Source organism: Aythya marila (genome assembly GCF_965140915.1).
Source record: "Aythya marila genome assembly, chromosome: 6".
NCBI classification, from domain to species: Eukaryota; Metazoa; Chordata; class Aves; order Anseriformes; family Anatidae; genus Aythya; species Aythya marila.
In genome coordinates this window covers 18,550,468-18,666,671 of record NC_139047.1, presented here as the reverse complement: position 1 = coordinate 18,666,671, position 116,204 = coordinate 18,550,468, and the positions used below count along the sequence as shown (strand labels likewise).

At 36.0% G+C, this 116,204-nt stretch overlaps 3 protein-coding genes across 9 annotated transcripts; 2 read left to right on the top strand and 1 right to left on the bottom strand.

The window, feature by feature from the left end:
* Positions 1-14,131: 14,131 nt before the first annotated feature.
* Positions 14,132-42,078, top strand: DYNC1I2 (dynein cytoplasmic 1 intermediate chain 2). Of its 4 annotated transcripts, none has more exons than XM_082763778.1 (17): positions 14,132-14,286; positions 15,854-15,971; positions 17,428-17,542; positions 20,979-21,069; positions 25,423-25,482; positions 26,740-26,855; positions 33,772-33,861; positions 34,109-34,271; positions 34,363-34,462; positions 34,990-35,115; positions 36,079-36,225; positions 36,550-36,663; positions 37,003-37,136; positions 38,173-38,317; positions 38,954-39,094; positions 40,099-40,224; positions 41,314-42,078. In XM_082763778.1, the coding sequence occupies exons 2-17, from the start codon at positions 15,864-15,866 to the stop codon at positions 41,425-41,427; spliced, it is 1,890 nt and encodes a 629-aa protein (XP_082619904.1). In that variant the 5' UTR covers positions 14,132-14,286; positions 15,854-15,863; the 3' UTR covers positions 41,428-42,078. The 4 variants fall into 4 exon arrangements, with proteins under 4 accessions (XP_082619904.1, XP_082619905.1, XP_082619902.1 ...); XM_082763776.1 differs by having other exon boundaries at positions 14,280-14,418; XM_082763779.1 differs by lacking the exon at positions 25,423-25,482.
* A 3,146-nt stretch (positions 42,079-45,224) lies between these two features.
* Positions 45,225-95,892, bottom strand: SLC25A12 (solute carrier family 25 member 12). Of its 3 annotated transcripts, XM_082763773.1 has the most exons (18): positions 95,665-95,892; positions 95,196-95,249; positions 89,424-89,566; positions 84,652-84,767; positions 75,096-75,235; positions 72,599-72,745; positions 71,233-71,371; positions 69,743-69,836; positions 68,997-69,081; positions 63,349-63,433; positions 62,712-62,870; positions 59,437-59,489; positions 59,164-59,244; positions 51,218-51,358; positions 49,066-49,204; positions 46,608-46,766; positions 46,322-46,412; positions 45,225-45,846 (listed from the first exon to the last, which is right to left on the bottom strand). In XM_082763773.1, exons 1-18 carry the CDS (start codon positions 95,674-95,676, stop codon positions 45,654-45,656), a joined length of 2,031 nt encoding a protein of 676 aa, XP_082619899.1. In that variant the 5' UTR covers positions 95,677-95,892; the 3' UTR covers positions 45,225-45,653. The 3 variants fall into 3 exon arrangements, with proteins under 3 accessions (XP_082619899.1, XP_082619901.1, XP_082619900.1); XM_082763775.1 differs by lacking the exons at positions 95,196-95,249; positions 95,665-95,892 and adding an exon at positions 85,360-85,462 and having other exon boundaries at positions 89,424-89,554; XM_082763774.1 differs by lacking the exons at positions 95,196-95,249; positions 95,665-95,892 and adding an exon at positions 85,360-88,449 and having other exon boundaries at positions 89,424-89,536.
* A 179-nt stretch (positions 95,893-96,071) lies between these two features.
* Positions 96,072-115,937, top strand: HAT1 (histone acetyltransferase 1). 2 transcript variants are annotated; one of them, XM_082763968.1, is made up of 11 exons: positions 96,072-96,148; positions 98,493-98,564; positions 100,496-100,571; positions 102,275-102,395; positions 107,780-107,959; positions 108,185-108,306; positions 108,807-108,911; positions 109,260-109,366; positions 111,033-111,184; positions 112,492-112,608; positions 115,534-115,937. In XM_082763968.1, the coding sequence occupies exons 1-11, from the start codon at positions 96,142-96,144 to the stop codon at positions 115,699-115,701; spliced, it is 1,227 nt and encodes a 408-aa protein (XP_082620094.1). In that variant the 5' UTR covers positions 96,072-96,141; the 3' UTR covers positions 115,702-115,937. The 2 variants fall into 2 exon arrangements, with proteins under 2 accessions (XP_082620094.1, XP_082620095.1); XM_082763969.1 differs by lacking the exon at positions 96,072-96,148 and adding an exon at positions 97,504-97,524.
* The last annotated feature ends 267 nt before the right edge of the window (positions 115,938-116,204 follow it).

Genomic DNA, 116,204 nt, shown 5'->3' with positions numbered 1-116,204 from the left:
AATATGGGCTACATAAGCTGTAGAATTCATACTTTGCTATAGTTGTTCTTCCACTGACTTCAGTGGACACAGGATTTCAAGCAATGTTTTGGCCAACTGTCTTTTTAGACTTCGAGATGAAATGACTACAGAAGGGTCTTAGTTCAAAATACTATGCTCCATGAACACGTTTACAATCATAAAAACTCCAGAAACTGACCTGAAGATGCTACTGTTCACCCTCTTCCGCAGGTCACTGAGATCCATGTCCACCCCAACATCCCATGTACATCTGCAGTTCCTGCTGGCATTGTAAGTAATTTTACACACCTGCAGCACTGTGTAAGCAATGGACTACCAAAAGCTTGAGCATTTACATTCAAAGTTAAACTGCAGCCACAGAACATAACTGTTAGAGCTTTCATGATGTGCTGGGTTACAAACCAATTAAGGACTTTTTGTCTGATGGTACATTTGGTTGTTTTTGTGTTTGTTTTTTTGTTTGTTTGTTTGTTTTTGTCAAACACATTGAGAGAAGGGATATATTAAGATCATTGGTTCAAAACCAAAATTATTATTGAAGCTTTTTTTTTTTTGCTTAGTGTCAAAATTATAAGACAAATGACATCACTTGGATTTCAGCATGCATTTTACTCTGAAATGTTTTTTTTTAATACATTATTGTGCAGCTGCATTCTTCCTCTGAAATAAGGACATAGAGGGGTTTTATAACTACTGTCCATATTTCAAGGACATAAACCCAGTACATCTACTGTTTACATAAGAAAGATTTTCTCTTAACCCTTCACCTCAAGATTGACTTTGAAAGTGAAAGTTTTTTTGTTTTGTTTTGTTTTTTTCCTTTACGTACCACCTATAATAAAGGTTGGTAGAGGTAACTATCAAGGCAGCTTTAAGTGCAATCATTTGTTTGCACTGATGGAACTGACTGTTCTTCTAAATGGAAGACAGTAATTAATTTCTGTTGTTTTAAAACTATAAAATTCAGTTAAGGACTTCAGTTAATTCTTTTAAGGACGTATCTGCTTAATGAGATATGGTAGGAGTTAAATACACAACCGTTACTCTGCACAACTGCCCCTTATGTGTTTTTAGCATGCATTTAAGCATGGCTTAGCTTCTGCCAGTTTTTGAGTACTCATCCTTGTATTCTACTTGTAAAGAAGTTTTTAAAAAACTATACAAAAGATACAGTTATTTGCCATCATTATAGTGTTGCTTACTTATCATGACAAAGTAAGTAGTTGCCTACGCTGTTAGGATCCAATTTTTCAACCTCTCTGGAGCACTTCCATTAAAACTGTCCAGTTCCATGACACTTCCCCAAAAGTTTGCAATGCTTTCAATCACTGATATCATGAAATCACTATCTATCATACTAGCCAATACTCTTTTTCTTTTTCTGTACTAACCTGTATACACCTTAGTCCAACCAGTTTTTTACCTGAATTTTACAAACCTTCAGTTTCTTTCAGCATCTTTTCACTTTCTATTTGTATAATCCATTGTATAGGACAGCCCTTGCTCCTGACTAGGGTCCCTATTTATGTGTGCAATACATACAAAATAATAAGAATAAGGCTTTTTAACTGAGTATTGTAAATAAGTTACCAAATACTGACTTCAACTGTCAATATTGACTTCAACTATGACTGAAGGTCTGAAGGGATCACGCCTACATTTCTACAGTACAAGTGTCTGCACATCACTCCAAAGATGAAATCATGAATACATCTGATCTGCTTGAAATAAACATACTTTCCGGATGAGATTTTTCATTAACATTGCACAAACCAATGTTGTTTATTACAGTGTTATCACACACACGCAGCCATTTGTTACAGAATAAACAAAATGAAAAATCCCTTATGTTTCATTGGGTCAAAAAGCACTGGAAAGATATGCTGCAATTCATTACTGCATTACTGAAAATGTAGCTGTCATAAATATGAAGCTTCCTTTCTGGATATATAGTCAAATCACATATCATCTGATGTCAGAGGACGTACCAATTTCGTTTTCATCACCTTGAACATGTTTTTATGTTTCCTAGCTGTTACTGCAAGTTTTATAACAATGTTTTTTCATTAAAGGCTGGCAAAAATACTTAACCATACCTTAACTGGACCCTTCTAAACAGTTCTGGTTGCTGGGATATTCTGCTAAGAAGTCAGATTCTTCAAAAATGTTAGGACAGGTTTGTATATGACAAGCCCTAATCCACTAGTATTACACATCTGGACACAGCATTGAAAATAATGAAGTTATGAAGGCTTGCAAAATTAACAGAATAGTCCTAATGCTGTACATACATGTTCTCTCTAGGTCCATCCAGTGAAAACTTCGTGAAAGTGGATGAAATTAACATATCCTATCATGCAGTAAGAATAAGCTAAGAATAAGCACATGGACAGAAGAACTTCTGGGACCTCTCTGACTAAAATCTTCCTCATTCATCAAGCTAATATGATTGGATGCAGGGTTACATGGTAAACTGTACTAAAAGATTGATCCAGTGCTTCACGTGAGCATACAAACATGCAGTCCAATTAAAGAAGGGAATACAGCTGAGAATGGGTGTGCATAGTGAGAACTAGTTTAGCTAGGACACTAGCCAGACACATTCCTGGAAATTATAATATACAACAGTGCACCCACCGCTAATACAAAGTCAACAAGAAAATCCAATAAAAATTGTAGAGTCCTTTGTAGCATCATTACTATATACCACATTACCTCTTAAGTCCAGAGACTTAGAATCTCATAATTAAAGAATCATAGAATGGTTTGGGTTGGAAGGGATCTTAAAGATCATCTAATTCCAAACCCCCTGCCATGGGCAGGAACACCTACCACTAAACCAGGTTGCTCAAATGCAATCCTTTTCCAAGCAAAAATGCTATCCAAGTACAACACGGTTGTGTTGTTTGACTGCAGTTTCCAAAGGGACTGTTGACTTTGCATGTCTTCATTTATATCCATTTGAGATGTGCTAGGACTCTTTTTTTTTTTCTTTGCATGGCTGAATATACATAATTTACTGTTGAAGTTATCATAGTTCTTGGAGTTCATTTTAGCTACAAAATCAAACTCCAAAGTAATTTCCCTTGGTAACCCAAACTCAGTGTCAGTTTGAGAGAAATAATGATTTCATGATTTTATCCGCACTTACTTATCTCCTGTCTCTATGACAACAGTTAAAATACATATATTTTGAATTATTAGGCTCAGGTCTTCAAGTACAAAAGCTTTTATTTTTATGGCAGATATTATACATACATTATTAACATTGTTTCTGACTCGCACAGTCTTGTTAAAAGTATCCAATTTTTCAATACCTTGTTCAGCAGTTCTTTCTGGGTTTTATACCATATTAACAAAGGTATATGAAAATCTTTTCTCTTTTCAACTCATTATCCATGAATAATTTATTTGCTCTGTAGTGGACTAGAGTAGTGTTCTGGAAATTGTTCGAGACATACGCAATATATTTAGGATATTACTGCATCAATATATTCTAGCACCATCATTTTGGCAGGTCCTTCAGTACAAAATCAATTTTGATGTATACCTAATGTCTTTATTCTGAGGTTCAAAATATCCCTCCTCCACACCTTGCCAGTCTTCTGACACTTAGTTTCACAGGTCTGGTTATTTGCTTTGGATAGCCTCTTTCCACTTCAAACAAAACATGAAACAAAATACTTTTCCTTCAGTGCTTATCCTTTCTCTTTTTCTGATGCTGTTACTATTGCAAGCTTGTACATTTTATAGCATTTTAGAAACTTCTATTTTCCTTTTAAGTCGTTTCAGAATTTGACATTATTTTTGATCTTACAACATTCAGATAATCAGATCTTCTTTCTTGTGTTCAAACACTAAACAACAGGATAGAGAACTTAGCCTACACATTTGAAAACCCAGAACACAGAGCTCTGATTAGCATTCTAAGATGAGACCTTTGACTAAACAGGAAATCCGAGGGACATATACTTTTGTGCACTACAGTACAGCACAGAGATCTTTGGCCTACCAATGACAGAACCTGCAGATTCCCTCTTAGCACTCTAGGGAGTCCTACTAATTTCAGATGCAATAGTCCATGGTTCAATTTCCTGCTGGAATGGATTCTTCACAAGTGGGAATAATCCTTCATTTGATGTTTACTCACTTGGATACATTTCTGTATTCCATACTGGCCATATCAGTCTTTGCAATTCTTATTTATTCTTGCCAGAATGCACTTCTGCATTAGCTGATTTTATTACTATTATATGGTTGAAATGGCACCTTTATTGTACGACCTTGTTTTCATTAGCTTAAAATAACTTTCCGAAACAATTATCTCAAGGCTAGTGTTTCATGCTTGTTCTCAGAATAAAGGTCCAATTTTACCACTTTCAGTTTGAAGAGAATGTATTCAGTAGTTTCCACAAACTGCATATATTTGGCTAATACATACTCACATAGTTGTTTTTATTAAATAGTTACCAATTACGAGTTCCTTATTTCCATTCACATTTATTATTCTTCTCCTCCTAATAATTAAGTAATATATGATAACTCCTGAAATACCACTTCAGAAAACTGTTTTGAAATTCTTCATGGAGCTTCTTTCTTCTTTGTTTGTATTAAAGTCATAAGGTATTTAAAGCATCTTTGGACTTGACTCACTATCTGAGTTTCTTAAAATGTAAAAGTAATAACCTCAGTATCTGTGTTATATTAATTATTAATAATTTATATATGTATTACATGCATGCATTGATATACTCCATACATTATAGGATTTTAATTTATATAATCATTAATATATCCCATTTATGTAAATGTATCTTAACCACATAAAATAGATGTTGATGTTGTAATTTTAAATCTATACAGGCATAAAACCAGCTAAGATTTCAAAATACTATGCTGTTCTCTATGTAAACATAGCACAGAGTAGCATAATATATAACACAGCATTATATGATCTCAAGGTCAATATAACACCTAACAGCAATGCAGTTTAAGGAAACAGATTATTGACCCTGGAATACAGTAGGCCAATAGGGAAGAAATAGAAAAATGAACTTTATGCAAACCTTATGCTGCAACATTTGCCAGCTTCTGTTGTGAAGTTTTTGGCCATCGCTGAATCTCCTGGGAAAAATGGAAAAGTCAAGATAAATTCAAATCAGAATGAGCCACAGTTTTTACTTTTTGTTTAGTCTTCCTTAATGATAATATTTTATGTTATTCACTATTACTGAACAGACAAATTCAGTATTGGTTATAAAACTTCTAAAAGCACCTCCAACATTTTCTTAAAAGACGCACAGAATATTCAATTGTTACATGTACCATATAAAACCTCTATTTTAAATGTGTTTCAGTCCAATGCCCAATATAGCAATTTCTCATCTCTCAGCTTCCTAGTACTAGCCCTATTCTTCACAGTGCTGAGACAATTCACATACACACAGACCCACATGAACATTCTGAGTCCTGCATGTTTCAGCAAATAAAACAAGGGGATTTGACAGCCCTGGATATGACTTAATATTTTAGATAAATAAAAAAGCTAGTAAATTAAAGATATTTCCTTTCGTTTTACACAATATTGTGGAATTTATTTAAATAAATTGAACTCTACTATTTGATTGATTTCCAACAGTTATTTAGAGAGATTTTCAAAGGCATGAAAGGCTATTAGGAACTCATCTAATTGATTTTCAGAAAGAGTTGAGGACTTCATCCTGCTTTCTCTTCAGTCGGCAATGAAACATCCATCGATTTAAATAGGAACAGGTTCATATCTGCAGAGACTAGCTGCTATTTATGCCTTTCACATTATCCTTTCCACAGCCAGAGATCTCTTCCCATATTTCTTAAGAAATATGACACATACTTGATATGAAATGAAAATGTTAAGCACATATTCTCATGTCAAAACAAAAGAGGGGGAAAAAAATCTATTTTTATACATGCATGCAATATAATAATGCAATATATTTACCTTACATTAGAAAAAATAACAAGCCACATTCACAAAGGGAGGTAATGAAAGTTTTAACACCAAATAACAGTTACCACACTGCAATTGCCATTCAGCTTCATGGCGCCTCTCAAATTATTCATAAGTAAAATAAGCAAAATGTTAAGTACACACTTTACAGTTAGTTTCTAGATATATAGAAGTAAGTTTATTCAAACAAGTTTGAATCATGTTTCATAGAATTATTGCTTTACTGTTGCAAAAGCATGGAAAACATTATCAAATGTTTCATTCTATCAAATGATCAAATATATTATCAATAAAACACTGTGATTTTACTCTTTTATTTACCAAAGAAATGCAACTGAATATTTAAAATATATTGCTATCTAGGGAATAACTGGCTTTTAAGTGAGCTGTCACACTGATATATCAAAAAAGTGACAGTAGTGTCAGCATTACAAATTCACCTAGATGAAACAATAAATAATTAGGTGTAAAAATTCAGTCTTATGTTCAACACAGTAAAGGATCAATTTCATCTAAAGGCAACTGGAGTGAATACTGTATCATCTGATCCAGAGTACTGACCTTCTTGATTCAAATGCAAAATGCCTATTCCTGCTGCAGATGGAATTTACTAGGACAAAACGTTCAACAAAAAGATTACATTTTCAGTGGGGCAGAAAGGTATTTGTCAGTGTCTCATTACATCTTGGATTTCAATTAGCTTTGAGATATAACAGCAATAATCCAGAATTGAGACTACCACCAGATCTTTGTCTCTTGCACGATTATATCTGGATTTTTTTTTTTTCATTTGCAATAAGATATTTTAAGATTTCCAAAAGAAAAGAAATAGAAGAAAATAACATTTCAACCATTTTAGTGTCAGATACATGATGCACTTAGTGATGTCTGTCTGATAACTTTGCACTAGGAGGTAAGGGTGACATCATTTACATTTTTTCCAGCATAAATGAAAAGTGCTGAATTCCTTGAACCGTAAGTGTCCCATCAATTCTTCTACCCTCACTGTCCCACCTCCTATTATTAACATTGCATATCCACTCTGATGCTTTTGATCCTTTTCTATGAAAAGTAATTTGCCTTCTCAATGGAAATAGGAACAAAATTTGCTTTAGTACATTTCATGAGTTCAAACACTGATCCATACTTATTTCTACACCCTATAAGGTGGAAGGTCACCTTTAACCATAAAATATAAGGATTTTCAGTCATTTAAAATGTTTACTTTATTTTTTATTTATTTATTTATTTTATATATATTTAAGAAAACTAGTATGTTTTTCTGAGTTGATCATGGAACCAGGAGTCGAAAGTGCATTTTTTTACTTGAATATCTCCGCGACCCTGATTTGGTGTTAACGCCTGTAAAACTGTGGATAACACGTGTCATCCTTACCTCATACCTGTGTCATGAGGGTACCTCAGTCACCTTGTGAAAGGTGGGAGGAAGAAAAGCTCAGAAATCATACAGATATTATTCAGTTGTTGATTTCTTTGTTAGTCAAGAAGTTATGATCATGGAGATACGATTTTTATAATACTCAAAATTACACATCATGCCTGTCATTCAAAAAGCTACCTTTCAAATATCAATTCACATAGCTTTAGCTGTAAGAAACATTGTTACTGAAATAATTATAGTTAATTTTACACTACTATTAAGAAACTGAAACTAAGAGAAACTGAAGACATGTCTGTAACAGGAATCAGTGGCAAAAGCAACTGGCTACAACATACTTCTTCCTTGATTTCAAGGAGGAAAAAGACATAACTTAAGACACTTGACCCCAAGATTCTGTAGGAAGGACAAGAGATGGAAAAATATTATATTTTAAGATCAATTTTCCTACATAGTAGGAACAAGATGCTTTCTCTGAGGAAGAAACTATGCAAAATGATTGACTTATCAGTAAACATAAAATGGTAAGTAAAAGATAAAATGATAAAATCTAATGGATTTGCATTTTTATTTAATCTTGAACTATAAATGGCTGTAAATATATCATAATGGTTGGACAGTAACTGTCTGCAGACATACACAATGGAGAGAGTCAGCATCTATAAGGGATTTTTCTCCTTACTTCTGAATTGCAGCCACTTATCAAGTACTAAATAATTATATATTTCTTCCAGTTATGACTATATTTAAATTACACAGAAAAATAAGCCTCCTGACCAGAGCATTGCTTAAATATCACATACTTCCACTGATTATAAAAACATCAGTAAATAGGCTTTGATCCTACATAAGAATCTGTAAATATATGTTGGAGCTTGCTAGTATTAATATGCAATGCTAACAAAAATAATGTTTAATTTTTGTCACAGGGCCATAAACAATTAGATTTTAGAGGTTATACTGTGCTTTGGATACGTAATGCAGAATAAAAGCTGCACTATCACGTAGGAATTTTTAAATACGTGAACATATTCCATTTCCTGTAAACTTAATGGACTTCCCACAGCTATAAACATATATGTTTATTTTATTAAAATTAAATGAATTTAAAATCTGATAAAAATATTTTTTTCTGCAAGCATAATATAGGTGATGAATTATTTTTGTGTGTCTGTTTTTTTTTATTGTGATTATTTTTTGCAGAGAAGCAGGGGTTGATTATAAACCGCTACAGCTGCGTAAGATCCCAAATTGCTGTTTCATGGAAGGTGTTTCATTCAAAGAATTACAGCAGGGTTTTTTTCCTCCTCTACTCATAGTACCATAGGAACACAGACTTGTAAAGGACATTCAGAGATCATCTAGTACAACCTGTTTTAGCAGAATCAGTGTAATTCAACATACAACCTCCATCCAATTTCCTGTTAAAAATCCTGACAGATAAGATTGCATTACCAAATTAACCAAAACAACAACAACCTGCTTCTCTGGCACAAACAGGCTCATATCTTGCAAAACTTTTTTTTTTTTTTTTGTGGCAGTAAGGACAGATTTGACTCCACAGGAAACTGAAAACAGTGCCATTGAGACCTGCAGTGATGACACCTGTTGTTAAAAGCGTTTATTGGATATAAATTTGCCAGCAGAAGAGTATCCACTTGCACGCATACACACTAGCAAAACACTTCTATTCTGACACTGCATGTGGTTTGATTTTAGAACTTTTTTTCTAAGATTTTTTTCATAGGAATGCACACTGATTTTGCAGATTCTTGGAGTCCAATGTCAGCATCTTTGAAATGCAACAAAAATCAGAATCAAATGCAAATGCAGTTTAACTCCAACATTCTTCATTGACAGCTCACTGTTAGCATGCTATCTCCGTGAACAAGGAGGCTGAAGTTCCATAATACTCTGGTAAATAGCCAGCTAGATAAGGGCTACTTTTCATTTGGACCAAGCCTTTGCAGAGTTGTTTGGGACACAGAACACATCCTTGTTATCTGGTCCCTTCTCATTGTACTTGCCCTGCTGTTTGTGTTATGTTCCAGCAGGGTCCTTACAAAAAACCTGCACTAAACGGCTGCACTAACCATTGTAGGAGATTTACTATGTCATCTCACAGAGTCATCTAGGTTGGAAGATTCCTCCAAGATCACCAAGTCCCTTTCTGCTCATGTTACTTTTAGAATTAAGGTAGGGTAGTTTGGGATCTGCTAGTAATAAATAGATTGCCAACTATCCATTGACTTGCAATTTTACTAAAAGTAAAGATTCATTTAAGTTAAAAAGTAGGTGGTATTCTGAGAAATATATTAGAAAATGCTGCTTGCATCTTTATTTACATTGTTGTTAGCAGTAAAATAACTCCAGGTTACCAGAACACAACTCTGTGATGCTGCAAGTGAATGATTCAATTAATTCCTAAAAGAATGATGAAACGGTGAAAAGTTAATTGTAAATCATCTTTTTTCAACACTAGCCACAGAAGAATAAATATTACTATGTAATAGAAGTAGAAGCCTGGAAGCTAGGAATCCTAAATTCTATTTCATAGGATCTTATTACATAGTATTTTTAACTCTCCTACTTCATTTGTAAATAATGATGGTGTAGTTCATATAGGTAATTATTAACATTTCTAGAATGGGATATTTTCATATTACTGGATGAAAAGTATATTAATTTTTAGTTAATTTTAATATTTACTGTGCCTTTATTTATCTTTATTCTAGCCTAAAATATATTTTAGAAGATTATATAAGATACCCCTTCTGCCTACGTGAAGAAAAATTCCTGAAGAAAAGTTTTTAAAAATGAGCATTTTCTTTCTCCTTATTTATCCTGTTATCTTTTTGGTTAATAACACCAATAATAATGTATACAAAAGTGATTCTGTTATCACCTTAACAAATATTAAAACATGTTTCCCCTTTGATGAATACACAAAATTTCTGTAAAGGTTAACAGGAGTGAGGTATACAAACTGAGGGTAGAATATAGCCTGGCATAAAACACATCTGAAAATAGCTCCTTTTGGCTGATCTCTTGGCAGTTTTCATACTCCCTCTTAAAACCATTAGAAGTAGTGTGGATTTTGGTGCATTACAGGATCCCTTAAGAAGCTCTCATTATCTCCTCTCTTCTTAACCACATAATAGAAGAAAATGAGAGCGCCGCACACAGACCATACTGAAGAAGGAGAACTTGCCTTGAAATTTTTCAACTGGTAAACCTATTTTCTATAATGCTTAGTAGTGAATCACTCTTAAGTGCTGGACCATTCACTAGTGTATGTGTTTTGTGCCAAAGGTTATCAGATTGCAAAAGCGTTCTCATCTCAGAAAGAACCCATCATTCACCATCACCTTATTTTGACACAACAGGAAAAAAATGTGTCCCTCTAGAAGGAAGAGGAAAGGGAGGAGAAGGGCAGAGAGAAACCTATATTAACAATGCTGCAAATTTTCTAAGGGAAAAGCACAGACTATTATAATGATACTAGAAAAGTTACATTTTAATGTTATGGGATGAGATCTTCCTGATTATTTCAACTCCAGTAAGTCCACATGAAAGACTTTTATTTTTGTTGAAATACAAGGAAAACAAACAAACAAACAAAAATTAAAATTGAGTCTGGCTTACTCAATGGAAAAAGGTAGGCCAGCTGCCTTCTCCCAGTCGCTCTCACTTGGAGAGGACGCAGCAGCTGTGGCAGTTGCTTGAGGAAGGAACTATCCTCTCCACCATAGCTCTGAAGCTCATGCCCCACAGCAGATCAGTGCTGTTCTCCAGCAGCCCAACAAGGTGACAAAGCAAGCCAAGGGCCCGCTTGCCTTTTCTCTCTACCCTTTTGCTAATGCAGGCAGCGCAGAAGTCTAACGTTCTCAAGAAGATAAGAGTAGAGGCTCTTCTGAACTGACTGATGTCTACTCACATTTAGCCTGGATTCCTGCCTGTCTGCAGCAGGGACTGAATTTATCTTTCTTATTTCTTTACACGTATCAAAGTAGCTTCTCAGTAGCACACTAATTCAGTTTAGGTGGGTACACAGAAACTGTTAAAGCAAGCATTCAGGTCTTAATCATACTACATTCATCCTAAACCCAATGCATAAAACCCCTAAAAGCTACCATTTTCCTAGTCCTACAGACAGAAAGGTACCACCTTGTGCTGTAACTTCACATTCTTAGAGATCATTGCACAACTGGGGATCACCATGCCAAATGATGTGGTCACCAACAAGCTGAGGCTAAGAGGAAACACTCACCAATAAGCATCTACCAACAGTACACTTTCTCAGCTCTGTCCTTCCACCACATACCTCATGAGACTCACAGATGAAGACAATTTTATCAGATTATTTAATTTTAAACTGCTGTCACTTGTGAGATCAATGACTGCTAATAAACAAACAAACAAACAAACAAACAAATAAATAATGTGCATTTGCAGAGTTAGCATTCTGCCAATGCTCGTGTTGTTATAAGTTGCCCCCTTAATTAATTTTCAGAGAGCATTGCATTAATAATAGAAAGGAATTTATTGAGTAAGCAACAGCAAGCAAAACAGCGCTGGGCGGCCGGGGAGTCTCGGCTCCACCAACGGCGCGCACCTCACCCCCGCCAGGGTCCCTTTTTATATCTTGGTAATTCTGGGATTACGCAGCACATCCTGGTATATTCTGCGACTGCGCGCACTGTTGCTAGGGGGTCGTCCCTGTCCCTCTGGTGGTCGTGAAGATGAAGGCCGTAGTCTTCCTCCGCGTTGTGGTTCAACTTCTTTTTTTTATTTGGTCATGTTGGCCCAGCGTGAGACAGGAATGCAGGATGTTGATACACTAGTTTAGCAACTTATCAGGAGATGGTTACATGAACTTTGCAGCAGTGTCTTTGAACAAAAGAGGCAACTGAGATGCAGAAGGAGAGAAGGGGAGGGGGTTCTCTTTTTTGATACATTAAGCAAAAGAATGTTCATAGTGTCTAGCCAAGTATTATACATCTTACTTCAGCAGGGAGCTTTTGCAACTCCTGCTCCTCAAACGGAACTCCTTGTTTTATAATACAAAAGACAATGAACAAACATTTATTGTGTATTACAGTGTCACTGCTGTATTGACCCAAGTAGAGCTGTTTGAAAACTAGAACTATCATTTACAAAGAAAAAAGGGGATGTCAGAGCTGCAAAAAGTAGCTGCTGTACTTATCGTATTTTCTAAAATGAAAGACTAACATAAAGAAATAATAACATGACATTCAGCAGGTATATGTAGGTTCAGGATAAATAAATATGCTGCAATATTGAAAATCAATTATCAGAAATCAATTGGCTAAATTCATCACAAATGTGAAACATCTGATTCCCATGTTCATAATGTTAAGCATAAATTTGAAAAATATTATTAGAAAACTTCAAATATAAAATTACTATTACATGGCCAAACAAACAAAAATCATATCTAAAACATTAAAAAAAAATCCTGTTCTAAGGTGCAAGCATTATTGTAAGTGATATTAGAAAACCCAGTAAAAAGATTCAAAAGATGACAGCTGCTTGTGGAAGTTTATTACTATCATATTTCCATCTCTGTAGAAAGATGGAACCCCTTTTCTTGTGCATCATACAATTTTCTGTGACAGTTTCACTGATATGCACTTAGTTTCCCTGAATGGTAACACCCAAACTCTTGTGAAATGTATGGGGGTTATTTAACGATCAGAAGTTGTCCAGACAACAGCTTTTATAATTTTTTGTAAGGTGTAGTACGAATCTCAACTTGCATAGAAGACTGCAGAGGAGTGGATAACCAGCAGCGACTCCTGCAGCAGCCTCAGTGCTGAGGGTTATCCCAGCCAAGCACCAACTAACCTGCTGAGTTTGTGACACGTAACAGGATCGCAGCTGACAGAGCTGGAGCGCAGTCTTTATCCAGTGCAAGTCAGCAGGAATTCCAAAGATACCCTCACCAGACATAAACATAAACCCAGTGATTGTAAATAAACCAGTGTGACCAGCGATGGGACCTGAGGGAATGGTGTCAGGCTGCGACAGGGGAGGTTCAGGCTGGCTGTCAGGAAGAGGTTCTTCACCGAGAGGGTGGTCGCGCACTGGAGCAGGCTCCCCAGGGCCGTGGTCACGGCACCGAGCCTGTCAGAGTTTTAGAAGCGTTTGGGCTGCTCTCAGCCATACGGTCTGAATTGCTGGGCAGAGCTGTGTGGTGCCAGGGGCTGGACTCCATGATCCTTGTGGGTCCCCTCCAGGGGATATTCTGTGGTGATATTCTGTGGCTCTGGGATTCTACTGGAACTGGCAGCAGCAGAGAACTGAACCATCTCTGCGGCTGGCTCGTTGCGATTGAGAATTTCCTGTCAGTGAATGCTGCGCACACACGCCCCGCCTGAGCCGCACGAGCTGTCCGCATTAATTTGGCTTTGGTACGGGGCTGTGCGTGGAAGATCAGCAGCCCGAGGCACCGAGCACTTCCCGAGATGTCAGCGGCCCACAGCACCGCCTCGGCAGCCAGGGAGAGGCACAAGCCCTCGATGTGCGCTGCCACAGCTCCGCTCCCGCCCACCGGGCCGGGCACGCGGCCACCACGCCGCTCCCCTCAGGGCCGCGAGGGCCCCACAGACTACAACTCCCATCGTGCCACGCGCGGCTCCGCCGCACTCCGGCCGTAGGGCGCCATGGGCGAGGCCCGCCCGTTGCATGCTGGGCGTCGTTGTTCTGAGCCACCTCCCCACAGAAGGGGCGCGGTGCCGAGGCTCGCGGTAGCGCCCTCCGCCTCCTCGCGTCGCTTCACGCCTGAGCCCCCCTCCCCTCAGGGCCGCTCCTCGGGCGGCGCCAAGGAGCGCGGTGCTGCTGCCGGAGCTCCGCCGTAAGTCTCCGCAGCGCCTTGGCGGCTGGTTTGACCCGCCGCGCCCGCCGTAGGCGCCCGCCTGTCAGCTGCCGGCGCCTTTGTGCGGCGGGGCGGAAGCGAGCGGGGCGCGGAGCCGGGCTCCGCTGTCAGGTGCGCGGGGTCCCGCGGTAACGGCTCCAACGGCTCTAACGGCCGCTGCTCTCACCCGGCCCGGCTGTCAGCGGGGACCCTCCGGCGCGGCGGCGGGGTGGGGCCCTGCCTGTGCCGGCTGCGGGCCGTGGGGCCGGGGCTCGGCCCTGCCGCCCTCGGGCGGGGCTGGCCGGGCGCTGCTGCCGCTGTGGGGCCTGCCCCTCCTGCGGGCCGCGGGGGGGTGGCTGGGGCGAGGGGCCGCGGTGCGGTGACAGCACGCCTTTCCCGGGCTGCGTTGAAGCCTGAAATGCCATTTTTTTTTTTTTGTTATTATTATCGTTTGTTGGCACTGAAGTGTTTGCAGGCAATATGGAGGAAGAGCTACCGATGTGTACAGGGGGGTAAATGTGTCAGCCTTGCAGCGTTTTACAGCTTTTCCTGCCCTTAGATGGACTATGCAAACGCTTGCGCATATTTTTAATTTTAAATACGTAAATAGCCGTATTACTGATGTGTAATCTGATGTCAGTATTATCACGCTTGGTGCAAAGGCCCTTATAGATCCCTTGGCTGTGGTAGAACCACTTCTGCACTTCCTTTACTCACTCAGATTTGCCTTACAGTAAAACTAAGTGTTTGTTCACCCAGCCTGTTCACACAGGTTTTCGTGTCGATGTCCCAAATCTTTAAGTTCTGAAGTGTTGGGTTTTTTTTTCTGCTTTTGTTTGTTATTGGATTTCCTGTCTGTTTTTAATTGGATGAGTTATGTAACAAAGCTTTTGTAGAATTGTTGTCTTTAAAAGATCCAACAATTTCTTAGCAGCATGCAAAAGGTCAATGGATAAAACACAAAAAGATTGGTATTGCATGTTTGACAGGTGTTGTTTTTTTTTTTTTCCGTCACGCTGATACCTACTTTGCCTTGCAGTTTATGGTAGACTTACTAAATCTTTTGTTAAATCTGTGTTTTAAGTTCTGCAACTGGATGTAGCAGGATATATCGCTTCCATACTGCTAAGTTGTCATGTGTCAACAGTCAGAGGATGAAAGAGAAAGTAAAAATATTCCAGGCGCATTGTCCATGCAGTTTTCTGTACGTACGTGCCATAGTTGGCTCTGTAGCTGTGCAGAATCCTATGGCAAGATCAGATAACCCTGTTTTCAGTGCCTGATGTATGATTCAGAGCAGCTCCTCCAAACAGCTTCAGTACTATCTTAGCAGTGGGTGCTGTCACCATATCATCGTCCTGTTTTAAATCAATTTTAGTAGTGAGAATGTACAGAGTGAAGGAAACATGGAAATAGGAATGTGTTTTGTTTTTTTTTTTAATTAGGATTGAAAGACTTCTCACTGTTCTATCTTTAGTATAGTTACTTTAATGATAGCTGTTTTCCTATAAATAAGCAATCTCAAGTGAACAAAAACAAGCAGTGGTATGATTTCTGTGTTGATCAGTGTTTCAGCCATGTCTGACAAAAGTGAACTGAAGGCGGAGTTGGAGCGCAAGAAGCAACGATTAGCTCAGATCAGAGAGGAAAAGAAAAGAAAGGAGGAAGAAAGAAAGAAGAAAGAAGTAAGAAATAACTTTCCCTTTGAACCTTGACTGTTTGCCTATGTAACTTGCCCCAAATATACATGTATGTAGCCTGTCCAAAAAGACTGCATGTATCACTCCACAGTTATTTAAGTAACGTCTGTTTAATGGTCCATGCAAATGTAGTGCTTTCATTTTGTGAGAGTAAACACCTACTTTTTCTTTTATTTTAGAACTATCCATGTGGTAAGGTACATTTAAAAAAAAAAATAATAATCTCACATGTAGTTTTATAAATACAAACTGTATGCTTGTGTGCATCATAAATAATGAATTAGGCAATTACTGTGAGAATTAACTGAAATATTGCACAAAAGCTCTATTAATGATTTGTGATGATATAACTTGAAGAATTCCTTTCTGAAATGCAGTTTCAAGGATGTCTGTATGAGTTGTTTGACTGTCAGTATTGTTATTGAACCGCGTGCTCTATTTTGCTCTGATTCATCTTTAACCTGAATTTTAAAGTAAGAGCAATGCTCAGGGAATGCATGCTACTTGTGTGTTAGACTTGATTTGTTAACAGTCTCCTGGATTTCTCTCTGTTAGTGTAAATGACAATCTGGTGTATTGCTACATTTCTCCAGAAAGCAGATCATAAACAAAACTTCTGTTGGAATGCTTTGGTGTGTTGTGTCCCTTTTCATGACATCCTCTCTTTTGGTTATGATCTTATACAAGTTCTAAATTAGCTTATGGCTGAAGTCTGGGCAGCTGCCAGCAAAATGATTCAGACAAACTGGAGAGGGAAATATCTCAAGTTATGTTCTGATGATGTTGCAATTACGTATTGTCTGTACATGAGATTCCCCATATGATTCCCAGCTTATCAGTTTTAATCTTCCTCTAAAGTTTGGAAATAGCTTTTTTAAAAGACGTAGAGTAGATCAGAAGTATGATGTGTAGTAACGTGAGAAGCAGTTAGTCTTTAATCATGTTGTAGGGTTATTGTAACTTGGTCTAGATTTTGCTGCATCTGCTAAAGGCTAGTATTTGTATAATTAATTTATTTTTACAGAAATACTTGACAGTGACTGAGTTTTGAACACCTTAAACTATGAATTTAAATTCTGTAATTGAGTAAGCAGTTAAATGAATTGTGGAAAAATATGGAGTGTTCAGAATCTTTCACAGTAGAGCTTCCATTATTTCTAAATTATATAAGGATAAGGGTGTGATATTAATACTTTCTTGTGTGTGAAATCTAGTAGATTACAAAACTACTTTTAAAGAAAACTACTTAAAGATAGTATTAAAGCTGCAAAACTTGTGATTCCCTCTGTTTTTGCTTTCGTAATTCCCAAGATGCTTTCTGTAGATAGAGTCAAGTAACTAACCCATGTGATTATAGGTTTCAGTAGCACAGTGAGAAATAAAGTGAAACCATTCCTAATACCTATTAAATGCCAGAATTTAGATATTGAATTATTTTTAGACTGATCAGAAGAAAGATGTTCTTCCTGTACAAGAAGAATCTGATCTTGAAAAGAAGAGAAGAGAAGCTGAAGCATTACTTCAGAGCATGGGGCTGACACCTGAATCTCCTGTTGGTAGGAATATTTATATTAGTTTATAAGAAGTGTTTTGTTGGTGGTGGTATTGTGATACATATATAACTAGCATGAAATTTCTATGGCCACTGTTTTTTGGGTATGCATGTCTTGTTTCTGGTACTACTTTGTTACAAATGTCTAGTGCTATGTTTATGTGCTTCAGTACACATTGCTAGTAATATTCATAAAATATATGCTTTCTACTAAGATTATTTGGAGTTTTTTAGTTATAAGTATCACAAATTTGTTGTTTTCTCTTTCAGTTCTCCCTGCACATTTTTTTCCCCTTTCTCATAATGCTAAATCTTAATCCTAATATTTTCATGTGGGGTTGGCTTGTTTTCTTTCTGTGCCTTTTATGTCCTAATTTTCCTTATCTCAAATACCTGACTGACTTTGATGGAGTAATAGCAAGGCTAAGTATAAAATTTAACTGTCAAGGATGATGATTCGTATCTGTGCTGCTCTTCAATGGATTAGTATATTGGTTGTTGCTTTTTGCCTTTACTTAGCCACTTCTCTCTGGTAAATGAAAGTGAAGAGGGTGGTACTTCAACTCCAATTTTCAACTCTCTCTGTGAAATCAAAGAGGGGTTAAAACTTAATTTTCAATTTGGCTCAATGATGATGAGGGTCTATTTCAACTGGGTTTGCAAATAAAAAGTAATAATAATTAGGTATAGTCTGTGTGTGAATACAACTTCATAATTGTTTTTGGACTGTCCTAAAACATTTGAAAATGAATGGGAAATAAACAACATTAACACTGCTCCCATTCCAACAGCCACAGCAGTAATGTTAATAGCTTGAGTTGTTCTCACAGTTCAGTTGTAGGTAGACTGCATTTGGGCTATGCTAGCACTAGCATATAAGTAATCAATTCTTAGCTACTAGGGATTTTCTTCAGCAAATACTTGAAAACCTCCTTGCACATGGCTTTGCTAAGGCAGCTAACATGAGACTCTTAAAGAAATAGGTGTGGTTTTTTTTGTTTGTTTGGTTGTTTTTTTAATCTGTAAGAGAGAACCTAAAAAACACAGGATGACCAGTCCTTAAAAAGTTTTTTGATATGCTGGCGTCTGATAACAGGTCACAACCCTGCATGTGTTGTATTTAATCCTGTTGACCCCCTATTTAGTCACTGCCTTGTAAGTACACAGTTACACAGATAATTCATTTTGTTCCCTTTCAAGATAGATTGTTCTAATATGAGTGCTAGATCAAGCTAAAATGTTCTACTTGCTACCTCTCAGTAGCATGCCTGAGGCACAAGCTGAGTCTGCTGACTGAGTACTGGGAAAGCATGACAGTACAGTGCTGAAGCACCTGAACTGAAGCCAACACAGCTGACCAGCATGGTGTGCAGATGGCTTCAGCTCATGCTGTCAGTGTGGGTGGATTACTTGAGATTAGATTCCTTCCTAGGAAGTTGTATTAAGAATTTGTAAGGTAATTATTGTCCTGGTAACTGCCAAGGAGAGGTGGCTTCCTTACAGGAGAAGGGACCTTAGTGTAAGTATGTTTTTGATATCTATCATTCTCTCTCTATATATAATGCATATATTTATTTATGTATTATACATGTATATTTGTGTGTGTAATATATATACATATATATATATATATTGAGTCATTCATATTTTCATTCATATATATATATATGAATGAAAATAACAAATAACTTTCAAGAAGGCATCCTTTGTTGGGGTAGGTGGACTTTTACTTGGCATGTTCTTCACACTTATCAGAGAGATACTGCCTTACCAATGGGAAGACTTTCCTAAAAACAGCTTGCTCCACAAGAGGGCACTGTATCATTAAACTAAGCTACTGAATTTTTTGGCCATACTGCTAGAGCAGTATATATAGTTCTTGTTGTGTGTTTGTTTTTGTTTTTTTTTAAATGGTGACAAGATAAGTTTGTCATTTCACCTGTTTGTTTAAGAATGGGTGACATTAAAATGCTGTCATTTTCAGTAATGCACAGACACGTAACAATATGAAGGCCTATAGATGTTTCCTTTAGTATAAACTATTCAGTAGATGGTGATGCTGGGTTGGAGAACATTTCAAAGCTTATCTGTGTGCATACACACCCATACATGTGTGTAAAATATAGGTATGTGTAAAATATAGGTATGTGTATGTATTTGTGAAGTATAACTGTATGATTTTTAAACCTATATGAAAATCTCTCTTGTAGAGAGACTCAATTTATTGAATTGAGTAAATTTATTAAAAACGGTCTGTTTTGCATGTTCAGGATAGAATTTCTGTCAACCAGAATGATGTCTCTGTTTTGGGATAAGATGGAAACGTTCTTCAGAATTTCCAATATACTTGTGATTTCAGGAAATTCTCCTGAATTCAGGAAATTCTCCTGAAATGCTGCAGATCTAAATTCAGAATTCTCCCTTGGCTGACCTCTGACAGGATAGATGCCAACTTGTATAACTAATTGGTCTTCAGTAGGTTAAAGTTTATTCTTTGGTGTTGCTAAGGAGTAAATCCATGCTATGAATGCTCTACATGTTACTGAAAAGTGAAGCATAAAAGAACCTTCAACGCGCATTCTGATTCTTAAACATAAATTTAAGCTTTGTTAAATAATGAGTTTCACTATTTCTAAAACAAACAAAAAAAATAACTATTTCTAGAAGGAAAAGTTAAAAAGTTTTGACATAGCTTTACATTCTTTAGATTGTATAAGATTCATTGTTATGTATCAGTTCCAAAAAAACATGGTGATTTTAATTACAATCTTCATCTAAATGCTGGAAATGAACTGACTTTAAGAAAAAGTTTCAATGTATCAGTACTAGCCTGCTTGTCAGGTAAAACAAAAAAACAAACAGAAAACCACAAAAATCTCCCAAAAGCTAACACTAACAAACTTGAGTGTAATATGCAGAATTTGTGTTGATTTGTCTAGAACTAAAGCAAAAATACTAGTATGCTCCATGACAAAGCCACTTTTTTTGTCTGCATTTCTGTGATTATATGCTTCAAAATAAAATTACCAGTTAAATACCTTCAGTGTGTAATTTTTGAGAAAAGCTATGTTAATAAGTATCTTCCTTTTATGTTTTATCAACATGATTTAGTGGGAAATGTCCTGCAAAAATAGATGCTACCTTTTTTTAAAAATTCTGTTTTTAAAAATCTGTTTTCAAGTCATTTTTTCGTAATGTTTTTCCCTCCATATCGTCTTGTATGCTCCAGATGCGTAAATGCCGAACAATTGCATGAAAGACCAGCATGAAATGTTAACATTGTCTTTTCCCCTCTTTTTCTACTGTTCATTTCATCCATGTATTTTTTGTTTGCCATCACTTTTTTTTTAATGATTCATGTTAAATTAATTTTAAAACATCCTAAGCTGTGCAACCTCTGCGAGTAGTAACAGCGGATACCTGTCTGTTTCACTATTTAGTCCCTCCTCCTACCTCTCCGTCTTCCAAATCTGTGAGTACGCCAAGTGAGGCTGGAAGCCAGGACTCTGGTGATGGCGCTGTTGGATCTAGGTATGTCACCTTGTTATATTCCTTTGCTTAACACTTGCATTATGAATAATGAAACTTTAGAAGAAATCAAATTTAATTACTTGAGTATCAATTTTCACCAATATTGAATCTGTGAACAGTGACTACTTTACAGAAGTGCTTTACTTTTACATTTGAAATGCAACTATGCTTAACTGATTTTAGATTGCCAGAAGAAACTTTGAGGTTTTTGAGCTTGCAGGTTTAAAGTTTCATCTTTAAAGAGTCTGAAAGTCTTGTGATAATATTCTTGTGAACATGAATGTCTCTGAACAAAAGAACAACTAGAAAAAATCAAACTTCCCAGCTCTTTGAAGGAGAGTGTGTATGGATATTGGCTATTTTTCCCTCCATGTTGCTGGATCTAACAGAAAATGCTATCTACAAACCTTGCCTTATTTCTTTTTTTTTTTCACTTAAAACTGTATTCCCAAGTTATTTCACCTTGCAGCTCTCCTCAGAACTTAACTGTACGACTCACAAGCTACAAGCATGTTAGAATAGCCACTTTTTTTTTCAGTTTTGCTACTTGCTACATCCTTTTGAGCAATGTTTTGTTCATAACAGTTTGAGAAATGCCACTGTAAAGAGAGTCAATTAAATACTTCCATTAAACTAGGAACTAAGAATGGAGCTTTATGGGTGATAAGATAGGAATCTACTTCCGAAGGGTATTTCTGATGTTTTCCATGCGCTCTCTGAACAAGAGCAGCATTCGCCTATTAACACTGATAACGTTTTCCCTCCCCTGTACAATCATTGCTCATGTACTGTAGCTTCTGAATATACATTGTGGATGAAGTTTCATTAAAGCACAGCATCCTCAGTTCCTTTTGTTCATCCTTTGTGAATGAATCTTTGTTTTGGAGAAAGACTGAATACTTATACCACCTTTACACGTCTTTTTGGAAGACTGGAGTACACTGTACACTTGTGGGTTATGTGTACACAGTCTTAGCCTGAAAATAGTCAAGTTTTTAATGACCTGAAGAAAGGTGATAAGGTCTTTATTTCAAAGTAGCGACCACTAAATTGAAACAAGGAATACTAGAGGCAGCAGATATGAATCCATACTTCTTTTTTTTTTTTTTTTTTAAACACTCAGGTGCAGTGAATAAGCACTCATAGCTTATTCACTATGCAGTTCAAGTCCACTTGTCATGTAACTGAAGAACCAATAGCATCGTTCCTTAACTGAGTAACAAGCAAATTTTAAATTATTTGAAATCTGTGATTACTGGTTATTAAACTGTCATTTTATATTTAAATTCAGTGTATAGAAGGGAAAAAAACAAACAAACAAACACAAAAAGAGTTACTTGATGTGGGGGTAAAAAAGGCTTTTATTTTCATTCGTATATAATTTAAAGTTAGTATGAAACAGTATTTTCACCACATCTGTAATTGAACTCCATGTTGTGTACTGAATTTATTTCTGCCTCGTAGGTGTACTGTGTCCTCTGATTGTATGTTCCAGATATATAGCAACATAGTGTTGTTGTATGCGTGCTTTTTTTTTTTTTTTTTTTTTTATGAAGACTTGAGAAAACTTACATCCTAAGTCTCTATAGCTTCATCCATTTGTAAACTTTAAATTTGGGTCTGCACAATTTTCAAGACATGGAAGCATAGAAAGACTGTGGACTTCAAGGCATGGAGATAGGAAATTGATAGCTAAATTTAAGGCTATATATGTCATTGTAAGAGATCTGAGTTTGCTTACTTAGTCTCTGACCACCAGGTAACATTCTTCCCCTCCTTCAGTAAACAATGTCTATATTCTAAATTTGTACGGCATTCCTATTGTATGCATACACTTCAACCTAAAAGTTGGACTGTGTGATGTGCCCTAGCATTATAGCTGGCATTTTGTAGGTGGCTTTCATATCTATGTGTGGTATGCTAGCAAGGCAAGTTCTACTGTTCTTGATAATCTTAAATTGAGAGTATTGTTTTCAACATATGTATTTCTGTTCACATCAGTGTGTTATTTCAGTTCTTTTTTGGTATATGGCCATTCTACAGTTCTCTGTTCATGCCACAACCATACTTTATGATGATTATCTCCTTTATGAGTTTAGTCATTTACTGTCTCTGATACAGAACATTGCCAGTAACTTCATTTATTTAGTAATTAGTAAAGCAGTGTTCAGACTGTGTTCCTCCTGTTACTTCCATCTGTCTTTACTTACTTCAGTAAAGAGTTTTGGTTCTGCATTTGTTACCATTTGTTCCTTCTCACCTCAGCATTCTTTCTCTTTCTAAGTTAAGAGTAAAAATTTAAGACTGGAAATTAGCATTGTTAGTTTACTTTTAAGTTTTGTGTTTTTTTTAAAGAATTAGTTTATAAGTGCAGAAAGTACTTCTTAGATGTATGTGTATTAGGAATTTACCTAGATTTAAACGAGTTCAAGCATGTGGATAAATAGAAGTATAAGTTCACTGAAGCTTATATATAAATTCATTTAACTTAAGGCATAACAAATTTCTGGAAAACAAAAGGAACAGTATTTTGTATGCTTGTGATACTTACGTAATAGGTGAGTTTTATCTCAGAATGTTACTTCTTTAAAGAATCTCTCTGAGAAGAATTTAACTGTAAGTACTATAGTGTGTGTTGATTTTAACTATTTTAAAAGGCAGAGTATTGTTGTTTTAATATAAAAAATTAAAAAAAAACGCCTTTGAAAACAGGAGGGCAACCTCAGTAATGACTAGGTCTTAAGTAAGTACAGAGGTTGGAGCCTTTTAAATTTATATTGCTTTCCCTAAGTTCCTCTTAAGTGGGACAGAAAATGTTGGCAAAGTGTTTGTGGTGATGGAGCATTTGAATCTATAGATAAGTTTTTCTTTGCTTAAGCAACATGAATGTTGAGGAGGTGGTGGTTTGGTTTTGCTTTGTTTTCTTTTTCATATGCATGGCAAGATTGAATCTCTGTATGAACAATAACCAGCCTGAAATCTCAGGCACCAAATTAAACTTCAGGCTTAAATCTACTTAGCCGAACAAAATAGCAGAGACATAAAGAATAGGCACACTCAAAATAATGGTAAAATTGGGTATTTTTTGATGCACAGAAGATATGTCAAGGTTTTAGATATTCAGGTATTAAGCTATGGCTATGGGTGCATTATCAGCTACGCAGAATTATTTGCTAAATAATAACAGTGGATTTGTAATTTTTAATTAAAATTCAGTATTCTTATAACGTATGGTTTCTACAAGAACAAAGTAATGAATGGCACACTTGAAGCTGTGAGTTTTCATCATGTTGCCTGTAAATTTTGGTGATCATCTTTGTTTTGGAATTCTGTGCTTGCTTTATAAGAACATTGCCATGCCATGCATGAAATTTGAAAAAATAAAGAATTTATTATTTAAATATGATAAGTCAATAAAACAATTTTCCATTTGCTACAAAACAAGATTTAAAAAAATAATTTCTGAAAACTTCAGATGCATGTTCATCTATTAATCTCTCTTGTATGCTTGTTTTAAAACTTTGCCTAAGCCTGATAGCAGGCGGTAGACTAAATGGAAATTTGTGGAGAAGGTATGAAGGTTTAAGATGATAGGAGAGGGAAGATCTAGTTCCCACTTCATATTTCTTCAGATATGAAAGTGACTTGATGTGTTCTGTTCATTATTCCATATGACTTTGAAATGTGTTATTAATATAAAGTCCACTAGTTCTACGAGATTTAAGTATCCTAAATAGAGTTGGCTCTAAATCAGATGACACTTAGAAGCCCAAGGCAGTGCTTAACCCATAATTACTGCAATGTCACATCTTGGAAACTCTAGCAGTTCTCTTTCCCAGTGGAAATGCATTTTTCCCCCTCTACCAAAAGGTTTATGTGTTGACTCATTTCCTTTACCAATATGACAATTTCCTCCACATATTTACTGCTCTGGGCAATATTGCATTACATTAACAAATCTGTCTTCATATGACATGAACAAATCTGAACAGATTTAAAAAGGAAAGTTTTTAGTGGTTCTTGTCACTATTTAAAATATTTTTATTAGCCTCTCACAAAGGCCGCATTTGTTTGCAGAGCTTTAACTTTCAGTCTTTAAAAGATTTTAATTCTTTTCTAATAGCTCTGAATTCTGTGTTTGCTTTTTTAACTTTTGTATTTACCGCATATAGTATTTATTGCACTGAATATTTGCTGAATTTCCCTTAACTGATGTTATGTTGCCTCGTTTCTTGTGAACAATGAAATAACTTTAAGCTTACTTTAACTCTAGCATTTCATAGTGTGTATTTGCTTCACTAATCTCTGGCCTTTTTTGCTAATGCTGCATGATTGTTCAACCTGTGGTATCAGGACGCTGCATTGGGATACTGATCCATCAGTTCTTCAGCTCCACTCTGATTCCGATCTGGGGTATTGCATAGATTTCTTATATTCCCTTTTCATATACTTCTGGATAATAAGTATAAGAGCTATTCTTTTTCTTTAAGACATCAAGTTACTGTTAAGAGACTGTTCTGTGAGTTACAGAAGTTCAGTGTCCCAAGATACTGTGCAGTTGGCTGGTAATGAGAAGTTTTGATGTCATTTAATATAAATAATGTGCTTATTTCTAGTAACAGAGCTTACTTTATTAATGTTTTCTTTGAGTCTTTCTTTGGCAAGACAAACTTTAAAGTAATTTCTTTAAAATAAAAAACTTAGACATGTAAAAACAGACAGAATGACTCCCATCTTATAATATACATGAATGACAAATGTTTATATTGAGCTGTAGCTCATTATAATTACTTAATAAAACCCATATCAGTCTATATGAATTATGATTCCGTCCATTGAAAACTTCAAAAGGAGATTCTTTTTTTTTTCTTTCATTTTAGGAGAGGGGTCATTAATAAGAAATTAACAGCAATTTAGCTATATGGAGTGTAGATCTTCACATAATTACTACAGTACATATGCTTTTGCAGGATGTTACAAAGACTGAATTAATATTGTGTAGTTTTTGGAAATATATTTTTGCATTGTAATTTGATACTGGGTGTATCTGTGTTTGTAGCATCTTTCATAAGCTAAAGTCAGAAAGCTCAGAGGTTTCCAGTATTACATACTGGAGTAATGTATTATGGATAAATCACTTATCAGCGTGTGAGTTTCAGACCAGACTTGCAGTTCTGAGTTCTAAATAGCAGCCTACAGATAGATTTAAAAAAAAATAAAAATAAAATTTAAAAAATGCAGCACAGTTAAGTGGACTAGGAAATACTTTTACATTCAGGGTAACTAAGCTGTTTCTTTTAAGTTTTAAAGTCCTAAAATAAATACAAATAGTCATGTGAGCAGATCAGTACAATGAAAATATGGGTATTTCATATATGTAGCAGTACCCTAGGCAACTGCAAAAACAAAGCTTTAAAATGACATCAAATAATCAGATATCTGTATATATTTGCACATCTTTATTTTTGTCTTACATGTAGAAATAGCTATTGATTTTAAATAATAGTGAAAATAATAATCATAATTTTGTGACTTCTTCAGGATTAAATTTCCACCTGGCTTAAGTTTGACAAAGCTGTGACGTGATGACACGAGTATTATTCTAGTCAAAATGTGAAGTAATTCATAAAGCTAACTATTTTTTCTAATGTTTCTATTCATTTCATGTAGACGTGGACCTGTTAAACTTGGAATGGCCAAAATTACACAAGTTGACTTTCCTCCTCGAGAAATTGTTACATATACAAAGGAGACACAAACACCGGTTATGACGCAGCCAAAGGAAGGTGAATGATTAAGTTATTTCAACCTAAGTTATTTTCCTTTTATTTTATTGCAGTAATGATTACTGACTGTATTAGAGCTAACACTTGTGATCTTGAAACTTAATGTGGTAGAATGAAGATTGATTTGTGAGATAATTAATACAAGTTCTATTAAACACATACATGTCTTGCTTAGAGGGTTGTTGTCATTCTGCATCTTGTTTAATGGTAACATTGCTCTGCTAATAAAACATGGCGGTTTTGTACTCCTAGTAAACATGACACATAGACACCAAGTTGCTTAAGTAGCTGACAACTGGTCAAAAAGTGGGATGAAAGTGGGATGTATGTTGCATTTATGACACCTAAGAACCCACACACAACTTACTTGAAGGCTTTGTATCCTTATTTTTTTTTCTCCCCAATTTTCACTTTTTCCATTCTCTAATCCTTGAGGTTTTTTTCCTTCCCTCTGTCAGGTTCACCATGGTATCTGAAGACTTAGTTCGTAGTTTGTGTGCTCAAAGTGTTTTACTTGTGCTGCTTGCTGTCAGTGGAAATTGCCTGGCATTGTATGATCTTAGTTTCACCCTAAGTGGATAGGCTGTAGTTGACGTTTACTATAGGGGAGTTGGAAAGTTGGGTCACCTGTACTTCTGTGTTTATCCGAAAGCTGTCTTAGTAGAGATAGTATCTCACGATCCATTCTACCTTAAAAACAATACTGTTTTCTGTACACTCTTTAGTTTTGTATATATGTGCTTCACAGAAGTCACTTGAAGATGCTTGCTCATCATTGCATTGTAAAAGATCTATGTTCACAATTTAAGTTGACATCTCAGCTAGTTTAGATCCATTGTTCACTCCTTTTTATAAAATGAACTGAAGAGAACCTACTTTAATGACAGTATCTTGGTTTTGTGTTATATTGTGACCTGAACTGAGAAACATTCAAGCTAAAACTATTGTCTGTTGGGACAGATAGGAAGTTGGGGAAAACTAGCTTTAAACTGAAAGAGTTGCTAATTGCCATGGAAATATTTGTGGCAACACAATTAAAGCAACTGTTACACAGAGGAGACTTCATGCCCACAACTTAAAGTTGGCCTTTGAAGATGTCCATTTTAGGTTCAGCATAATGAAGTTAAATTCAAGTTATGAATACCTTTCACCCTAATGGTTCTGGCTTAAAAAGGTGGAAGTCAGACCTCTCAGAAGTTGACAGAAAGGACAGCATTCAGTTGTTCAAAAATCTAAGCAGGAAAATGCTTCTTCTAGTTAGAGAAGGGAGGTAGACTAAGTTTACATGATCGTGCTTCCCTGTAGTGTGCTGTCGTAGGCAATATTAAACATGAAGTGGCTCTCCCCTCTATCTTCTCAATAGGCTTCTCAGCTGCAGCTGGTTCAAGCCAGTGATCATTCCTCTCTGCTTGGCATGAAAGCATGACCAGTTTGCATGTAGCCCTTGATGCTGGAGCTAGAATGTCACCTCAGTGCTAGTGGCAGCGTTGCCTCTCTATGCAAAGAATTGAAGTACTAACAGGCTGACGTATTGTGACCTCAGTGTTTGTCTTGGGAAGATTGATTCTTCCTATAGCATCGTAAAAGAATACAGTCAATATATCTCCTAAAAATCAGTTTCAGTCTGTGATTAGAGATTTAGTTGCCTTTAGAGTAGGAAGTATTGTGTCACAGGAAGTTATTCACTGTATTCTGTACAGTACAGAATAATAAATTTCCCCAAATTGAAGTTGTTAAGCATGTTTCATAGTTCTTGTAAGAAGATATCCCAAGTAGACTTAGATGGTAAATCTGCAGTATTTGTTTTATGGTTTTCTCATAGCTACGGGTTGCACCCATTGTGCTTTTTCTTCTGGGTTCAATGTATACAAATAAGTCACTAAGGACATAGAGGAGAAACACAGTAAGAAATGGTGTCGGGGTGGAGACTTCAGTGCTCTTGAGCTTCTTGCTTCGATGAAAACCTAAATGTGTCACTTCAGTCTTTCATTTTTTTCACATTTTGGATTTTTTTCTCCAAAATTTTCAACAGTCTCAATCCTCTAATCCTACTCTTTCTGTAACAGCTGTATTTGTTATGTAAAGGAACTGAAATGTAATCATGGAATGGTTCATTGTTCCTAGGAATATAGCAGAGATGCTCATTTTTTCTCATCTTCCTGGCACGTTCCTGTTTTTGCTGTGACACAGTAACAATGACCTTTTTTTTGGTTTAGGGACCAAGGAGATTAATTTTTCTAAGTGTTGTGCCATGCTTAGTGCTTATTTTGTAACTGATAAGCCTAAATATCTATGCCTCGGTGCCATTACTACCACTTCAATAATCTTTGTCAACATGATAACATGAACATCCTGGTTTTAGGCAGCTTCATTCCCCAGCGTCTTCATTCTATTATCCCCATTTCTGCTGTCTAAATCAATTTCCCACTTCTCATGGTGCTGTGTACAGCACTGCTGCCCACTTCCCTCATTGTCCAATTTTGGTGGACATTGTTTTTAGTTAGTGCGGTCAACTGGTTATTAGGATTATTGTTTGGCCTCCATTCGGCGTGCTGTATCAGGCAGCAGACTTCTAGATCTACTCTTAGAAAATACACTTGAAATTGTGTTCCCTTCATATAGCTGTTTCTTTTTAGCAGGCAGTGATAGAAGCAGTTTCAGCAGCAGAGATGCAATTTATGTGTGAACTCTGGATTACTTCTTGTTCTGCAGGCTCTATGTTGGCCCCCATGTACAGTACTGTAATCACCAGTGCTGCGTTTTGTCTTACCTATAGTTCTAGCTACGCTGCTCTGTAATGTACTGTTTGATATCTTCCATTGTGATTTGCTGACATAATGTTAAAATTTGCATAGAAAGAAAATAGTCATCAGTACATCCAATAACAGCCAGATGTAATATTATAGGTCCTGAAAGTGATTAATCCAAAGAAAGATAGGCATGTAAGTGAATAAAGTGAATACAGCTCTGCCCAACTGTCTCAGTTAAGGCTTTTCTTGGGCTAACAGGCTATTTGTTATTTAGTGCCTTTGTACAACACAGCACATACGCAATCACAAGTAACTGCAGACAGTATTGCTGCATTAGCTCCCCTCTTTGAGGAGTTATTGTCTGGTAAGGTCTCCAAGACATAGAATGAGAATATTAAGCACTTTGTCCTTTTAATTTTGTCCTTTTGTCCTGACTTAAGCAGACTAATAGCAATTTAGGGTGTAAGATTGGCCTCTTGGATGCTTGTTAATGGTGAATGTAGCACTTTTACATTTTAATATTGTAACAAGAAATAATGGAGCCTTATATTCATGTATTACCCCATACATGCCTTAAATGTACAGCGAAATACAGATGGGAAAACTTGATATGAAGACACGTTCTACTTAACAAAAGCCACCCATTTCACAGATGATTTCACTTTGATTAACCTACTCTGCAGCAACAGATTACTCAGACAACTGGAACTTTCACTCTGTAGTGTTATTGCTGGGTGCAGCCTAGTATATAGTACTGCTTTTCTTTCCATCTTGCCAAAATACATCATGATTCTGATGTTAATTCAAAATCAAAATTCTGTGGTTCATTAAACCTGTTTTTAACATCCATTGACAAGAAATTTGTCATTGTGAAGATGGCTGTTTATAAACCAAGATTCCCTGTTCCCCTGTCAGAAAAAAACATGGAGTTAATTGTTTAGCATCTTATGATGAATATTCATCAATATGTTGATGTGACAGAGTCCCATTTCTGGTCTTTAGAACCCTATGACTTCTCTAGGTCTTAACAACCGTGCTTTTTTTTAATTGAGGAATTGTATGTGGTATACTGACAACTGAAGTAGCATAAAGCATCAGTAGGTAGTTATTAAGGAATAACAAGGATGAGGTTAGTCAGTGCCTTCAAAATTTCCACACTTACATAACTGACACCAAATACAGTACGCCAATGAAACAAGTGGATCTTTGACTTAGTTGTGCAGCTTTTTCAGGAATTATGTAGTCTTCCAGTGTTTGCTGGGTAATAATTACTGTTTTTACCAATTCTCTGCAAATACCTGTACCTGAACTATAATTTTATAAATTCAAGATATGTGAGAAGTAATTAAAACAAAAATATCTCATTTATTGTCCAACAGCTTCATGCTGCCTTTTGTAAATGTCTGTGAGAAAGCATCCTGGTATTGGATAATGAGATCAAGAACTTGCTGCTTCTCCCCCTTCCCCATCCCCCCAATCCCTTAATAATAAAGTTTGCATGTGACTTCTTTAAAGAGAAGGTTTTAGATTTGTGTAGTTACAGATAAATCACAGTGAGATGACATGTTCAATTTCAAGTCTGATACTTCGAGAATATTAAAATAAGTGTTGTATCCTGCATTTAAATGCAGTAATATCAGCTGGCTGTATGCAGTGAAAGTACTATGAAGGAATTTAGATCTCTGTATAATATATGCCATTTATGTTTCAAACATTAAAAGGCATGAGCAATCAACTATATGATCTTTTGAATAAAATATGTAGATTAGAAGGTCACTTAGCACTAAGGGGTTGACCATCTGCATTTGACAAGAATTTGACTCCTGTCACTGAAAATGGTACTTAGAATCAGTGTAGTATGGCTAGCAGGGGGGGTTGGGTTGAAATTTCTAATTTGGGACTTTCAAAGCTAGACTAATGTATCCCGGGTGACCCCAAACCAAATATCTGAATTTAAGGTGTTATTTAAATCTGCATTATTGATTGGCAGGGATAGCGAGAGGGGGATTTTTGTCCAAGTGACTATAATGTGAACATGTGGTCCTGTATTTGTTGTTCTCAAAATCATGTCTGTTAACTCATATTACATTTTTTAATTAATTAGCGTTCACACCTATAGTGATTTGACATTAAGAAATCTGTGCTTTAGAATTGCTAGAAGTTATACAGTTTTCAGATTACTAGTCCACTGTACATGTGAATCCATCTAAAAAGGAGCAGTGTCTTTCTGTTTCTCTGCGTGATTATTTTGCCCAAAAAAGCTTTCATTTTTTTTTAAGTAGCACAAAAGCTGTAATTGGCATGCTTTGTAAGGAAGTGTCAATGTGCAAGAGAGTGGAGATCACTAAGAATTCTTTTACGCGTTCTTTCCCCTTTGCACCACCGCCTCCTCAGCAGGGTCACTGAGATCACTAGCTTTTCTTGAAATGGCCATTTTCACTGGCAGGTGCATTATACCCTGTATTTTCAGATTGTTTTTCCATTCTGAATGTTTGGCAGGTTGATTGCTCTGGCTGCATTGACGGAGAAAGGGCTGACAAATGCGGTTGGGCTGGCTGAAAAGACAGTGATTACTGTTTTCCTTTGTGGCTGATTGAGGCCCTTGAAAGGAAAGATTTTAACCTTCACCATTTGGTTCAAAAGTATGAGCATATATTGAAATCATTCATGCCATTTATCCTAGTTCTGTAAACTTGTCAGAACGTAAAAATCGCTCAATTTCAAGTAATGTAGGATTGGCATACGTCATTATCATTTTGATTAAGTTGGAGTTTGTATTATTGTGTGCATTATACAGTGTCATTTAAAGCTTTCTTTCCTGCAGGTACAGTTATATTTTTATTGCCTATACTATGGAGTTAGAAAGATTTTCAGACCTCTTTAAACCTATCACTATGTGTGTGGTTTGGCAGCTGGTATGGCCTACAAGCTGTATTTTGTTTGCAGGGTAAAGGCTTGTCTGTAGACCTCCTGGAGTGCTGGTAATTGCACAGGCTTGCCATTGGGGAAAGACATGATTGGAGGCAGTCAGGCAGAAAAATGTTGTGCCATCCCATTGCCACCTCATAGCTGAGAGACAATCCTAGCAGTACCATCTGGTTGTTGCTATCTAGTCAGCTGGCCTGGCTGCTGGGACCATGGCTTGGCAGCTGGTTCCCATCCCCTGACCACGCTTTTTTTCCCCCCCCTCTTTTTGTGTCTATGTGCATGTGGATTTTTTGTTGTCGTTAGGTAGCTGAACACGGGTCAGAGAGATGGCTGCAACAAACAAGCCTAGTCCCTGCTGAAAACTGTCTCGTTACTTGTGATGAGGCATGTAGTAGACTCCTGCTGCCATTCCCTTATAGACAAATGACATAGCTGTTTAACCAATAAAAATAGCTTTTCAGAAGCCTGTATGAGCAAGTGGATGAAGAAAGGCCAGGAAATGCTTATTCAACAACACCAAATAATTTAAAGTCATTTTCTGGTTTACAGTATTCAAAGAATAAAGTGTACAAATGCAGAAAGTGCTGTAAACCTTGTCAGCATTCCCGAACATTAACATTTTATGTTACTCATTGCAATTAGGGAAAACACATTTTGCTCTAAAGTTCTCATTGCCAAACATGATACAGATAATGAGACTTGCATTTAGAATGACAGAAAAAATGTAATCTCCCTGCTATTATCTTTAGCAAAATTTGCCTCTCAGAATAGCAACCTGAAAGCTAATGTAAGCCATCTTCATGCCATATGAAGACCCATTAGACTCTGATGGTTTCAGATCACAAGTAAGCATCTGTTCTGTAGACTATTTTAGACATTTGATTTTTCTTTATTCTGCAACATTAATGTGTCAGGATGTTACACGGAACATACATCTACCACATGGTTTTGTGTGGAATCATAAATGCTTATAGGAGAGTTTTCTACTTTGCGTAAGAAATTGTAAAGAATCCCTCTTTTTCAGTTTATACAAATACATAATTTACCGCAACTAAAATCCAGGTGTAGACAGCATTGCAATGATCTTTGGTTTGAGATAACATTATTCTGGGAACTACACTTTATAAATACAACCATTTTAAGCTAAATTACACCATTTTATATATTTGAGATTCCTACAGAATGTTACTGTTCCTCTTTAAAAACAATGACAGTCTCACCGTACTTTTTCTTTTTAGATGAGGAAGATGAAGATGATGTGGTTGCACCAAAGCCATTAGTTGAACCTGAGGAAGAAAAAACGTTAAAAAAGGAGGAGGAGGAGGAAGGTACCTCATAGTTATTTGTGCTACAAAGAAAAACATTAATACATTTTAACTTTTCTTTCCATTAAGTTGAAAATAATTTGAGTTACATTTTAACACTTAGTTATTGTATGGATGTTTGGAAAAAAATTTTCCAGAATCATGATGAATACTGTCCCCCTTCCCCCCCCCTCCCCCCCCCCCCCAAAAAAAAAAAAAAGAATTTTTGGAAGTATGCATTACAGAAACTTTGTGTATAACCCTTTTCCAGCTGCCCCTCATGAACTTACAGAGGAAGAAAAACAACAAATTTTGCATTCTGAAGAATTTTTAAGTTTCTTTGACCACTCTACAAGGATTGTTGAAAGAGCCCTTTCCGAGCAAATCAATATTTTCTTTGACTACAGTGGAAGAGACTTAGAAGACAAAGAAGGGTAACATGAACATTGAATGCTTTAGTGTGAATGCGCAATATTTTAACTCTAAAAATGGTCAGAGATTAATACCTTCTAATTGCCTTTGTAGAGAGATTCAAGCAGGAGCAAAACTATCCTTAAACAGGCAGTTTTTTGATGAACGTTGGTCAAAGCATCGTGTTGTCAGTTGTTTGGACTGGTCGTCTCAGGTAAAAAATGCTTATATTAAGCAGTCATCTTTGTGAGTTCTTCTAGCTCTGTCCACTTGACCCTTCTCTAAGTATAATTAATATAGGCTGTATTTCTAAGTGTGTTCCTTAGAACAGTTCTTACATCCTCCGTAGCTTGCAAACATCAATGTTTTGTAAAAAGTAGCAAAATCTTTGTATTATAAAGAAAAAAATCTTCATAATTGCTTCTGTTTTATGAGCTATGTAGAGGTGTTAGGTGCATAAAACAAAGCTCACTTAAAAGTATTGGGTTTTACATTTAAAAGCAAGATATAATTTTAAAAACCCAAGAACTTAAAACAGTATTAACATACTAATTATAAGTTAAATCTGTAACAAATGCTGTTTTGACTGACGCTGTTTCTCACAGGGATGATGTAAATGATTTTCAGTCTTGTTGTTTTTCTTTTTACTGTGTTTTGGCATCACAAAACAAAGATTCTAGGATTGTCTGGACCATTAGTTAATCATCTTGCTATTTTGAATCTTTCTCACATATTTTTCAGTACCCAGAATTACTTGTAGCCTCTTACAACAACAATGAGGATGCACCTCATGAGCCTGATGGAGTGGCCCTTGTGTGGAATATGAAGTACAAGAAAACTACCCCAGAGTATGTCTTTCACTGCCAGGTATGATTCTGTCTCAGGAGGCTAAAGATTTTATGTTGATGAGCCTGGACAAGTACCTTCCTTGTGCTTGTCAGTGTAATGATTTCATTGGGCTGGCATTCACTTTAACCACATGTATTTGCAAACAGATGTTGATAGCTAGAGACCTTAGTTTAGAAACATTCTTCTGTTCCAGAATTTCTGACATCGTTCAGAGTTCAGTCTTGCTTAAGAACTCATTTTCTTATTTTATTTGAAAAACCAAAAACCTTCTTGTGTAATGGTTGAACCACAAAGAAGGTTTGTATGTAAGGAGACTGAGCAGAGTTGTGTACTGCTAGAGTGTAGTTTACTGAATAAAATGAAGATGGCCTGAGGAGGTGGAGCAACGATGAAAACAAGAAACATATGCTGCAAGTAAAAAAGGCAGATGGAAGTTTCCTAGTAGTTTTTACGAAAGATTAAAAAAAATAAAAATATGCAAGTCTGTTTCATTGTGCTAAGTCTGGAATAGCCACATAATTTTCAAAATGTCATAATTCTGAAAAATTACATAGTTGAATGAAAACGTAATCCCATGTTGTCAGATTACTGTCAAAACCCAGATTGCAGAAGTAGCTATATTGTATTGAGACCAATTTCGATGTTCTCAAAGAAAATGACCACAGAATGTGGTAAATATTATTAAAGTCTTGTGCACCGCTTGACCTTCCTTTTCTAACAAACTGTGCTAGGAGGAAATACAAATGCATACGTATGGGAAAAACAGAGGAGGAAGACTTCATTTTTGGAATGCAAGTTAAAACTAAAAGCTTATTGGGATTCACAAAGAGTTTTGAACCCCTATGTGATGGGACACTGAAATAGTGTATTAAATCTAGACATAGAACTTACTCTGATACTTGGTCACATTTTCTTTTGGTTTTAGATGTCATGTCAGCGAATGATAGTTATTTGTGTATTTTGGTTGTTTTTTCCTTTCAGTCAGCAGTGATGTCAGCTACATTTGCAAAATTTCATCCCAATTTGGTGGTTGGTGGCACATACTCAGGCCAAATAGTGCTATGGGATAATCGCAGCAATAAGAGAACCCCAGTGCAGAGAACTCCGCTTTCAGCTGCTGCTCACACGGTAGGGGGTGAAATATCTACAAGGACTGTTTCCTGTTGAGATGTATTTAACCTCTAGGAAACTGTCCAGTGCACTTGATTTATAATGCTTAAATGTTTATGTCCATGTTTTTCCAGTGCTATCACTGAAGAACAGGGCTTTTGATAAAAATGAAAGTGTCAGAAAAACTGCTATTTGTTTTATAGGGAAGCATTCTCTGTACCATACTGTGATCAACTGTTTCTCTTTCACTAAATGAAACTGTATATTTTACAGTATATTAACTGTAACAGAATTGGTTGAGACTTGGGAATTCCTATTTCTGATGGTATTTTACATTCTTAGCACCCAGTGTACTGTGTAAATGTTGTTGGGACCCAGAATGCTCATAACTTGATCAGTATCTCAACCGATGGGAAGATATGCTCTTGGAGTTTAGACATGCTTTCCCAGCCACAGGTAAGATAACTTTTGATATGTATAGTATCTATTCTGGATAGTTATTTTGTAAAAAAAAAAAAAAAACATTATGTCTCTAATAAAGTATTAAAAACATTTTCACAATACGGAAGTATTCTTAAGGTAGCTTAGTAGACATTTGATAAAAGACCTCTTCTGCCCCGTGGGATGTTGTTAAAATTGGTTTTGCCACTAACACAAGAAAAAAATTGCTCATTTCTGCCCAATTCTATATAAGCAAAACACAAAAAATACTTAACTATTGAGAAATCTAACCTTGTAAGTGATAATACTCAGTTTGTTATTTTTAAAAGTATTTTACTGATATTTTCACTACAGGATAGCATGGAGCTGGTTCATAAACAGTCCAAGGCTGTGGCTGTTACTTGCATGTCCTTCCCCATTGGAGATGTCAACAACTTTGTTGTTGGAAGTGAAGAAGGCTCAGTCTACACTGCATGCCGCCATGGCAGGTGAATAAAAGTTTTTAGTTATTCAAAGGACTTAAAAACAGCGAAAGGATGAATCCCTGTATGTTCTACACTGCTAATACATTCATAGCACGTGCTTAGTCCTCAGTCTTGATGGGGTTCAAAGTAGCTGTGTATGAATTCCAGTGCATGCTATTTTCCGAGTAGGAGCTTCATTAAAAACAGAAGGAGTTTGAATATTGAATTGGTACTATGCTCTCTTCATTGGCTGCGAGTTGTTTGTAGTGATGGGGGCAGCACAGGTCACTGAGGTTTTATTCATTTGAATTGTAGCAGAACATTCCAAACTTTATATCAGTTCTGCAGATAATTGTACAGTAACATCACGCACAAATCTTAAATTGGCTAGCTCTTCTCCTGCTGTTCAATCTATTTTGAAATTGTCTGACTGTATCTTATCAATTGCTTTCTTAAATATAATTGAGTGTCCAGGTTTCATCTGAAATACACATCACCCTTGCTGCACAGCTTTTTGGTTCCAGAATAGCTGAAATTGTATCACTTCTCTGTAACGTTCTTCCCAGCTCTCCTCTCTCCCTTCCTCCCTCCTTTTTCATTGCTTCTGATAGGAGACTATTAGGAATATGTTGTAAGTTTTTATGTCTGAATCCTAGTGTGTGTCCACAAGGTACATGCATCTTCTGTTTTAAGTAAGTGGGAGTTTTCCACTTGTTCCTGAGACTGGATTTTGTTCTTTCGTATGATTCAAAATTTTAGCTATTGCTTGGAGAACCGTGTAGTTAAATGAGTGGATTGGTACCTGCTGAATGAGTCTCTGCTCCCTGTGGTAAATTTTAGCATTTAAAGAGTGTAGAAAAGAGATACTGGAATTAAGGTCCATATTCGAGCCTGTTCAGATGAAGCCTTTGCAATTGGGTAACATCCATACAAAGTGGCAAAATCTTCTTGGTGCTAAATTTAAACTGTATTTCAGTGCTATCTTTGTCTGCAGATGGATGGTTTCCAGAGATATTAACCTTTTTTTTTTTTTGATATATATATATATATTCTAAAACAGCAAAGCTGGAATCAGTGAGATGTTTGAAGGACATCAGGGACCAATCACAGGTATTCACTGCCATGCAGCAGTTGGACCTGTAGACTTCTCGCATCTCTTTGTCACTTCTTCTTTTGACTGGACGGTAAAGCTTTGGACAACTAAGGTAACTGAAATAGATAGTTCGGTGGTTCTCTTCATAATCCTTGACACAAGGTGGTGCTATAGTGTAAGCTACTTAAGAAACTTCAGTGAACTGAAGGCAAATTGTGTGAAGCCCTCAAGGTCCATAGCAGTAGTCTAGTTGATTCCTGGTGCTTGTTTTTCAGTTTCTTACAAAGAGAAGACAGCTGATAAACAAAACTAGTTAATGACATGAAGATGTCATTGCTTTCAGATTGTGTATCATTTGTGTACTTTTGATCCATTCTGCCTAACCTTTTGCCCTCTCATATCAATGATTACAATATAATCAAATGCAAATCATGTAAATTCAGTTTCTTCATATTATGTGTACTGCAAATGTTTTCTTACAATTTTGTGGAGGACTAGAGGACAGCACCAAAACTCATGTCAATTAAACTGCATGTAGAGGCTCAGAATTGGCATTCCTATTGCCAGAATTACTTTTTTTTGCTGTTATATTGTAGTATTTTTCTTTTTTAAGTAAGTTTAAAATGTGAATCATTTTTTAGTTATTTCTCATAATGTTGTTGAGAAGTTCTGTATTTTTACCTTACTTGTTAGCTTTTGAATTTGAAATGCTGACTTTAGGTATTGCATTACATCTGCTTTTTTTCAGAATAACAAACCTCTCTACTCATTTGAAGACAACTCAGACTATGTTTATGATGTTATGTGGTCTCCAACTCACCCTGCCTTGTTTGCCTGTGTGGATGGGATGGGCAGGCTTGACCTGTGGAATCTCAACAATGACACTGAGGTGAGGGAGAGTGAGGTTAACAGTCAAATATAGCAGGAAAGGTTTTTTGTACACTTTAGAAAAAAGTGTAAAGAGTTCACCATAGGATTTTTGTTGTTTGTTCTTAAATATTCTGTAATTCCAGTAGTTGCTGCTTAATAAATATTCTTTGATTACAGGCTGGTAACTTAAATGACTGCTCATAATTAATAGCAACAGTAATTAAATTGTTTTAACAGTAACATGAACATAAAACATGTTAGCTTAATACCAATCCATGTTGTGACAGTAAATTTTTAGACCTCCCCCAATACAGCCGTGGCAGCCTGCAGTTTAACAGTATGAACAAACCTGCTACCCATACACCACCATTGTTCTTATTGCCATATTGTTATTGCCATAGTAATACTGCAGTGAAATTGTAATTTGTTTCTAAACTTAAAGGATTGAACATTTAGGATTGCTGGTGTAAGCTGTATACTTAACTATTGCATAAACCTTTTCTGAGACTTAAACTTGTTGGCGGTAGTTGAGAGGAAAAATCGTACAGATACTCAGCTCTCTGAAATTTTACTGTCTTAAAGCTGCACGCAGAAGAAAGAGTAGTCCTGTAGAAGAAGCAGCACATGCCAGCCTATATTTTTTAACTGGAGTTGCCCATTTCTAGCATCTGGGCTGGATTTGACCTGCCAGCCCTCTATCTATAAGTCTTTCCCGAGTTCCCAGGGCTCCTCCTTGCTGTCTGATTAACGCATGTCTATCAGGGGGGTAAAAGGCATGTGCCTCCTGTGTCATGGCAGGAGTGCAGATGTGCCTTTTGATAGTGCCAAGAGGCAGAAGATGTGTTGTTTTGGTTATATCACTAGTGATAGCTTATGGCCACTGAGAGTAAATTGAGACCTACAAACTGCCTAAATTGAGATATTGGGTACTTTGATAAATCACTGAGGGATAAGGTATGTTCTGTAATCTGTAACTTAAGAAATCCTTGTGCATTTTTAGCAATGTGTTTTAAATGGATACAGGTGCCAACTGCGAGCATTACTGTGGAGGGCAATCCTGCTCTGAACCGTGTGAGATGGACACACTCTGGGAGAGAGATTGCTGTAGGTGATTCAGAGGGACAAATAGTTATATACGATGTGGGAGAGGTATGTATACCATGTGTTGTGCAAAGTATGTTACAGCTTTTTTGTTGTTACTCAAGCTTTTTTGACTTGTGTTTTGCAATTTCCTTGTAAGTTCCCCCCTCCTCTGGTTTAGAGGAATAAGGCTTAATTTTTATTATCAAATTATTTTTCTTTTAGATGTCTATTTCAAGTATTCTAGCATGATTTAAAATCACAGAATGATTTAGGTTGGAAAAGACCTCTAAGATTATCTAGTTCAACCTTTAACCTAGTACTAATGTACTAGCACGAAACCATGCTACCGAGTTCTAAATACACAAGTTTCCTGCTTCCCTGGGCAGCCTATTCCAATGCTGCGTAACTCTTTCAGTAAGGAAGTTTCTCCTAATACCCAACCTAACTCCCCGGCACAACTTCAGGCTATTTCCCCTTATCACTTGGTGCCCACCTCGCTATAGTCTCCTTAGAAGTAATAGTACAGTGTGATAAGGTCTCCCCTGAGCTTCCTTTTCAACAACCCCAGTTCCCTCAGCTGCTCCTTATAAGACTGGTTTTCTCAACCCTTCACCAGCTTCATTGCCTTTCTTAGCATGCCATCTGTCAGCTACGCAGTCAAAAAGTAAAAAACATTATAGTACGGCTGGCAAAATAAGATGAAGCCATTAACAGAAAGCTTTAAATTTTGCAGGAATCTTATGTTCTTCCTATCCATTTTTTGTGAATTCTGACCATGGCTTGAGAAGTATTGAACAAAAAAAAAAAAATGAAATGAGGAAGTCTTGACTTGGTTCTGTAGGGAAGCTGTCGCTATTGAAGTATGTGTATTGCAGTAGTATGTGACTGATTGGATGCAGACATTGCATTACTGTTCTTTGGAGGTAGTCTCTCAGAAGCATATCATGCAAGCGTGTAATAGTATCACTGCATAAATACTGGACTTGCAAATTCTGCTGCTTTTATTAGTTAGAGCTTCTGATGTTTAGACTACTTTAAAAGTTACACTAAATAAAGGTAAGCTGTTCTATCAGAACCTCTTACAAATACTGCTGTTCATAATGAGCTCAGTTTGTATGTACTGGTAGGTTTAAATAATGTTATCTTTGTCAACAGCAAATTGCCGTTCCTCGCAGCGATGAGTGGACTCGATTTGGTCGAACGCTGGCAGAAATAAATGCCAACAGAGCTGATGCAGAAGAGGAAGCTGCAACCCGCATACCAGCATAGACCGTTAAAGATGGGCAGCAGTGGTAGACTTGTGAATTATTTGATGCAAATCTTAAAAGTGTAAGCACGTGTCAATTCAAGTAATAGTTTAAGGCAGGAACAGGTGGATTCAACTATGGACTTTGAAAATGTGTTAAGATCACTGAAATTCAGATCTTACGTTGTCACTTTTTATATATAAATTACAAGCACATTCTTGAATTTGTGTAACTTTTAATACAGTTAACTTTTGACTTTGCAAGGAACTTCTTTTGCTGAAACACTAACTTGGTGTAAATTTGCTGTTAGGCTAATTAAATTTCCACTTTGTAACGGTATATTTCTGAAAATTAGAAATTCTGTTTCTAAACTAAACTTTCTATATTACACAGACTAGCCTTCATGAGGTATTAAATTTGTGAAGGGTTCTTTAATTCAAACTGCCTATGGATATGCATGCATATATTCCAAGTAAATTTCATTGCTTATAGATAACCCTCAGACTCTGGTAGCTAGTAATAGAAGTGAAAAAAAAATTGTCTGTAGTTACAAATCTATTTGATAATTGGACCTGAATTAATGAAATACATATTTAATACTAAGTTCTTTTGTTCAAACTGGTGCATTAAAGGGTGAGACTGATTAATAAATAAATATTATATGAGCACTTGTCAGCTGTACTGACCTCTAATCTATCTCTCTTCAGTAGTTTCAGAGTAGAAAGCTACTGAGAGCTGGTGCTTTCATCTTACTACACACATCAGAGGAGTTTTGCACCCCCAACATCCACTCTACCACAGCAATCAGCAAAAAGGTGAAAAGAAAATTTTAACAACAGTAGCTTTTCCAAATTATGAAGCGTTAAGATTCAAGCGTTAATTTCTGTAGCATCAGACTTGCTCCTGATTTTTCATATTCAGTTTAAGAAAGATTTTCTTACCGTTTTTTAACGTTTTCATTGAAACAAACTTCTCAGTGGCTTGGAAACAGGATGGTTACAATTTTTGTTAATGGTAATATTATTATATTGTTAATATTTTTTTAGTATACTTCTCTTAGGCTCCCATCAAGTTGTTTTTTGTTTTTTTTTTTTTTTTTTTGGTCAGCTTTGGGTAAGTAGATGAGTTTTTTTATATAACTTTAAGTAAATATTTGGACTTGTACCAACTAGGCATTAAAGTGGCACTGATCCCTTTGACAGCATAGGATTCTAGGTCAGAACTATCAAATTTATTTTCTCTTATTCTGCTGCAAACTGTCATTTTGCCAGAAGAGCTGGTTTATATGCTTAAAAGTGGAATACAGGTTTATATTCCAGCTTAATCAGAAGCATTCACACTGTTTATTCTTGGTATGGGGGCATGCTTTTCCTGTTTCACCTGGTTTGCCTCAGTTATGAGGCTCAGAGACACTGGCAGTAGTGGCAGCAGTTCTGTCTTAAGGAGGTTCACTTTCTCCATGGGTCTGAAAGTGAAATGTCTGCTTCTGTTGGTGTTGGCTTGTCAGAAGTCCACACTCTATTTTCAATGCGAAGTCATGCTGTTCAGTTTGACATTTGCCTTGTACGTTTTCCTCAACCTTATGACAGCAGCTGTTTGGTTGAGAAACACGTGAACTATATAAAGAACAGGCACATCATGTGATGATTTCTACCCTTTAGGCACAAGATTTCTTAACAAACTGAAGGTCCTTTCCCCGCCTCCCCATCGCTTCTCATTTAATAATACATTTCCTTCAGACTTCTATTTTCAGAAATCCAGTAGATAAGACTTTATTGTGATGGACTGTAGCATAAAAATACATGTCAAATGGGCTTAGTTTTAAATAATTTTAACCTTTTTCTGACTTAACAATATTGTTCTGTATTCATTCCTGCTTGTGTTCTTCCCTCACAGAACAGTTAAGTACAAATAAAAGAAAGCTTTAAAAGCCTATTTGCAATGTCAAGAGATGAATAGTGATGCTAGTTACTGTAAATGATCATCCTGGGTGCCATGCAGTCCGGTCTTAGAGCTGTGAGAGTTCTCACGCTGGAAAGTCTTCCAAGGCTGATAAAGTCAGTCAACAAGCTGTGACTAAGATTAATACCAGTGGGTACCTGGCATGTTTGTATCTCAACAAAATACACAGATATGGGAGAGAGTGTTCCTGGGAAGCCTGTGTCTAGAAAACTGCACAGAACAGGTAATTTTTTTTAACAGGAAGAAAAGAGGAAAACTCTTAATATGGTTATATGCATTTTACAGCATAGTGATCAAGCTCCTGATTTAAGGGTATTGTTACCTCTAGCTTACTACGTGTTATTTGGTATGAATATATTTTATTCGGCATGCTGTATCTTGTCACCAGGTTAGAACTGAAGAAGTATGTTCCTAGTGTTCAGTTTTTAAGTAGTTTCCTCATAAGCTGGCTAAAATTCGTCATAGTGGTCTACTATCAACTGAGCAAGAAGGTAACATGACCTTAAGTCAGTTTATACTGCAGGGGTACACTGTTCTCCAGGATCTTTAACCCTGAAAGAAACACGTAGAACTAAAGATTGAAGACTGACATACTTCAGTAAGCAGGGCTAGAAACCCAGCTATCTCCTCTCTACTTGTATGGGTAGCATAAATTCTTTTCCTTTAGGACTGGAGATATTTACAGTTTCTACTGACGTTTTGGATTTTAAAACTGTCAGAGGAAATGTTTGCCTGAAGTCTAAAAATAAACCAGAAGAAGTTGGAGCTTTTCCTTTCTCCTTTCCTTTTACTTAGCATTCTACTCAACTGGAATGTCTAGTTTTTGCAGTTTGTCCAGTTTTGCATAATTCAGGTTTTTTTTTTTTTTGCATTCATCTAACAAAATACAAAGAATTTATTATTAGTTACAAAGTCTCTCCAGTGTAAAAATGATCTTGGAATAGAAAAGATGCCTTCCATTTTTCTTAAGGAAACGTTAAATTCTGGATTTATTTATTTTCCCTATGTGAATCTCTATGCATTGTCTTCTATGTGACTTAGTTCTAGGTGGACTACACTTCCATTTTACTACAGTTATAGATGTTTCCTGGACAGAAGATGGATAAATTTTATTAATAGTTGTGCATTTATTTTTTTCACATGGTGGTTAAAATCAAATAGTAACTCCTGGAGAGGTGGGTTGATCTTTACTTTTTTTTTTCGTGCAACACTTCTTTTTCTCAAGTAAAAAGTACAGCTGGTAAAATGTCACTTTGCTTAAGAAGGACCTCAGAATGAAGAAATCTTTAATATTAATTTGTCAGATACTTACAAAGTTGATTTCCTACATGACACAGGAAAGCTACATCATTTTCTCACCATGAATAGTGAGACTTGGCCACAGCTGTTCTTAAAAGTTCCATGTACTAACCCCTAGTAGTTTTACTTTTGAATGTGGTAGTACTAGAGCTTACTGTACTGGCTTAGTGTAATTTCATACTTAAATGTGAGCACTCCAAATAATAAATTCTGTAAAGATTCAGGAGTCTTAATAACTGGCAAATGCATCTTAAGTATGCTACCACAGAGTTAAGATCTATTACAGAGTTAGCATTATGTATTTTGAGGGAATTCTTTGTAACAAAGTAGTGCTGCAAAATAAAATACTGCACGTGCTCATCTAATTACTGTGTTCTTTTATACTTAGAAGCCATCATTGTAATAATTCTGTTGTAACTAGGTCAGAGTAAAATGCATTTCTTCAGAGGCTATATTAACTTCATTACATAGTTGTATCTAAATACCTAACCCTAATCTGTGGAGGGGAAAAAAAAAATCGGTCTACTTTTCTACAAACAAAAAAATGAGCCAACTTAGTATGTTTTTAAATGTTTTATTGTCACATGAGTCTTAACAAAAAGCTTTCAAAACATTCTGTACATTTCAAACTATTTTGAACTGCACTACCCCTTATATAAATGTACGTGTATAGATGCCATGATGTCTCTGTACAAAGATGTACAATATGTACAGTAACATTAAATGCAAGCTGTGCAAGGCAAAGTCATCTTAACGATTCATGCCACCACTTAAAAATAAGGCATAGAACCACTGCTTCAATCAGTTTGTGTGCCAATGACTAGTTCATGAACAAATAAATGTATGTGTATATATTAATATTAGAAAGGAGTAATTTAATGCGCAAGCTCGGTTCAACTAGAACAACATGCAGCTGACTGGAAAAAATACAGTACTACTCCTGGGAATTTTTAGCACTGCATCACTTTGTTAGGCTGAAAGATGTCTTCAGGATTCAGCTGCTGGCTTTTTGATTGAGGCAGTGCTAGGAGACCGAAACTTTGGAAGATATAAACCAAATTTATTTTCTATACCAGCAAATGTAGCTGTAGCAAGTCTGTATCCACCTATGTGCTCAGGGTTAACAGGGGGAAGATCTGAAATTCGAGTTTTTGGTGTAGGTTCTGATCCAGAAGGTTTGCTGTTTGAAGACAGAAGAAAGAAAGCCTTTTTGTTATTTAAAGGTAAGCCTAAATAATTTTACAAAATACAGAGTAAGTACTTAAAGATTTTGCCTAAGCATGCAGGATTGTTAAAGATGACCTTAATTCACTTCTATAGTCAACTGAGGGTGGTTTCAGAGCACTACTTAATGGGCAACTGAGGCCAAAACTGAAGTTACATTTTTACTGATAGCTTTTGTAAATCCTTATAACTTCCTGTGACACAGGTAAGGACAAAGTGTCTTGTTACAGCAAAGAAACAAATTTTATGTAGTGTATTAAAATACATATGAAATTGTTCTTAATCTCTTAATCTGTTTTCTGTGTACTACAACTCTTAAGACTAGCTGCTCAAAGTCCCCAAGTTTAAGTGGTCCCATGCATGAAAAAAAGTAAGATTTTTGAACCTTGCAGATATTTTTGTGCAAGTTAAAAAGAAAACTAATGACTTACAGGCCTCCAAAATCGACATAAAACCATCTCTGCAGAAGCTCGTATGTGACCAAAGTAACACCGAACTGGGGCGACGATCTGAACACACGAGCTGTTAAATATTACAAATCATAGAATCAAACAAGGGAGTTTCTTGGGGGAAGCTAAATATCTTTTTAAATAAATGGTAAGTTACATTTCTCAAAATCAGACCTTGTAAATACTGTTCTAGAGTCCTTAATAACACATGTGCTAATTTAGAGAACTGGGGTCAGTTGTAATTCAAAACTCAGTGTGCACTTCTCACCTCCAGCACCCTTCCAAAAAGCCGAAGGGCCTTCTTCCCTTAGAATCTTTCCAAAACAGTCAATAACTCCACTGTATGTTGTCTGACCAGCGCGAGCTGCCACTTGCAGTCTTGTCTTGATGACATCAGCAGGGGTTACCAAAGAAGCAGCAGGCACACCTTTTAGAAGAAAACCACATTTAATTTGCACAAAGACTCTTGTAAAGATGAAACACTTCTAACTGAAAAATAAAACTGCAAACTTCACTTTTTTTTTTGCAAGAACAGGTGATTACTAAAATACAAGTTTTTTTACTTGATGCTAATATAAACTTGTTCTTGGTATGATCCTTTGCATTTCTTCTAAATGTAAAGGCTATAGATAAGAGTAAAGGAAAAAAAAATTAACAGCAATTCTCTCACCATCTCATTGGTATTTTCTCACCATCTCATTGGTAATTTGATATATTATTAAATAAAGCATTTTTAACCACCCCCCCACATGCCCTACATGCAATCAGAGATCCATGACAAATCATTAGTTTTGCAATCTTGCTGTATTTGTGCAGTGTACAAAATACTCTGTGAATTATATAAGGATGATAGGGGAACTTGAATCTTACACATCCATTTGTTAGAAGTGTTAGTAAGGAAACTAGCTATTCTCTAGGAGTATTCTACATAATTATTTCTGTACTGCTGTTTGGGCTGTTCTGCAGGAGAATAGATGCTGCTTAATTCAATTAGGCAAGCAATAAAAAGACTGAGGACAATGAAGATTTTAGACAAGTCTGCTTAGTACCAGCAGTGTGATATTAGCCAACAGTGATGAAAGAACGTATCTCCACTTCAAAGGCACCACTCTCAGCTTTCTAGTTAAAGGAAAGGAAAAAGTTTTCAGAAGTGTACTCCACAGTATTTAACTGTGATATCTGTGAAACTTTACAGTATTCAGAATTATCTATCTCTTAAAAGAACATACTCTAACTGACTTAGAATTTCGAACTCATTTTTGCTTTTTGTTGAACTTTTACTATCAGTTAATAATGAATTAAAAGTTTAACAAGTCCCTGATTTTCACAGGTGATCATGAATTCTCACAAGCTTTGCTGATCAGGTCAGAGAACAGGAGCAAGTTAGTTAAGCCTGCAAAGCACATGCTAAGAGCAGCCATATGCAGATCTTCCCTCGCAGGCAGATATGTTCAGACTGTACTCTTCCCTGCTGTGCATGCAAAACATGAATAGATCAAGCAATCAGGAATTTGAAATTTGCAGTTCAGGAATGCAGATTCTTGTACAGGATATAAAAAACTGGCCTACAAGATTTAAACACCTCTATAATATGGTTCATCACTTAGTATCTGAATGACCCAGAAACACTAATCAAGCAAAGAGAAACTGTGAAGTTTGGAATCTAAAAATAAAAAGCGAGTCTGTATTTTAAGATATATGTTAATAATACCAACGTGTACTCAGAACTTTCCGCCTATCTTACAGCTCTGTGTTACTTGAGAGTAAACAGTGCTTTAACTGCTTTTACTGATTTCCTAGCTGGTCTCTCTCTCTCTCCACCCTGACACAAGCAACATAGACAACTGGCAAAGCAGGTATAGTCAAGCTCTGCATCAAGTCCAGTATGGGAAGCTGCTTACACCCAGACTGCCCATGATTGGTATGATTATATGTATATACACACACACACACATATATATATATATAGCTATTCCTCATGACTGTAACCAGTAACAAAAGGTCTGTTTAGCCCAAGGGTGTTTCTAAACCATGCAGAAGTCAAAACCAAATGGTTCGTGATCAAGATGCTGCAGTTACCTGTTTTTCACCCTAGAAAACTTATACCTAACAGAGCAGAATCTGGCCATCTCTATATCCACGATATTAAATACCCATCACTACACTTCCTACATTCAGTTTTTATACCACTTGCCATTTAGTAAAAATAACTTTTTATCACGGCTGCTTACTCTGTTCATACTGAACGTTTTTGGGAAGTCTTTAAAGTATTTTAAATTTCCCATTGCAATATTTTCACCTCAGCTTCTTTACAAAGTAATGCCCTATTTTTGGCAATTGCCTTTGGACTAAGTTACTCAAGAATCCAAAACTAGATAAGTCATTTTTTTTCTTAGCTCTTATGATATCTCATTTTATGTTCATCAAAGATTCAAATTAGCCTTCAACTCAGAGAGCACTGTAACAAGTAAAACCCCATTGAGACAGACAGATCAAATTTGACTACAAGTTGCTGAGCTGCATTACGCTGTTTATCCACATTATGCAAATGTAATTAGTTCTCATCAAAATTACATTGCCTCCCACTAAGGATAACAGTGATCAAATTTAGATTAAATCAGATACAATAGTACCATACCCTTCCTTTATATGGGGCTACCGAATGAATATTAAATATTACTTACTAAAAGAAAAAAATTGCTTCTAGAAAACATTCACAGAATTACCTGCAATGGCTCCAGCTGCAAGGAGATTAAGCCCTCCCACATGGCCGTTTTCATCAGCAAGCATCAGTTTACTATGAGCATAAACAGGAAAGTAGATTGCAGAAAAGGGAATGTCTCTGAGGAAACACGCTTTGGCACCCTGTCACAGAGAAGAGATATAATACAAGTAAATTTTGGAAATATGGTTAAAATTGATATCCAGCAAGCAGCCTGAGCCCAGGAAGTATCAGCTCTCTTGATCCACTGGTTAAATAACAGAAAATAAAACGTTTCAGGAAACAGAAGATGCAGAATTGAACTTGGAAAAAAAAAGTCTAAAGTATATCCTCATGCAAGTTTCTAGAATAAGGAAGCCTCAAGGTTCATATCTAAGTTCATTAAGCAATAAGCAACATCAATTTTGACATCAGTACCAAGGATAAATACCTTTTAGGTGCGATGAGTCCAAACGCAATAAAGAAAGTGACAAAGGTCTGTCCTGATGTCTTTCTGACAACAGCCCACAACCATGGAAGCAGCAAGACAAGCCCTTGCATGCCTTTTTTTCCACCAACCCTGAAAGCATTACTGAAGTATCAGTTAGGTTTGTTAAGACCTCATACTAATCTCGACTGATCATCATCTAGTTGACTGAAGATGCTGTGCCAAAAGGCTAGCAAAAAGAGGTAAGCAGTTACAAAATGGAAGTTTTTCAATAAAGGGAAGATACAGGAAGACAAACCTTTAGGCCTGTGACAACACTGAGTAGGAGCTCCCAGCCAAAAGCTGATATGAAAGAGTTCCTTAAAAGAACTACATATGCTATAAAAACAGTGGAATGCTCCTAATCAAACATACTTAGTATTTTTCCTTTAGTAACTTCAATCATCAGTCTTTTACCAACTAAAATAACTCCTTCTGTACATGGCTTAAATGATCACTTAGGTATCTGAAGATCTTATATGCGTACCTTGCAAGTGCACGTTACAAAACCAGCAGTCTTTGCCTGAACTCCAAACTAGCATACAGGTAGAACAATGCTCCAAGACAGCAGCCTCCACACAGGGCACCCACCTGAGGCCAGTCACCCTTTGTGGTTAGATTAAGTGGAACAGACAGCTCATGTTACAAAGCTTGGTGGCTTAATTAGGAGACATTGGTAAAACAAAATTTATGCCTTCTCATGCAGATTTTTTATGCTCTAAAATGAGTTTGTGCAGTTATTCACAAGTGATAATGCAATTCTGAAGAACAGCACATTTTTTAGTGAGCTCAGTTATTTAATTACTCCAAATAGAAATAGCAATTTTGCCCCATGTACCGAAACACCTGTGATCTTTAGGAAATGAGATGGTCATGAATCAGCTTTATTGAACTCTAAACAAAAGCTTCAGCTCTAGAAGTAAATTTTATGTTTTTATAGTATTATTACAGGTCTACGGACAAATCAGGTAAAACAATGCTTTGTAAGTGCACAGCTAACAGAACTGCTGAATTTACGTATTACCCCTTGCACTGACAGAAGATAAAGGAAGAACTCTTCCTTGTTTAAGAAAACTAATAGCTTCTGCTCCATTACACCTGATCTGTAATGATGGTAGTAAGTATACCTGCAGGGAAGGAATCTGTTGACTGGCATTCTGCTGAAGTACAGTACAGTGCAGGCTTTTTTAAGTGGAATTCGTTATTGACAAATCCCACCATTTAACTTCTTAAAAATCTGAATCCTACTAAACTCTACTACTGTTTCACTACCATCAAATTATTAAGACAAAGAGAATATCCTGCTGCAAAGATAACAATAGAGATAACAGATTCAAAATACATGTGAGAAAAACACACAGGGAAAGCTCAAGAAACTTTTCACAAAACCCCACCAAATGAAATTATCAGTGCCAGAAGCCAGCAGGTCTGCAATACAGGACTCCCCGTAGCTTGGTATAAAAGCCTAGAGGATAGAATGGGGGAGTACTTTTATGTATCCCACTGCCATTAATATAGAAGTGGGTTTTCTTCAGTTTTCCACTGTGGGGCTGCCCTGCAGGAAGAAATCGGTTTTAAATTCAAAAGGTTTCTTTGTTTTTAACGCAGTTTTTGTTTCAACACTGTAAAGGTTTAGCATAAAACAGGTTAACAGAGCTATAATGAAGTCACTCAAAGCAGAAACACGTACCTTATAAAGACCAAGAAGACCTAAATCTTTAATAACAGAGAGGGCACTGACTCTGGGTCCTGTAGTAATTTCTCCTGCTACCTGCAACCGAATCTTTACAATCTCCAGTGGATTAGTGAAGATGACCTGAGAAGCTCCTGCCTGCAAACCCAAAGAAAAAGAAAGTAAATTGCGTTACTAGAGCATGTGGCAACACGCTGGTTTCTTCAAGGTGCTGAGTGCCTTCACTTCTTGCTGCATTGGCTCATATTCTCATATAAAAATCTATGACAGTTAATAAAGCACTTGTCTGGAAGTTAAAGGCCCAAATCAGAAATCATGGTTTTGTACAAAATCCTGATTCATGTACATTTATATGTTTATGTTCCACTAAGGTGATTAATGTGGTTTGTCTCTGCTATTCTCCTTTCTACAAGTCCTGAAACTGTGTAAAAGTCTATCAGATAAATACTAAATACTAGACTAAATACTAAATACTAGACTAAAATTGTCATTACACTCGTGCTACTAGAGCATCAAACACTTACAAAGAAGACCTTATGTTTATTCAATAATAATCCATCACCAATGTGTAGACATGCTATTAGCATTTAGTGGTGATGCTGTTTAAAAGGTAAATTTGCATTTAATGGTCTAATTTTAAACTATTAGAAAAGGTGTTTGGAGTTTTGTTTAGCAGACTAATTGTTCTAATTGGAAACAAAATATAAAATTTAAATAGGGAGAGTAACATTTCAAAATATGATACTGAATAAAAATGGGAGTCATGTCTTTCTCTGAGCATGATATTTTACACAGTGCTGACGGACTGCCTTACTTATTTGTTCCTAGCAATAGTGCTGCACAGCAGCTTCAGATTCTACACTTTAACTAACCAAAGAGCTATGTTTCAGTTTCCATATGATAGGTACATGCGTACACCTATTTAAAATGACAGAGATTTCTCTTTGGCATGCTGTAGGTACCTACCATTCACCTCTGGAGAAGTGTGTGGTTCATCACAAAACAAATAAATGTTACTAACTTGCTTTTTTCCCTTTTTTCTAGGCCATCTCTGTTGATTTAAAAATTGAGACCATTTCCTTAAAATGTATGGTATACAGCCACTTGAATACAACCAACTTTAAGCAGCATTTCTTCCATATGAATGCCTGATCTTTTCCTCTAACCCATCAAACACTAACGAAGAAAAAAGATGCAGAACATCTGCAATTAATGCTTTTTTTTTTCCTCACTTCTAGATTGCCCAGGAAATAAACTCTCTTTGTGATGCTGTGTGTGTGTGTATGCAAAAAAATATCACTAGTCTGCACTAACACCTCCTGGCATTCTCTGCTAATTGATTCAGGACTAATGAACACTAATCCTTTCTGTTATGTCTCTGGCTATAGCACAATCTTCCTCCCTCCAGCAACAGGCACAATAAACTGAGACTAGCCCTGGAACATGCCTTAAAAGTTTATTTTAGACTTGAGAACAGGACTTCAACAGCTCTTACCAAGAACGATTAAGCACTCAGGTAGTGTCTACGGAATGTAGGAGCATGAAATCTCAAAATTTTCATTGACCAAGCATCAGACATTTCACTGAACCTCTGCTGAGTGTACTGGCATCCTGCAAACCCTGTTTATTACTTCACTCGCTATTGACATTTTAAAAAATCTTTGTTATGGACTTACTAACACACCTTGATCCAAACAGTGGCAGATCAACCCCTGCTTTTGAGTGATTACTGCAGTGGGGATTAATATCTCTGGCAGTTCTGCTCAAATAACCAATCTATGTTGTTAGTCTTGATTTTATTCTCTCACTTCTTCACCCCTCTGAAAAAAAAAATCAAAGCCTACATTTTTGTGGACGTTATTGCAACTGGGATCACTGGGATTCCCAGAACAGGCAAAATGATCCCCTCTTCTGTTTCTTGGACTTAATGCTCTGAGTTTTCTGGGTTCCCTGACAGCACTCATGTCCAAAGCTGTTCTTCAGACACTGTTTACTTCTCAACTTACCCTTTCCTATCATTTATACACACCTATGCATGCAAGATGAAATGACTGTCCTGCTTGGACAAGTTTCAATCTAAAAAAAAAAATTTTTTAAATCTTATCTGGCAAGTTCTGTTAAGCAATAACCCTATTTCTCCCACGTGCCTGGTGACAGGACAAGGGGGAACGGCCTTAAGTTGCGCCAGGGGAGTTTTAGGTTGGATCTTAGGAAGAACTTCTTTACTGAGAGGGTTGTGAGACATTGGAACAGGCTGCCCAGGGAAGTGGTGGAGTCACCATCCCTGGAAGTCTTTAAAAGACGTTCAGATGTAGAACTTAGGGATATGGTTTAGTGGGGACTGTTAGTGTTAGGTCAGAGGTTGGACTCGATGATCTTGAAGTCTCTTCCAACCTAGAAATTCTGTGATTCTGTGATCTTGCATTAACCAGAAAATAACAATTTCAGATGTTTACAATTTTCCCACATTAATATTTTTTAAAATCCTGGTAAATAAAACATTAAGCACAATGCTCTTACTACATTATATGATGCACTACAAAAAATAAAACAAATTCAAATAACTTAAAATCTAGACACTAAGCTAGAAATTCACTCCTTCCAGACAATAATCTGCTACCTGCCTATTTAATATACATTATTTCTTTACATATGTATGTGAAAATCCATTTTTATTTTTTAATGTGATATATTTTAATTTTTTATTTAATAGTTGTTTTATTTTTAATCTGCACATCCTGAAGAGCAGCCAAAATAACTCTTCCCATATGCCCATTTGTTGACAAACTTCTTAATAAGCAGCTTTCTTAAAAGAGCTGTAACTGTTAAGATACCCAATTAAACAATCCATATTACAAACAAATGCTCCGGTCCAAGTCTTGATTTTTGATACAGTTATGTCTGGAGCTCAGCAAACGTTTTGCACAGGAGTAATTTGATTCACATGAAGAGTTGCCCTGAATTCAGTGGAGCTGCTTGAATGAGTTAGGTCCTTAGCCATAGTACAAGGACAGGCAAGACAAGCATGAACTTTAACACAGAACATGTAACAAGAAAACTTGCTTTTTCATTGAGTGCTCTTTAACAAATGAGCAAGAGCTCTGTTTTATTTGGTTGGTTCGTTTTGTTTTGTTTTTAAGAAGATCTTTGCCTATCTGAAGATAAATGAAGTGGAGGGCATGTTCTGCCTGGGCTCTCCAGCAGCAGAGGAAGTGCTCCAGAAGAGGATGCAGAAGAGAAGGACACAAAGCATCTCAAAATAAAAATGAATTGGCAGTGTGCAGGGTCACAGTACAAATCTCTATGCTTCTGTGCAAATCACGGGCAATCATCATCATTCTTTTTCAAAATACCTTACTTCAGCTGTCAGCTATGTTTTAAATACACGTGCACGTGAGTATATACTCACTGAGGTATATGCTGCAGTCCTTCAATTTCTTTTGGAGAAGGTGCACTAAACCTAGATTTCCCCCCCAGAAAACCTCCCTTCACACATAAATTACAACAGACACTTTAAAAAAGGTTGACAAATTTGTTTCTGAATGGAGGTTATTCATACACATCAAAAATACCAGTAATAAAAGCTTCTACTTAACCTTAATGTCATGTAAAATAACTCTACAAGGAGCAAATAAAGGAACTAAATCTGACAGCAAAGGTTATGAGAGAAAAGATGTAGTTTGAGATCCCACAGCAAACGCCTCATGACATGCCAAAGGCTGAAGGAAATACACAAATGACCCCGCAACATGAGACCTCTTGCCCTTTCCAATTCCACCCGAGAGGCATATGCTACAAAGGGGGAGAGGCCTATTTCAAGCCCTTCCTTCCTTCCTTTTTGAAACTACCACATCCTGGACCACAACTACGTCCCATACAAGCAGCTAAAATAAGATGTTACTTGAAGCAGTCTATTCTAAAAACATCAAAAGGACTTGCAGTTCTTTCTCAAGGCAAAGCTTTCATTGTTCACGTACCTGCAGCAAGCTTATGCCTCTTTTACTGAACAAGAAATTTCTCCCTGACTTTAAATGCCTGCCACTGAGATCAAGATAAAGCAGTAAAGTTGAATTTTGCTTCTAACTTTATCTGTTTAAAGTATATCAAAAGGGGTAGATTATCCTCAAGATTTTAAAGAGTAGTAGTATGGCAGCTAAAATTCTGCATTTGTGCATGTTAAATAAAAAACTAATATTTTAAATTATGACATTCTATTTGCCTTGTAAATAAATCATGTACACGTCTGTCTGTATGCATGTATATACAAATAGACAATTTTTATTTATCTACAAATATACCAAATTAGTTAGACTAGATGTTAGATTTAATGTTTAAATACATAACAGGTTCTAATCAATGGTACATTTTAGTAGACCTCTGTGTATATATATGCAAACACAGAGACACACACCTCCCACTCCTAATTGTCAACAGATGCACTGCCTACACCTTCAGGAAGGGTTCTTAGACCCTTTCCTTCTGGCACCCACCTTCTGCAGCACAAACCAGAAAAGTCTTTCAGATGAAAAGGGATCCATTCATCCATTCGAAATACCAGGCGCATTGATGGGAAGAATACATTTTTTCCTACGTAACTCATAGGAACTACAGTGTAACTTCACAGCATCTTTGTCTGCTGTAACAGTACTTATGTATCATTTATACAGCATTAGATGTTGACTTCAGCCTCCCTGCCCAGCTGAGGAGGAACAGCTACCCCACAGCACCCTGCCCTTCATGACGTACTCACATGCGTCATGTGTGTAAGTTCCTTTGGGCAGCACTGTCCATATCAGCTATGAGCTCTCTGCTTCCCCAGCTGCTGTCAGGATACGGGAAAGCATTGCCAAAGCCTCACTCAGTCTCCCTGCAACTCAAAGCTAATGGTAGCTGAAAATTTCAAATGCAGAAATGCAGGCTAATCACTGAATTACAATGAAATGTAATTTAATTAATTACAGTAACAGTAGGGAAAGAAATCATTTTCTCAGAACATGTCTAAGCATGGGTAGTGCTGTTGATGATTAACAAACCAGTAAACTCTCAGGAAGGTAGGAAGATAGGATATCAGTTTCCTCCATCAATGACCAGAAACCTTTTCCTTGACAGGTATGACCTGACCGATGTAACTGAGCCGCCCCACAAGCTGTTTTGCGTATTTCAAATACAGCCACAACTTGGGAGCAGCTGGGAATATTTGGGCTTTGACAGAGCGGACCCTACACTTCCCAATGACATTTACATTGCCCAGCGGCTAGCAGGTAAGTTTCAAGAAACACAGAGCACTGGCTGACTGCGGGAGGTCCCTGCCTTGCAGTAAGGAAGGAAGACAACTGACAGGCAGCTGACCGTACAAACAGGCCAGTGCCTGGGTGGATGTCTCTGTTAACAGCTATGAGAACGGAGACTTGTGCTTTTACTGGGGACACAAGGTTTTTCCAAAATCTTACAGCAACTGAGACAGAAATAGCATCTTCTTAATGCAGTCTTCTTGGAGTTGCTGATTCTGGAGGAAGCACATTTCTGTGAGTCGTCCCTTTGCTGGCTGCTACGGCACTTCTTGCGAACGCTCCAGAGCTGAGGATATCCAGAGCTGTGTGCAGGTTGTCCTGAATCACTACTGTTTTAATGTCAAAGGTTTTACCTGTTTGTGAATCTTAGAGGGCTGTAACACCCTACACAGCCTTTGATACAGCACTGCCATCCAGAGAGGAGAATTTGCTAGGTCTGCTGCAGTATTTCCCAAACTGCCACCACTTCCTCACAATAATTTTGTTGATTCCAGGTTGAGGACAGTGGTGTATACAATGTGTACTGCTTGAAAGGAGGCAGACTTTCAAAGGCGAGGAAGGCCTCTCTATAAAACTGCTAAAAATATGGCTAGCTCATCCACTACCAGTCCCACTATGTTTTTCATATGATGAACTGTATTATTGCTGTTAATCAAGAGAAGGCTCAATGCTAAGCACAGGTAAGTGAGGGGCAGAGATATTAGGAAGCACACCTCTCAGAACTACATACAGATATAATGCAGTTTCTTCTGATGCTATAATGTGGTGAAAAGCATGTTTTGAATTCAGTCTATTTATAATCTACTATTTGCAAAACATTTAAGTATTAAATAATTTATAAAATGCCACACAAATACAAATAAAAAGCTACCCAAATGCAGATACTGAAAGTGATTTTGGCACAGACAAAAGCCAAACAGTGCCACAGTAACCCATAATTTATACTAACAAATAGAGGAGGAACAGAATTAAGGAAAGATGGAGAAGAAAGGTAGTATTTCCCAAACAGAAAATCTTTTCTGCCCCTGCATACACAAAGCCCCTGTAACACGAGTTACATCCTTGAGTATAACTGCTGGTTATGTCTCATATAGTATTTTGTCAAACAAACAAGAAGCATACAATGAACAACACTAATTCCAAGCAAATCAACAAATAAGAGAGCTATCACAATGGATGAAAAGGACATGAGAGACAAACATATTAACTTGATACTGCCTTAGTCAATTGTTCCTTTCAAACCTTTTGAATAAACTCTGTAGGCTTACTAATAAAAAATTTGGTACCTAGGAAAAACTGAAATAGCTAAAAAGGAATTAAGCATCAGTGCAGACAGAAAAGTCAAAAACTGATTACCAGCTGATTCAGAGAAGGCAGCAAAGAAATTAAAAGCATCCGTGAAGTTGCTAAACTATGACCAACACCTCTCCTACAAAGGCTAACTTAATCTAAAATTCTCCCAAATGGAGTGAAAAATGTTTCTCCTTTTTGAGGATAATATCAGCTAATAGAATCAGCTAGAAGAAAGGGTTGTGTTTGGACAGATTATAGATCTGCTTAGATTCACAAAAGCATATGAATTTCCAAAAGCTTATCTGAAACTAAAATTTCTCCCTGATTTTTGTATGTTCACTACAGTACGACAATAAGAAGTTATTTTCAAAAAGGAGTACTTATCAGGAAGAGAAAACACCTTTAACGTAGTTTGTACTTAATATTACACATTTCAGTACAAAAGAACGTAAAAATAATATAATTATCAGTTGTTCAATTTAAACTGTGAATTTAACTGCAACACAGAGAAAAACACTAATGAATTATATTCACTTCTGTTACAAATGATTTGTATGTGCTTTCTGTGTTATTGAGCTTTCCAAAAAGAAAGGTTACTCTTTTGCTAGCTATACATCACAGCTGCTTTCTCACATTTCTCAGAAAATAAACTTTGTACACTGACAGGTGAAGACTCAAGCATGTACCAGGCTGCCAAATTCAATCAGGCAGAACTATAAGCAGCCTCCCTTCAGGGCTGCTTCTTTGAATTAAAAGTTTGCAGAGGTCAACAACCTTTCTGCCCCAGGTTTTGTTGTAAGCTGAGGAGGTTTTATACCAGTCTGTCAGCCTACTCAACTGGAAGTTATTAGTGTTCTCTGCTACAAAAGAAAACTAACTCAAGCCTTAAACATTTTATAGGGTTAACAACTGTTGGGGAATCCCACAAACAAAATTATCCAATGTGCAAAAAACAAAACAAAAAAATCTATCATCAATATCAATTCCAACCACTTAGATCTTGCTTAGAGATCTGCTGAAATAGAGTTCTCCATCTCAATGAAATCACAATTTGTTTTTGAACCATTTAGATGAGGGATGTAGTTAGGGTCTGGAGTAATGTAAGTACATTTTATATAAAGTAATTTAAACTGAATTTTCATTCAGACCTGTTATCTGAAAGATAAGACTATATTGTTCAGTTTTCACTGAACACATTTTCATGAAGTAACATAAAGTACTTCCTCAGTTCTTGTGAATGGGAAAAAAAAGTTCTGTTCAAATCACCAAAGCACATGCATTAACTGCCACTCCAACTGTACTGCACATGACTGAGAATCAATTTTTCCTAGGAACAAATAGTACAGGATGGATACTTACACAGCCTCCAGCAAGGATCTCTGCGGGGAGTGGAATGGAACCATCTTTCTTCGTGAATTTGTCTCTGACAAAGTCATTAACCTAATGAAGATACAATAAATTACACACAGTTTAAAGTTATTCCTCCTCATTATTAACCTCTATCAAGTACATGTGTAACCATATTTATTAGAGTGCTTTTAAGTGGGCATCTTTCACATATTTTAGGAAATAAATCCTGTGCATGTTAACAAACGAAAAGATGCCAGAAAATAAAATAAAAAAGATACGTACAGTTAGCTTAATAGCCTTTTCTGGAGCAACACCTATCAGCTGTGGTAACAAGCCTATAGAAACAAAGACATCATAAGGCAACATTATCTTCCTAATAAAGAAACTAGTATTTTACAAGAGCTCTACAGAAATGCCTTCCTGCACATGGGATACCCTTTTAAGTATATGGCAGTTACCCTTTGAGGTAGATGTCATTTATGCATGCGAGGATACTAGAGCACTGCATATTCATACCTATATGATTTTATGCTAAGATTTTTTTTTGAAATTTGTAATGAAAAGGGTGAGCAGAGCCACTTTCTACAACCAAGTCGAGCCTGATGCTGTTGCTGTAGAGGTAAAAAGGTAAAGGACTGAACAAACACCTTATACATGTCTACTCACATAAGAGTTAATCTAAGTTTTAGTTAGAGTTTTTTAGCCCCTTGATGTAATTTTCACATAAAGCTCTGAATTACTTTTCAAAACAGGAGATTAATTATGATATATATACACATTATCAACTATTGTCTATTTGGCTCACTAAATCTGAGATTTCTGAAGGCTTCTGTCAACAAAGAAAATGAAGGATTTTCATTAGTTCAGTCCAAAATGGAATTCTTTAAACTCACTTACTATTAAATATTTTTTTTTTTATCTTGCCAAGGGGAAGCATTAGTTGGCAGATACCAATTTTGAAAGGCTCTTGCTCCTGGAAAATAACTGCTATCAAAATGAACTGCCTTTTGACAAAAGCACATACACCTTTCTAGGAACTAATAGGTTTAAGAAAAAAATCAGTAGATGGCAGTCTTAACTTCCTAACATACAATATTATAGCAGCATCTGTTATTTTAAAATCCATTTTCTCCATACTCATCTTGGCATATGTATAAGATTATAAAACTTAAAGAGCTTATCTTTATTAAAAGTGTTCATTTCTTAGTGTTATTCCGTGCTTTGGGAATATCAATTTGTCAGAAATGTCTGCCAATTAACAAACAAAAAATCCCAGGCTAATTATATCGAATATCAAACAACATCAACAAAACTATAATGATGCAGCTTTCCACTATCCATTAAGTGAAAAGAGTAACAGCTAAAAATTCATGAAAAGTATTCAAAATTCCCAGAAGTTCTTAGCCTGTAGATTTTTTTTTAGTACTTCCTTAAAAGGAAGCTCAGAGCTGAAGCTGAAAGAGCAGCAGTTAATATATGCACTGTAGTGTTTTCTTCCAACACAGTACTTTCCGTGCGATTTACAGACTTACTATGCTGAGGAAAGGTAGTTATTAAATACAAAGAAAGGTTGACAATAACAAAAAGAAATGCTGCCCTCCCAGCCTGAATCTCTGATCTACCATGAAAAGAAAATCCAGTTCTGCAGTGCCTACACTTTAAAAAAAAACAACAAAAAAAAAAAAACCTACCAGACAAAACACCACAAGACAACTTCCCCTCCAGCCTGCCTCCTCCCTTTACATGCAGCTGAACATCCCAGACACATGCTCTCTGTATTCTACCATAGACTAGCAAGGGAGCTTAGAAAATATTTTGTAATTAGTTCTGAAGTTGGATGCCAGGATTCAAGTGTCATGATTTTCTTGACCAAAAATTTAAAGTTCGTATTTAAAAATACAAACTTTGCAATATCCATTCAAATCTATCTTTTAAACTGCAGTAAATAAGTATATTGTGCCATTATATGGGAATACTATTAGGATAATTCAGTGTAGGAATATAAGAACACAGTTACAGAGAGTCAACTCTATAAACATTTCTGCTGCTTCAGCTTAGTACTCTCCGATACTGAATCAAAGACCTTAGAAACACGCTGACCATTACACGTAGTATTTTCAAAAGAACCACACAAACCTTTTATGCTAAACAATCTTAAAGACAGTTATTAAACATATTATTAAAAAATTAAACAAGCTGACATTCCATAAAACAAGCACATTTTTCCTCAAGTGAGAGGCATTGTTTTTAACTTATCAATGAAAAGCATTTGCCAAAGGTTAGAAAACCAAAATAAAAATAACATGTAAGCAGCTTTAGGAGCTGCTATGCAAAACCATGTCGGGGTGCAGGAGGGAGAAAGGAATCAGTACTACAGAAAAGCACTGTAGAAATCAAAGTGCGAAATAGAGTCATAAATGCAACTTCAAGGAGTATTTAATGAAAAATTTGGCAACAAAAACGGAAAGAAATTTACTAGTAAATCATAATTTACAGAGATCGCAGCTATTTCATTAACATATTCACTGACCTATTCCTCCCTCTACTTGCTTGCATTGCAAAATCCTGTAAGATCACCAAAAACTCCTCAGCGTTCATAGACATGCAAAGACTTCTCAGATACTTTCTTTAAAGGACACTAGCACTGACCAGTGTCTTCATGGACAGAGCACATTGCAATGCAGAAAAAAAGTCTGTGACCATCACAGAAGTTACTTTTCTCCAATTAATAAATAAACTAAAGATGTACAGATCCTTACGAAAATTGTGCTTTCTGTATAAAATGGCAATTAATAAGAGAATTCAACTAAATAACAATATAAGACTGACTAGTATGTGCCTTCACGTAAGTCACCTTATTGGTGCAATAAAAATTACTTCAAAACCTTCTCCTAAACTAAAACAAGATAACTAAGATAACTTTTCTAACTGATCTGATAAGTAGTTGCTTTGAATTCTTAATCTGTACTTTAGAAGAGCGTTTTTTTTAATATAAGTTATTTACTTTTTAAAGTAAATTAGAACAATATGTTACATAAACTGCAACATGAATTGCAGGCTGCGATTTCTAGCTCACAGTAGTCCCGCTACCTGCAAAGGTATGAGGCATAAGTAGACTGACATCCGATTTAACAAGTACCTTTCAAAATGACTGTATTTCTTCTCTTTTAATAAAAAAATATTTGCCATAAAATTGATCTTTATTCCTCACAGGCTAATCTACTCCGGATGTTCGCCTCCAGCGAAAAGCCACAATCCTCAGTTTGTGAGATAATCATGTCCACAACACTTACACCACAGAGATTAGGACTTTAAACAATCTAAGCACCAAGGAGCAAATCAGTAACAACAAGAAAGGCACGTTTTTTCCCAGCAATTATGATGAACAGTGCTCAAGGGAAGTTACATATTCAGCTCTATGAAACAGAAGCAAAATTGCATATGGTGTCAAGTTTCCTAGTTTTCCCATAAGACTAGTTCCTGAAGTATTAAAAAAAATAAAAAAAAAAAAAAAAGTAGAAAATCCCTAACTTGATACATGTATTTTATTCACTTACCTCTGTAAAGACCAAAAAAGCCTTCAAAACGCAAAACCTTTTTAAAGCAGTCAAAGCTGTTTTTATACATCAACTCTCCTACAACTGAACCGGTGGAACGCTGATTCTGCATACGAGTCTTCACCAGGTCTATGGGGTATACTGCCGTAGCACCAACAGCTATGAGAAAGTATTTGAAGTATTATTTCTGCAACATCATTGTTGGTTTGTATATAATTATGATTATTTTCTACATTTATTTAAACACAAAGAACATATAAGGTGGTAAGGTCTCTGGTATCTTGGAAGTAAGAAAGGCCAATACTGAAAATCCAGAAAACAGTCTCAATGAGAATAGATTTATTATATATGGATTTATTATATATTGTATAAAACCATGTGTCCAGAACAAAGACAACTAAATCAGGAAAAGAAGCAATGAGAACTATCAGTAAAGAAATTTGTTACTGAAGGGTTTCAGCTGTTTGTGGAGGAATACTAGAACAGAAGCAATAAAGGAATGGCATAACCAGAAGTAGTTCCGCCCTCCAATTCTTCATGTATATAACCAAGAAATGCACTTGAGATGATCCCATGTAGTCTGGCATGACAGACTACTAACCCAGGTTTGAAAATAGGAACCAGACAAATTACTCACCTCCAGCAATTGAGCCCAAAGTGAACCTGTAAGCTGACTCAGCTACCTGGAGCCAGATAGGCCTGCCTAACTCTCCATAAGATTGCTATGTAAAGAAAAGAAAAGAAAAAATTATGCTTCAAAACCTGCATGGGAAAATAAAGATGCCTATGAATTGGCTTTTGTGAAGTTAAGGAAAGAATGTGATAAAAATTCGTAGCTTTATGTTAAGGAGACAAAAAGTCATTCTCATCTAACTTCCATGATCCCTAATGAGTAAAGCATATTTTTCAAACACGCCTTTCATAACATGTTCTTCCTTACACATTCCTGGTAAAATAACAACAACAACAACAAACTGTGGTCAAGACAAAGTAGATAGATATAGAAATCAAGTTTGCTACTTTTTATTCTGTTGCTTTTGAACTTGCAAGGCCTGGAAACCCCCTTTGTCTCAAATAAAACTCAGTATCTCAAAAAGAATGCAGTATCTCACAGGCGCCATCCATCATCATGGTAAAATATTTTAAGATCACATATACATTGCCACATAACATAAACATGACATTTAATACCTTCAAAACAAGCAAAAAAAAAAAAAAAAAAAGTCAATTATTCCCCAAAGCATTGTCCGCAAGACTTTTTCAAACAGTTGATGACTTACAGACATAATGATGACCTCACTCACTTCAATCACATACACTATTATAAATATGTTAGGGTTTAAAATAAATACAAATCTCTACAGAAAATATTTATAGAGATTCACAATCATATTATTAGATGTTTATTAGATATAATAGCTGATAAACAAGATGTAACTTGCACAGTAAAGTACACAAAATGAGCCAAGTTTTCTTCTGAGCATACATAAGGGCATTAGAGAAGAATTTATACTATGTAGTACAACTTCTCTCAGTTATATAACTAGCCAAAATACTAAAAGTTAAAACCCATATTAAAGCAAACAAAATAAAGCCCACCTCCCAAACACAACCACCTTTTTGTCCTTAATAGCAACCTGTATCATTTGCAGATGCATTTCAGACAGCACAGCTGGGATTGATATGGACCTCAGAAGCTACAGAGAGCTTTGCCCCGATGCATGTTTTGAATTCTCCACAAAGATTATTTCACACAGATATTTCACAGCTAATTCACCAAGGCTTCTTAACTCATTTATGTTCAGCTTACTGAGGCTCTGAAAAGTGGAACATCCACAGAAAGACAGCACGTACTGCAGTGTCAGCAACCCTGTTTGTGCTGGTATTACACCAGATGTGCGAAAATGTGCCTTTATTGTATAATGTTACACTGTGTGTACACAATGTAGGACAAAGGTCTGTAAGATTAAGATGCATTCCTTACTAGTAAAAAATATATAGTTTTTCCACAGAAGAAAAAGATACAGCTTTTACCATTTTCTTCCACAAGACATTTTCCTCCCCAACAATATAGATTAACAGAGAAAACAGAAAAAATCTGGATAGCACCAAAATTATAAATTGTACATGTGGAACAGTTTATTAAAAAAATAAAAAGCATGAATCAAATGAAATGCAAAGAAAAACAACAGATCTGAAAAATTTACTATCCAAAACACTAAATTTTCCTGATTTAAAAAAAAAATCACAACAAAATAGTCACAAAAATAAATTCCAAAATACAGGGGTATCTTTTGATTCATGTAATTGAAAGATTCGTGCAATAATAATACCCCTAAAAGACTTAGAAATGAAACAGGACTGGTTCTTCATTCCACAAAAATCTTCTGGTACATTAGCACACCTGCTTCCTTTTAGCTGTTTTAAGGTTATTCTTTTTCTACGAAGCTCCAGAGTTCTCATCAAATCCAGTCACTACATTCAGACATAAATCTTAATGAATACATCACTGGATGTTAAAAATCAAATTCTTTGTGAAGGAAATGTCACTTTTATATTATTAGATAAGCGTTCACAAAGTTTGCAGTTTACTTGTGTGTTCAGATGGATATGCAAATGAATGTAATTAATGCTATAGCTTTCAAATCATGAATATTTATAAACAGAAAATTACTGTAGCTGTCATCCCCATAGGATATTCAGCTGCCAGGCTTTAAGAAAATCTTACACAATGAAAAAAACTGACAATAAAGTAAACATGGTTGAAAGCAAACTAATTTCCATTTCCACCAAATCTACAAAGATGGAGTGAGTTCATGTAAAAATCTAATTTTCCTTTTAGAAGGGATCTTAAAACCATATAGAAGTGATTAGAGACTTGTTTTCATTTTCTAGTGACAGCTGAACCTCACTGGAATGATATTCTCTCTTTCACAAATGGGTATCTTTCATTGTATCAATACAGTTAAATTAAATACCCTGGTTTCGGCTGGGATAGAGTTAACTTCCTTCCTGGTAGCTGGTATGGTGCTGTGTTTTGGATTTTGTATGAGAACAATGTTGATAACACACCAATGTTTTAGTTGTTGCAGAGCAGTGCTCACACAGAGCCAAGGACTTTTCAGCTTCTTGTGGTGCCCTGCTTGAGCCCTGGCTGGACACATTTTCTGTCCTATTAAATTGTCTTTATCTCAACACACAAGTTTTACCTTTTTTTTTTTTTTTTTTTTTTTTTTTTTTTTTTTTCCCTGATTCTCTCCCCTATCCCACTATGGGGAAGAGGAGTGAGCGAATGGCTGCATGGTGCTTAGTTGCCTGCCAGGTTAAACCACAACATCAGGTAATAAAAGATTAACTTAGGATAAGGCCCAGTAAAACACCGCTCCTTATAAAATGAAGAAAATGAAAGAACTTTCCTTTTGCTGTGCGCTGTTAACACAGAACATAGAGCAGGATGAAAGCATAATGTATTACTCCAAGAGCATAAGAAGAATATGTTCTAGTGAGGAGTGACACTTTTTTCAGCGAGCTTATTTCATAACACTGTCGAGCTACACAGGTAATTCTGATGTGTAAAATACAACGAGACAAGTATTTTATTTCCTAATAATCTACTCAGGAAGGTGAATGCCACAAAAGCACCGATTAAAACTAAAGCTGCCAGTTAAGAATGCAGTTACGAAACTTCATTAAAAATACTTCTCCTTAGTCTGGACAAACATTGTATACACATCTCTGCATCAATTAATTCCATCATTCTTGTCTTTAGGAATCCATAGGAAGACTGTTACCACTAAGTAGGGTTGGGACACATACATGTATTTCATTGCCTCAGATATGTCTAATTCCTTAAGGACAACAGAACGGTAACATTAAGAACAGATCAGACACTGTGTTTCAGATGAGTTTGTTTGAAAGACAACTGGATGACCAAGCTGTCACAAGAGTAAACAGAATAAATCCCAAGTCCCACATACTACCTATATTTTATGTAGAAGAATGTTTTCACCATAGCAGTTGAACTAATTCAAGATTTTCCTGTCATTGAGATGTATCCTAGATTTTCTAGTGGATAGAAAGGTTCCTACTTAGAGGAACCTTGTTGTAGTATGTACACAAAGTGAGCTGAAAAAGGACAGGCTTTGTATATACAAGCTTTTATTTTCAGATGGAGTCCTGGGACCCTCATCTGCTGGCAAATACAGGACTCTCACATGGTGAACAAGGCATAGGTGGTTTTGTCACCGCACTGTGCTGCCTGCTTTAACTCAGAACACCTTACTGCAGTACTATCTGTACAGGGTAGGGGATCTGAATTTCACCTTTTGGGAGATGGTGTAGCTTGGATTTGCCAGGTCACTACTGACAGCTCTCTGCCCTCCTGCCCCAACAACCCAGATGACTGAGCTACTTGGGAATCAGTTGCTGAATCACTGCAATTTAGGAGCAGTATTATAATGCACGTCATCACCAGCTTCAGTTCACCATACAGGCTGAGCTGCTGGATGTGGCAGTACAGCAGTTGATTCATTAGAAGCTCAACTGTCTGTTTATCAATCAAGGAAGCTGTGAGCAGAATTCAGCCTCCACCAGGCTTCGCCTACTTGGGAATCAGAGCCCTTGGGTGTCTTCATGGGCACCACAAACTTCTAACACTGACTGAGAGAACTGGAGTTGTTCAGACACTGTAGGAAAAACCTTCACAATGAAAAACTATATTTCTCTCCTGAGTACACAAATATGTGTTTAGTCAGAATTATGACATTCACTCATACAAGATGTTAAGAATTAGATATCCTACCCTTCTTCATATATTACAGAGAGAAAAAGGATATGGAGACATCCTTGGAGCAAAATGCCCTGGTTCAGATGAACACTGGACATTATTGTATTCTCTTGTAAAGCTTACTTGGGAATGTACAGCTCTATGTGGAATTGTACTTCCTTATGAAGTTCTAACAGTAAAAATAAACAAATGATAGTGCATCAGAAACTTCTAAGATCATATCCTACCTTTTTTGTTGTTTTGCATAATAAATACCAATGTGTAAACGATCTTTGTATTGAATAATTATGTAACCATGTAACTCACCATGTACGTATGTCTTCCTTTCTGAATCTGCTGTGTACCTGTTTCAAGGATTTTCTTGACTGCATAATTAGCTTTATATTATTAACACTTGAGTTAATTCCCCCTCTGAGTAACCCTACTGAGAACAATCACCTACAAAATGCTTCGGAAGAAGGAATCCCCTAGCATATACCCAAAATAAAAAAGAACAGAACGGAGTATTTCTATGCACAGCATAAGAGACTTCCCATCAAGTTGCTAGTTTTGGTATCAGTAGTACTTGGATTCAACCTTAGAAGAAGGTTAAGGTAAAATTTAAATCACAGCTTAACTAGCATTAGACATACCTGCTTGCAAAAGACAACTTCTCAATTACATATTGAACCAAAAACATACAGAAGATACAGCCTCCAAATCTAGACATCCTTATCATGTAAACTTGCCAACAATACTCCTGATAGTGGGCAGTATGGTACCCAGTAACTATAATGGAAAGTCTAAACATTAAGCTAAAGACCTGCACAATGTTTGGTCCTAATTCTTTAGTTTTTACAGTTGTACAAATAACCATAGAAGTGTGAAACAATTTATATTAAAAATCCTAATGGACAGTCTAGGACTCTTATGCTGTACTATACATGCGTATATTAAAATAGAGCGATAACTGTAAAGGTCTGGTAAAACAGCGGGTTAACTTTCTACTACTGTTATTTTTCATCTTCTAATTCTACCCTTTTCATCAATCTCAATAAAGCTGAATTCCCCTTCCACTGTCTAGCTCAGAGAGCCAGGAAGTAGAGTAAAATTCAATGATCTGTTTAAATAAATGGTTAAGCCAATTGTTTCATCACATTTTTCAAAAAAAGACGACATTTATAAGCTTTGCATTTAATACTCATATATTTTACTATTTTTAATTAATTGTATAATTACAATGTTAGATTGTGAAGTGAAGTGAATCCAAGTTTCTATACATTCTTTTATCTGAATAGGCCACCATTCAATATGACACCTAGTATCTTGTTTAGAAACACACTCAATATTGTGTCCTAATTCTATCCCTATAGCAATACACATAGCACATTCCACATCTTTGGTATCTGTTTAAGTACATTGTTTTTGGTATTGTTTTTTTAAACTTTTCATATGCATGTACATAAACATGCACTTATTTTCAGCAATTTTATTTGTATATATATGTCACTTCTACCTACCTGCTTCTGTAGTTCTGCCAAGTTGTAAGGTAATGCACCTTCAGCCAGCGGTGCTATTCTCTCAATATCTGCCAAAGTTAAGCGCCTTAACACAAGACAGAGGAAAGTAAATTACTGTTAGATAAAATAACAAACATATTCAATACAGTATTCCTGGCCACACCTCACAGAATACATCCTGAGTTTAAAAAAAAAAACACTTGTCATATTTGAACACATATCTAAGAATTCTGCTACACTGCCATAAAGAATTCTTGGGAGTTTGAAGGGCATTCTCTTCTTAGAGCTGTTAAGTGGACATAAAGGGACCTCGGATTATTCAGGAGTCCTTGATTACTAGTAATAAAGGGTAATAAAGGATATAATTCACAAATTAAACAATTTTGCCAATCACAATTAAACAATAGGTAGGTATTCCTATCCAAGAGTCCACATGCGAACACCTTCCTGAAACATCAATAAAGTTAAAAATACCAGTGTATTATAGCCTTTGGGGATTACAGTAATTTGTTTTGCTATTTTAAATGTATACCTATAATATGAAAATTAATAACTATGCTTGATGTACACAATTCAATTAGAAAATCCATGCATACACCAAACTCATTTTACATTAAATAAATTATTGTAAAGAAATACAACAAAACACTCAATTTTTTTAAATTAAGATGAAAATGAGTAGGGTTTTTTTGCATAGAGAACAGCAATATGATTATTAAATGGTAAAATTAATTATTATAAGTTACCCAGTAACACTGTATAAATCTGTAAGTTGGTAGAGAATATCTATTTCCAGTGGTGTAACTTGTCCAAATCGGATTGCAGAGTGGGTAAATTCCTCTGGATTTAAAAGGGAAAGACAAAGCAATTGTGTTATTTGTCAAATTTCTTCTTTATACACAACTTTCACAAATAACTTCATTATCATTTAAAAAAAAAAAAACAGAAAAAAAAAAAAAGAGAGAGAGAGAAAGGGAGAGACCTATCACCAAGGAGCAAAATCCATAATGCAAATGGAAAAAATATTTTCAGGAGGATATCTATCTTGAATCAGGCCTCTAGAGACATAGAGGAAATCTGACTGCACAACTCTGATTCATGGCAAGAATTCATCATCAAAGTCAACAAAAATCCTCATTCTAGTAAGGTTAATAACACCACACACACTATTTGTGATTCTTTTTTCTGAAGTTCTGCAAAACAGAACAGAATAGTGATATTCACAGCTTTAAGGGCAACTGACTCATTTATTGCCATCACATCCACGTTTCTTTTAACTGCTAGCTCTCAATGACACCTGTCATTAGATGTTTATCTAGCCAAATTACATGACATGTTCATGACATAATTGCTAAGCTACAATAAACCAGTTTTAGCACTGGAAACACAGTAGCAATTTTCAAAAACACAAATCCAGCCAAGATATATTTATGCATCTGAATCAAAAATAAATAAATAAGCTAGGTAATTTGTTAGCAAAATTTGGAGTATGAGGACAGGGATTTTATGCTTTTCTTTAGGGATGAAAGGTATGCAGACCATATGAACTTAAGCCAAGCAAAGAAGGAACTTGGCATGCTTTTTATCACACTCAGATTTGGTTGGTCCCATCCATACATGTAATAAAATCAATGACAAAATCTGTCATAAAATCACTACAAAATCAATCCACTCATGCCTGCATCAAGACTGACACATGGCCACCTTTTGTACGTACAGGTATTAACTATGTCCTAAATATAGACATAAACTTCGTGTAAAACCACTCAGGTCCATAAACACTAAGGAATTATTTACTATAACCATTTTTCTAAAAAAGATTTAATCACAGATAAAGTAACTAGAGCTAAACAATATGGAGATTACTGATAATGGATTTTCAATCTTAATCCATTCTATCTTATTTCCTAGGTACCTCATCTCTAAGAAACCATACATATCTTTCATGGGGTGGTAAAATCCTCAATAATATATTGTCTTGCAGATATCCATTCAAACTAGTAAGGCCAACAAGGTTTCTGCCAGAGCCCCAGTTCTTCTCCCTTAATGATCTGGTTGAAAATCCTTCCTAACCTGGCAGGATGAAAATCACCCTTTAAACACCTATACAATAGTGCTAACCTTGTGCTAAGTGCTAAGTCTATGCAGTCTCTGACTTGCCTTACCATATATGCACTACTGGATTACAGATCGGAGACAACTAAGAAATTAATAAAGTGCAGGAAATATACTTTACCTTTTGTGACTTCAACATCTTTTCTTATACCTGCTATATTGCTGTATATCTTCCTAACGAGATCCATGTTATTCAAAAGGGCATTAAATGCATTGAAGTAGGAGAAGCTGACCTGATGTGAAACAGTTCCACCAGCTACCTTTAAAAGTTAAATGAATGTGGTTAAGTACCTTAAGGCTTTTAACAACATCTTATTACAAATTACAGAAACATCCATTTGGGCAAATAAGGACAGTATTAAAGATATCTTTCTATTCCTGTAATTCCATGTATTGGCAGGGTGCACCGGGCATGAACCTATGGACAAAAGTAATTTTAAGCTATTTTTAATAGAAATATGAGGGGAAAATTATTAGACAGGACGCTTTTTTTTTTTCTTTGTACAAACTGAATATTATGAAATGATCAGGAAATACTCATATAGAATTATAGAATGGTTTGGGTTAGAAAGGGACTAGATGGCCTTCAAAGGTCAACTCCCCTAGCACGATCAGGGATATCTTCTAAATCAGGTTGCTCAAAGCCCTGTCCAATCTGACTTTGAACAATTTCAGTGATGTGGCATCCACAGCTTCCCTGGGCAACCTGTTTCACGGTTTGACCACCCTCATGGTTTAAAAAATTCAGTTTAAAAACATTTCTTTTCGTCCTGTTAATACAGGCCCTGGTAAAAAGTTTTTCACTGTATTCCTTATAAGCACTCTTTATATATTGAAAGGTCACAAAGAGGTCTCCTCAGACTTCCCTTCTATAGGCAAGAAACTCTCCCAGCATCTTTACACAGAAGTGTTCCAGTCCTTTGATCATTTTTGTGGCCCTTCTCTGAACTTGTTCTATAAGGTCCGCATCTTCCTTGTACTATTATTCAATGCATCTGATACACACTCTAAATGGGTAACTGACTATTTTTCTAATAGAGATATGCATGTAACCACTGCTTTAGATAAAGGCAGTGACTGGCTTCTCGTATCAGGTACAGCAACAACCATTTATTTCAAAGCCTACAGTTAGTACATAATATAAATCCTACAGAGAGATGGTATGTCATATCAGTCAGGCTTTTGCCCCAAATTAATATTCTTTCCGTGCAAAGTATAGTTCGCCCTGCTTTAGGGGAAAGCATAGTAGACTAACTCAAACTGCTTCCAATAGCACTTTAAGCGTGTGAACTACACTGCCAAACTTTTCCGATACTGCATCCAAGGAGTACTTCCATGCTCTGCCCGCTCTGTTATGAAGGGAATAATCTCTAGCACTGAGGAAGCAATAAGCAAGTAGGAAGAGACAAAGTGGGAGAGAATCAGTAACATTTTAAGACATTTCAGCTATTAAACCCTGAACTCAAGGCACTTTTCTTCAGACTTACCGAAACTAAATTTTCTTCCACAAATGGAGTTAGCATATGTGAGCGAAGGGTAACCATGATTTCATTGAAGTCCAGCCCAGTAATCATACCACTTTTATTTTTGTCCTTCATTGCAAAGGCTTGTCTTGCATGTTCTGACTGCAGCTCCTAGAATCAGTATTTAGAAATAGCATATTAGCAAATTCTGTAACTCACTGTTCACACAACTGTTGCTCGTTTTGTATTCTTACAGCATGCCTGAATATATTTGTGCATATATACCACAAAAAGACTGCAGTTTAAACTTACAATCCAGCCCAAATAAAATAAGAAGTCTGCACAATGATTCATTCCATGCACAGATTCTTTCCTCTGTCATAGAAAAGCCCCTATTCAACTGTAAAGAAATTTGCACTTAACACTAAATGATTTGAGAAGTAACTTTCACATACCCATGTCCTGGCTGCTACATATTCCTTTATTAAATATGTACCTGGTAGAGAAACTTCTAATACTGATCTTAAAGACTCAAAGGGAACTGATCTCTTTCATGTCCAATATTAAATATGATTGGGGTATTACAAATTAAATAACCAAAAAGTATTTGAAAATGAACAGGAGGACAGTGAAGATATATAATATAGTTTCAGATTGCCCAACAGATACCTCCCATATTGTCAGAAATGGTCACTCATTTCAGGCAATTTAACACTCCTATACAATCTGTAAAAAAAATCTTCATATAAAGCACAATGCAGTAACCTAACCTTAATATAATAATGATGGTTGTAAATTCTATGTCCAGAAAAACTTGTTTCCGTCTATTCAAGCAAACAATAAAGTACATTCAGCTGTCATTTAGACCTTTAGAAGCAGCTAAAATAATAACCATGTTGTGACAGCCAGTAAGAGGGCAAACTACTGAGCCTATATCACCTTTACAGTAATTTCTCAAGTCTTGTAACCTCAAGATTAAGGTTTTCTCAATCAGATCACAGCAGGCTTTCTGCACCCTAAACCCCAAGCCCCATAAGACAAGACTATGAAGAGGAATCTAAAGGGAGGGACAGGAATATCAAACTCATGTACATCTTTTAAATACTGCAGTCCATACTATGTGTATGTACTAAGAGGGTTTTTTTTTTGTTTTTTTTTTTTGTTTGTTTTTTGTTTGTTTGTTTGTTTGTTTGTTTGTTTGTTTTTTTACTATACGGTGAGAGCAAGGTTATTGTATCTTACAAGACATCTTTTTGGTAAAACAAACATAAAATCAGATATTTATCATTTTGATCTGGGTTCAACAGCAAAAAGATGCTTCTTACTAGAAATCTGTTTGGTTTTGGTTTTGTTGTTGTTTGTGCACTTGTGTCCCGTTTGTGTCTGGGATCACTTAAAATATGTAGCATTAAAGGCAGGACACAGTTTATTCCTTGAAAGTAACACCAACTTACCCTACGCCCTTAGAAGACTATGCCTAACTCCAGCATCTCAATTTACAATATAGATTTCAGATTCTATCAAGTCACAATTCTCTAGAATCAACTCTAGATCTACTTTAATTCTGGACAATAATTGCAGTGTAAACCAGAGCACATCTATCACTCCCTACTTTTAAGACAGTATGTTGAAGTTATTTTGTAAAGGGTCAGCTCTGGAAGTACATCATCTATTTTTCCTCAGGTCTACCAGAGAGAAAACTAGAAGTAATATCATCAGGCGATCACTGCATCTTAACTTACAGAATTCAGTGTGATTACCTACAATTTTGTGAACTTCCTTCTCTTGAATTATAACGTACGTTTCTCCTACTTTACTCTTCCACCTTCCTCTATAATTGATGTCTTCCTTTACTTCCTTCTAGTATAATGATTAATTCATAATGTGTTTTTCCTGTAACTTTTCGGCTTAGAACAAAGTCCAGTTCTAAGAGTGAGATCTTTTAATGCCTTATCCATAGATGGTGCTTCAGCAACATCTCAGAAAATGAGATTTGCCTCCTGCAAAGTTGGCTGCATTTAAGACTAAACTCCCAATATACGTGTAGTAGCATGCAGGATAGTGAGAGGGGAAAAAAAAGGGTAAGTATTAGGATGATATTTACAGAACTAAAAGAAATGTTCAACAATTTAATAACTTTACCTGGAAGACTACATGGTTAACAGAACAATTATAACAAGAATGTAATCTTTCTCTGGTTGAAGTTAGTTTTGCTATTATATTCCTATGACAGAAAAAGTAGACTGCTCAATCCAGTTTAACAATCAATGAAACGGTCAATTTCCTAAAAAGTATATTTAATTCCATGTATTTATAGGATGATATTCAAGTTAAAGTACAATGAGTAAATACTGCTTACAGAACTGGTATAGAGAAATAATAGTTCATTGTAACTGTTAGGATTAGTATCAGATAATGACAATCATTACCAGAATAAGCTAAAAATTTATAATGGTATAAATGTATTATTAGAGATGAAAATGAATTTCAACTGTGCTTTAAAAGAAGGTTAATAACTGACCTGCAAGAACTGAGTGAACTCTGAATAGTTAAGATGCTTCTTCCTGTTATGTCCAAAATGCAGTCGAATGAATTCACAGTCCCAGTTGAAGGGGATTTGAAGATGTATAGTACTTTGTTCAAATATTTCTTTGACATTTGCTTTGTGGGAGGGAAAAAACAAGAAGTAAGCTTTGGGGTATAGTAAATCTACAAACATTCTAGGAAGGATACAAACAAATTAAGTTTTAAGCAGCTGTTTAAGAAATGCTTTAGTTTGTTAAGAATCGCTAACAGAGCCTTTACAGACTTTTGAAAGAACACATTTGCTACGCAATGTGATACTTTCTGTATTACTCCATAAAACCTTGGAGTGTTTTATTTAGTTTTAATTAAGAAGCAATTTCCCCTGTACATGACAAATAAGAGCTATTTTGCATTCTGATACAAAAATCAATAGTGGTTCTCCATCTCTGCCAGGAGTCAAATTAAGCCCTTTATCAAGAGCACGAATACCTGCATTACAATCTCATGCAATATTTGTCATAGTAAGTATGTAATAATCAAGTTTCAATCAAACCAATCACACTGTCTGAATATGTCTATTGAAGATAGGTATAAGAAATGCCATCTAAAACATATCATTAACTCAGCAGAAAGCACCTTATTAAAAGCTTTTGATAAGGCCTTAGCACAAAAATCGAATCCTATAAAACATAATTTGTAGTCTCAGTTATTAAAATGTTGTAAGGTAAGTGAAGACAGAGATGTCCTCTTTTAAATGAAGAAAAAAATCCTGTCATTTCAGAATATGGAATTCTCCATATGCATACTGTACAACTGCAATACCAGCACCTACCGTATCTGAATTCAATCAAAAGCCTCATCTGAGAAAAAAGGCTTGCTTTATCATATATAGCATTACCACTCTGCAATACAAGCCTGTTTTTTGTGCAGATTATCTGACCAAATAAATAGTGTAACTGGACATCTATGAATGCATTGTGAACCCTTTTTGAAATCTACCTCAAAAGTACATGAACTGACTTTAGCATTCATCAGCTAATCTTGAACCTGCTAACAACCAAAATAAAATATGGCATACAGCTCAAATTTAAAACAAAATAAATATTAATTTAGCTGAAAACACACCTCTTTTGTAATATGTTTAGATAATTTGCTCAACACTGGAGTGGCATGAGTATCAGCTGCATTAAAGGCATGCCACGGAACTATTAAACAGTTCTTTTAAAAGACGACAATGTAATCAGAAGAACTTTGATATTATTTGCCATTAAGAACTATTTATTTCAAATGCATGTGTTTATTTCAAGTGAATCTCTATGCTAAGAGACTACTCAATTCATCCTTTCAGTTCTATAGCTATTCTAGCAGTGGGTAAATCACTATATGGTTTTATATTTTCAGTGAAGAAAGTAAGGGAAATATTCAGAACAAGTATGTTTCAGAACAGGAACACACACAGTAGGATCTTTGGCTAGATCACTTGCTCCACAGATAGTTTGAGATTGCATATTTAAAGAGTTATGCATATTTAAAGACTATGACTAGTGAGTGACTTAACTGTATTTTAGCCCTTACAGGTTGAACACAGACAACAAAGAACTGCTACTTAAACCATAGTTTCCAATGCAAGGTAGGCTAAATGAGGTGTTCAGGTAAGCAGGAACCTTAAAAACCTTGACTACTTGCAACTGTTCATTCATATCTACTCACTAATACACAAAGTGAGAGCTAGGAAAATGAGATGGAACGTCAAATACATGGCACTAAACTGCTTTATTTTGCCACACTTCCTCTGAAAGTTTTGTCTGTAATAGGTTTATTCACCACTGCTAGAGATCAAGGAGCCAGGAGAGGTAAATTTAAATTCCCCACCTCCTACTGATTCACTGTGGATTCTGACCAAACTACCTCGAGTCTGCATGTACTACAAACAGATCAATGCAGCCCTCTGTTGAACTTGCAAAATGGCACTGAACTGTGAATGGAACAGAAGACCGGCCTGCTTAATTGCATCTATTGGCTTGGCTACTAGGTACAACCAGGGCATCAGCTAGTGATTAAACATCTGTAACACTGACTGCTTTTAAAATCCTGAATTCTTCTAACGCAAACTTAGGAAAAAACTCACTGAAGCAGCCAAAAAATTTAAATTGTATTTCAATTGTTTCCAACAATTATTTCACAATGGCAGAGGAAGGTTTAAAAAAAGTTTCACCTTTTTCTTATATGAAATTATTCATACATGTTCATATAGACAAATCTTCCAATAAGTTTTAAGGAGACTGAAGCCACTGGAATTTTCCTTACTCTCACTCAAGCATTTAAATGTGTATGACTTAAACCACTGAGGATTATTTTCCCACAGTATTGATTTTCCTTCCTAAAGAAACTTATAACTAGTCATCAAAACATGATAGGTTGATATTTTTCAGCACATAAAAATAATACTGGTAAATGAAATAATAAATTTACATTCAATAGTTGAGTGTATTGGTACTTGAAGAATCCCGATACTGGCTAGCTAGCTTTAAAAAATAGTATCCAAATTAGACTGTTGCTTCTCTGAAAATTCAGACTCCTTATTCATTTTTCTTCAATCAGCAGTATCTGACAATCACCAACATATACTGCATTTGTTACAGTCTGTGTTTTAAGATGTACTATTGTATCTAAAGCTTAATGCCATGTTGGCTTTGTTTATGAAACATTTGGGGTGCAGGACCAAAACTGTGTATGAGTTGTAAATAAAAACAGTTGTAAATAACTGACATAGTTAAGACCACTGAAACTCTACTTTTCCAAAGTGGTCTGGGATTCTCAAACATCTCCAGTAAGCACTAAAATTTTCTACTTCTCTACTCAAGATTAGCAATGCTTTCTCCAATATATCAAGAATAGCTTCTTTAATCCAATTTTGTTGGCTTTTCTCTTATTTCAAAGGAAATAACCACCACTACTACAAACAACTCCATGATGAGAAAAGATGCAAATGGACAATCAGATTTCAGAAATGCACAGTGTGGTCATGATCTGCACTTTGACCACTTTGAATTGTGACCACGTCTGACTTTCAATTTATTTTTTTTCACAGCATAAGCAAAGCAATGATAACAAAGAAAACTTAAGTGTTACAGTAAAGGTATTTCTTTTTTATTTTATTTTTTATTCTCTCTCAGTCAAAACCCAGTAATGCTTCTGAATTAAAATAAACTACAGGAATTTCCAACAGAGCTATTCTGCAGGGGGCAAACAGCAAATTATTTTTAAACCCTTTCATTTTAGCATGACATTTTACAGAATGCATTCATTGTCCCTGTCAATACACGTTGCTCATTTACTAATGTCTTCTCTTACTCTTTGCTCACCTTTCTGCAGTGGAATTCTTCCTACTGAGCTGATAACTTTCTTTCTGAGCTTATAGCAAAGCATTTTCTTCTCAGATAGGCATACAAGTCAGCATCCTGATGACACACTCAACTTACCATCAGCCCCAGGAACAATAAACCTACTACTCTAGTGCACTAGTACATTACCTCCAAGGCGACATGCATTCTCTCAAGATTGCTTCAGAATTTCCCCACCCAATCATTTTAAACAAATTACAGATGCCTGGAGCAGCTATCTGCAAGCAGCATACACACGACTGGCTCAACCTCCATCAACACCATTACCTAGCAGGCTCAGAAAAATGATACAAGAAAAACAAGGGGTTTTTTTTGGAAAATACTGAATTTCAGAGAAAGGGGAAGACAACTTCAAGTTATAAACACCAAGATATTTTGTTGATGAGGATGAGATGTAACAGAACACCAACACAACTGAACAGAGCATTACACATCTAAATCCACAGAGGATACTGCTAGAGTTTGTATCTTTGAACAAACATTTTTGGCCCCCCTCATGGTGGAGATGAGCTCATGAAACCATGTGGGCTTTGATGTGATATCTATCATTTATTTTTACTAAAAGCTCCCCAAAATGCAGAGTGAAAACCTCACAAATTTCCAGTGCAATCAGACTGTAAAGAGAGTTTGCCATTCCCTCTCACAAGTGACGCAACATCAATCATGCTTCTTAGTGACAAAAAAAAAAAAAATGAAATGCAATAGTTTGAAGTACTAGCATAAGTATACCAGAGGTTTGTTGTTTAAGAGGGTGTTTTAATGTGTCTACTCAGTCATTTAAGGCCTCATTCGTATATATTTCAGCCTCAATGCACATAAGGCATTTAATGTTTTCTATGCTTTTTTTTTTTTTTTTTTTAACTATTTCTGCTAAAAGAAAATTTCATGTATTTCCACTTTCAGCACAAAATGAAAAATCACAATGTCTGTTGCAACAGAAGTATACTAACAGTGATCCAAATATAAATACAATAATTACTTTGAGGTGAGAGCAAAAAGACAAGTAGCAGGAAAAGTGAGAAAGCTAAACTAGAAATAATTGCCTTGTATTTCTCTTATTTTAAAAGATTTAATCAGTGATTCTGATTAAGATCAAGATTAGCGACATAATAGGCATAATAATGAACTGTCAATATATATAACTTTAATGTGGAGTTCTCCTTTCCTGTTCCCTCCTGCTGAACTATGATTTTGAACTTAATACTATAGAGAACATTTGAGATCTCTTTATGTTCTTAAGCTATTATAATAAATAAGAATGGGCTCCCATCTTACGCTGCTCACAAATATTTAAATCTGTGGCTTAAACCAGAACCTTACACCAGAAAAGAAGTAAAAACAATAACCAAACAACATGACAACAAAAGAAAGTTATAGTCATTTTCTATATTATCTGCATGCATTAGGCAACAGACACCTTGAAAACAGGCAACTAACATATGGCAAACAGAAAGACAAGAAAAATGGTAGGTTTAGTTTACTGCACACTTGGTATGAACATAGTGTTTTTCTTACATCCTCAGATCCACAGTTGTGCAATTATGAGATTTTTCTGTTTTCTTTTAAAGCTTACAAATAATATTTCATAAATCATAACTCTTATCTCCAAATCCTTGCATTTTCAATCCTATTACTCTTTTAGAAATGGCGGAGGAGTGAGTACTAGCAATGATCTGCATTTCCTGAAAAATAATACTCAAAAGCAAAGAATTATAACAACATATATTCAACTCCTTTCTCTTATTCTTGTCACTCGCCTTCTTCAAGTATTTTCAAAGTCTACCACGTTTAAGGGAAATCTGAACATTCTTTCCCACATTAAAACATATTACAAAATAATTATTTTGTTTAAGAAAATAGACGGGACAAGATCACAGTACACTCCATTTCTGGAACTATTTCGTTAGATTGATATTTATTATTTCAATTCACCAATATCATTGTAACGTTTAATATAGTTGCATTAATAGGTATCCAATCCCTTTACAAACCAGAATGTCTTGAAAGAAGAGGCCACTATACTCTGCATAATATTTTTAGTGAGATGTCGAGCTGAAGGATGTTTTGAAAACCTTATGTTTAGTTTCGTATATGTTTTCCCATAATCTCAAAAATAATTCAAGAACTCAGAAGAATCACAAAGGCAGTAAAATTGTTTCAAAATCTCATTGTTTTAGATCTGTATTTCTATACACATTAGCACGGGTATTTGACTAAAAGAAATCTCTGAAATGCTAGTTTACAAAAGAATAGCTTTCTTTGTGGTAACTCTGCAAGGAAGAACAGCTGGAAAAGCCTTGCAATTGTACATTCCAATTAAAATTGATACAGTCCAGATGTATGTTTTGTTGAAGGGAAGAATTATAAAGAATCCTTTTACTTCCAGTTAGACAACCTATTTTTTGAGAGAAGTTTCAGTGATGGTCACAGACTTCACCTTTTAACCACAGTAAGGACCACCTGTTTTAGAATAGAGCACACCAAGTAGCTTGAGCAGATTTTATATATAAGTTTGCTTTAACCTGAATTCAGGTCAAAAGTCCTTTGCAGAATACCAATAAAAATAAATTTCCTTTGTGCAACAGCATTAAATTCATGGTCTGTCTTTAAATATTCACTCATGTTAAGTAGCTTGGTCAGTTACATCCTGTGATCAAAAGAGCAGAATGGTTCTTATCTTTTCTGGCTACAGATAGCAACCCAGAACAAGAAAGATAAAGCATGGAAAAAAAAAATAGCCTTTCCTTATCTGCCTTGGCTGTTACCATTTAAATATTTCATGGTTAAAGCAATATTGTAAGGGATCATCAGCAACACATTTCTCAGAAAATAGTAACCTAGCAATCTTTTATGAAGACATACAAACATTTAAGTATGAAAGATTTTTTTCTATTTCTTCATGATTAAAAAGGTAATTTAAATTACACCACTGCTTGCATTAATGGGTTAGTCATATTACTGCTTTTTATTCAGCAAGCTGACAAGTAGTCCAGTGCAGCTGACACATGTAAAGAATACAAACATGTTGTGCAACCAATTTGCTCAAACAAAGTAGGTCCAATTCATTTTTCTTGCAATAGAGCTGCTATACACATATTGCAGCATACTCTCTGCATATCTATAGCAGTCATTCATACGGGATTTCAGGATGTCCAGAACTCCTGGAAAAATATCCCAAAGCAATAAGAAAGTAGATGACATTAAAGTGACAAAATCAGCATACAGAAGGCTTCCTGCTTCAACAGTTTGAATTAACACATATTGCATAGACAAAGATATTGATTAGTGCAGCATAGCCAACGCTTCTACCAAATAGTTTCTAAAGGATCAAAAATTGCTTGCCCTTTTCTGTTTGTCAATTCAAAAGAAAGAGTTTGTTCTGTAATGCAATTTAATTAATAGTTTCCTAACTGAAAAGTTGGAAGCTAAACTTTCACAGAGTCAAGTGTCATATGGAAGGTAAAGAGAACTGCAAGAAGCTTAAGTGTTCATGTATGGTCTATGTCAGTAAATAAATCCTAAAAAGCAGATGATGTGAAAACACCTGGAAAAACTTGCTTTCAAGCACGGTGATGGGTCTAAAGAATCAGCAAATTCTCTCCATATAAGTGAAATATTTGACTATATCAGGATAATTTTTGAAAATGCCATACAGTCATACCCAGATGATCTGAGGATATGGCTAACTTGGGTGCAGGTGTAGTTCTTAATATAGTGCGGATGTACTTCTTAATATCAAATTCAGAGCCAGCACAGCTTTCCTCTACTTTTATGGTTTAAGCCCAGCTTGAATACATACCAACATTATCTCACATCCAGCAAGAGCAGTGTTGGTTCAAGTTACTGGCCTAACAGACACAATTTGACCCTGTGTTCCACTCTCCAGCACCTCCATCCCTTGCTCCAAAAACACAGTGCAGGAAAATCTCAATAAATTACTTTCAATTCTAGCAAGACTTACTGGCTTGAGGTAGCTTTGGAATCAGTACAATCACATTCACAGTGTTGCATCTGAGCTAGAAAAGCTTGACACGTTTGCTTCCATAATCAGTATGTCCATATGGTTTATCTGCTGACTGGATAAATTACCCGCTAATAAAAGAGAGCTGACTTGTTTAATAGCAATTCTCACACTAATTGGTTAAGCTTATTCCATTATTCTATATTCTATATATATATTCTATATATTTCTAATAATTTACTACAACTTTCAGCTGTTAGTATGTAGAGCTTTTAGTTTACAGAAATGTATATATTGTACATCTTATGTTTCACAATATAACACCATTTACTTTTTCTACTTCAGTCAAAGAAGAAAATTCTCTCTACTAACTGAAGAGACCTTGTCTTTCCTTTCTTCTCAATAGCTATTTGGAAGGATTCTTTGAAGAAAAAGCAGCAGAGAAAGTGTCATGTTGCACCATGAACACCTTCCTCTAAAGACCTTGGAAAATCCTAGTTTTATATATTCTCTTGTCTTTACATGAAACTGAACTCTGTGCCTTTCTGTTCATGTGGTATGAAAATGAAAGAATACAGGTCTCATTTACAAGACAGCCTTCACAGGCAACAAGACTGACTTGAAAACTGACTGCAGTTACCAAATTCTGAAAATATCATATATCATCATTCACATTTTTCCCCACATACATTTATTTGCATAAAAACCAAGTAAAAGTAAGTAGCCCATTTTACAAACTACATAAAAATGAAAAAAAAAAAAATCAAAGCAGCAGTAGCATTGGTTACAGCTTACAATTACATATAGTCATAACTGCAATAAAATGTATTTTTCAAAAACATGAGACCAATAGTAAGTTTTAAATTCCCTAAAGTTTGCTATCTAATTTTTATCAGCTTTTTGAAAAAAATGAGAAAGATATTGAAAAAATATTTGTTTTGCTGTTTCTCTTGCTTGTGTTGTGTTTTCAGCGTAATGATGTGCTCATACAAATAATGATTCTCAGTCTGATTGAGGAATCTGTATATAACCTAAATTGCTTTTTGTTGTTTTACAGAACCAGCTATTTCAAGTGTGTTCATATGAGCTACAAAATGCATACCCCCTTTTGTGAAATTAAACATACCATGATTAATAAGGTTCCACTGCTTGCGATAGTTTGTCTACATTCTAATGACTACATTTACTGACTTCACCTTTACTTAAGTTCTAAGAGATTTTCTTTTCAAGATGTTGTGTCTAAGTTGTTGAGTATTTGACCATTCAGTTAATCACATAACTTAATAGATGTCATAATTCAAGCAGTTTGTTTCATACAAAGACCCATGCATTATTTTTTTTTTCCAAAGCTGCAACCGTTTTCATAAAAAACAAAGTAGTACAAGCAGTAAGTGGTTACAAATCCAAGCATAGTTTGTATTTTCTTTATTAAGAAGTTTATTCTTTTGTATAGAAATAACATTTATTTCTCATTCCATTTTATTAAAATTCTTAGCAATGATTTATCTAATTTTAATAAAAGTACAAATTTTTAAAAATATAATCTAATACTCCCTAAACTGCAATGTTAATAACAGTTATTTTGCATCATCAGAAAGCAATATGGTTAGCCTAAAGAAACTTGCCCAATTGCTAATATGTGTTAGAAGAAAAAAAAAAAAAAAAAAAAAACACTCAAAAGGCCATAGTTTCTTCCTAATTTTTTTTTGAAAATACATGATCTAGCTAGAAGTTAGACTCATCATATTGAAGTAAGACTTGTTCCTCAATAGTAAAAGCTCTAGGAACTCAAAAGATCAGACCTCCTTCATTTCTATTTTGAACTCTTACTATATGAAATGACAATTCTCCAAAGATATCAGGAGATCCAAATCAAGTTTTAAAAATCCCTCAACAATGAAGGAGCTCAAAGTCCGTGACAGGAAAATTTTACTTAGGATGATGCTGAACAAAGTAGCATTGTATTAACTACTTTAAAGAACATGAAAAATCTTGATTCAAAAAGACAGAGCAAAATGTTTTGTTTATTTCTTATCACTTGGAAGAAAAAAAAAATACTCATGCAAACTCTTTTAGAAAGTCAGTATAGTACTACACAATATGCATTTCTAGTTGTGATGAGCTGTTCTTATAATCTATACTATTATTATTGCTTTCTTAAACTGTTTTTCTTTAGATATTCTTACCAAATGTTACTTCTCCATTGCCAGTCTTGTCAAATAACTGAAAAGCAACAATGAATATTGCATCTGGAGTACACAAAACAGATTCAAATGCCAAAAATTCTTGATAGGAAATCAACCTACAAAGGAAAATATAGAAGTTATAAAAATGTCAAAAGATTGTTCAGAATATCTCTGGTATTTTGTGTTTGATGCTCTAGAAAGTGTTACAACCCAATTATTATAGAAAAGGACTGAATTATTCCTATCCATCAACAACAAAATATAACTAATTCTCAGTGAGTATCTATTATTTATTAACTTGCAATTATATATTTAGGCAGACAGAACTTAAAAACTGAGACAAATTCTATCAGCATGAAATTTACAGACCTGTCATTACATTACTAATTTTACTACTTCTCAGTATTTCTACTGAGAAAGAAAAGGAAGTTTAATGTAAATACAACACCATACAATAAACATATTCTTAAAACAGTGCATAACGTTCATTTAAAAAGTCAAAAAAAAAAGTTATACTTTAGTATGCATATAGAAAAAAATATTACACTTCAAATATAACATGAACTGCAAAGTCGTGTACAAGAAAGAAAAGACGAGAAAGAAAGAAACTATAAGAACATTTGGACAGTTGGACATGACCAAGGAAGCTAAGGATTGAAGTGTAACAATTGATCACAAGACTACGAGTTGTGCATGTAAGACATTCACCATACAGAAAAATGCAACTCAGGATGCATCAGGGGTGCTTTTCTGTGCGAGATGAGGAAGCAGCAGTATCACCAGATAGGGCTCTCACGACATCTCTGGAACGCTGCATACAAATCAAAGTCCTTGTGTTCAACACATATAAACTCAGACTTGAATGGATGCACAAGTAGCTTATTATGAAAATCATAAAGAATTTCTCTAGAGGAACTCAGCTTATTCTGACAAGCAGGAAAAAAACAACAACAACAAAAAAAACATCTACAAGGGCTTTATATAAGGGCACTATATTCTTCTATATATAGAAATGCTCTATATAAGAAAAGCTACAGAAAGATGAGCCTCAAGCTGGAAGATGAAGGATAACTGGCACAAGAACAAAATTGCATTGCGTTATCTGTAAAGATATTCAGAGTGGGCATATACAGTGGCCCTTCCAAAATGCTGCAAACAAAATCCCTAGGTTTTAACAGCAAATATGGTTTCTTAAAACTACTGTGTGATTTCACCCTTGTAAAAACAGGGGACTTAGACTGACAACTTAGAATATTCCATCCAGTTCCAAGTGTACACAATTGATCTGAATTTATAAATGTACTCTTTAGAACATATCTTAGTATGAGTACTAAATGTACTCTTCATAGAAGATCATTAGCTCATAGTGATTACTTCACACATATGCCACTTATTGTTGAAGATATACATATAAATTCTGTTCCTCTAAAAAAAAAAAAAATCAAACCACACTTCATTAGTTTATCTAGTCTTTCTCTGACAAAGTATATGCAGAATCAAGATACTTTAAACAAGATCACATATTTTAACATTCTTGCATAAATGTATCACACAGAAAAATACAGAAAACATAGTGATTTTGAAAGGAATTAAGATATAACAACTATAGAATTATGATACTAATTTGTCACACTTTAGCCATCAAATCAAAGATGAGAAAATGGTTCTTCAGATGTGAAGTCAACTTCATCCAAATTATTATTTTGATAGATAAGGGCTTAGTATCAAAGAAACAGAATATCCCTTAAAATAATTGTAAATACTATAATTTCCAAACATATCTCACAAAGGCGTACACCTGGCATTAATTCCTAACCAGGAAGCTTTATAACAGACAGAATCAAGTGATGATCTCTGTAGAATGCATTCGTAGAAGCCTGAACCTGAAAGAAGCCATTCTTCAGAGGTCTCCCTTTAACAGGGCCTACAGCAAAAGGAGATAGACACATTCAATTTCCTTTCCATACGTTCAACTTGCAATGCCTAAGAGCAAGGATCCTTTAACCCTCCATTATCAGGGTGGAGGTAACAGGAGGTGGATTACATGAAACAATGAAGTTTCCCATCCAATCACTATTCAAGTATCGTTCAGTGAAGCTGCTGTATTGTAGAGTCCATAACAACATCAAATCACTTACCTCTCATTTTACTGGTAACATTTTTTAAAAAATCTAACTTATTTCTTCTGTACTGTTATTCTTCAAAGTAAACCACATGGTTAAATTCTACTCTTTGTTTCATATACAACTTTTTGCTCTTTACACATACAATATAGCTTTTAGATATAATGTATAACTCTATTGTGACTGTCCATTATGTGAACCATCAGCTCTCTCTTCAGGAATTCACTTAGGAACACACTCGCAAATTTAAAGAACAATATACTGATAAGCAGAATAGCCAGAAATAAGCAATTAAAATGAAGAATCTAGAATGAATACTGTCAAATTTTGCAAGTTTGGAGGGAGAAGAAAATCTTTGATTTTACAACTTGAATACCAGCTAACATCAGATTAGACTTATGTAACGAAGAAGCTGGTTCTGGCACACTCTATGTATGAGAAAGGACATGTACCCTAAATCTTAATTTTAAAAGCAGTGCCAGTAGTCTGATGGCATAGGAATGCTTAAGTGCAGCATCAATGAAATCCTACAGTATTAAATAGATGCCAGAGTAAGCAGTCATTTAAGGCCAAACACTAATTTAGACCTCATCGTATTAATTTATCAGAACATGCATTTGTAGCAGTGTGGAAGAAATGCTTCGAAAATGAAGAATCTCTTGTTATAAGAACTGCCGTAGGGAATTCTACTAATGCAAACTAGTCTTACACTGTAGTAATTGGAGAAGGCAACAGTTGGAACAGTTAAGTAAGTATTAAATTACAAGCAGAAGTAAAAGATAAAAAATAAAAATAAATCTAAATATATTTGCATAAAGACAGTTCCAAAGTGTGCTTTTTTTTTTTTCTTAAAGCAACAAAGTTAAGCCTAAATGAAGTCAACAGATATTAACAAAGAAAAGTTACAAAGAACATTTTGAGTACTTATTTGAAGGGCAAGCAAGACTAATGGATTATGACAACAGATACAGGAATTGAATTTCATAACAGAACCAAAGCTTCTCAGTGACTTGCTCTGTGACCTTGGCCTGTCATTTAATTTACAAAGGCCTGTACGGAATAGGACTGGTGATACTTCCTTGGACTTTGTAAAGCAAATTTAAGTCCTCGGAAAGATGTAATTAATGGAAATCAGTAGAAGATTACAATATTTATTCATGCTACATATTAAACTCTCTGTAGAGATGATATAAGAGTCTGGATTTTGGTATATTACGGCTCACTATAAAAGGAATATTACAAATGCAGAAGTAAAGCAATTATGATGATACAGGTATAACAATCTTCAAATGAATTACTGATTAGAAAACGGGTATTCAGACATAAACATTTTGTATTGCAGACTATACAATAATACTTCTCTTTATTTCAATGTTTCCATACAAAATTAGATAAAGTACACTTACCCATATTTGTTTACCTCACTTCCAACATTACTCAGATTAAAAAACAAAACAAAAATACTTATATTCACAGAGTAAACAACAAAAAAGCGATGCCTCATTGTCGAGTTCTGTTGTAGCAATAAAACAGATTGACTTCTTACTGTAAAAAAGGTCCTTTTATAAAAAAAAATTCTGAAGAAACGAACACCCTAAAAGATAACCAACAGCTTTCAGAGAAACAAGACACTCAACATGTTGGTTTAGTAGTCATCAGTTAGACTTATTTCAATCTGTAACAACACAAAAAAGTACAGCATGTATTGCGAGCAGTGAGACAGGTTATTTGGATTTATCAAAACCTATGTATATACCAAATGTATTATCGAAATGCTGCAGATTTATTTTTTAAAAGGCATCATGTAATATTATGTCAAATGGGAGATCCTGTATTTGTCATTTAGTATAAAATGTAGGCAGCATATACAATTTTATTTGTAAAGCACAGACACTGCAAGTTGCTCAGAATACTGTGCAAACTAATAAAATAGTCTAAAACAAGATATAGGAAAACAAAAACATTGAAGTGATGTCAATGGTCAGATTCAGACTCACAAAACCAAGTAAGTTAAGGGACTTTCCATTTAAAGTAAGTTACATCTATCTGTTTACATATCCTATTTTAACAGCAACTTTCTATCTCTTCTCTACAACACACCCACTCCTCTCTGCATGCTTGACCTCTACTGTGGTCTACCTTAACCTCTTCACTTTAACATGCCCATGTTTCCTACCCAAATTCAAGGCCAAAGCTAGAGGCCGAATTCAAGGCCAAAGCTAGAGGCCTACATACAAGAAAGAAGGCTCTTCTGAAGAGCAAGTTAGAGGATAGTACCTCAGTGGAATGGACATTTATGAAATGTTGTGTCACAGATGTGAGTACACAGAAAATAACTTTATCTGGCAATCATACTGTATTAAGCTTATTTGTAGTTTAACTAACTCCCTCTGCATTTGTACTAATTGTCAAAATGCCTTCAAAACAAAGATTCTTTTTAAAAATGCCTTGAACTCTGCACTGTTAAACATTGTATTTTTCCCCAAGTTCCACAAATGTATAGTCTATTGTACTTGAGAAAAAGCTTATTGTCCAATTAAGCTTGAAGTATAATACAATCAATAATGCATTTTAGAAGATGAAATTACCAAAGAAACTCACTCATTTACCAATAAATTACAGGCTTCTAATGGAAAGCAAAATTCTCACCCATCTTTAGTTTGATCTGCCACTCCAGCCAACAGCTGCACTGTTTTAGGATTGTAACGTGGATCTGTATAAAGTCCTAGGTATTTCTGCACAAAGTCTTCTGGGGTCATGTAATGCTCTCCATCTTTCTCAACACTGGCATACTAGAATAGAAACAAGAAACAAAACCACACAAACAAAAGTGAATCGATTTAGACGTTAATTATTAGTGATTACCAAACTATTATCTTTACCAAGTATCGCTCAAAACAGCACACAACTGTATGCAACTGCTCTGAAACTGAAGTGTACGGTTCAACTAATAGCATACCACCAACCAGTAGCATACCACCACCAACCAGAACAACATCTATCCCTGTGGAATAGATGTGTACACAAACGAACCAATATCTTCTAATAAAAAGATGGTTAAACACTTTCAGAAACTGTCAGGTAATTGCATAAATTTGCAGAAATTACAACCATGCTATAGCTTTTCATTTGCAGCTACACTGCGAAAACACAGCACAAATTCTTCCTTTGAATTTCAAGTGGTAGATACCTTCTAATTAATTGTTCCTAATCTCTCATAATAACATTTTGAAAAACGCGTATTAGTTTTTTCTTTTTGTGAGAAGTAACTTCTCAGATTTGTTTTTCCTGAAACTAATGGCTTTCACATTTCTCTTTTAAGTAAAAATTCACACACACACTCTCTCACTCACATATACTCCCAACAAGGTCAACTGAAATGTTTTGGGTTTGAGATTTGATTTTATTAACACATTTTCAAATAAAAAAAGCACATGCAAATTTTACAATTATGTAAGTAATAAATATTAACAAAACTAATTAAGAATAAAATTATCAAGTACATCTTTCTTATTTGTACACCAAGACAACTGCCATATGTTTGTACAAGTATTCTGTTACTTTTCTTTGTCAGATCATTAATCTCTGACTGTTATTAACTTTTAATTTAAAGTGTACTTTTCAATCTAACATTAATTCCGTACCCTTAACTGTCCAGGTAGGCTGGATAATACCAATTTAGGACTTAGAATGTGAGGATGAAGGAGTAGAAAGCATCACAAGTTCATTTTACAAATCAAGTCTACTTCTGAGTTACCAGAACTAGATGGTTATCGGTCATTCCTGTCGATAACCAATACTATCAGCCCTCTTTTTATGTGCCTTGATACAGAAGCACAAGACTTACTTTCTTGCTATCTACACTGGATGAATTACTTCCTTGCTATCCATAGCCATCACTGAACATTAAGTAGCATATAATATTTGAAGTCATCATCATGTAGGAAAATTAATAAAGGGGAATTGTATTATGAAAGTTCCTACCCCTCAGGCCTTGTTTCAAGATGGCAGCACTGTTGCAGAATTTTTTTCTCATTTATGATATGACAGTAATCTTAGAAATAAAATCTAAATTTTCAGATTGGAAGATTAAATTATGTTTGCATCCTGTAACAGAGGATAAAAGCTCACAAAAGATTTCTAGTTCACTAACCTACTGTGATCCAGTCCACTTTGATGTCTGAGTTTTTCTCTGCATTTTTGTTCAGAAAACCTGTAAGAAACTTACTAAATAGCTTTAAATCCATCTCTTCTGTTCACTTTCTCCACTTGTAGATACAAAGATTTTGATGCAAATCTTCACATATGCATACATGTATAACTGTCCTCCTTCTGAGATATGGAAGTCGCAAAATTCCACATCTGTTTCATGAGAATGTTGATGTGCAATTAAAGTAGGGACTTTTAATTCATTTTTGAAAAGGCAATTCACCTTCCTAGATTCTAGTCATTGAAAGTCATCAACATAAGTGTTCTCTGCAGAAAAAGAAAAGGCAATGCCCCCCACATCTCCAAGAACTATCTATGCAACATCTATGTTTGGAAATCCAAACTTCAATTAGTAACCTTACATGTAATTTTTCAGCTGTTCCACTATACACTGCAGTTGACAGCTTTTTTTGTGAAAGAGGAACAAAACAGGTCCTCACACAGCCAGGGCTCCACAGGAATTAGAATGCTAACACCACCACCTACACAACAAACCTGTTAAGATGTAACACTCCACTATGATAAAGGAGAACATTTACAGGTCTCGTGGTTTTTTCAGCTGTTATGAAACCCAGTTTCACCATAAAAGAGCTTGCATCAGCATTATTGTCTCCTTAAGCATCTCCCTTAGCATCCCACCTCTCTTCCACAACACCAGCTCCTCACATCACATCTCCCTCTACCACCTTATAGTTGTGATGACAGCTGTTTGCAAGACTGACTGTACACCAGACTACTGAACTTATCCATAATTAATGGAGGATTTCCACAAAAACAGGAACACAAAGCAATGGATGGGAATCCTTCAATTCAGCAGTGCTGCTGACATGAGATACGATGAAACTGTGGCTTTGCTGAATCAACTCATAAAGGTTCTCTTCTCAGCCATCTATAGATGTGACTTAAAAAAATGCACTGTGAAGCACAGCTCTGTTGCAATGCATGTAATCTAAATGAGGTTTTATATACAAAGGACCATCAAACATGACGAGCATTGAGCATATCCTTAAGAACAACAGAATTCAACTCCATGACAATGGAAGGCCTATGAAAGAATCAAAAATCTAAATGTCTTTTTTTTTTTTTTTAATTCAGACACCACACCAACTTACCTGAGTTTATTACAAATAGTGAATTCTTTTACAATAAAAACTGCATAGAGGAAGTTTTGTTAAAAAAAAATTTTGAGACTAAAATAATTAAAGGACAGATACATTCAGCTCCATATGAGAAGGTCATGAGCTTGGCCATGAGCCAATAAATTAATGTCTGACAAAGTAGCTAGGCTATTCCCTTTTGGCATGTATTTACAGCTTCTGTCCTTAAGTGATCTTTTCACCATACAACCTAAGTATCTTTTGCAACAAGACAACCAATTGTTAATTATGCTTTACTTTGCAGATAAAATGTAACAATCAAATATGTATTTCCCTGTCTTGAATTATGGTACGATATATTTTAAAACTTAGAATACATGTATAGCCTCTCCCAGAAAGGCACTTCATGAATTTGCATATGACTTTTTTAAGCTTCATCACAAAATATGAGCACACAAAAAATCTATGCTATTTGTACAATGTCGTGTTAGGTAGCACCGTGCTTTTAGAAGTGATGCACTGTTTGAAAAATTGCTTAGTTTTCAGTTTAAAGTGGGGCTTTCTATCACAATGATTTTATCTGGGCAGATAAGAATTTCCAAAACAAGAGACCTATGGATACTCTCAACATTTTACATTATCTATTTATTTTAAAGTCTCAGATATGAGCAGGAGACCCTAGACATTTTTAAAGGCGGTAGGGGGAAGTTTCACATACAAATATTTGAAAGTCTTTGGGCTTCTTTCTCCACCTTGCTAAATAGGCTTCATTTGCATTTAGCAGATGGGGAATAATTCAGTTATCTTTCCCCAGGGTTTACTGTATCTTGCCTAAGAAAAAATAATGAAGTCTCACTAAGAAAACTGATAATTGTTGTTCTATGCATGTATTTAATCCTTCTGTGGATTTCTGTTTTATTCTTTTAAGGTTGTCACTGAAGTCAGAGGCTAACAAACATCTGAGAGGTAACTTACTTGATGGTGTACACATGCAAGGTTTTAATGCCTGCATTCCACAGTTAAAGGATTACCTGGAAATAATAGCACAGTATCTACTTTATGCAAGTGTAGTATTAAAGTGAATTAATTAAACCATTAATTTTTAATGGTTTAAAATAAATTTAAAATTTAGCAAGCTTTAGAAATTCTAAAAGAAAGGCAAATGTTTTATCGGTTAAGATACAACTTAGACTGGCAGAGGAGTCAGTGTTATCCCATTAGAGAATACGTACGAATAGAAGGAAACTTAAGCACACTCTCTATGAATAAGGTGGCTGACAAGGAGGCCTAGAGTTCACATCTTCCCTTGCATCCATTTCCAAGTGAAGCCAAATTTAGGAAGGAATGCACGCCCTTTAACTGAAGCTCACACAACAGGCCTGCACCCTCAGCAAAGAGCACAACATATCTGACCCGTGATGTGTGCAACACTATTTCATAACAAGACTCTACATATAACTTAGTCTTAGAAAGACTGTGTTCTCTTTAGATTTTTGTTTTTAATATTTGCAAATAAGTTTGCTTACTACCTATCAAAGAAAGAACATAATTTCACCTTCAATCAGAATCAAATAACCCTCCCCAAATATATAAACTCTTCCTATTTGAAGCAGTGCCTGTGTTATGTCTGTGTTGACAAATCTCATGTACCCAAGGGGATACATGAGAGCTTTCGTATTTTTGATTTCTGAGGGCATGAAATATTCTGTAACTTTCAAAGAAACATGTATATTAAGTTGTATGAAGAAAAACAAAAAACTCTTTTAAGCCTGTAGTTTGTTTGCTTTTTAGGTGAATAAAGGATATATTGTACAACTCTCTATCTCTAAATTGTCTGTAGGCCAATGTCCTTCCTCTCCACTTTCCCCTGTATCACCAAAATCAAGGACTTCAAACAATTTACTTATTGCAGAAGCAAGTACTTCTAGTGACTAGAAGTCAAGAATCATGCAAAGTTCCCATTTACAAACTGAATATTTTCACATCAGGCTTGGGTTTTTTTTGGAAGCACGTAGAAGTGTCTTGCAAGAGTTGGAAAAGAGTTGTGTGATATTCTAAAACCACACAATTTTGCACTACAAGTGAAAATTCGTATTTTCATGATTCCTGTTTGATTAATATACTCTATTGTATCCCTTACGTACCAAAGCTGAATGTCACGTCAACAATAAATGAATTTGTGATAATATAATTTTCACTAGAAATTTACAGCTGGGCTTCCATGATTTGATTCTAAAGTTCTAAATTTTAACACTCAGGTGACATTATCAGAGTAATCTGTTATACAAAATCAAAAATCCCCCCCCCAAATAATAGTTGTGGTATCATGTCTCTCTCTTGGGCAAAAAGCTTTCTTCATCTAATTCTAACATGTTAGATAACAAGGTAGGTCCAAAAGCTGCACATCAGAGATGTCATAATAGAGCACATCATTTACAGTATTAGCCCTAATATTTACATTCTTCCCTTCCTCATAGAGTTAAGATTCTTGAATATACTGTGTAATACTCATCAGGAAAGAAAAAAGATATTATAGTGATTTTGGAAATGTCCATGGACTAATTGTGGACCTAAAACATAGGACCTTCAAACCTCATCATCAAAGTTTTAAGACTGGATTTTTCTTTCAGATCATGCTTCACTGTAACTAAGCGGAATGGATAGTTTCACATTATTATTTAAGCATGGTAATTTTAATGCCCTGCAAGAGATAATATTATGAAATACATTAATCTTAAAAAAAATAAGTTTAAATTCTAAAAATATCACCAGAAATCTATCCATTTATAAGAGGATCGCATGAAAGCTATAAGATATTTTTTTAGAATCATGCAAAGGTGTATTTAAAAATAACAGCTCTGGATGAAATTATTTGTTATAGAAAGTTAAAAAATGCTTCAGAGAATTATTTAAGATCAGACTTTGGGGTGGTTGACCACCACTTGTGCCAGGAGCAGTTTCACCTCAACGCATGAGGACCCCTCACTGCACAGTGCACCAGAAACGCGCTTCTGAGCGCTCCGTGACCCAGCCACACACACGACGCTGTGGCACACAGCTGGGAAGGCCCAAACACAGCTCTGCCCATCGCACAGCGTCTGACAGGCCCGTTTACCTGCAAAAAAATACTTCGCAGCTCGGCAGGATCCGCTCTCTTGGTGGAGGGCACCTGCAAACAAAAGCAAGTTAATGCTTCACCAGCTGAGCTACCGACACAGCCGCGAAAACCCCTGCAATTGACACCGATAAGGGCTGCGCTATCAGCTCCCTTATCTAGGCGATAAGGACACTCTCCGAGGTGAACCCCCCGCGGTCTCCGCCGCGCGCTCCCGCATCCCCAGTGCCGCTGCCGAAGCCCGGCGGCTCCCCGGTGCCACGACCGCCCCGGAGGGTGCCCGGCCGCCACCCCGCGGCTCCCCCCAGGAGGCGGAGGCTGCCCGGGCTGCGCTCGCCCCTTCCCCCGGCCCCCGCGGGGCTGCCCCGTCATGGCGGCGGCCGCCCCCTCCCCTCCCCGCCCGGCGCCCCCCGGCCGCCCCGCGCCCCCTCAGGAGCCAAGCGGCGGGGGGGCAGAGTCAGAGAGTCACCTTGACCGCCATGCTGCGCCCGGCCGCCTGCAGCAGCGACAGCAGCGAGAGAAGGAGGGGCGAGAGCAGGGGGGGCCGCCGCGCCCCGCCCCAGCGCAGCGCTGTGCTGTGCTACCGGGCGCCCCACCCCGCCCCGCCGCGCCCTATTCTCAGCGCCTTCAGGGCGCCGCGGACGCTGACGGGGCAGGCGCGAGCCCGGCAGCACTGAGCGTGCGCCCGCCCGGCCCGTGCAGCCCGCGCCGGGCCGGCAGGGGGCGGGGCTATGCAAATGAGACGCGGCGCGCACGCCCTTCCCAAAGGCTGCCGCCGCGGGGGGGACGTGGCCCGCGGGGTGTGGCCAGCGGGCATGCGCGCGAGCCCCGCGCCTCTGCCTGCACCAGCTGTGCTTGCGGCCGGAAGCGGAAGAAGGAGCGGGGGCGCGTGTTCTCACTTCCGGCGGGTGGGCGCGCGGGCTGGTTCGTCCTGTCCCGCTCCGAAATGGCGGGTGAGGCGCGGCGGGGGGCAGCGGGGGGGGCAGCGGCTGGCCGTTAGGGATGGCCGTTAGGGATGGCCGGTACGGGCCGGCCGTTAGGGAGGGTGGGCGGGCGGCTCGTCGCGGAGCCGCCGTTGCGCTGTAAGCCGCCCGCGGGGAGCTCGGGGCTGCAGGGGAGCGCCGTGATGGCGCTGGCGGCAGCAGGGGACGCGGCGCTCTGCGCGCTGCCGGGGGCTGCGGCTGCCCTCGCCTCGCCTCGCCTCGCCGTCCTCGGCCCCGCTGGGACAGGGGGCGGCTGGGGCGTTGCTGGGTGTAGCTGCCCCAGCCCAAGAGCAGCTGTTTGGGGGATAATGAAAAGACGCAGAAGTGAGGTAGAGAATAGGAGCCAGAAGGTGTGCTGAGGTACAGAAGGGTAGCTGAGAGAGGTGCGTCGTGGGTGTGCTGGAGGTTTTGGGGTGTCATCTTCCCCTGTAGCACCTATAGCTGCTGGGTAAACAACTGGCCGCGTGACATAACGTGTGGGGCTTGGGGGTGGTATGTTCTACACCCGTGTATGCAAACACTTCTGAAGAAAACTGAGAAGCTGAAAGGAGCGTATTGTAACTTTGTTCTTCCTGGCTGGCAGTCTGTCACCAGCTTTGTTTTTCAGTCTGTTTACTGCTCTTCAAATACAGTGTCTGCCTGTCATTTGGAAAACACTTCTTAGTGCAGAAAAGAAAACAGGTTTGCTAGTCTTAAGGCAAAAAACAACAGAGCCTTTAAAAAGTAGGAACAATAAAAAACTAACATGTACGAGAGGGGTGTTGTGTTCTGAAATGAAGTCTTAATATTACAAACTTTACTTTTCCAAAGCAGCTGATGTGTGCTTTTCAGCTTTAGGTCTGTTCTTTTATTTTGAGACCACCTGTCTCTAATTACGTTGTTGGGTGAAAAAGTATTCCTTCCATGTGACTTCCTTATTTTGAAATCCTTGTTGAGTCCTCAGCCTGTAAGAAGGAAATTCATTTTTCTGGTTTTATACAGATAACAAGACAGGTCTGTAATGTAACATCTAGAGGCACGTCTGCACATCGCTACATGATAGTACTTGTTTGTTCAAATTCTGTTTTTTTGGGGGGAAAAGAGCTTACCAAAAATGTTCTTTCCATAATCACTTTTTAAGTGATCTTTTACTGGATGAAATGCAGGAATCTTTGTTAGTGCCATTTGAAGCTTTCAGTAAATGGATTTGCATCAAAATCCTGTGTTAGCAAAGACTCTTTAGCCAGCTGAGAGCTCTGATGTTTAGGGGGGAAAATACTCTTTTAAGATCTCAGGCACAGAACTTGGCTCCTCTTTATCCATTTGCAGAAGAAGGTTTCCTTAAGTCCCAATAAGAAAACTGGCAGGTAGGGTGTGAATGGTGAATGTTTCTTGCTTCTGTTTCAGTGGTTGAGCCAACAGTCTCTGCAGTGTTTCTTGTTTAGGTATTTGACATTTGTGTGTTCCAATATGGTTCTACTGCTTGGGGTAGAGGTTGATGGGGATGTGAAACTTGTAACAGTCAAGCATACTCTGCACTTACTCACTGTGTTTTGTGTAGTTTTTGATTAGTTAAATCTCTGTAAACCAAAGCATGCTTATAGGAGGTGACATGAATTTTTTTGAAAGGTGTGATTATTATGAGAACAGATTTGTTTTGCCTCTTAAAGGAAGCGGCAATGTTTACAGGAAATAAGGTGTTCTCCCATAAAAGTACACTTTAAGTCCTCTGGCAGGGCATTACATTTGACTACAACTCACATAGATAGATGACAAGGGGCGCTATCTCTTACAGAGCTGCAATGATGAGCTTAGCAATGCATGTCCAATAGAGCTTTACTCTGGTATGAGGCTTCAGCGCACACCTGCTCTCCAGAGCTGTAATAAGAAATTAGAATTGGGGTGAACTAGGTGTCTTGAAGTACTGATGTGTGCATGCATGTGTTCTTGAAAAGAAACATTTGTCAGACTGAATTCTTAAGCTTTTTACCTGTTGCTTTGTAATGTGTTCTATTAGTGGTGACTTTTAAATACTTTATATTCAACATATTTATGTTATATTGTCCCCTTCATTCTCAGAAACTAAAGAGAAAGATACTTCTGGTCTGTTTTCTAGTTCTTGTTTGTAGTTCCAGAAAAGTGTTTTAGAAACCTTGACATTCCTTTTACATTTGGAGTGCGTACTGTTTGGGGATTTTTCTACTTGTTCAGTATCTTTGGTGTTTTTGTATTGTGGTTCTTTCCGTGCTTGAGAACCTTTCTCTAAACATATTTGTTGAATAATAGTGATGCAGATTGTGCACGTCTAAACCATTTTTAAAATCTTTTTCTTCAGGACTTACTGCTATGGAGAAGAAGCTGGCTGAATACAAATGTAACACAAATGAAGCGATTCAGCTAAAACTAGGTAATGTCCGTTTTTAAGTCCTGTGCATTTGAATTAAGAAACTTTCTTATAATGAAATCCACACAGTTTTTATATATGTACCTGTTAATGTAAATATACAAACACAAGAATAGGAACACGGTCTAATACTAGCCTAATTTTGCTGAGTCTAGTGCAGTTAAGTACAGCTATAGAAACTCAGGCCTGTCCCTGCATCATAATGTTATCTGCAATTTCTTAACGTATTACTAGAGTGCGTTGGAGTTTTCCTACCTTATTTTTCTTTAAGTATTCAGTATGTTCTTTCAGTTTCTTCTTCTCCAATCCATATGCTATGATGTAGTCCTCAGTATCTGTTGTTTTAATGGTGACCTTAGCAGCAGAGCTCATCTTGTTAAGAGTTACAAATTTCTAATTAAGTATTTTTATTTTACATCTTTCCCTTTCCTATTTTTTTGGAGGAAATTGTAAACAAAGGAAAGAAAGCTAAAAAGTGCTGTGTTGTTGTGTTTTTTGTTGCCCCCTCATCTAGATTACACAAGCCATTTTTAATGAAGTGGACTGCTCGTAGCTTTATATAGCTAACTTACTATACTAGGACATCCATAATACAAGCAGAATTACTGAAATCTTGATAGACTCACTTATATCTGAAACTGTCTTACTTGTAGCAGTAATTTCTTAAAAAGAGAATAGGTCATTTTGTTTCATTGAACAGAATAAATAGCATCACTTATTAAGAAAATAAAAATATTGAACCTGTTAAGCACTCTTTAGAGCTACCACTAACAGTCTGTTCCATAAAGTTTAATATTATTTTTAATGCATAATAAGTTTAGCCTTGTGAGCCACAATGTCATTCTAACCCACGTACTTAATTCTTTAGGCCACTATAATTTTAAAACGTTTCTCTTGCACTTAAACAGTATTTGAAATAATCATTTTGGGACTGTATATAATGTTTTACATTTCCTCTTCTGTCTTTCTAAAACCCAAGGAAAGGATGAGAAATAACAAGAACTATCTGAGTGAATTTGGTCTAGAAATCTGAGGAGCTACTTATGAGTTTTCAGCCTGCTAGAGGCTTTTTAATTGTTACTCATAGCCTTATCTCTCCTAATATATTCAGTTGCCTTTTTTGTGTTGGTGAGTGTAGATGTCCCATATGCAAATTATATTAAGAGAAAAGATGAGACTTTACAAGCTAATACCATTTGGGAAGAGGAAAAAAAATCATGCGTTTCCCATGTGCATATAAAAGCACACTGTCATCTTTTAGGTCTTCATTTGATCCATGGTGATATTTCAGAATTGCTCTATTTTTGCTTTTTATTTTGTTTGTTTTGCTACTTTACCTCAACTGTTTAGCTCTCTGGAAAAAAGTCATGGGGAGATGATCACTAGTTATTTTTGTAATTTTGATGCAAATACCACTATTGTATTAGTGCAATTGTTTTGAATGTATCCGTGTTGATTCTTAAAAATTTTAACATCAACGTTAATGCACGTGAACATTTTCTTCCATTCACCACTCTCTGAAGACCTCCTTACAATGTTCTGAACTACATATGAGAGAAGAACAGCAAAATGAGAAGGCAGCTTTGATTACATGATTGGTCTTGTTTAGTGTAGGAATATCCATCTGGGCAGTGTACTCAGTGTTCAAGAGGGGGTAAAAGGCAGTAACAGTCAGGATATATATGTGTATGAAACTGTATGTATATATGTATGAATATGCATATATCTGCATTAATTTCTCCATTTTATTGTGCTTACTGATTTGAGGAAATAATGTGCATCTAATTTTCACAAGATGTATTTTTTTCATGTGTATGTCAGCCTAACAGGCTCATAAATAAAGCTGTTTATAGTGAAAGAATACATAAACATCTAGCACGGCATCTCTGTATGAACAAACTGATGACTTGGTCATGCACATTTTTTCTTCTCAGTTCGCTTTCCTGAGGATTTGGAAGATGACAACACAACATTTAATCCAGAGTATAGCCATCAAGTATTTGGAGATGAGTAAGTTGAAGTATTCAGAGTAAAATTAGTAGGTCTGTAAGGGGGAGGTTGGTTCCTAATTGCTAGAGAACAGGAAATACTACTATACCAAACTATTTAAAATGACACACAGTACTTCAGTTTTATGACTGTATAGTTAAATAATGGCCTTCGTGTTTAGCATGTGGAGTTAGGGCCTTGTAGTCATTCTATGTGCTACTTTTAAGATACTAGCAGGGGACAAAATGCCTGACTGTGCAGACAGAATTTCTTGTTTCAGTGGCTATTGCATTCAGGTAATCTGTAGAATTTGCAAGAATTAATAATTCTTCGTTAAAACTTTCACAGTAATGAGTGCCAAAAAGGTATCTGTCAACAGTATACCAATTTATTTTTTACTACAATGTAGCAATTTTTAGTGAAAAAGACCCAAGTATTAACTTAAACTCACATTCTTGGCTGTAATAGATCATTGATAACTGTTGAACTCAGGTGTTTGTTTTCCATAATATGTATACGTCTAAGCAGTTAAATATTCAGGAGATACAGAAACTGTTTTAAAATGGCATTTAATTTTTTTTCAAGTATTCTAACTTAAGTAGGGAAGCTAGCCACTATGTCCCTAGTGCTAGAATGTCATTTAATATCAGAAGAGCAATAGTGAACAGTCTGGCTGTAGCTTTAAAAAAAAAAAAAAAAGTTAAAGCTTTTAAAAAAAAAAAAGTTAAAGGAAAATATATGCACATATCTGTTGTCTACTTGAAACAATTTGTTTTAACTTTCAGTTCCTTTAAAGAGCGTTCTAAGTACTACGTGCTACCTATAGTAATTGTAGTAAAATTAGTTGCACTATTGCACATCTACTGCAGCGATCACTGTAAATAATTGTGCTTTTAGTAATGGGAGAACTCTCCGACCTGTCAGTATAGCTAACATACAAATTATTGTTCTGGCAATTCAAACTTTAAATTAGAAATGTACTACCATAAAGGAAAAAGCTCAGTTAAAATAACCAAGGAAAGATGCTAATGTTTCTCTGTGAACATAACAATTTTCTGCATTCCTTTTTTTTTTTTTTTTTTTTTTTGCCTGAAAATAATTCTCTAGATTTAAAACAATGTAGTATTTATATTCAGACAGCTCACATTGTTTTAAAGTGTATTAAAAAAAAGCATCTCTAGTTCATACCTTTTTGTATTTACTTGATTCTAATTAAGTCAGATCAGTATATAGCAACTTTCCACCGGAAACACTTATTGTTATGATTCATTATCTATTTGTGTTTTATACAGTAACTTGCAGTAGTGTTCCAAAATGTTAGACTGCTACACTGCAAGCTTAAGTTTTAGTAAATGATATTAGTTGGTATTAATAAATAAATGCTAATGACGTTAACATTTAGAAACACAGATACAATATTAGTTATCTCAGGTATTCTTTTGTGAGCTATCACAGTAAATGTATAGGCACTGTCTTACTGAGTCCAAGGACATGTTCTATTTCTGCACTAGAGGAGCAAAATAACTAATAAAAGTAGTGTAAGGCATTCTCTCTCTAGAGAGAGACACATGCAGTTTGATTCCCATTTTCCTATAAGGAGTCTTTAGAATACCTTGCTGGGAAAGAGGATGTGAATTTAAAGTGATAAGTGAAAGTGCTGTATTGTGATTATTCTGCTATGAAATTAATTTAGATCTCCTGAATGTGTTTTTTTCCTTCCTCAGTGAAGTTGCCTTTGGCTACAAGGGACTGAAGATCCTCTTGTACTATATTGCTGGTAACCTATCAACACTCTTCCGCATCGAATATACATCTAAAGTTAATGAGAAGTTTGACTGTGTGGAGGTAAAGACAGAGACAAACCTGTATTTATTGGGAAGGTTTAATGGGATATGGACAAAATTCAAGGTTTAGTAATTACCTACCCAAACATGAGTTACATTAAAAACAAAGCTTCCTATTATACTAACCTAAAAAAAAAAAAAACTAATGTTTGCTGTACGTTTTCTTATTGCTCTTCCTTTGACTTCAGTACTGCCATCAAAAATGTGCCAAACATTAGTCAAACATGAGGTACTAATGCCAAGGCTAATTCCACAAAAAAAAGGCAAGTCAATTTTTATGTTAGACGCCTCCAGGAGGACTAGTGGTTTTCTTCATATTCAAGAGAATCCAGTAAGAAGAACTGATTTTTTTCAGAGTGGATTTTAATGCATCAAGAAAACTTCATATCATCTGAGTTTTGCTTAGTTATAGGGAAGAAAAAATTCTCTTTTGAGAAGAGCTACTGATGAGGTTATAGGTGAATCTTCATAATATTCTGTGGTGTGGTTATACATTTGCACTGACTTCAAATTACTCTGCCTGAGAAAAACTGTTCTCTTTTCTAAGAGTAAGCATCTTTCTGATTTGAAGCTGTATTTAAATTATTTTATAAAATGTATTTTAAATTTTCAAATTCATCAGAACTTATTTCAATGCTTTCAAGGGAAAGCCTGTTTTTCTAAAGAAAAAGATAGTGGAATGCAAGTTCTATAGATATGTCCTTCCTTGCTCTGCACTTGTGTTAAATATACGAAGTTCAGCAGGCTAAGTCCCTGGAAATATACTTTTGTATTTTGAAATATTTCTGAGGCTAGGGCAATATATCTTAGAAGTGAAAGGTCATATCCTTCAATCTTCATAAGTTTTTAGAAATAAATAAAAAAAGGAAAGCCTGTTGGCTAAGTAATAGCCATATTAAAATCAAACAGACCACCTCTCTGTCCAGCCTTTCACTAATATAATTTCACAATCGTGTCACAGTGGGAATCCCAACCACAATACCTCTTTTACTCACACACTGTTTTCTGTACAAGTAACAAAGCTGCTTTACTTTTCTAGAAGTACAAGCAAAGTAAAAAAGGTACATGTATCTCATGCCTTAGGCTAACACTGCAGCTTTTCTGATCACTCAGAATCCTGGCTTTTTTCAAGCCCAGCATTGCCTCTACTGAATTATTCTTCCAGTTGTTTAAGGGACTGAGGTGGGGACAAAAAGACTATCTGTTTGAGCTAGACTTCCATATACTCTTTTCCTAGAATGTTTACAGACTTTGACTGAAGCATTTTCGCTGTGCTTCCTTTGGTATTAACACATTGTGTCCTAATAAGCTGCTCATATGGCTATATCTAAACCTTAGTAAGGAAAAAAGACGTGGTGGTCAACAGTCTCATTCTGCCATTTATTTAGCATTAGTAACACTACATTAATCTCTGAAAACATGTTCATATTTGAAAATAAGGAGGTTGTTAATTTACATGCATATTACCGTGTATTTAAGTAAACTAGTTGCTTAGCTCATTTGGGATACTAATATTAAGATATGAACCATATACTATGCATGATTGCTAATCTTTCTGCTGCAAATAGCCTTCTGGAAAGGACAGCAGTCTGTGCCTTGAACAAACTGGTTAAAAGTGAGCTTTAATGCGGTGTCAAGTTATTTACATGTTATCCACACACAAGCCCTTTCAACAGCAGGTGACTTTATTCTCTGATAGGAAGTTTGTTACTGTTATTGCTTCAGCAGCTGCTACTATCTCTGCCTGCTAGGGACTGACTGAAATATTTGCCTGAATACAGTTTGCTGTTTCTCCAACATCTTTAAACATTAGGTAAAAGATCCTGAAATGCCAGTAGCCAGAACTTCAAGTATATTTATGCATCTTAATATTGTTTCCCTGAAGATGGACCTATATATCCCATGTTAGTGAGGAAGGCTCAGCAAAGTAAAATCATATTTTGAATAGAAGTATGTTCTTGGTTAGCGCTTCATTTAATGATAATGAACAAAATTTATTCCTTGGGTGGAGTTGATTCTTTTAAATACTTGAACAGAGGCTGCTTTCTTCTAGGGTAAATATGAATAGCATTGACTTCTGAATTGCTAGTAGCTTTCAGATTTGTAGCTGTTGAAGGAACCTCCTTTTCTTTTGGATTTCATGATGGAGTGAAGGAAAGTATTTCACTAACTTGTAAAACAGTCTTACTATCAATATATTATCTAGCTTTGCAGCTAGTCTAATATATTTGCTTTAACACAAGTTAATGAGTGCAATTTTAATATTAGACATACTTTTTTAGTTAATACAACAGATCACTCTATTGCTCCCTGCTAGAATTAATATTTATAACTGATAGAAAAATTTGGCTTTCAAATACATTTCTGTAATTATTTTAAGTGAAGACACTTTGAAATAACATCAAAGTGATACACAAACGTTATAATTGTCTATTAGTACAATTGTAATTTCTTTTTTAAGAAGTATTCAGAGTTGAATATAATGTACGCTTAACTACATTGCCCACTTAAGTAGTCCTACTACAAATCAAGTCTAGTTACAAAGTCCATACTGTATTCCCCATCATCTCACAGGGTTTGCATATGAAGGCAATACATTACAGGTAGCACTTGCATGAACCGTAAGCTCAACAAGTCTTGTAAGTCAGCAAGGGTTTTTGCACTCTGAAATGATTTGTCTGTGCTTAACATTGCTACAGTAGCCAACAGGATTGTTTTTCCTTACAGAAATTGTTCTGTGTAAATCCTTGCAAATTGGGAAGATAAAAGTGCCTTGCTTCAATAAAAGAAGCCTCTCACCAATGTCAAATAAATACACAAGGGAAAGGCAGTAAACAAACCTCAGTAACTACTTGATAAAACTTCTGAGAAGTTTTTTTTAAAGTGCCTATTATGTAATGGGTACGTCTCTAAACAGCTACAGGTATTAATAAATCAAATTTTTTGTATGCTATTGGTATTTCCAGACTCCAATAACTCAGGACTCACTAACTGAAAATTGGAACACTTAAACTTACATGTATGTCACCACTCAAACTGAGGATTCTGGGATTTCCTTCTGTAAGAAATGGAGATGATATTAACCCTAAAAGTAACAGATGATATAGTTTCTTTCATTTCTTAGATAGTCAGGCTTCGTTTCAAGTGGAGAGAACCTTAGGGAGGCAATAGGTAAAAATATATTGTGGTCATGTAGATTTAAGATGCGTTATCTTATGTGCTTTCAGCAGGTGAAGGTTTGTCTTCTGTCAATGATAGATGAATCTTATGAAAGTGAGGGGAGCAGTTTTTTTTAAATGTGACATATCAAACTTCTTACTGCATGTTTGTCCCTTTTTATGTATCATCCACATGGTCTGTTATTGATCTAACGCTTGGAATTCCTGTTTTAATTCTAGAGGGTTTTTACATGTTTTTTGCAGATGTGCAAAATGAAAGCCAGTAGAGATTCTTAGTTGAGGATTCCTACAAGTTTATCACCAGTGTATACTTAAGATCTGTGTAAATAATGCACTTACACAGTTTGACAAGAAATGAGTGTTTCTGAAATATTGTGCTCATACAAATACTCATTCTTGTTAATGCCTATAATTCCATGATTCTGCAAAACACGGTTAATTCTGTGTTATGCATTTACATTAGCAAATGTAAAGAAAATATGTTAAACCAGTATTACTTTAGGATGAACAGAAAAGGTCTTTTGTTTTGAGAATGAAATAGATGTAAAGACTGTAGATGTTTTAACTGGGTTGTTACACCGAGTACTGTAGCGCTATATCTTAATTGCTTAATAGAGCTCTCTACAAATATAAATATAAATGTTGGTAGTACCAAACCATTAAGAATAAAACTTGTTTGTGCTGAACCACATCCATCTTTCTCTACACTAAAAATGTAACTGAATGATAAAGTGCTATTCATTTGCAGGTGCATTGCTTCTACTTAAGGGAGGATGGTTGAAAGGACAGGAATTAGTAGCATGTTGTATTAGCCTTTTGTAGTGTATTTTGTTCTAAGCATCTTAATTTCCCTGTTTTGAATGCTAAGTAGCAAGGGTCTTGGTTTTGAACTAATACCCATCATGCATGTAAACGGTGTGAAAGAGCTGCTTAGTAAGTTAACACAAAGTGTTCTTGTGTAAGTCCTTGTGGAAATAGATACAATACAAACATTACAGCTGAACTCACGGCAAACTCCATTAAGTAAAAACCTGGATTCATTGTCCAGAGCAAAGTTTGAATTGAATGTAAGCTCATTTTGTTGAATGTAATGTCAGGCTTTTAGGGGTTGTATTGAGGAGTACGGTTTTGTTAAGTTGAGACCAATTCATTAAGTTTTATTGCCTGGTGAGAAGCAGTAATACGTTATTGTGAAACTTCATCAAATATTCATGGTTAAAAAGAAGTAGTAAATGTATTCAATCAAGTGGTCTTTTTGGGATCTGAAAAGGATTATGAAGTCTGCTCAGCTGATAGTCTCTAACTTTCAGTTTGGTTAACTGAAAAGCGTAATTTTAATCTCTGAATTTAGTTTTGGTGTTAGAATATTTCTTTCCTCCCCGGTGTTAGATTTTACAGGTTGGATATGCTGTCAGGATCCCTAAATGATATTTTATTATTTTATCAACTTTGTTTTCAAAGTGTTCTTTGACTAGGATGCAGGATGTTTGTCTTCTGAGTTTGTAATGTAGTTTGCAGCTGACTATAGACAGGCATTTCAAGCAGCGAGACATAAGAATGCAAGTGTGTGCTAGCTGTCACTTTCTTGTTTGGGGGCTACTGGTTTTAGTCTTTGTTCCTTTTTTCTCCACTCAGTTCAGCACCACCTAATACCTCTTAAGCTGCTTGTTTGGGAGCCCCAGCTCCATAAGGCTATGTGCCGTGGACTTAGAGACTTGTGGGATGAAAAGTCTTGGCTTCTGATTTTACTGCTCTTTCAGAAATAAATGTGTTGCATCCAACAAAGTAGGAAAAACAAGAGAAGTGTTCTTTCCATGTGACTGAATTTATAGCCTCCTTCCTTGTCTTGCCATTTGTGGTATTCCTTCACACAATGCTTTTATTAGAATAGCTATCAATGCTCTTAGATTTTTCTTGGATAAATGTAACAGTCCCTAAACTGTCCATAAAAATGTTCAGAAACTTATGATGTAACTACTAGTTTTTGGATACTGATGGGGGCTGGACTGTGACCTTCCTGTATCTCTTCAGTCCTTTGTCCGCTGGGAGGTCACTGTTGAACAACAGGAACGCTTCCTTGCCTTTTTTTTCTTTGAAATTGCTGATAGGCCATAGCACCTCTTTTTATATTCATCTCTATTAGCACAGTGATAACTTGGTCTTTTTTTAATCTTCCTCTGATCCTGACCCCTTTTGTATTCCCCAGGCAGATGATGTTGAAAGTAAAATTAGAGAAATCATTCCTCCTGGTTTTTGTACAAACACAGATGACTTTGTCTCTCTGCTGGAAAAGGAGGTCAACTTCAAGCCCTTTGGAATGCTGCTACACACGTATTCTGTTCATAACGAGGAAGCTGGTGAAGACATAACTTATCAGATATATAAGGTATGAAAAATAAGTGAAACATCTCAGGCTGACAGCTTAGTTTATTTTGAAGTGAGGAACTTTGTGTAATGTTTCAACTGTAGTATATAAATGCTATCATTTGACCAGTTTATTAATTACGATCATGTTCTTTTTGTACTGGAGAATTTAATTAGGTTTTGCAGATTTTCTTTCCTCTTACATCTGTGATAGGCTTCACCTGACTTCTCCTGGCTTTTTCCCTAGGCTGACATGACATGTCCAGGCTTTCGAGAATATCATGAAAGGCTTCAGACGTTCTTGATGTGGTTTATTGAAACTGCTAGCTTTATTGATGTAGATGATGAAAGATGGAACTACTTTCTAGTGTAAGTACAGTTCTAAAGCAACAGTGGACCTTATTACCTCCACAAAGCCTGCATTTTAATTGTGGCTGGCCAATTATTGGAGCAGTATAATGATATTTTTCCCAGGAAAGAAAAACCATTGTTTATCAGGCTTGAGTTTTGCTCCATTATGCTTTGGGAAACCTTGAGAATAGAGCTGAATTAAATGCTGTTGTCCGTTAGAGCCCTGAATGTAGGCTTAAACAGTAAAATGAGCTTTGCCTGTGTTTTCTTTTACTTGCCACCTATTCATCTTTATAATAGGCAAGTGCACTGAAGTGCTGCAAAGAGGTCTGATTTATCCAAGTTGCTGCACACCAATTAAGTGAATTGTACATTCAGAACATAGCAGGTGTACCCATTGGGCCCTCACAGAGTAGCTTGCTGACACTGAAAATTCAGTTGGAGAATGGAAAAGAAAATGGACACTGCATGGGAGCGCGACTGTAATTGACCTGCTTGGCTTTCTGTTTTATCTGCAGATTTGAGAAGTATAATAAGGATGGAGCTACGCTCTTTGCGACCGTAGGCTACATGACAGTCTATAATTACTATGTGTACCCAGACAAAACCCGGCCACGTGTAAGGTAATTGGCGGCGTAACTCGTGCCTTGCCTTTTATTTCAGAAGAGGGAACTGCTGAAGTTCCCAATACTTGTTTATAATGGTGTTGATTTGTTTAAAAAAATCCCCATTATTAGCTGGCTATGCACTGATTTATTTCATTGTTCCCTTCTTGAAGCAGAGGGAATCTCAAACAAGTTCTTGAATATTTAGCAATTCTAAGACTCCATAAGAATTATGGTTTAAAATTAAGATTGCTACATGTACTTCAATGAAAAATGAAATACCACTTAGTTTTTAAGTCTTTATAATATAATGTTTGCAAATGCATGCATTTGAACTGAAATATCAATGCATTCCTTTGTCTATAGCCAGATGCTGATCTTGCCACCATTCCAAGGAGAAGGCCATGGTGCTCAGCTTCTTGAAACAGTTCATAGATACTATATGTCTTCTCCTACAGTACTTGATATAACAGGTCTGTGTTAAATTTTTAACTAAGTTCACCTGTTCAATAACACAACTTGTAGCATTCACAGATTGCTAGCCCACAAACCAACTTTCATGTTCACTTGTCAGAATTAAATGGCCTTTTGAAGATTTAGCTTTAGCTCAGTTCAGGATTAATGGTACCCTGTTTTATAGAAGAACTGTATATAATGTAGCTCCCTAAATCCTTTACTTAGAGAACAGCACACCAGGAAAATTCAATCCCTAGCATGCACGGATTACCAGCTAATTAGCCATTTTATTGTGAGATACGCAGCTGAATTTGCCAGGAGATCAAGCTTTGTCAAATTTCTTGTTCAATTTACTCCTATTAGCCAAAACTCAAAACTGACAAAAATCTAAAATAGCATATTAATATTTGTGCAGGTAAAAGTTTAACAGACTAAAAATTTGTACAGGACTTGTGCTTCAGAAGCATGCTGAATGCATCCATCGTGTCAGAGGTGTGTGCATCATACATAAAAATAAAATTTTTATGGAAGATAAATATAATGGGTATATACACCTGAAAAAATATAGCATGAAAATTGGCTACAAATATGATACCTGTCTTGTGGTTTCAAGACCAGTGTAGGAAGAAACACAGTTCAAACTCGAATCGGCTATTCAACTGTAGGTGCATCTAAGAACTCATTTTAGGTCTTAGTTTAAAAAATAGTCCTCCACCTCCCCAAAAAAATAATTAAAACGCAACAGAATATTTGCTTTCTTCATGTATCACTGCAGGATAATCCTAACACAAAGTAATCCACCTGGTAATTTGAATCCAGTTAATAGGAACCTAGGGTAGCACAACTTCCTCTGTGCAACACAAAGTCTTGTTCATAGAGTGGTATTTTTATTATCTCTTTTCCTGCTAATACTATAAAGCTATTATCTCTTTTCCTGCTAATACTATAAAGCTGTACGTAGCTTTTATAACTGAGGATAAACAAATTCTTAACACTGAATAAATCATTTGACATGTTTCATGGCTCAGTGCCTTAAATGCAGAGTTGTAGCAAACAGTATAAATTTGTTCTAAAATAACTTTTAATTGTAGGCTTTGTTCTGCTTTTTTCCATAAAGAAATACTCTCTTTGGCACTCAAATTATGGAATATTTTACAAAATTATTTATTGTCATTTTTATGAGAAAGTCTGGCTCCACAACTGTGATATGTGGCCAGAATACTTAGTAAAATTAAGTAAAGCCTTTTCCTCTTTTCAGAAAGGTTAAAATTTAAATTTCCTGGAGGAAATAATGCTTTAAAATATTTCAGAGTTTCACTTTTGCAATGAATATTTTGTCCTGGTTATAACATGTCATCCTAGCTGACAAGTGAAATATATATTGCTAGAAATTTATCTATATAATTTCTATTTCTGTGTAGAAATGATCTCAACTTTTAACTAATTTGGGTGAAAAGGAATGGAATAAATTAATTTCAGTACAGCTTCTCCAATTTCTTTTGCAGAATAAATGTCATACACCTATAACTTTGATAGCAGTTCTTACAATTAAGCACGGTTGTTTATATAGTGATGAATACTGTATCTGGTTTTGTCTTTCACAGTCCTTGTAATTACATACTGGAGGTGTAGCAACAAATAATGTCTATATTAATGATGTGCTCTTATGTGCATTCTTTCTAGCTGAAGATCCATCTGAAAACTACATAAAGCTAAGGGACTTTGTTCTTGTAAAACTCTGTCAAGACTTGCTTTGCTTTTCACCAGGAAACTTAATGCAAGGCTTCAGTCAAGAAATGGTGATGGAAGCTCAACAGAAGTTGAAAATAAATAAGGTATTAAATAAGAACTGTTGTAGTTGGACTTATTCTTATGAAGCTAGTAGAAGGGCAATTTAAACATAGATGTGGAGACTTGGAATTTGTATAGTAGAAGGGCAATTTAAACATAGATGTGGAGAATTTGAATTTGCATATTCCAGCATATTTTAACAGATTTCTAGGATCTATCTCAAAGAGAGGTACATAGCTCATGGTTTGAAATGCCTTTTTTTTTTCCTACTGACGTTGTTGATGTAATAGAATTAGAAAGCTGACAATTTTTCAGGTATCAGCTTCCATTTTTTTGCAAGTATATCTATACAAAGAGCCATTGTTTTGGGAATGCGGAACACTAAAGTAGCAAGCAACTCCTAAGGCAGCTCTAAACATTTAGAGAACTAAACAGTTAAATTTAACAATTAAATTCACTGGTAATCTTCACAGTGAGTGATTGCTGAGTATACTAGTGAAGAGGCAGAGTTACTATACTCAAATATTTGAGTATAGTTTTGTGAAAACATTGAATGAGTGTTACAGCATGCAACGGGGACAAGCTGTATTCACATTCAGAAAAATCGTATGTCTTGGGTAAGGGAAGTACATCTGCAGCCTTCTGTGTATGAGATCTTAAACCTTAGAGAATAAATAATTTTTTATTTTTTTAATGGTATCTCTACACATGTAGAAAACTGTCTTATTCTGTTGCTCAGCAAAGGAATGCTTGATCTTGAATTCAGTTTTAATATTGCAGCAGTTAGTAGTAATATAGTAGCAACACAAATCTTGTTTCCTTCCCAAATGTGACCTTAGCTGATCAGTGTTCCAGAATCACTTCAATTTTCTATTAGAAACAATTAGTCTTCCATTCTCTTCCTAGTAAACAGGAAACTTAAATGTTTCTTTCTCATGTTTAGAACTTCCAGGTAGCTTTGTGAAGAGTAGTAGGTATGTCAAGATTATTAAGATCAGTACAGGAGGTACTGTGTAGTAATAAATTGCTTAATGGCAATCTAGTTCTCAGTTCTTTGAAGCCATTTTGGACTATGGCCTCTGTACTTTTTGCTGCTCATTTGCTGCAGGTCAGTGAAGCATCTCGGTGGCTGGTACAGATCAGACACTGGCTGCGTGGAAGAAACAGGGAAATAACTAATATTTATTCATCTAACCCACTGGTGAGGAGGATCAGGCTGATAGGCTTCATCAGTGCCTCTGACTGGTGTCCAATAAGCTGAGGAGTTACTCAAAGTGGATAAATACTGTCATATTAGAGTTCTGTTAACTGACCTTTTTATTTGGACATCTCTATTCTTTCTGTTCGTTAGCAACACACAAGACGAGTTTATGAAATTCTACGGTTGCGTGCAACAGATATGGGTGATGCAGAACAGTCCAGAAGCTATCGGTTGGACGTTAAAAGAAGACTGATTGGCCCCTATAAGGTGCATATGACTTAAGTATCATAATTTCAAGGCTAATTATACTTGATTTTACTTTAATTTCCATAAATGTGGCTGATGCTAATTATGTTGCCAATCAACTACTATTAGTTATGCAGTGATCAACTGACATGTACACAGATGCAGAGAACATTTGTTCATGACTCTGCTGAAGGTCTTGTTTGTCTCCTGTTTCTTGCTCAATTCCAGCATTAAGTTGTTGTTGAGCTTATGGTATCTAGCTCTAAAGGTGACATTACGTTCAGATAGACTTAAAGGTGAAAAAAAAAGTGAATTTCTTGAAAAGGTTAAGAACATCTTAAACCACGAAGTTGGAGGTAAATGTCATAGCACATTTACACAGAAGATGAGATATAGTTTAGATGCTTGTTTTACTTGTTAACAAGGTCTAACAAAGCACCTAGTTATAAGTAAAATGTCCATGTCAACATAAGACTCCATGCAGATAAATATAAAGTAATCTCAGAAGTTAAGTTCAAGCAACTATTGAGCTTAGTGTGAAGTAACTTTCATAGCTCCTACTAAATATGCTTCTAAGGACCTTCAATATAGGTGGCCTGTGTTGCATTAACTAACCATCTGAGACACATATGTATATATTGTCATTGCTAATCACATCAGTATCTGTATTAAGAGATAAAAGACCACAGATGAACCTAGGTTTATTGCTGTGACTAGCTTGTTAGCTTCTCTGCAGTTACATACTCACTGAGCAAACCAAAACCTGGTTGGAAAAGTTTGGCGAAGTATCAGAATTATCTTGATTAGCTTGCAAGCCTTCCTAAAGCAGCACTTGCCCTGTTATATCAAAATAGCAGAACTCTGATTGTACTCATGTTGGACTTAGGGAGGCTGTTAGCAGAAATGAGAACCCAGCACTGCATTAAACACTTCGCTGATCTGGAGATAACGCCATGTCATGCTGAGTGACAGGATCTTAATCAAAACACTTTCTATTCTTTCATGAGTGTCTTGTCTCATTTGCTAAATTTCACTCAGTGTCCACTACAAAGAAGGCCATGATTTTCCATCTAACAGGACTGGTTCCAATTCATTCATTCAGCACTGAAGTCCTGTGGGGAAAATCCAAAATTCCGTAGGCATCTTCAGTTCTATTGCTTCTAACAATCATTTCAACTTGAATCTTTGCATGTAATAAATACATGAAGAACAAAAAGTTATACAGATTTTTGTATTGCAAGATACGTAGTATTGGTCCTCTAAAATTGTAGAATATTCTTTTTTAATTTAAGAGTATTCCATTTAATTTTTCACCAGTAGTTCTTTTCAAAAGAATGTAATCGAGGAAGGGGTGTTGGCTGACTCTTAGGTTAGTACACTGACTTTAAACTTTTTTGGAAGCACTGTTTAATCATGTTCTTGTTTTTAAAAAAAAAAAAAAAAAAAAAATTAAAAAGCCTTTCCAGAACTGCAACTAAACTGTCAATATGTGGTAATTTGGAGGAGGAAAGTAGCTTTTCGTAAATAATTGGCAATATTACAGCATTCTTAATGGTACTTTTTTATATAAAGCCCTTGATAACTTCATTTGGATGGTGCTGTCCAAATGTAGAATAAGTTTCCACTACCTTAATTTAGTAGTAGTGGTACTTGTATTTTACAGCTTCTTCCTGGTAATCGAGAGAGTGAACAGCTTGTGAAATTTGGTGTTATCAAATATTCTACACAGAAAAGGCTACAGCCTAAATATTTTATGCTTCGACAAATGTTTTTTAAGCTTTGATTAGTCAAGTAGTAGGGAGCTAGTTTCTGTAGAACAGGGGACTTTTTCTTCTGCTCTGTAAAGCCATTGCTGTATGTGACAGTGTAAAATCTATTTAGTGAAGAGTATCTTTATTCAAAAACAAAATGTGCTTACCTGGGGTTAGAGTTCTCTATTTGTCCTACAAAGCCAATGCAGAGCATTCAATAAATAGCAAGTAGAAGTTCTGCTTTTTCTTATACATTATTAGCAGAATTGTTCTTGCTATACTCCATGTACCAACTACTGGGATATGAAACTTCTAGATGTCTCAAATTTAAATTAGATTATAATATACCTAGATATTTCTGTTAATTAAGCAGACTTGCAGTTAGTTCTAGAATAGAGAGGTTTTAGTTTTTCTACTGACAAACTTGTTGCTCAGAAGGGTTCTCATGTCTAATTTTACTTGGGTGACTCTCACATTTTGAGTATCTTACTCATTGTTAGCCATAATTGCTTTCAAATATAACTAGATGTTGACTGGATAGAGCAAATATAAATCTAAAACTCAAGCAATTATGTTGCTTTTGTCATCCTTTCTACAAGGAAATGTTTCTTGAATGTTGGCCAAAGATGTACTTGGAGGCCTCATCAGGACTCCCGTACAGAACCTTCTCCTTTTCTGAACTGAAGTTTATCTATCTATGGGATCTGTGGGAGAATACCAAAGTTTCTCAGATCTTACCCACTTATAATTTACCATGGTCTCAGCTCCCACTTCCTGACCCTCAGCATCAGTCATCAAAATCGAACAAATTTTCCTTTGAGAGAGAAGTGTGAAGTTAAATAGAGTATAGAGGGGCTTTGATCTTGAGACTGATGGGAAAACCAAAATTGTTTGAGGGAATTTTCTTTTAACAAACTTGATGATTCCGTGAGCATGGATACCAGGCATACATAATGCATATATTTTTTTAATTGCTTGATTAATGACAACACAGAACTGAATATTGTGGTCATGTTTTCTACAATCTAGTTTTTCATGCCATAAATTCTAGTAATGTAACATTAGACCTAATCAGTAGGCATGTTCTTTATTATTAGGGACATCTTAACTAAATAATGAAATGGAATAGTTACAATGAAATACTGTATTTTTAATTGCTGGTTATGTTCAAACTACTGTTTGTTACTTTGTTCAGAAAAAGCAGAGAGAACTTGCCAAGATGAGAAGGTGCCTAAGACCAGAGGAGCTGACCAATCAGTTGAACCAAATAGACCTAAACATGCAACATGAACAGTTAGAAGAGAGTTTCCAACAACTTGTTTCAGATTATCGAAGAGTTCTGGAACGACTTGCACAAGCATGAGGATCCTACCTGTACAGGAAACTTGCAAATTTCTATACCGTGTTGTGAAGCACATCTTTAATTGCCACTTAACTGAAAAAAAAAAAAAAAAAAACTCATGTGACGTTTTAATCACATTAAAGGTGATTTGTGTTTCTGTGCATTTTGAATATTTTCTATTTTTGTGTTGTAGATTTTAAAATGTACTTTAGGTTTGGGAGCACTTATTGCTGAAATAAACAATGTAGATTCTCAGATACAGTAACACTTCAATTGTTTGAATTTTCTTTTACCCTTCTGTTTTGCCTCAAGGGTTAACAGATATCTGAATAGCAAGATATGCGATACTTACATTGTAATTGTCTTATTTCTCCTAACTTTATCTTCCTCAGGCTGTTTTGCTTGGGTCTTACAATCCATGTAGGCCTGCGCACTCTTTAGTTGAATGCTACATGAACAGGTAACAAGGCTGGTTCTTTGGTCTGTCCAGCATACTTCCTGAGTACAAGCTACTTACCAAGATA

What these genes read in the sequence shown, in the direction of transcription:
- DYNC1I2 (XM_082763778.1), top strand. Translation starts at nt 15,864, where the DNA reads ATGTCTGACAAAAGTGAACTGAAGGCGGAGTTGGAGCGCAAGAAGCAA. An exon ending in CACTCTGATTCCGATCTGGG is followed by an intron (nt 25,483 to 26,739) that starts GTATTGCATAGA and finishes CATTTCATGTAG; the next exon opens with ACGTGGACCTGTTAAACTTG. An exon ending in TTATATACGATGTGGGAGAG is followed by an intron (nt 40,225 to 41,313) that starts GTATGTATACCA and finishes CTTTGTCAACAG; the next exon opens with CAAATTGCCGTTCCTCGCAG.
- SLC25A12 (XM_082763773.1), bottom strand. An exon ending in TGCGAAGTATTTTTTTGCAG is followed by an intron (nt 89,567 to 95,195) that starts GTAAACGGGCCT and finishes TTTCTATTCTAG; the next exon opens with TATGCCAGTGTTGAGAAAGA. An exon ending in GATTTATACAGTGTTACTGG is followed by an intron (nt 69,082 to 69,742) that starts GTAACTTATAAT and finishes TCTTGTGTTAAG; the next exon opens with GCGCTTAACTTTGGCAGATA.
- HAT1 (XM_082763968.1), top strand. An exon ending in AGAAGTTTGACTGTGTGGAG is followed by an intron (nt 102,396 to 107,779) that starts GTAAAGACAGAG and finishes TGTATTCCCCAG; the next exon opens with GCAGATGATGTTGAAAGTAA. An exon ending in TACAGTACTTGATATAACAG is followed by an intron (nt 109,367 to 111,032) that starts GTCTGTGTTAAA and finishes CATTCTTTCTAG; the next exon opens with CTGAAGATCCATCTGAAAAC.